At 41.6% G+C, this 102,447-nt stretch overlaps 3 protein-coding genes across 6 annotated transcripts; 1 reads left to right on the forward strand and 2 right to left on the reverse strand.

The window, feature by feature from the left end:
• Positions 1-3,186: 3,186 nt before the first annotated feature.
• Positions 3,187-15,450, reverse strand: NEU3 (neuraminidase 3). 3 transcript variants are annotated; one of them, XM_060176826.1, is made up of 3 exons: positions 15,230-15,450; positions 11,152-11,310; positions 3,187-8,336 (listed from the first exon to the last, which is right to left on the reverse strand). In XM_060176826.1, exon 3 carries the CDS (start codon positions 8,322-8,324, stop codon positions 7,257-7,259), a length of 1,068 nt encoding a protein of 355 aa, XP_060032809.1. In that variant the 5' UTR covers positions 8,325-8,336; positions 11,152-11,310; positions 15,230-15,450; the 3' UTR covers positions 3,187-7,256. The 3 variants fall into 3 exon arrangements, with proteins under 3 accessions (XP_060032809.1, XP_007520327.2, XP_060032810.1); XM_007520265.3 differs by having other exon boundaries at positions 11,152-11,363; XM_060176827.1 differs by lacking the exon at positions 11,152-11,310.
• Positions 15,451-20,806: 5,356 nt separating this feature from the next.
• On the forward strand, positions 20,807-99,772 carry XRRA1 (X-ray radiation resistance associated 1). 2 transcript variants are annotated; one of them, XM_007520266.2, is made up of 19 exons: positions 42,182-42,376; positions 46,228-46,295; positions 50,829-50,926; positions 57,106-57,284; positions 64,921-64,992; positions 66,024-66,096; positions 66,684-66,781; positions 70,709-70,842; positions 75,004-75,132; positions 76,200-76,414; positions 83,459-83,499; positions 88,097-88,222; positions 90,322-90,415; positions 90,884-90,999; positions 94,883-95,221; positions 97,621-97,819; positions 98,555-98,670; positions 98,833-98,938; positions 99,321-99,772. In XM_007520266.2, the coding sequence occupies exons 3-19, from the start codon at positions 50,833-50,835 to the stop codon at positions 99,578-99,580; spliced, it is 2,391 nt and encodes a 796-aa protein (XP_007520328.2). In that variant the 5' UTR covers positions 42,182-42,376; positions 46,228-46,295; positions 50,829-50,832; the 3' UTR covers positions 99,581-99,772. The 2 variants fall into 2 exon arrangements, with proteins under 2 accessions (XP_060032812.1, XP_007520328.2); XM_060176829.1 differs by lacking the exons at positions 42,182-42,376; positions 46,228-46,295; positions 50,829-50,926; ... (2 more) ...; positions 66,024-66,096; positions 66,684-66,781 and adding an exon at positions 20,807-20,957.
• On the reverse strand, positions 22,574-42,054 carry SPCS2 (signal peptidase complex subunit 2). Its single transcript, XM_007520237.3, has 5 exons — positions 41,906-42,054; positions 35,656-35,739; positions 34,608-34,768; positions 26,137-26,271; positions 22,574-23,361 (listed from the first exon to the last, which is right to left on the reverse strand). Exons 1-5 carry the CDS (start codon positions 42,014-42,016, stop codon positions 23,175-23,177), a joined length of 678 nt encoding a protein of 225 aa, XP_007520299.1. The 5' UTR covers positions 42,017-42,054; the 3' UTR covers positions 22,574-23,174.
• Positions 99,773-102,447: the final 2,675 nt, after the last annotated feature.

The raw sequence follows: 102,447 nt of genomic DNA on the forward strand, positions 1-102,447 counted from the left end.
ATGTGTGAGCCTGATAGAGCTTAGGGAGAACCACCCCCATCTTTGGATGGAGGTCTGAGAAGATAATCTCTTGGTAAGTCTCTCTCAACTGAGATGAGCATAAGGGGGGAAACTCAGACTTGGTTCTTTCCTTCTTGACTCTCAGGCCCACAGATACCACAGTACTTGCCTCCATTAACCACAGGCCACATGGCCGCAGATTTACTCATTCAAAGTCACCTTCTGATCACAGAAGAACACATCTTATCACACACTTCATCACCCACCTCAGACCCCAGACAAGAGAAATTCCTAACTATATGGCCTTTTGATATTCATCTTCTTTCTGTCTCACCCTACGGGTTTAACCCCTATGCTTCTCTCAAATACCTTTGGATAATTAAGTTGCTTGTGTCATGGAAAATAACTGTTTTGTATCTCATCAATTCCTGTCATACCAGCCCCCTACCTTGGGGGCATGCTGACTGTTAAGAAACCTGTAATTTCTGTCATATTTCAACAATAATTACCTCGGGATGCATTGGATCAACCTTCCCGTGGTGCATCTCGTGAGTACCCATTCATTGGGGAAACTGACAATCCTTCCTAGCCGGGCAAACGCTAGAAGAAGAATAATTACCTCCATTGCTTTTCTATTTAACTCATGTCAATTTTGCTAATAAACAGACTCTAGGATTCTGGGACTCAAGGACTCAGATTCTAGATTCACGCTAAGAGTCCCCTGGTGTCTTTTATTTCATGTCACCCCTGTCGTGAGCGAGAAAGAACCAGCCCGTTACCTTTCCCCTGGAGGCCACCCTGCCGGAGAAGGAGAGAGACACCCCGAAATGTTGCTTTGGCAGGGCCAGACTATATGATCTTGTAGACCATATATATACATATATAGCCCATGGGTTGGACATTTGCTACCCCTCTTCTAGACTAATCAAACTTTAGCAAAGTTCATTTCTATTAGTTTATAATTCAGTTCCAAGTTGTGATTTCAGTTAATCAAGACTTCTTAAGGATGGAAACTTACATTCTTTTAAACTGCATAGTGCCAACTCAAACTAGTTTAGGAAACAAAACTCCAGGGAGCCATGTGGTGGTCCACCTGATTAAGCACACTTATTACCAAGTGCAAGGACCAGGGTTCAAGCCCCCACTCCCCACCTGCAGGGGGTTTGCTTCATAAGCAGTAAAGCTGGTCTGCAGGTGTCAATCTTTCTCTCCCTTTATCTCTGTCCTCTCTCAATTTCTCTGTATAATCTAATAAAAAAAATTAGAAAAAAAGGAAAAAATGGCCACCAGAGCAATGGATTTTTAGTGCTGGCACTGAGGCCCAGTGACAACCCTGGAAGCAATAAAAAATAATAAATAGTAAAATAAATTTTAAAATAAAAAACAAAAAAGAAACAAAACTCCAATGTGGGGGGGGTGTTAGAAAAAGCCCTACTGGGTACCATTAGGGCTGATTCTGCCTGCTCTATCTTTTCAGGTTTCTACCACATATAGGATAATCTGTCTATAGTTACAGGCTTCCAAACTCCCAGTTTAATGCTCCGAGTGGAGCATTTTGTGAAATGGTAGTTTTTCCCTTTGAATATGCTATTACTGAATCCTGAGGAAGGAGGGAGGAGAAAGATGTAAAAGTGACCAAAATTCTAGAGAGGTTTAAAAGTCCGAACTCCCAGAAGGTAAAATAACAAAGAGCAAAGTTAAATCTGGCATCAGCTCTTTAGTAATCTACTCAGGTCTCAGGCTATGCTTTATAATTACTAGATTTCATATTTTTATCTCTTTGTGGTACTTTAAATGTACAGAAGGATCAGTTATACAAAATTCAAAAGTTCTTACACTTAAAACAATTTAGTCAAATGTGTTATGCTATTATCTCGCTTCATTGTTTTTTATTTTATTGTTTTAAGTTTTATTTAAATTTTACTTTATTTTTATCTAGAGCACTGCTCAGGTGGTGCAGGGGATTGAACCTGGGACCTCAGAGCTTCAGGCATGAGAGTCTGTTTGCACAACCATTATGTTAACTTTTTTTTTAAATTTGTGTTTATTGATTTACTTATTACAGACAGAGGGAGACTGAGAAAGGAGGGGGAGATAGGGAAAGAGACAGAGAGACACCTGCAATATTGATTCACCACTTGTGAAGCTTTCCCCCTGCAGGTGGGGACTAGAGGCTTGAACATGGGTCCTTGCACACTGTAATGTGAGCGCTTAACCAGGTCCACCATGGCCTCACACCCCCTCCCATTATGCTACTTACTTATTATCATACTTCATTAAGGTAAATATTTGTGACCTCTCCAGTCAGATACAATTTGAAAACATTACCAAGTGTTTTGAGAGGTGTGTGGGTGTGGGTGTGGGTGTCAAGAGCACGAGTTGAGTCAGTGCATACCGGCCCCACCACTAATACATAGTGTGAAGTCTACAACCAGGGAGTTGGGCGGTAGCACAGCGGGGCAAGCTCATGTGGTGCCAAACGCAGGACCAGCTTAAGGATCCCGGTTAGAACCCCCAGCTCCCCACCTGCAGGGGAGTCACTTTACAGGCGGTGAAGCAGGTCTGCAGATATCTATCTTTCTCTCGCCCACTCTGTCTTCCCCTCCTCTCTCCATTTCTCTCTGTCCTATCCAACAACGACATCAATAACAACAACAATAATAACTACAACAATAAAAAACAACAAGGGCCAACAAAAGGGAAAATAAATAAGTGTAAAAAAAAATCTACAACCAAACCAGTTATGGCAGCCTCTGTTCTGCTTCTCTTGATCACTAGCTATTGTTTGATAACAATGTGTAAAAGCACAAAGGAGTGCCTGAGGTTGACTGAATCTGTGAATACAGAGCCCACCAATATGGAGGGACAAATGTATTTACTGGAGAAAAAAAAAGTTCTCTGGAAGTAAAAATAAATTGTCTTAAATTTATTTTTTGAAAGAAGATGGGTACAAACACTCTCTGCCTAACGGGGCATCAACATTTGAGTAAATTTCTCGTACGCTCCCTCCTTCCCTCTTTTTTGCCCTCTCTCTCACTGTCCATGTGTACACCAGCACGTGTGTTCTCAATTTTCCTGAATAAAACTTAAAGTTCCTTTAAAAATAAAAAAGGTGTTGAGTACAAAGTAGTATTAGGATAATCACCTTAATTTCCAGCAACAAAAACAAAAAGCAGAAAAGTCACGAAGATTAATAAAGTTCTTTATTCATCTTTCTTGTTTAAAGGAGACATGGCATTGTCCATGGTACAGAAAGCATTTCTGGAAGTTGCTATCAGAGCCAAGACAGCACAGATACATTGAGCCTCAACGTCTTCATTTGAGACCCAGTGGAGTTGTCACTCATAGCATATCCTTGCAGTGACAGAAAGGGAATACCAGTCTAGTGAGAACCCCAAACAAAGCTTCGCTGTGAGCTGGGCCTGTGATCCTGGAGCATCCAGGCAAGACCAAACTGACCCAAGTCAGAAAAAAGTTTGCTCTCAGGACCTACTGTGATTGACCTGAAACAGGTCCACACACCAAAGACCCACTAGGGTAAGTGCTTAGCAGGTCGAGAACATCATGTTTCTCTCTGTAGGGATATTTGTGGCCCAAAAGGCCAATGAATCTAGTATTCACTCAATTTAACTCTACATCTGTCTATTCTGTGTCCATCTCTATGCTGGGTGCAGGGAATGACGAGAGGAACCACAGTCCTTACCTTCTGGGAATTCAGAATATGATAGAAAAGTGATAAATATATATATATATATATATTTATTTATAAAGAAGTTGTGATTCAAGACAAACAGGACACACAGAGGAGTAGACCTTCACCATCAAGAAGTCTAAAGCCTGGCAGAGACCTAGAAGAGTAACACAGGCCACAATAAACCCGTGACATGGACCAAAGGGTGGTTCAGACTTGCACTCTGCCAACATGGGAGAGGATGAAACAAGAGCTATTGAACAGTGAAGTGGGAAAAATTAATAGCCTACTCAAGACTGAGCAGCCTCTTTCAATCAAAGGAGAAGTATCCAATCCTATCACCTTGGAGGAAGGTGGGGAGACTGCAGCCTCAAGGTCTCTGCTCTATGACCGCAGTTGTATGATACCCTGTGGGTAGCCAAGGGGAGACTAGTGATCAGGAGAAACAAAGCAAAAATGTATCCAAACCACAAGTATCTGAAATAAACATTAGAGGTCCAGAACTAGGGAGCATTAGCAGGACTGGTAGGCTGAAAGGTACACATCACAACAGAAGATGCCAACTCAGTCCTTCTACATTTTCAGTGCTGGGTCATGTGTGCAGGACTGAATCATTCCAAGGGGTTTACGTAGTTAAGGACATCTTGGAGTAAAGGACTACTGCCTTGCAGTTCACTCTTCATGCCTCACATCTACACCCTCTAATCTGCTTTCCTCTTTTCTGCACAGCTGCCACCACTTACCCTCTCTTTGGCATTCTAACAACACAAGAATGGCTGCAAAGGGCATTCTCTCAGTCACTGCACCAATGTCATGGCATATGGCCCAGGTCCTCAAGACCTTGGGCTGAGCAACCTGCACAAACTGAGCTGGAGCACTAAGGACTATTTCTGCTAGCCACTAGTAAATAGAATAATAAGAGTTAGCTTCAAGTTTTCAGGGATGGGTGGGAATTTATCTGAAGTCTAACCTGAATGCCTCTTTCTCTTACCACCTGTTCTGGGAAACTGTTCCAGCCTCTTGTCATTTCTTCTTCACAGCAGCTACCACCTATACCATCTCCCCCAACTGAGACCTCACGTCTGGGCCTGTGGCTCTTCCTACTAGTGCAAGGACTCTTCTCTGCTGTTCATTTTCTTCACATCACCCATTCTGTCCCTCTCTTTCATCCTCTGTCCCTTTCTCTGGTCCTCATTCTGATGTAACCCTGGTCCTAAACCTAGTTTCCTCCTTTTTCCTGGGATGAAGAATACACACTTTCTTTTCCCTATTGACAGTTTCAGTGTCAGTCACTAAGAAGGAGCAAATGTGAAGTGAGGAAGGGAAGCAGAGACCAATTTATTAAGAGAAGAGGCACTTTATGAGTACTAATACCCTGGCCCATGCCACTAGGTGACTGAATCTTGACATTCTCTTCATCTGTCATCCCCATTTATAAAACTGAGCTATCCTCCCTATTCCTATCAATTTTGAGTATGGTGCTCAGAAAGGTTTTGTTGACCAAAGAGTTTCTACTACTCAGGAGAGGGCTGCCTTTTTAATTTTCTCTTCTCCTTCCTGCTCCACCTCAATTCTGCCTATGTCCAAACTCCCATCACAATCTACTTGCCTACATGAAAGAGGTCTCCAACAGTGAACCTCATGAAAATAAAAATTTGTTATTTCCCCCAGAAATTGGAAGTCCCCGGCCCCTGGTTCATGTCAAGCTAAATGTCCACACCCCCTTTAGTAGACAGTGGGGAGTCACAAATGACACTGAATGTAGGAGTGGCAACAGAGAAAGAGTACCTTGTATTGTGTACAGGCACTAGAAAAACAGTCAGATGAAAGCTTACTTAGATAAAAGTCAAGCTATATAGGAGCCAGCTGGTGGTGCACCTGGTTGAGCGCACATATTACAGTGCTCAACGACTCAAGTTCAAGCTTCCACATGCAGGAGGGAAGCTTCATAAGGAGTGAAAGTGTTACAGGTGTCTCTCTCTCTCCATCTTCCCCTTCCCTCTTAATTTCTCTGTCTCTATCCAAAATAAATAAACAAATAAATAAAATATTTTTTAAGTATAGCTATAGAGTGGAAAATCAGTTTGGCAAATGTCACTGAAGCCAAGAAGTTTTAAAAGTCACACTAAGCCACAGGCTTAAGACATATGGGAAACTGGGTGAAGTTACTCTCCACTTTCATCCTAGAAGACTTTCCCCCATCTGACCATTTAACTGAAGCCCCTGAGCTATGTGCCATGACTAAGACACTCTGCATCATTACACAGCACTAAATAAGGAAAGCTGATGCCAGTTTAAAGCAGTACTCTCCTAAAAGAGGGACGAAAAATAAATCTCTTATGGTACTATTTCTGTCCTAATATCAGGCTATAGGCAAGCCATCTAAGGTAAGACCAACCAGTCTGGCATAACCTAAGAGACCCAGCATTGGCAAAGTTTTATCCCAAGCCTACTTTACAAATATTAACTTTAGTAGGTCCAAATAAATAAGCCTAGTTGAGAGATTTGGGAGTACAGAGATCTTCTTACTGGTGAAGACGGCATGACTGGACCAGGACAGCATTCTGAGAAAAACAAAGTTGAAGGAAAGCCAGAATCCTGAACAAGCCAGAGGGCAGCAGATGCATACTGAGACATTGCCAGCAGGAGCTACCATCACAACAACATTATCACACCAGCTATATCGATTGTCCTGAATTTATTTCCTTAGCTTTCTCTCTCTTCTAGGCCCACAAATTGTGAGCTCCTTGAGCTAAAGACAATGGAAAATTTTGTCCATGGTTTTAAAGTTCTAACTTATGTCCTTTGTTCTAGCAGGAACGATCCTAACAAATGAACTTCAGGTTCATCTTCCATAGGCCTAATGCCCTCAGAGGACCACTGTCATTGAGCTCATTTTTGCCCTAGGAGAAGTTTCTGGGTGAGGAAGGGAAGGTTGAGCAGAGCTGCAAAGCTGAAGAAGGTAAGTGACCTAGTGGCTCTTAATATTTTGCCCCATTCCTCTAGTGTATGGAGCCTGTACAATTCTAAGCATGATTGGAGGGATGTTAAGTGCTTGCATTATTGAAAACAAGACTATCTGGATCTGCCAGCTTGCAGACTATCTGGATCGTGCCAGCATCACTTTTGGAAAGGTATTCATTTGAAAAAAAAAAAAAAGAGTCTTTCATTTTGAGATCAGAGTCCCTGATGCAGCCAGGACTTGCTGAGCATGAAGCACAAAGTTCCTCTGCCTCTCCTAGGGGTAGGAAGGAAGGAATCACAGAACCAGTCCTCTCATTTCACAAATGGAGATACGACTTCAAGTGACCTGTCCAACTGAGCCTGACGCAGAGCCTGAGACCTCACAGTCTCCCAAGTCTCACTTCAGTGCTCTTTCCAGTCATAGCCATGGCTTCTATTTACCCTTTGGAGAAGGAAAAGTGAAAACAGGTAGGGAACAGAATATGTATCTCTGGGTTCTCTGTACACACTGACGACCTCTGTCTTCCCTGTCACCATTCCCCTCGCTGGGCTACCTTCTACCGTTTCCCTTCTACGGGAAGATGTGTCCTAAGTCAAACAGTTAGCTTTGAAGTGCTTCGGGGTTCCCACCAAGGTTGGTGCAGACCCCTTGTATGTGGCTCAGGACCTCTTGGTATGTAAACAGGCAGAAAGCAATCTTCTCACACTCAAATTTGGTCCCACACTCAAACAAACACCCAAATAAGCCCTCCTTCTCCAGCGCAACTAGATCAGAGTAGCCACAGGGCCCATAGTGCAAGACCCAGGGGTGGGACCAGCAGGCAGGCTCCAAAGGGGTCTGGTTGAGGTAAATGCCTAAGTTGACTCTCTGTTTCTTGCTGGTTGGGTGTGAGTACAAGAGCCATGACTCTGACAGACTGCCAGCTTTCTTCCGAAGACCCAGTGAAGTGTCCAGCACAGGGTTCTGCTGAATGGTAGATGCATCTTTGTCACTAACGTCCTGGTAGCCATGTGGGATCTCCAGGGGCCGGAAACTCACCACACTGCCCTGACAACCATGTGGGGGCTCACAAAGCTGCAGGCTCAGAGATGCTCTCTGAAAGCTTTCACCATAGTCAGTACTGACAGCCTCTGCCCGGCACCTGTTTGGTGTTCTGGCATTGCAATACAGCACAGGGTCACCAGTTCTCCTAATCACCTCTGCCACTCCACACTCTACTGTTACTGCAGACTTAATGAGCTGACCACAGTGCCATGTGGTTCCTAGATCATCACTGTAGATCATCAGGGAGTGAGGTTTGACTTTGCATGGTAGTGAAAAGAAAAATCCATGGTAAGGGATGCAGTAGGCATATGCAGGGATAACCAGCCTTCCCGACTCCAGCTGGATGCCATGACCTGGGCCCACAGCAAAGGTAGCCCACCGTTTCACGTCTGGCCCAATGACCTCCTCAGTCAGGTCCCTCACCTTGCTCCATGAAAAGCCAGCATCCTGGCTACAAATGAAGCAGAGACGGGCAGCATTCCTGCCTGACAAGATCTGATGACGTTCGGTGACATGGTCCCTCACACAGATGAAAAAGAGGTATACACAGCCAGTCTTCTGCTCCCACACAGGACAGGGGTTCATGGTCCGATGCCCAGGTAATGTGGCTTCCATCAGTGACATCACAGGCTCCCACTAGACAAGGTTGAGGGAAAGAGAGAAGAAGTAAGAGACTAATAGAAAGACATGAGGCAGCTCTAGCAGCATTAGCACTGTAACTGGGATAAGAGACACTGGTAAAGAAAATTATGTCACTGAAGATCCATGCATTCACTAAGCTCTTGAATATTATAAATGTGGAAAAGGGCAATGCCGAATATTATATACACCATCCCCTTTCTGCAATGTTGTTCCACACTTCATCTAGATGTCCAATTCATTCTCCAAAACCCACTCAATGGCACCTTTAAAAATATTTTTTTAATTTTTCTACTAGTGGCTTAATAGTTTACAAGATGATAAAAGTACTGGGGCATATTTCCACACCACACTCATTACCACAGTTCTGTGCACCACCACCCACCCCCACCCCAACCATAACCTCTATAGTTCTCACCAAGTCTTAACAACAGTTTGGCTACTTTTCTTTTTCAAGTTCATAGGTTTAATTATTTGTTTATCAAATCATACCATCTGTTAGTTGACTTCCACCTCCTTGCTTATTTTACTAAGCATGATCACCTCCAGTTTCAAAAGGCACCTTTTTAATGAAAACTTCCAAGAAACTCCCTATCTTCCCCTGTCCAAGGCAGCTAATAAATTTCTCTCATTATATATCATTTTGTATATATCATTGATATATAAAAGTGTTATAAAATTGTGTTACTGGCTCCCTTCCTAGACTATGAGTCCTCTGGGGCTAGAAGCTAACTTGTTCTAATTTTGCATCTCTAGTGTGCAGCACATTAAAGAAGCTAAGTTTTTAAAACACACCAAAAAAGAAGCATATACCCTTTGTTATATTTTAAGCCATATGAGTATATTAACTATTCAAAACAAAAAGCAAATAAACAAAAACAAGACAGACAAACATGAAAGTTTTAGGTAAATAAAGGGACATTTAAGATTTTTCTTCCCTCCAGTACAACCCTAGGGAAATAATTCATAACTGTATCATTAAAGACTCAAGCAGGTGATTCGGGAATTGGCGCAATGGATAAAGCATTGGACTCTCAAGCATGAGGTCCTGAGTTTAATCCCCAGCAGCACATGTACCAGAGTGATGTCTGGTTCTCTCTCTCTTCCTATATTTCTCATTAATAAATAAAACCTTAAAAAAAAAAAAGACTCAAGCAGGAGTCAGAGACACCTAATTCAAATCCGGCCCTCATTATTTATTGTGTAAGCTAGGGCAAGTTAATCTTACCTCTTTTTAAAAAATGGGTTCACAGAGGAATTGTTGTAATGATAAGATTATGCCTCATCAAACATATCCTGAAGACTTAACCTCCTTAATATATTTTTAAAATATTATGAGCTATTGGTTGAAATTTTCCAGAAATTCAATAAAATGAGCAAAAATATCAGAAAAAAATTGAGCCTCAATATAAAAAGAACATATACTTAAATTTGGATAATTTTTAAGTTAATCAATTAGCAACATTATAAGTTTTGACAGTACATAAAATTTGATAGTATTGTCTATATTGTCAGGCAATACTGACAACACTGACAAGAATGAGCAGGCATATGAATTAAGAGTGCAAGTTGGTACAATGCCTTTGAATGACATAGCAAGATGGTAAGTGCATTTTTTTTTCTCCCCCAAACATGCCCAATTCTGAGAATTTATCCCTATAACTGGTCAAAAAAGTGTGTACAAGACACTCTGTAACATTGCTACAATAGCTAAGGAAAAAAAAAAATTCACACAGCCCAAATATTCACCAATAGGGAGCCGGCTAAGTGAATACACAGTGCATAGGGATATTAAAAAAAAAAAAGTAAAAGGCCTCAATATGTTGATGTGGAAAGATCTCCAAAACATATTAATAAATGAACAAAGAAAATGCAGAATGGTGTTTGTAGTATGCTACTATTCTGCATAAGAAATGTAGAGCTTAAAATAAATATAGAACTTCTAATTCCAGTAAACTAGGAATTTGAACCAACCCCTCTACTGAGAATATATATATGCAAAAACATCTATTTGAAAGCAGCAGAAAAAAACAAACCAATTAAAAATTATAGGACAATTAACTGCAGGCATTGAGAACCAGCAATAACCCTGGAGGCCAAAAAAAAAAAAATGCAGTGAGACTGTGCATTTTAGGGTCAAGACTCCAACTCCAACCCTGCTACTATGAGGTAAGAGGCCTGGCGCATGTCATTGTTATTCTCAATCCAAATTTCCTCCTGTAAAGTAGATAGGAAATATGTACCCCATATAAATAAAGCATGTTGTGGCAGGAGGGATAGCAGTATGATAGGGGTAGGAGTATGGTTGTTGCCCTCCTCATGTCTTCTGCTAGATATGGTCCTGAGTATGTTATCTACCTCTTACAGTTCTAGGATTTCATCATCATCAGATATGGACCAATAGTACTTACATTTTTGGGTGACTTACATGTAAAAGAGAAATGTGAATGAAAACCATTCCACATGTTAGATGAATCTGAATGAACTAATGAGGTCTCTGGAATCAAATCGAGTATGAAGTTTATTCCTTTATTATGACTGTGTGACCTTCACCACATGGCAACTTCTCTTAGTATGTTTTCTCATTTGTAAAACTATTGACAACAGTTTCAATGTCAGAGTGGCTGCAAGGTCCAAATTGTCTCTAGCACACATAAAGTACTCAGTAGAAATGTCAATACTTGTACTATTTTCTTTTCCTGTTCAACTGTCAAACGTGGTTTTTCCTTCACTGACAGCAAAGGCCCTGAAGTGCTCTGAGCAATATGAAGAGACAATAAGACCCAGGCCCAGATCTGGAATGAGGAATCACCTGTACTGAGTGCCCAGTCTTCACCCCTCGCCTTAGAACCAGGTGGAGAGCATCCTCATCCCTGCACGTGGAACGCTTCTCCACAAAGGCCAGGAAGGTGTGGGCTGGAGGCACATAGAGCAGGGCTGGGATCCGGTAGGTGATCCCTCTTTTGTCTTCCTGCTGGAACAGAGGGTGGTTGAAGGAGAGTGATGTCACTTCTTCCATGGCCTCTGCAAGGACAGGAGGCAGCTAAGTGTGTGTATACAAATGGTCATGTATATAAACTCTATCTTTCCATTCCTGGTCACAGGAAGGCACAATGTCCTTGGTTTTTGTTTGTTTGTTTAATACAAAAGTAACATTATGGTCTCAACAGCACAAAGCAAACAATATGCAAGCATTTAATACAACTCATCTTCTTGTCTCTATTGGAGTCCTATGTAGCCTATGCCATGTGGGTCTCTTTAGAGAAGTTCTACATGTGCCCTGCCCAGTATCACCAGGTATTACCAGTCAGAGTTTCTACTGTCAAATTCCTAGACAGGAGGTTTTCAAGGCCTTTGGCTAATATAAATCTAAATCTACATAAAGGAATGTCTGTGGTAAATAATTCTTTGGAGAAACTTCTTCCCTCTACTATAGTACAAGATAATTAGCAATCTTCTTTGTCATCTATAATTAGTGAGAATTCTTCCCCCTAGTACACTCTACCAGAGAGTGCATATCCTACAAAGGGTGTAGATTTTCAAGGTGCCTGCTAGTAGCTTCCTGCAGAGATCTCAGTTCCAGCCAGAGTTTAATCTATGGGAGTCCATAGTTTCATTCACTGTGATAGCCGATCTAATAAAGCCTGAACTTGTAAATCAGTGAGACCTGCAGGGCAAGTCAGGTCAGCTTAGGGAGCTAACTGCTCCGGTTATCAGCTTGCACTTGGTTTTGAGACCCTTGGGGATTTCTGTTACGTTCTTGCAAATTCGTCTATAAATGGTTTTTGTTATATTTTACCCACCACTTTAGGGCTTAGCTAGCTTGTCATAATGCTGACAAAGTCTCCAGGTATACTTCTTAGAGAAAATCAGCTCCCCTCCTCTGACCACTTCTCCCTTTCCCATCCATACATTACCCTTGCTTAAAATATAATGCAGTGGCGGGCAAAATAGCTTACTTGGTTACTTTGCCATGTGCTCAACCCAGCCTTGTGACTGGCCCCCACTGCACTGAAGGAAGCTTCAGTGCTGTGATCTCTTCCTCCATGCCTCCTTCTCTTTCTGCCTTAAAATATATGTGTATGTGTGTATACATGTGCATGTGTGTGCATACATGTGTGTGCCAGAAGTTCCATGAGAACAGTAATATGTTTCTTTTATTCACTGCTATCTGCGCTATGTCTACACCTTGAATCATCCTTAGTAACAGACAGACCCTCGACAAATATGAATTACTAAGGGATTGGTAAGCTGAGCTGAACCGTAAGGACGAATAGTGGGTTAGACAACTGAAGGGTGAACTGAAAAGGAGCAGAGTGAATGAGCAAAACATACAGGTGAAAGCAAAGTGAGTTGTGGGAATTCTTTGTAGTTTAGTAGGGCTGTGGTGGAATACAAAAGCAGAGTGAAGCAGATAGCAGAGTCCAGATCCTGGGAGGTTTTAGGGCCTTCTAAAGCTATTGATCCCACAGACAGGGAACCACTCAAGAATTCAAGTCCCTGTACCACATGGGAGGTGAACATCTGGTGCTGTTGTGTCTCTCCCTCTCTGAAAGAAAAATCTCAGGAGTTGCAGATTTGTGAAATCAAAGCTTTGCAAAATAAAGAATTTAAGTAGCTGTTATAGGGTCAAAGGCATATTATGAATTTAATCAGTACATGGCAGTTGTTACTTTTTATTGCCCATCATTGCATATTCTAGTTATGTGTTTTTGTTTGTTTTGTTTGCTGGGGTTTCACCACCAGGGCCAACATTTTGTTCCCAGATAAAAAGGGAAAGAGAAAGGCACACAGAAAGAGCTGGTTATGCAAGGCTTTCATGCCTGAGGCTTTGCCATGTGTGTGATCCAGGCTGGCACCCCCTTTACATTGAAGGAAGTTCTGGTGCTATAATTTCTTTCACCTTTTTCTGCCTCTGTCTCTCTGGCCCTATCTAAAATAAAAATAAAAATAAATAAACATTTAAATCCCTCTGTACCTCTGGAAGAGATTATATGCTAAACTCTCATAGCACTTTAATATTAGCACTACTAATGATCAGCAAAAACATGATTATTACTATTTAAACATGTCAACAGGGTGGAGCTAGATAGTATAATGGTTATGCAGAGACTCTCATGCCTGAGGACCCAATGTCCCAGGTTTAATCCCCCGCACCACCATAAACCAGAGCTGAGCAGTGCTCTGGTTTAAAAAAAAAAAAAAGTCCTAAGAACGGATCACAAAACACGCATGAATAAGAGGAAAAATTAGGAATAAAAGAAAGGGAAAGGGGGCTGGGGAGACAGCATAATGGCTATGCAAAAAGACTTTCATGCCTGAGGCTCCAAAGTCCCAGGTTCAATCCCCAGCACCACAAGTCAGCTGAGCAGTGCTCTGGTCTCTCTTCCCTCTCTCTGTATCTCTTATTAAAATAAATAAATAAATAAAATATTTTTCAAAAGAAAGGGAAAGGAAGTGGGGCGGCACCAAAACAAAAACACTGCCTGTCATATGGGACTGGATTTCAGTATGTGACTTTGTGCCAGTCATCAACTTTTTAGATCTTGGATTACTGGCTTATAAAAAGTAGATAATATCAAGACCTACCTGAGATGATCAATTTGAAGAACTACTTGAAAGCATCTTATAAACCTTAAAGCATTAAGTTGGAGAGATAGCATAATGCCTATGCAAAAATGCTTTCATGCCTGAGGAACCAAAGGTCCCAGGTTCAATCCCCAGCACAAGCATAAGCCAGGGCAGAGCAGATCTCTGGTTAAAAAATAAATTAAATAAACAAAAATAAACTTTAAAGCACTATATAAAAAAATACAAATGTCAATGGCTATTCAGCCCAGGTGCATGTTCTGGTTTTTGGTTTTTGGCAATCCCTCAGATCCTTCGAAGCAGATGGCAGGGCTGGGAGAGAGCTTAGTAGTTATGCATGTGTGTGCCAGAAGTAGGAGTCTTAGTAGTTAAGACTCTCATGCTGGGGAGTCGGGCGGGGGCGCAGCAGGTTAAGCGCACGTGGCGCAAAGCTCAAGGACCAGATAAGGATCCCGGTTTGGGCCCCCGACTCTCCACCTGCAGGGGAGTCACTTCACAGGCGGTGAAGCAGGTCTGCAGGTGTCTGTCTTTCTCTCCCCCTCTCTGTCTTCTCCTCTCTCCATTTCTCTCTGTCCTATCCAACAACTACAACATCAATGACAACAACAACAATAACTACAATAAAACAAGGGCAAAAAAAAAGAGAGAAAATAAATAAATAAGTATATGAAAAAAAAAAGACTCCCATGCCTTCCAAGGTCCCAGGTTCAACCCCCAACACCACCATAAACAAGAGCTGCACAGTGCTCTGGTCTCTTTCTCTCTGTGTATATTTCTCTAAGCCCCTCTCGTTAAAATAAAATAAATATTAAAAACAAATGGGGACAGGGTGGGGGGGTAAATAGCATAATGGTTATGTAGAAACTCTCTTGCCTGAGACTCTGAAGTCCCAGGTTCAATTCCCCACACCACCAGAAGCCAGAGTTGAGCAACGCTCTAGTGTAAAAAAAAAAAAAAAAAAAAAAAGATAGGAACAGTCAGGCCTCCGGAGGGTAATGTATTTATTGAAATGTCTGAACCAAGACTCGGGCCTAAGCTCCAGCCCAGTGTTCGCGGTCGCCCAGGGGCTTTCCAGGCCGTGATACACCATTGCAGAAACTGTCGGATTTAGAGCGAGGTCTGGCTTCCGAGTCAGGAAAGCTAAATAAGGGAACTGACCAAAAATACTTTCCAGCTGTCTGAAATCCTGGCTCCATGCTCCAGTCAACCTTTTTTTTTTTTTTAGGCCGGACGGCTGAGCGGCAGCGCCCGCACAGTCAGGGCGCCCCTGCAGCCTCCTTCCCCCACCCTACCGCCTTCACCTGCGCTGGACTCCAGCTGCTCCATCTCTCCCGGGAAGGTCTCGGGCTCCCAAGCTGGAGACTGAGACAGGAGACAGAACCGGGAGAGACTGCGGGCGCCCGCACACAATCCGCGAGAAAAGGGTGCAGTGCGGCAGCACCCGCAACCCGGTCGAGAAGCGCGCGACCACGGAGCGTGAAGGGCTCTGGGACTGGCAGTTACAGACACCGCGTAAGCCCCGCCCCTCAGACTCTCCACAGACGAGGCCCGGCCCCCTCTGGCCCCGCCCCCTTCAAGCCCCACTTCCCTCCTCTCTCCAGCCCCGCCCTTTCGAACTTGCCACAGCCGAGGCTCCGCCCCCTCGCCGGCTACACCGCCCCGTGTCTTCCACTCTCCACCGCAGGACCGAGTCCCTGCTGCGGCGTGTCCCTGCTTCTTCCTCTCCCACCACCAGCCAGCCAGTCCCAGATTTACCTCCGAGACCCCGGAACCACCGAGGCTCCCAGTGTCCACCGCGCAGCGCTCGGACTCCAGACCCAGCCATCCCAAAGCTCCACCCCCAGCTTGCCATGCTTTTTCCTATCAGTTGAGTGTTGAGAGGTACATGTCTTAAAACGTCCTATCACAAGGCCAAAGAGATAGCATAGTAGCTGAGCAAGACTTCCATGCCTTCCAAAGTCCCAAGTTCAATGGGTGTCACCATAAGCCGGAACTGCAGCGCAACCTGTCTGGACTGTTGTTGGGTCACACACATCCCTTAAGAATTATATGGCGTATGTAATATGTGTGTGCTATAGACAAGTGGACATAAGCCAGTGAGTAAGATTAAAATAACTGAGTCTATATTGATACTGTATTCATAGAAGTAACAGGAACAGCTGTATAGGAAAGAAGGGGTTTTCTGGGCGGTGGTGCACACAGTTGAGCACACACATACCAAGAGCAAGGGGAACAAACAGTGAAGCAGGTCTACAGGTCTCCTGTGTTTCTATCTCCCCCTCCTCTCTAAGCTTCCTTCTGTCCTATCAAATAAAATAGAAAAACAAATGGCCGCAGCATCCGTGGATTCATAATGCCTGCACCCAGCCCCAGCAATAACCCTGGTGAAGGGGGGTGTGGGGGGTAGCATGTTACTGACTTGAGAACTGAAGTTGGGGAAACTTGTCTATCAAAGTTGAGGTTGTAAAGCAAACTTCAAAGAATAATAAGTGGTGTTCTGGTTCTATACAGAATACGTTAGGATGATATAATGTGATTTTTACTACACTGATGACAAGTTGAGGTCGGTTTCATTGGCCAGTTCTGTTCAGCCAAAGGTCTAGTACAACGGGGTTTGTGAGGTTCTGTTTTGACCCTTCTTACAAGCATTTACAAGGTGAAAAACTACTGGGTCAAACAGTCAAATATCTTCTTCCATTTTGAGACCAGCCAACTTATGATTGACCAGTCCCATGTAAAGCTAGTACTGGAAGATAAATACCACTTATTTCTTGGAATGCCTTTTGAAATGTTCTTACTAAAAATTTTATACTAACACAAAACAAATGAACACATATACCGGGCCGGGTGGTGGCCACCTGGTTGAGAGTATACACATTTACAAGGCCCAAGGACCCGGATGCAAACCCCCCCCCCCACCTGCAGGGGGAAAGCTTTGCGAGTGGTGAAGCAATGTTGCAGGTGTCTCTTTCTACATCCCTAGCTCCCTCTATCCTCTCGACTTCTGGCTATCTCTATCCAATAAATATAATAAAAATAGATTTTTTTTTAATGAGCACACCAAAGCAAAGCCATACATTACAAAGCATGCCAGGGAAGAAATTCTCCAGTTTGCTCTTTGACCAGAATTTTGTCTCAAGGTGAAGAGATCTTGGCTTCTGATGAATTTCCCCAGAATATCACTCATTTGGCTGTTATAATTACCCTGACAGAAACAAGTACAAATCACTTATTTTTTTTAATAAAGACAAAAGGCAGAGACAGTGAAAGAGGCCATAGCACTGAAACTTCTTTCAATGTGGTGGGCAGTTAGGCTTGAACTTGGATCACATACCTGGCAGACAAATGTATTTTAATGGTGTCACATTTAATTAAGGATACTATCACAGCCTTGGAAATGGCTCAACTGCTAGAGGGTTTCTGGGTGGGAGGGGTGCTGCAGCTGACTTACTAAATAGGTTAAGTCCTGCAGTATTCAAGACAGGCCAATGATCAGTCAGTTGATACAGGCGAGTAAAGCTAACCAGATACTCTGCAGCTTCACAGATGACACTTGTGATAAAGTTTCAGCCTGTCCAAACGATGAGAAATTGTCTTGAAATGTTCTGAAATACATGGGGCAGACAGCATAATGGCTATGCAAATATATTTTTTAATTTTATATTTATTTTCCCTTTTGACGCCCTTTTTTTGTTGTTGTAGTTATTAGTTGTTGATGTCATTGTTGTTAGATAGAACAGAGAGAAGTGGAGAGAGGAGGGGAAGCCAGAGAGGGGGAGAGAAAGAGAGACACCTGCAGACCTGCTTCACCCCCTGTGAAGCAACACCCCTACGGGTGGGGAGCCAGTGGCTCCAACTCTGGTCCTTGCACTTCGTGCCACATGCGCTTAACCCACTGCCCAGCTCCCGCAAAAAGTATTCATGCCTGAGATTCCCAAATTCAAACCACCACACCACCATAATCTCAGTGCCTCCACCCCCTTATTAAGGTCCCAGGTTCAATCCCCAGCCCTACTAAACATCAGAGCTAAGCAGTGCTCTGGTTTTTCTGTATCTTTCTCATTAAAAAGTAAATAAATAGGGGGCCGGGTGGTGGTGCACCTGGTTGAGTACACGTTACAGTGCTCAAGGACACGAGTTCAAGTCCCTAATTCTCACCTGCAGGGTTGGCTTTGCGAGTGGCGAAGCAGTGCTGCGGGTCTCTTTCTCTCTTCTGTCATCCCAACCCCCCTTGACTTGTCTCTACCCAATAAATAAAGATAATTAAACTTTTTATATTTTATTTATTTTTATTACTGAACAGAGACAGAGAGAAATTGGGAGGGGGAAATAGGGAGGGAGAAAGCAAGAGAGACACCTGCAATCCTACTTCACCACTTGTGAAATTTCCACCCTGTAGGTAGGGACCAGGGGCTTGAACCTAGGACCTTGAGCATTGTAATATGTGCACTTAACCAGGTGCGCCACCACCTGGCCCCAATTAAAAAAATTAAATAAATAAAATGTTTAAATATCAATAAATAAAAAGTTTAATGATATTTTTATTTTTTTTATATTTAAAAAAGGATGACATTAACAAAACCATAGGATAAGAGGGGTACAACTCCACACAGTTCTCACCATCAGATCTCCATATCCCATTCTCTCCCCTGATAGCTTTCCTATTCTTTATCCCTCTGGGAATATGGACCCAAGGTCATTGTGGGATGCAGAAGGTGGGTCTGGTTTCTGTAATTGCTTCCCCATTGAACATGGACCGACCAGTCAACACCCATGTTCAGCGGGGAAGCAATTACAGAAGCCAGACCTACCTTCTGCAACCCACAATGACCCTGGGCCCATGCTCCCAGAGGGATAGAGAATGGGAAAGCTATCAGGGGAGGGGGTGGGATATGGAGAATGGGTGGTGGGAATTGTACACCTCCTACCCTATGGTTTTGTTAATTCTTTCTTAAATAAAAATAAAAAAGAACATGGGCGTTGGCTGGTCAATCCATATTCCCAGCTTGCCTCTCTCCCTAGTAGATTGGGGCACTGGGGAAGCAGAGCTCCAAGACACATTGGTGGGGTTATCTGTCCAGGGAAGTCTAGTAGGCATCCTGCTAGCATCTGGAACCTGATGGCTGAAAAGTGAAGCATGCTGAGGTGGTACTCGGTGCGTATATTTTTAATTTTTAGTATCTTTATTTATTGGATAGAGACAGGCAGAAATCAAGAGGGGAGGGGCCGATAGAAAGGAAGAGACAACTACAACCCTGCTTCATCACTTGCAAACCTTTCCCCCTGCAGGTGAGGACCAAGGGCTCAAACCCAAGTTCTTGCACATTGTAGTGTGTGCACTCAACCAGGTGCGCCACCACCCAGCCCCAGTAACAAATATTTTGTAGAGGTCTAAAATACAAGGGTACAAGAAGAATCAGTGTGGCACACAGTTGGGCTGCTAAAAGACTTAAAACATAATTGATTGATTTTGATGAGAAATAGACCAGAGCACTGCCCAGCTCTGGTTTATAGTGGCACTAGGAGTTTAATCTGAGACCTCAGAGCCTCAAGCGTGAAAGTCTTTTGCATAACCATTATACTTGTTAACCCAGCCTTTTTTTTTTTTTAAGCAAATCTATAATCTCAACTGGTTCTTGAAGTCAAGAAAAAGCCTTGGGGCCTGGAGGTACCACATCTCGTTAAACACACCATTATGTGGAAAAATTTGGGTTCAAGCCCCAACTCCTCCAGGGGGAAGCTATGAGCAGTGAAGTGGTGCTGCAGGTGTCTCTCTTCCTCATTGTCTTTCAGTTTCTATCTATCCAAGGAAATGAAAAAAAAAATTTTTTTTCTAAGCCTCAAGAGATGATTGCAGTTTGAAATCTCAAAATGGGGTTTATACCTAGTAGTTATCCTCTTCTCAATTATAATAAACATTTTATAGCCATGTATCAACAACTGTACTATAAACCATTAGCCCCCCGCCCAATAAAATGATTTGGGAAAAAACGTTTTGTATTTTGGGGTGTAAAGAGCCTTCAAACTCTCAAAAAGTTACATCATCTTAAACCATTAAGACAATTTTAGACACTTAGTCTTAAGTCTTAAGGAATGAAACTTGCCCAAGGCCAAACATTAAATAAAACTGAAACAATCCAGGTCTCTCATGTCTCACTTGAGAACCAATCTTTTCCCCTACTCCAAATATACTCCACTCTTAGGATAGTGGAAAAAATGAAAATAAACAAAACATTTAGACTCTGAAACATTCTGCAGCTATTAAAAATGAGTTTGACTTATATACACTAACAGGCAAAGTACTTAAGCAATACTCTTATAAGAAAAAAATGCTACAGAACACAGTTGAATATAATTGTTTTTCAAAGACTTGCTTAATGTATATGAGAGATAAGAGAACTGTTCTGGCATATGCAGTGCTAGTGATCAAACATGCCAGAAATGTGCTCCATCCTAAGTAACCATCTTGGCTACCCAAATTCAATGATTTTTAAAACATAAAAAGTATGTTATGGCATATGTAAAGAAAAAAGGTAGACATGGCGTATATTGTGGAAATGGTTAGCCATTGTCTATAGCTGAAAACATTGGAAAACCTGTGTTAAATGGTTGTTATTGTCAAAAAAATTTTACATATACACACAGTGTGTGTATTCCAACTGCATTTTCAAAAGGTCCAAGTAGCCAACAGAATTATCAACTAACAAAAGTCCAAGTGTGCATGTGCATGTGTGCTGGAAGAGAGAACACTAGCATTAAATGACTTACCCACGGTTTACAGGAATAAAGAGCACAGAATCCAAGGCTTCAACTTCCCCTCCAATGACAATTTATAGTAATCTACTTAAGTGAGAACCCAGTAAATGGCCATTATTAATATTTTTCTCTTATGTATGTCATAATTTGCATATTTATTTCTCTTCCCCCATAGAGGCATTTCACACCTTCCCAATATTAAAAGAACTGGAGCTCGCATTTAATGGCATCAAAACAGTCTACGTGAAATATGGAGACTTTAAGTCACTGGAAGTAAGTTGGAGGTAGGGAGTGTTTGGTGCCCCCTGTCCCACTGTAAGGAATGGGTCTAGAATTTGCTACTGATTTTGACTCTTGGCTCTCTGGGCCATTACTTCTAGACTCTTGCTTCTGGACTGGCCTTTGAGGAGGGTGACAGTGTTAGTGGTGCTGATGTTGGTAGTGGCAGTGGTGGTAGCAACAGTACCAAGTAGATGTTTTTATCTCACATTTGAGGCTGTGGTACATGATCTTAGAAAATAAATGCCAAAGGTCACATTGATAGGTATCTGTGCAGAAAAGGATGTTTCAACAGAGTATTTTAGAGTTTCAGGCATGGATCAGGATCCAGTGGGGGGGTTGAACTGTGGAGGTTAAGGGCTACAGTGGAGTGGACCAGCTGAACTAGAAGCATTGTAAACTGACTCCAGAAACCCAGACTGATCTCAGAGAATCATATTGGCCCCAATATACTGAGCTAAGGCAGATTGCAGACCTAGCTGATAGACTCTTAAGAATAGGGTGAAATAGGGAGTCGGGCGGTAGCACAGTGGGTTAAGCGCAGGTGGCGCAAAGCGCAAGGACCGGCCTAAGGATCCGGGTTCCAGCCCCCGGCTCCCCACCTGCAGGGGAGTCACCTCACAGGCAGTGAAGCAGGTCTGCAGGTGTCTATCTTTCTCTCCCCCCTGTCTTCCCCTCCTCTCTCCATTTCTCTCTGTTCTATCCAATAACAACCACATCAATAACAACAACAATAATAACTACAACAACAATAAAAAAAGACAAGGGCAACAAAAGGGAAAATTAATTAATTAATTAATTTTTAAAAAAAAAAAGAATAGGGTGAAATAGGGAGTTGGGCAGTAGTGCACCGGATTAAGCCCATGTGGCGCAAAGCGCAAGGATCGAGGTAAGAATCCCAGTTTGAGCCCCCGCTTCCCCACCTGCAGGGGAGTCGCTTCACAGGCAGTGAAGCAGGTCTGCAGGTGTCCATCTTTCTCTCCCCCTCTGTCTTCCCCTCCTCTCTCCATTTCTCTCTGTTCTATCCAACAACAGCAACACCAACAACAATAATAGCTACAACAATAAGAAAGGGCAACAAAAAGGAAATAAGTAAATAAATATTAAAGAAAACATAAAAAAAAATAACAGCCTCAGGCTCCATTGGCAGAATTCTTTACTCTATTTAATTAATTTATATCAGGGTCATTTCTTGGTCTATGCTCACGACACCAACTGAATGACAAATTAATTCAACTGTTATGCCTTATTTATAAAATAGAGCTCATAATAGTATATATCTATTTCTCAGGACCATTCTGAGCATTAGTGAGTCAATACTTAAAAGGTACTTGGAACAATGCCTGATACAAAATACTGAGTATTAAAAAATACTGAGTATCACTATCAACTCTTAACCAGTAGTTCTCAAAGACAAGTAGTATAGACAAGAAACAAAACTGTTAGTAGTTAAGACCTTAAAACTTGCTGCTTCATTTTTCCATCAAAACTAGGAATACATTTTTTCACATCTTCTTCTTTTATTGAAAAAAAATTAGAAAATGGTAACTAATATAAGGCAAAAATAAAATCAATCAACAAGGAAAAACAAGTGGAAAACAAACAATATAAAACTGCAAATGTCATTGGCATCTTTAATTGATTAGGAGCACAAAATGTAACAGGCAGATGTTTTAAACAAATTAAGAACCTGTGGTTTGCCTCCCCACTCCCACAACTTTTCCCACATCAGATAAACATACAGCCACAAAAATGGTGTGTCAGTGAATGTTGTCATACACTAGAAGTTGTATCCTGAATTAAGGGGAAAAGCTGTTGAAACAGACATTAACACAATCAAGTTAGCAACAGGTTAACAGTTTAAAAAACAAAATCATGTCTTCAAATGTTACATGGCACAAAGTTATATACTACATACATAAAGTACTGCAAGGTGTGAAGGGAGTTTATATAGCTTTTTGCAAAAATGCTTTTCCAGAAAAGCAAACTGAAACGATGCAATCAGCAGACTAAGGAGGCTACAGCTACATACCAGAGCAACATCTCCTATCTGAGCTAGAAAATTCTATTTATCCATAATGGTCTAAAATTTCATGACAAAACAGGGATTTTTAAAACATTTCTTACTTTATCCATTTCAAGTTCTGTCTCTTCCCCTCTCACTCCATAATTCAGCATGTACCAGCAGAAAGATGGCTGCTTTTAGAAGGCCTATTTTATTTTTCTTTCTGTGGCAAGACTATCATGGAGCCTGGATATTTCAGGCTCATAGGCATCCATGACTAGTGTCCCACTATGGTCAAAAAACTTTGCAATGGACTTGGTGAACTCAGCTTCTCGCTGCTGCTTCGTCCTCCCGCTGATGAAGGTCAGCTTCAGAGTGTACTTGTCATCAAACCTAAGACAACAAATAAAAAAACAAACATAGAATCAACCAGTAACATAGCACCGAGTGTTTTAAAAGAACTAGACTAAGGTAGTTTTCACTACACTGCTGATGTAGGGAACACACAGGTCTATACTTTCAAAATACCAAAACACTAACCAGAGTCTAACTGCCTTCAAGATTGAAGTTTAGGCTAGAGACACAGCTCATCAAGTAGAGTGCCTGCAGCGCCGTGCACATGACTAAGGTTCAAGCTCTGGCACCACATTGGAGGGCCAATGACAACAGAAGAAGCTGGGTGTCTCCTATTGTCCCTTGAATGAAAAAAAGGACCCTAAGTAATAAAACATGCACATGGTTTCATATGGTCATGGGACCTCGTTTCCAAAAAAAAAAAAGTTCTAATTCACAGGCCATGTCTCTCCTGGTTTAATTATATGTACCTCTTTACTTAATCAGACTGGTAAACTGCTCACCTCTGGACTTCACAGTTGTTATGTAAAATGGCTTAAATGAAGGACAAAAGACCTAGATTTTAGATACATTAATTTGTAGATGGTTACTTGCATTCAAAGTCAAATAGGAAAAAAGTCAAATAGAAAACTGAGATAAAAAAAAAATACTTCAAAAAAAAAAAACCTAAAATGGGGTGGGAAGTGGGAGTCTGAACCTAGGTCCTTGAGCCTTGTAACATGTACACTCAACCACATAATCCACCACCACCACCACCACACAATGCCCACCCTCCCCCCTTTTTAAACAGAGCACTGCTCATGTATAATGGTGTAGAGGATTGAACTTGGGACTCTGGAGTCTCAGGAATGAAACTCTTACATAATCCTTATACTATCTCCCCAACCAACAGACTTCTGATTGCTTCAATCTTCTCAACAACAAAAGAAAGTGATAGAGAGGCTAGAGAAATTTGTTCAACTAGCAGAGCACTGGACTTGTATCCCTGAAGTTTCTAATTCACTCCCCAGTGCTATGTGTACTGAAGTGATGCGGGAAAAGAGGGGCTGGACATTAGCACACATGGAGAGAACACCCATTACAATGTGCAAGGATGCAGGTTCAAGCCCCCAGTCCCCTCTTACAGAGGGGATGGATTCAGAAGTGAAACTGTGATGCAGGTCTTTCTCCTCCCCCTTTCCCTCTCAATTTCTGTTTCTATTCAAAATGAATAAATATATATTAAAAAAAAAAGAAGAAGAAAGAAAGAAAAGAGAAAAAGAAAAAAAACTCACATGCTACAATGTGCAAGGACTTGGGTTCAAGCCCCCAGTCCCATCAGTAGGGGGAAAGCTTAATTTTAAAAAAGTTAATTAAAAAAACACAAAGAAAACAAGATAATCAGAAGAGGATAATCTAATTATCCTGATTATCTAAGGCCAAAGTACTAGAATAAATATCTATTTGAAACTAAAATTATCAAGACTTAAAAAAAAAAAAAAAAAAGCCATGTCAGAGAGTGCTCCTTTCAAAGAAGTGGGTCTGCATTTAACTGCAATGAGAAAGAACAGGTGGCATGTTTTTTCTCCCCAGGCACCAACCCTGTTACAGCTGGTAAAAATCATTGGGGACTATGAAAAAATCAGAACATTCGTACATTGCTACAGGAATTTTTAAATGGTGCAACTGTATTAGAAAACAGGCTGGCAATTCTTCAAGCAATTAAAAAACAGCAAATAACCAAACCAATTCATCTCCTAGGCATGTTACCTGAGAAATAAAAAGAGTTTATATGCACAAAAATCCATACAGCAGGGATGGGGAATGCCTGTGGTATTCTTTTTCACAGCAACATTAAGTGCTAATGTTTAAGTCAATAATTTTGTATGACCCATGAATGATGTTATAAATATACAAGTGCATCTTGGTAGGAAAAAAAAAAAGGCTCCTGACCCGTCATACAGAAATGTTTCTAACAGAACTATTCAACAAGTCTAAACGTATAAACAACTAAATGTCCACTGACATCACTTACACTCAACCAATGATCACTATAATTGGTATCTATTTTTTTAGTGAGTTAAAATTTATTAAAAGAAAAAGAATTAAGAGTATGCTTATTTAGGAAACAGTATAAGCCCCTCAAAGGGGAGGGGAGTAATTTCTGAAAAGGAGCAAAAAGGCTGTTACTGGCATCTTGCTAACAACTTTTTGGATCACTTTTTCCTCCATTAAAGTGTGAATAGATTACATAATATACCAAAAGCCACATCCAAATCAGAAAGAGAAGAGCTGGAATTTGAAGCCAGTTCTGGATACCTTTGGTGTCTGCTACACAAAGCTATAGTCCCTGCTGGTCAGACTCAACTGTGCTGCTCTGGATCATACAATGCACTGCTCCAGGGCTCCCCAACTGAAAAGACTGAATACACAACCATGAAAGACATAAGGCCAAGTGCAACTCTGAGTCTCCATTGCTACTACCCTCAGAATCTGGAGCAGCAACAGGGAGGGAAAAAAAAAAAAAAAAAGAAAGACATAAGGAGCAGATGAGGTTCTTCAGAGATAATTGGCTTCATATCTTTGCCCTTTATCGTTCCATATTCTAACTGATTCAATTAAATGAACAAAAACAAAGCACTTTATGCCCCTCTATCCACAGAGCATACCTGTGACTATGCAATCTCAGAGGTACAGAGCTAGGAAAAACCTCATGGAGTGTTCACACCCCTTTATTTACTGTACAGGACTAGCAACGTAATCTGTATAGGTCTTGCTGATAATGAACCCATGCTCAGGGAAAATTTAACAACCAAAATATGAGGACAGTCATACCTTTTGAGACTAGAAGATAGTTGCCAAATATCATCAGGATCCATCCCAGTAGGGTCCTTCCTGTGGGCCACAAGAAAAATGCTCTTCTCCTTATATGAGGTATATATGGTCAGGATTCCCATCATCACAAAATACGTTCAAATAAAGTTAAGGGGAAAACACACAAATATACATGTAAAAGAAAAATAACACAAATCAACAAGCAAGATATATTAAGAACTTTCCTGAGATAATCCTGAAGAAGATAGTTCTGTCTTGCTTCAGGTAGAAGCAACTGAAGATAAATCAATGGGGGCCAGGCAGAGGGGCAACTGGTTAAGTGCTCATATTACAGTGCGCAAGGACCCAGGTTCAAAACCCTGGTCCCCACTTGCAGGAGGAAAGTTCTGTGAGTTTTGAAGCAAGACTACAGGTGTCTCTCTGTCTCTCTCCCTCACCCATCTCAATTTCTGTCTCTAATCAGTAATAAATTAATTTTTTAAGATTTTATTTATGAGAAAGATAGGAGGAGAGAAAGAACCAGACATCACTCTGGCACATGTGCTGCTGGGGATCAAACTCAGGACCTCATGCTTGAGAGTCCAAAGCTTTACCACTGCGCCACCTCCAGGACCACACAATAAATTATTTCTTTTAAAGTTTAAGAAAAGATGGATTTTTTTTTTAAAGTGGTATATAGATGGTTTCATTCATATATGAAATCTTGACTAATGAAACAATGAAACTTAAAAACAAATAGTTACCAAACTATCTTTTAGACTTTTTTGTTTATAATGGTGGTGTGGGGGAACTGAACCTGGAACTATGGAGCCTCAGGTGTGAGAATCTGTTTGCATAACCATTATACTATCTACTCTCACCCTCTTTTAGACTTCATAAGAACTATGGTGATTGGGGTTTTGAGAGTGGGGTTTGGAGGAGTCAGGTGCACAGGACTCTGGCAGTGAGCATGTTGAATTACACACAAATGTGTGGATGTAAAAACATAAAACCAGAAAATGACAGGCACTGTCGAGGTTGTAGAGAAACAGGAACTTTGTTATACTGTTGGTAGGAATGCAAATTGGTGTAGCCCCTTTGAAAGATTTAAAAATGGAATTACCTTATGATCCAGCAACAGCATTCTTTGACAATTATCCAAAGGATACTCAAACACTAATTTGAAAGGGTATATACAACCCCATATTCATAGCTGCATTATTCACAATAGCTGAAGACTGGAAGGAGCCTATATGCCCATCAACAGACAACAGGCTAAAGAAGTTATGGGACATATGTGCCAGGAAATACTACTCTGCTATCAAAAATGATGATATTGTGTCCTTTGACACACAAAGATGGAACTGGAGATGATTATGCTTAGGGAAATAAAAGATGAAAGACAACTGCCAGATGGTTTTACTCATGTGTAGAATTTAGAGAACTGATACACAAAAGCTTACAAGCAAACTGTTTCTAAAACTTGTGAGAACAATGGTGGATATCTTTGGGAGATAGTGAGGGTATTACAAATAATATAGGGAATTGCCAATCATTCAGCTCTTAGGCCAAGACCAACAGGTGTTAAAATACCCCAAGAATTAAAGAGTGCTTTATTTAGAGATTTAGAGAGTGGGTTTAGTTTGTATTAGAGTGCTAAATGTGTTCATTGAGAATATAGCTATTTAGAAAGAGTGTTTGTGTGGCCATATAAAGAGTTAAAAACGTTTCATTTAAAAGAGTGCCCCCAAGTTGTGATTGCTTAGAATATTAAGATATGTTTAAGTATCACCTATGTTATGTTGTGCTTAAATATTTTCTAGAGTGCTATACTAAATAATAGTAAAGGTATGAGTATTATATTAAATATAGTGCTGTTTGTTCTAAGAATTCCAGAAATAGAGTAGCATACATAGATAAGGGACCGATATTTTTGGAAAGGTGCTAGAGCCTACTTCAGCATCCACAGATAACAACCTACTTTCCAAGAGAGGTGCTAGAGTCTGCTCTTCCCTTACTGGGAAGGATGCCAGGCCTGCTCTCTGAACCAACATGCCCAAGTGGTGGTCCTATCACAACCAGCCTTCTAGAAATCTGGACCATTCCTTGGAATTCCCCATCTATAAATAACTAATCACTCCTGACATTCACTTCTGTAATCAGTGCTTACAGCAAACCCCACCAGATTTAGGGTATCAATAATAAATGGTGGTCACAATCAGGGCCTTGGGTTCCCAGTGCTAACTGGACTCTTGGCCTGGCCAAAATAAACTACTTTCATCTTCAACCACCTGCAGCTCCAGTCTCTTCCACAATTTGCAGAGTACTACCAGATCAGAGAAGATTCCTTATCATTAGGAGGGTGGGGACACAAAACTTTGGTGATGGGTGTAGTGTGGAACTAGATACTGCAATCTTTAATTATTGTAACCCACTATTAAGTAACAAATGGGGGAATCTTGTCAGGAAATTTAGAGATGGCACTTACACATTCAGTGTCTAGCAGATAAAGACATGTATAATGATAGTTATTACTATTATTTAGAAAGTGGGCAAGATTCTAAAATTGGAAAAGATGCTGTTTTGCTTTAAACAAATACCCAAATGAAATTCCATAGTTTGTTCTCTCGTGGGGTCATAAGTTGATATCATCATTCAAAGTTCACTGAACTCCTTTGGAAACTGTCTCCACAATCTCTGGGACATTCTATTGACCTGCCTTAAGAGGAAAAAAAAAAAGGGGACCAAGGATGTGGCTCAGTGACAGAATATATGCATTGCACACAGGGCGTTCTGGGTTTGATCCACAGCACCACTTAAAGACAAGACAAAAATAAACAGAACATAATAAACAGTGGAGTGTTGCTCTAGTGTTTCTCTCCCACAATTAGAAACTGTTAATACTGGCAGAAGGGGGCACGGGGAGCACTAGGGGGAAGTTGGGGACCTAAATCTCTATAAATGCACTAATACCTACCTTGAGGAAAGGGAGGAAATGTACCCTCATAGCAAGTAATCCTGTAAGCCAACATTACCACAATAAAATGATACTGAAGTTACTTTAAAAAAAAAAAAATCAGTCTATCTTTTTCTCTCCCCCCCGTCCCATCTTCCCCTCCTCTCTCCATTTTTTTGTCCTATCCAACAACAATGACATCAATAACAACAATAACTACAACAATAAAACAAGGGCCAAAAAAAAATCAATATTGGAATGATTTATCTGTACTGAAAGGAATCAAGGTGTCAACTCCAGGGACAATGATTTGGGACCAATTAGACATTCTTTGCTAAGTTGTTAACTGCCCCTGAAGAACAAAAAAAAATGTCAGAGCGGAATTTTGAGAAACATTTTAGATAGCAATAGCATTGATTTAAAAAAATTTTGAAAAGTAAAGTGACCACAATATGCCACCAAGCTAGAGAACCTGGAAGAAATGGACGATTTCCTGGATACCTACGAACTTCCAAAATTAAATAAAGAGGAACTAGATAGTATGAACAAGTCCATCACAGCTAATGAAATTGAAACAGTTATCAAAAAACTTGCCAAGAATAAAAGTCCTGGACCAGATGGTTTTACAAATGAATTCTACAAAACCTTCAAAGAAGAACTAATACCTCTACTTTTTAAAGTCTTCCAAAAGATTGAAGACACTGGAATACTCCCTTCCAGCTTCTATGACGTCAACATCACTCTGATACCAAAAGCAGACAGGGACACAACCAAAAAAGAAAATTACAGAGATATCCTTGATGAACATAGATGCTAAAATACTGAACAAAATTCTAGCCAATTGGATACAGCAGTATATTAAAAAGGCTCTTCATCAGGACCAAGTGGGGTTTATACCAGGGATGCAAGGTTGGTTTAAATACGTAAATCAATCGACACAATCCACCACATCAATAATAAAAAAAAAAAGACCAAAAAGCACATGGTCATATCAATAGATGCAGAGAAAGCCTTTGACAAAATACAACATCCCTTTATGATCAAAACACTACAAATAATGGGAATAGATGGAAAATTCCTCAAGATAGTAGTCTATATATAACAAGCCTACAGCCAACATCATACTCAATGGTGAAAAACTGGAAGCATTTCCCCTCAGATCAGGTACTAGACACAGTTGCCCACTATCACCATGACTATTCAACATAGTGTTGGAAGTTCTTGCCATAGCAATCAGGCACGAGCAAGGAATTAAAGGCATACAGATTGGAAGAGAAGAAGTCAAACTCTTCCTATTTGTAGACAACATGATAGTATACACAGAAAAACCTAAAGAATCCAGCAAGAAGCTTTTGGAAATCATCAGGCAATACAGTAAGGTGTCAGGCTACAAAATTAACATACAAAAGTCAGTGGCATTCCTCTATGCAAACACCAAGTTAGAAGAAATTGAAATCCAGAAATCAGTTCCTTTTACTATAGCAACAAAAACAATAAAATATCTAGGAGTAAACCTAGCCAAAGAAGTGAAAGACTTGTATACTGAAAATTATGAGTCACTACTCAAGGAAACTGAGAAAGACACAAAGAAGTGGAAAGATATTCCATGTTCATGGGTTGGAAGAATTAACATCATCAAAATGAATATACTACCCTGAGCCATATACACAATTAATGCTATCCCCCCATCAAGATACCAAACACATATTTTAGGAGAATAGAACAAATGCTACAAATGTTTATCTGGAACCAGAAAAGACCTAGAATTGCCAAAACAATCTTGAGAAGAACAGAACTGGAGGAATCACACCCCCACATCTCAAATTGTATTATAGGGCTATTGTAATCAAAACTGCTTGGTACTGGAACATGAATAGACACACTGCCCAGTGGAATACAACTGAGAACCCAGAACTAAGCCCCCACACCTATGGACATCTAATCTTTTTTTTGTTTGTTTTTGTTTTTTTACCAGAATGCTGCTCAGCTCTGACTTATGGTGGTACAGGGGACTGAACCTGGGATTTTGGAATCTCAGGCATGAAAGTCTCTTTGCATAACCATTATGCTTCCCCCCCCCCAGTTTCTGATTTTCTTTCTTTTTTTTTTTTTTTAATATATTTATTCCCTTTTGTTGCCCTAGTTATTTCATTGTTGTAGTTATTATTGCTGTTGTCATTGTTGGATAGGACAGAAAGAAATGGAGAGAGGAGGGGAAGACAGAGAGGGAGAGAGAAAGATAAGACACCTACAGACCTGCTTCACCGCTTGTGATGCGATTCCCTTGCAGGTGGGTTGCTGGGGATTCGAACCAGGATCCTTATGCCGGTCCTTGAGCTTTGCACCACGTGAGCTTAACCTGCTACGTTAACACCCTACTCCCAGACATCTAATCTTTGACAAAGGTGCCCAGACTATTAAATGGGGAAAACAGTCTCTTCAACAAATGGTGTTGGAAAAAATGGGTTGAAACATGCAGAAGAATGAAATTGAACCATTATATTTCACCAAATACAAAATTAAATTCCAAGTGGATCAAGGACTTGGATGTTAGACCAGAAACTATCAGATACTTAGAGGAAACATTTGAAAGACATCTTCAGTGAAATGAATCCAATTACTAAGAAGACTAAGACAAGCATAAACCTATGGGACTACATCAAATTAAAAAGCTTCTGCACAGCAAAAGAAACTAATACGCAAACCAAGAGACCCCTCACAGAATAGAAGAAGATCTTTACATGCCATACATCAGACAAGAGTTTAATAACCAAAATATATAAAGAGCTTGCCAAACTCAACAACAAGAAAACAAATAACTCCATCCAAATATGGGAAGAGGACATGGACAGAATATTCACCACAGAAGAGATCCAAAAGGCCGAGAAGTACATGAAAAAATGTTCCAAGTCTTTGTCAGAGAAATGCAAATAAAGACAATGATATACCACTTCACTCCTATGAGAATGTCATACATCAAAAAAGGTAACAGCAGCAAATGCTAGAGAGGGTGTGGGGTCAAAGGAACCCTCCTGCACTGCTGGTGGGAATGTCAATTGGTCTAATCTTTGTGGAGAACAGTCTGGAGAACTCTTAGAAGGCTAGAAATGGACCTACCCTATGATCCTGCAATTCCTCTCCTGGGGATAGCTCCTAAGGAAGCCAACACACCCATCCAAAAAGATCTGTGTACACATATATTCTTGGCAGCACAATTTGTAATAGCCAAAACCTGGAAGCAACTCAGGTGTTCAACAACAGATGAGTGGCTGAGCAAGTTGTGGTATATATATATATATATATATATACACACACACACACACACACACAATGGAATACTACTGAGCTATAAAAAATGGTGACTTCACCGTTTTCAGCCAATCTTGGATGGACCTTGAAAAATTCATGTTAAGTGAAATAAGTCAGAAACAGAAGGATGAATATGGGATGATCTCACTCTCAGGTAGAAGTTGAAAAACAAGATCAGAAGAGAAAACACAAGTAGAACCAGAACTGGAGTTGGCGTATTGTGTATTGCATCAAGAGTGGGTGGGTGGGTGGGGAGAATACAGCTCCGAAAAGGATGACAGAGGACCTAGTGGGGGTTGTATTGTTATATGGAAAACTGAGAAATGTTATGCATGTACAAACTATTGTATTTACTGTTGACTTTAAAACATTAATCTTCCAATAAAGAAATTAAAAAAAAAGTAAAGTGGCCATTAAAAGGATGTTTTAAATAACTAGTTTAAGGCTAGCATATAGCAGCCACTCAGTAGCACTATGTGGCTATAAAGAAATAAGGTGCATGTATATTCTTTAAGTTTGCTTGTTTTAACCAAAGCACTGCTCAGCCCTGGATTTTTTTTTTTTTAATATTTACTTATTTATTCCCTTTTGTTGCCCTTGTTTTTTATTGTTGTAGTTATTACTGTTGTTGTCGTTGTTGGATAGGACAGAGAGAAATGGAGAGAGAAGACAGAGAGGAGAGAAAGATAAACACCTGCAGACCTGCTTCACTGCCTGTAAAGCAACTCCCCTGCAGGTAGGGAGCTGGGGGCTCAAACCGGGATCCTTATGCAGCTCCTTGTGCCACCTGCGCTTAAACCGCTGCGCTACCATCCGACTCCCCAGCCCTGGATTTTGCTGATGTGGGAACTTAACCTAGGACTTTGGAGGCATGAGAGTCTCTTTACATAACCACTATGCTATCTATACCTACCCCATCTATAAATTCTTTAGCCCCATCCCCCCAATATTCCCAGTGGCCATTTTTATTCCTTTTTCTCCTTTTTTTTTTCCCCCTTTTTTCTGACAGGAGAGACCTACAGCACTGGCCTACCATTAATGAGGCTCCCCCACCACCCCTTACTTATAGGGACTGAGAGCCTGAACATACGTCCTCACACATAGTGATGTGTGCACTTTACTTGGTGTACCACCACTCAGCACCACATCTGTCTATGCTAATATGGAAAGTAATCCAACATTTTTTTTTAAATTTTTTCCGCTTTTGTTGCCCTTGTTTTTTTTTTTTAATTGTTGTAGTTATTGATATCGTCATTGTTGGATAGGACAGAGAGAAATGGAGAGAGGAGGGGAAGACAGAGAGGGGGAGAGAAAGTGAGACACCTGCAGACCTGCTTCATCGCTGTTAAGCAACCCCCTGTAGGTAGGGAGCCAGGGGCTCGAACTGGGATCCTTAATGCTGGTCCTTGTGCTTCGCACTACCTGCACTTAACCCGATGCGCTACCGCCCGACCCCCAACACCTAACATTTTTAAGTTAAAGAGAATACTGATTAAAATGGGGTAACTGTGGATTAGGAATAGTAAGAAAACTGAACATGTGTAACTTTTCAAAAAGAAATAACTAACTTGTATAGATAACAAATGTGTTTACCAATCATAAAAGAAATAAAGGAAAGCCAGAGCTGCCAATGTAGCAAATATATCAAATCTCCCATCAGTCTTTACATTTCTGATTGTGTTATCCATAAGTGAACAATAGTCATACAGTCTCAACACTTTTTGCCAGTACAAAATCACAAAACACCTTGGATTTCAAACTCAGGTTCTTACCTCTTGGATAAAGCTCTTAATTCCATTTTATATAAACCACACCTTCCCTTGGCTCAGTACTCAACCCAGTCCCTCAGCTTCCAACGAAATGAAATCATATAAGATATGAACCTTCCATATCTGACCTTTTCCCAATATCCTGAAATTAGAGGTTTTGAAACAGCCCCGTCTAATGGGGAAAGTTATGAACTAGAAATGAGAAGAGCCCGATCTCACTAGTACTGTGTTTTGTTATTAAATGCTCACACCTGTATTATAATAATTTCTACATCAACAGCTAAACAGAATTAACCATATAGAAGCCAAAATATCAATGACTACCACATAAATTTACAGATAACTACAGCTCATAATGTTAATTCTAACAAAACTCTTCAATTTTGTAGACAGGGACAAGTATCAGAAATATTTTTTAAATCACCACTAGAAAACAAACCTGAATAATTAAAGGATATGATATGACACACAAAGCCAAAACGGGCTTGGATTCTGGAAAAGGATGCATATAATCCCAAATCAATGCCACTATGGCAAAGAAACAGGAGATGGTACAGATGGCGAGGCGACCATCAATCAGACCAAAATTCTCCACATACTTGTACTTTTCCAGAAGTACCTAGTAAAAATAAAAGAGAAATAAATCAAGCAGACAGGTATACAAATTCCCAGTTCTTGCTTTTACCCTTACATTCCATGATAAAAGTTATTCTTTAACTTTTTAAATAAAAATTTATATTTTTATAAATTACCAAAGAGCTTTCTGTATATTTTGAACAACTCCCAAACTACCCAAACAGTTCTCACCAACCAAGATTTTACCACATAAAGAAAAGATAAAAAAAACAAAACAAAAAAAACCCCTCAAGCTATGTACAAAAGGTTTCAAGGAAAAGTTTTATCAAATTCCTTTAACTTTTTAAATAATCCTCAACTTTTTCCCTAGGAAAACACTAACATTTTCTTTGCCCCTTTAAAATGGAGAGAGAACCAATCATGATAGAATGTCCTACAGTCTCTAATCTTCTCAGCTAGAGATAAATAACTCTCAAAAACAGTAGATTACCAGCTTAAAATGAGAGTTGGGAGAAGCCTGATATAGTTAACATTTATGTTTTGACATATATTTTTTCTAACTTATGGCTCAGCGCCTGCACTACAAATCCACTGCTCCTGTGGCCTTTTTTTTTTTTTTTTTTTTGGATAGCACAAAGAGAAATTGAAAGGAGGGGTAAGATAGAAAGGGAGAGATAAAGATAGACACCTGAAGACTTACTTCACCACTTGTAAAACAACACCCTTGCAGGTGGGGAGCTGTGGGCTTGAACCAAGGTCCTTGTGCTTCTTACTATGTGAGCTTAATCCAGTGCAACACCACCGAGCCCCGTTAGCTCAATTTCTAACACTGAAAATCAAGTTGATTTCAAGCCACAGAAGAAAATGGCCCTGCAGCAGATGGGCCATCGCTGTGTACCCACAAATAGATCCCCCACCTCAAGACAGTACCTTTTTGGCAGAATCATCCAAAGAATTTTTCACAGCTGATCCATCCCATTTGTCTATTTTTACAGGTTTATCATCAATCTTCCACTGTAAAGCAAACAGAAGAGTTGTGAGTCAAGGAGCATGGCATGTTGCTGAAAGTGAAATAAGGCTACTTAAAAGTACCTTTGTTTTACTTGTTTTTGTTTTTTTATCTTCTGATGCTGGACTGCTGTAAAGTCAAAAACACTAAAAAAAAAACAAAAATGCAATGAAATCAAACTGGCTCACCATCTAGCAGTATGCATATGATAAGTTAGTGGTTGCCATGCTGAATCTAAATCTAACAAACTCCAAACTAGTATACAAGTCCCATCACTGTCTTACCCAAGTGAGGACAGAGGGGAAAAAAAAAAAATCCAATTGTTAATCCTTTTATTCTGTGACCACAAAACACAGAAAATAATACCCATGAACTCTCAGACATTAATAAAAATGAGGGTCTTGGGGCTGGGCAGTGTTGCACCCACTTAAGCATATTACTAAATACATATTACCAAGTACAAGGACCCAGGTTTGAGTCCCTACTCCCCACCTGCAGGGGGATGCTTCACAAGTGGTGGAGAAGGTCTGCAGGTGTATATATCATTCTCTCCCCCTCCTCTCAGTTTCTCTTTCTTAATTAAAATTAGAAAAAAAAAATGAGGGTCTTGTAATACATACTTTACCAGTATGTCTTTTTTATTGCATTTATTTCATTATTTATTTTTTAATGAAAGAGAAGCAGAGAGAACCACTACTCAGCTCTGGATTAAGACTGTATTGAGGGCTGAACCTAGGACCACAGAGTCTCAGGCATTAAAGTCTTTTGCATAACCACTATGCTGAGTCCCCCCAGCCCACTATATGGTTTTTTTAATGTAGATTTATGATCTTACTTTTTTTTTTTTAAAGAATTTATTTATTTATTTATTTTACCAGAGCACTGCTTAGCTCTGGTTTATAATGGTGTGGGGAATTGAATCTGGGACTCTGGAGCCCAGGCATGAGAGTCTGTTTGCACACTCATTATACTATCCACCCCGCTAACCAGTATGTCTTAAGTATAGAAAACCAGAGCATTCAGTGTAGTCTGTTAGAATATTTTGAATTAAAAACCAAGTCCTACATCATTAGACTCTAGGCAACCCTGACTTCAGTTGCCCACTCTATACTGATTAAGAAAGATTCCCAATTTTTTAATTTTATTTATTTATTTATTTATTTATTTATGCCTCAAGGGTTATCGCTGGGGCTCAGTGCCTGGACTACAATACACTGCTCCTGGAGGCAATTTTTCCCATTTTTGTTGCCCTTGTTGCTGTTATTATTGTTACTGCTGTTGTTGTTGCCGGCTAGGACAGAGAAATTGGGAGAGAAGGGGAAGACAGAGGGGGGGAAGAAAGACAGACACCTGCAGACCTGCTTCACCGCTTGTGAAGTGATGCCCCTGCAGGTAGGGAGCCTTGGCCTTCAACTGGGAATCCTTAAGGCGTTCCTTGTGCTTCGCACCATGTGCACTTAACCTGCTGCTACCGCCGGCCCCCAGATTCCCAAATTCTGTGCTCTTCAGAGAAAAGTGATTTTTCTCATATTGGTAGTAAAAGTTTAAACTGGCACAAATCTGCAGAAGACAATTTACTTACTACTTTGGATTAGACTTCCTAACTCTGGGAATTTTCCCATATTTGCCTATGCAAGTAATAAACAAGGTTCCCACTGCAGTAGCATTAATTATAGTAAAAACCTGGAAGTAGGGGCCTGGTTCTAGAGTCTACACTCTCAACTAAGATATAAAAGCTGTACTTCATGGCCAGACCGAACCCAGTCAGGAGATCCAGGTACCAGTTTAAAAGGTCTGGATATAACTTCTAAGCAGCCTGATTTAGTATCTCTGGCCAGAAGAGAGAAATTCAGGTATGAATTTAACAGCCACTGGAAAGCATGTTTTAATACCATGTATTGATCCAAAATATATTAAACAAGCAATTTTCCTTTATAGCCTGCTATGCAGAATAAAATTGGTTGTTGTATTTGAGGAAAAATAATGTACTACAATGATCTAAGTTATTTTGTAATGAAGGGTGGAAATTATATTTGCATACCTATTTTTAAGACTAAGATTCTAGAATTGCTTTGTTCTTAAAGTCAGTTTCATAGAAGAAAACATCTGTTTAAGGAAAACTAGAAGCATATTTGCATTTTTTTCACATTTTTATGACAAGTGAAACTAACTACAGCTGTAGAAAAAAAAAAAATTCTCCAAAACTTAAGACAAATCAAATTAAACAGATTGTAAAGTGACATCATCTTAATCCCAGAGCAAAAGCCTCTCTTTTCAGATCCTGCTGCACTAAGAATAACATTCTTCCCCATGTTCTCTTCCACGTAACCCTTAGTTTTCAAACAATTAGAAGCACTTCCTCCCTGTAAGGCTGCTTCTGAAGATCAAGATGGCAGATCCAAATATTTTTCTCTGCTAAAATCAATGTTGCAAGCACTTGTTCTTTATAGATCCCTATGACAAGAACTCCTCATAAGAAACTGGACAAATACAAATATGGTAGAAAAAGATGATTATTTTGGTGGTAGGAACTGTATAGAATTATATTCTTGTTATCTTACAATCTTGTTAGTCATTATTAAATCACTAAGTAAAAAAAGAAGAATGAAAGGATGGTTAGTGCTCCTTTGTGAGGTCTTTTATCTATTTCTGCTATTACTCATCACTTTACCGTTCTATTTGTTTAGTCTTTTACAAAGAACATTTACCTCTATCATGCAATTTAATACAACAAACTTCTAATACACTTCCACATTGACTGCATAAGGAAATTTAAGTTCAGTAATACCATATGACTCATTCAAGGCCATGTAGTTCTTAACATGCTGCACAAGAATACAAACTTTCTTTTCTTACTAAGCCCTACATTTTAGTATGGTACATGGCCTTGTTAGAAGTTTCTACCTCCAAATTTTTTAAATAATTTTCCCAAAACCACTTTACACTGTCTCAAGAATCTACAACAGTTTCCTATTTCAAACAATCCATACCCCCCACCTGATTTTACCTGACAGTTCTCTCAGAGATCTGTCCATTCAACTCACTACCTGAGAAACATCAGGAATCATCTATGTACCTTGCTGAAGAACTATGTACTTGTTAAGCCTTCCCTCCCTCTCTCCCAAAATAAAGTCCCAGTTCGACTGTTAGATCAAAAGCCTCTTCCTGGGGCACTCACCCCTTATGGATTAGATCTTAAGGATCATGCTCTCTCTCATTTGAACTTCTGTAAAAATACATATCTAAATATACCACATACTTTTTTTTTTTTTTTTTTAAACCAAAGCACTGCTCAGCTCTGGCTTATGGTGGTGCTAGGGATTGAACCTGGGTCGTTTGGTGCCTCAAGTATGAAAGTCCTTTTGCATAGCCATTATGTTATCTCTCTCACACACATACATACACCATATACTTTAACAAAATATTTATTAATGAGAGAGGGGTAGGAGGAGGGTGGAGGCACACCACAGCATCATCACTCTGGAACACGTGATACAGGAAATCAAACTCAGGACCTCACTCATACAAGTCTAGCACTCTACAGCTGAGCCACATTCCCTGCTACATAGTTTCATGTTTAGCACCCTATGTTCACCTATACTAAGTATTCTAACAGTAGAATCTTGACTTACTCCTGCGTCATTACATATATGTATTAGACACCAAAGGTACAAAGGTATTATCTCAAAATATTCGCCTCAATATTTCAGATGAAGAAAGGGAAGCTTAGGAGTCCGGCGGCAATGCAGCGGGTTAAGCGCAGGTGGCGCAAAGTGCAAGGACCAGCGTTAAGAATCCCGGTTGGAGCCCCCGGCTCCCCACCTGCAGGAGCGTCCCTTCACAGGCGGTGAAGCAGGTCTGCAGGTGTCTGTCTTTCACTCCCCCTCTCTGTCTTCCCCTCCTCTCTCCATTTCTCTCTGTCCTATCTAACAACGACGACATCAACAATAATAACTACAACAACAATAATAAACAAGGAAAACAAAAAGGGAAAAATAAATATAAATAAATATTTTTTAAAAAGAAAGGGAAGCTTAATGAGATTAACTGATTTACCAGTCCTCATGCGGCTTGAAAACAACAGAAACTACTTCAAAGAACAAATCAAGTAATTCCCAAATCTAGGTTCTTTTAAATACATAATGACATTATATACTTTCCAGCAACTAGTGAACGATTAGAAGAATGCCAGTGGAAAGTGCAGTCAAAGAGGCAGAATGAGCACAGGTTGTGAACTGTTCACTCGGTAGGAGTCATGAAAATGACCATCAATTGCCAATAGTGTCACTCTACCTGCCCAGCCCCCAGAACATGTTTCTATTTCTTAAAAGGCTGAAGAGTAGAGGACTGCCCGAACACACCCCTCACCCATCAATAGTGATCATATATTCATTTCCATCTTTTTAAATTTTGGATATAGAGAGAAATTGAGAGGGAAGGGGGATGAAGAGAGGAAGAGAGACCCCTACAGCCCTGTGTCACTGCGCATGAAGCTTCCCCCTGCAAGTGGGGACCAGAGGCTTGAACCCAGTCCTTGCAACTAGAATGTGTGTGCTTACCCAGTTCCATATATTTATTTCTTAAGCACCTACCATGTGTTAAGCATGAATTGAAACCTATTTTCGATTAAAAAGTTTGAAAGTTTGACTTATTTACTAGAGAAGTCATGCCTAAAATTTCTAATCAAAGTAGCCTAGAGTTCTACAATGCAAGAACTGAAAGGGACTTCAGGGTAAGGCTAAATTCATCATTTTACAGATGACAGAGAATACAACGTATTTCAAGATCACATAGCTAACGAGAGTCAGAAATAATACTAGAATTCTTATCTCCACACAACTGTGTCTTCCAAGATGCTATGCAAAGAAAGGGTAATAACCTTGTTGCTAGGGCTGCAATTAAAAAAAGGGGGGGGCTGGGAGTGGGGCTGTAGCGCAGCGGGTTAAGCGCAGGTGGCGCAAAGCACAAGGACCGGCATAAGGATCCCGGTTCGAACCCCGGCTCCCCACCTGCAGGGGAGTCGCTTCACAGGCGGTGAAGCAGGTCTGCAGGTGTCTATCTTTCTCTCGCCCTCTCTGTCTTCCCCTCCTCTCTCCATTTCTCTCTGTCCTATCCAACAACGACAACAACAATAATAACTACAACAATAAAACAACAAGGGCAACAAAAGGGAATAAATATTAAAAAAAGGGGGGGGTTGAATAGGCGACGGAGTAAGAGGTAAACATCAGAGGGCAGCAGGGTCATAAATCCCATCCACATACAGCATTTAGTGGCAGGCCAAGGGGGGGAAGAGGCAAGAGGGTAGAGAAGGAAAAGGACAATCAATAAATCCTACAGTCTCCCTGTGAGTCCAGTAAGAGGGGGAGCAATAAATACTAAATAATTTCAGCATTCCGGGTTATGATAAAATGCCTAGATATCTCAGTATGCAGGCCAACTAGCAACTTTGGAATCTGCAGAAGCATGCAGTGGTGGTGGCTGGAAGTTTGGGGCTATTGACTTCTTTTTTTTTTTAAATATTTATTTATTTATTCCCTTTTGTTGCCCTTGTTGTAGTTATTATTGTTGTTGTTGGATAGGACAGAGAGAAATGGAGAGAGGAGGGGAAGACAGAGAGGGGGAGAGAAAGATAGACACCTGCAAACCTGCTTCATCGCCTGTGAAGTGACTCCCCTGGCAGGTGGGGAGCCGGGGGCTTGAACCGGGATCCTTGAGCTTGGCGCCACCTGCACTTAACCCGCTGCGCTACCGCCCGACTCCCATTGGGGCTATTGACTTTTAAGGAGATGCGTTCATGCCTCCAGGTTTCTGAGCTTCCAATCAGTGGAGCGGGCCCACGAAACAACAGCAACCCCACAAAGGAAGAAAGGGAAGGGGGAGACGATGGCCGAGATGAAATGTGGAAATAACCTATTTATCAATAGCTACGGTGACTCGAGTTAACGACGAGAAACGCTTCTAAGAAGGAAAGCCCTAAAGAGGAAAGAGCCCCAGTTTGAGTTGGAGACACCACAATCTGCAAGCGCTGGTGGGGTTTCCGTAGTGGAACAGAGAACAACCCACCCTGCAGAGAAGCCGCTGAAAACGGGGGCGGGGATGAGAAGGTAGACTCGCCGCTTCCCGGGTCTCTCTAGTCCCCGACTGTTCCCGCAAGAACCTGATCCTCACCTTGTCCAACAAGCCGCTGCGGCTACTGCCTGTCCCGCAGCTGGAACCACCGCCAGAACCACCACCGCCAGAACCACCACCACTCCGGCCGCCCTGTGCAGCCGCCGCCATCTTGTCCGCCACAGTGTCTCCCTCCCCTCCGACTTGTCTAAAGGCGATTGGCTGACGCTGGGGGCGTGACGCGTCGCGCGGGCTCTTTCAGGATCCGTAGACTAGACTCGCTGACGCGAGGTTGCCGGCGGAAGTGGCCGCGGGGCTTGTCGGGACTTGTAGTGGTTAGACTCTCCGGCCGCCGGTTGCTGCCTTCCGTGTCAGCGGTCGCGTCGCGGTTACTAGGTGCTGAAGAAGCTTGTAGCCGGCGTCACCGTGGAGCGGTTTAGAGATTCACGGGAGGGTCGCAGGCGTTCTTCCCGCCTGACCGGGGCGTCGCCTTTGCGGACACCCCGGCAGAGGAAGAGACGCCGAAGGCAGGTGCGATTCGAAATTTGATTTACTCAAAGGATTAAGAGTGCCCACCACCACCACCCCCGTCTGAAGTAGCTTCCGCAGTGGAGTCCGCTTCTCCTGGCCTAGACCAGATACAGCACTGACAGCGGCTGTCATCTTGGCTGTTAGGTTATGTTTTAATGTTATATTAAACTCACATTTACTAGGTGATAACTGTCCTCTTGGCCATGTGCTGAGGCTCCTCTCCCCTCCCCTCCCCTCACCTCCCTAACTCATCCTTGGCATATGAGGAAACTAAGGAATGGCCTGTATTCGAACCGGATTTGGAAGCCTGGATTTTCCTTTATTTTATTTTACTCTATTATTTTTAATGAAGAAGAGATATAGGATATATAGACAGAGATGCAGACAAGACCAGAGCACCGCTTAGCTCTGGCTTAGGTGGTGCTGGGGATTGAAACTGGACCTTGGTGCCTCAGGCATGCGAGTTTTATGTATAACCATTATTTTGTCTCCCGAGACCGGAAGCCAGGATTTTCGTTTGTTTCTGTGTCTCCCCGCTCGAACCTCCCATCCAAATTCTGCAGTACTGTTGCTGGTATAACCTGAGACTCAAACCTAAAAAATAAATAAATAAATAAATAAATCTCAACAGCTTAGGCAATAAACAGGATTTTTTTTTTTTTTTGTTTCCATAGTTATTGCTGGGGCTTGGTGCCTGCACCACGAATCCATGCTCCTGAAGGCTATTTTTCCCGTTTTGTTGCCCTTGTTGTTGTTTTTATCGTAGTGGTGGTTATTATTATTGTTATTGGTGACGTTGTTGTTGGATAGGACAGAGAGGGGGAGAGAAAGACAGACACCTACAGACCTGCTTCACCACTTGTGAAGCGACTCCCCTGCGGGTGAGGAGCCAGGGATCCTTATGCCGGTCCTTGCACTTTGCGCTTAACCCCCTGAACTGCTGCCCGACCCCAAGCAGGATTTTTAAAAGTGAGAAATGGAAAGGCTGGTCTGAGAAGATATTACAGACTTCTAGAAACTTTGGCTTTCTCAAAATGTCTTTTTTTTTTTTAAAGATTTTTATTAATGAGAAAGATAGAAGGAGAGAAAGAAGGAACCTGATATCACCCTGGTACATGATCTGCCAGGTACTGAACTCAGGACCTCATGCTTGAGAGTCCAATGCTTTACCCACTGCACCACCTCGGGGACCACCCTCAATATGTCTCACCTATTCATTAGAGAAGATTAAGTTAGACGTATCTGGAGTGTCTCACCTGCTGTTTCAGGTGCTCCCTGGTCCGCCTACATTCAAAACTGGCCTGACCCACAGAACATTTGTCAGTTTTTTCAAGACCAACACGTGTAATTGCTAGACATGTGAAGAGCAAAAATAGAATGTGTAACACTCACGGAGCTGTGTGTATTTAGAATGTGATAGTATTCAAGTTTTTCATTAATTCACTCTTCCCTCAAAATGTTAATGAGTAGCTACATTACCCGGAACTGTACTAAGGGATGCAAGGGGATCAAGACAGACCTGTTCCTTACTTACTATCAAGGGATTCCTTAAATCTAGTAACCTAGAGTTATCATATAATATGATTGCATTATTTTCTGCTCTATTCTATTTCACCCTCATAGATCTCTCCCAAGTGTCCAGATGATTAAACAAACCCATATAAGGTGCATGCATGCTATGTAGTGACCACTGTTCTTGTCACTGGAGCAATATTCCTGAGTAAAGCAATGAAAATAACTGTCTTGATGAAGCTGATATGTAATATCACTCAATAATATTAGCTGAAATGTACTCACTTCTATGAAGAAATACAGTCAGCTTCCACTGTGATTGTTCTTGTTGGTTTATCATTTATAGATTCTCACTTTTCAAGATGCAGATCTGATGTCATCTGCTCTCTGAAACCTTCCTTCATACTTTGTCTTTTCTTCTCAGACAGAATAAAGAGCCACTGAGCATCGAGTTTATGGTTTGTTTGAATTTAGAAAATACTGACCAAAACCCCTTTATAAGGTGCTAGAGATAGAGGTATAGGTAAGACCCAGGCCTGGCCTTAGAGGTATTCACAGCCTGGGGTTGGGTTATGAGAAGGAGGTGACAAACAGGTACGTTCCCTTAAGTGTCTCCATTAAAAAGTAGACCAGAGGGAGTCGGGAGGTAGTGCACATGGCGCAAAGTGCAAGGACCGGCGTAAGGATCCCGGTTCGAGCCCCTGGCTCCCCACCCGCAGGGGAGTCGCTTCACAGGTGGTGTAACAGGTCTGCAGGTGTCTATCTTTCTCTCCACCTCTCTGTCTTCCCCTCCTTTCTCCATTTCTCTCTGTCCTATCTAACAACGACAACAATAATAGCTACAGCAACAATAAAAAACAAGGGCAACAAGAGGGAAAATAAATAAACATAAATAAATTAAAAAGTAGACCAGAGATGGTGCCTTGGAGAAGGGTTAGCCTGAGGAAGGGGAGATACTGGAAAGCTATCTGTATGAATCAGGCAAAGTAGAGGAACAGAAAAATGACCAAAGAATGGAGCAAGCAATGTATGCAGATAAGAAGAATTTATTTCTTTGTGTTTGTATGTTTTAAAACCAGAAGGCACTATAATTATCTGATCCAGTTTTGAGATCGAGAATAAAGGTAGCTGAAGTTAGCAGGGCAGACTTCTCGAACCTTTTCTCCTAGCATACATATATGATCCATACTTTTAAGGTTACTTTCTAGACAATGTTGTATGGGGGCTATTTGCCCTTCATAGCCCATTGTTAATCAACACACTCTCTTGCTAGTTACTCTGGGCTTCAACAGCATCCAAAAAGTATTTTTCATGATACTATATGAAGACTCTATCTCAGACTTCCTTGGGGCATAGGGATTCTCTAGTCTTCTCACCTACTATTCCCCATAAGGAACTAAGATTTCAGGGCCAGACAGTAATGCACCTGGTTCAGGGCACACATTACGGTGTGCAAGGATCCAGGCTCAAGCCCATGGTCCTCACCTGCAGGGAGAAAGCTTCATGAGTGGTGAAATAGGGCTGTAATGTCTGTCTCTATTTACCCCTCCCCTATCAATTTCTCACTGTCTCTATCCAATAATAAAGAAATAAAAATACATTTTTTCAAAAAAAACTAAGATTTCTATGATTAGATGGACCCAGGTCTAGATATTCCACCTGATGAGCTTCAGTGGTCCATCCTTTGTGTTACATACCTAGCAAAAGTCTTTTGGGAGTCGGGCGGTAGCGCAGTGGGTTAAACGCAGGTGGCACAAAAGCGCAAGGACCGGCTTAAGGATCTGGGTTCGAGCCCCCAGCTCCCCATCTGCAGGGGAGTCCCTTCACAGGCAGTGAGGTAGGTCTGCAGGTATCTCTCCTTTATCTCCTTCTCTCTGTCTTCCCCTCCTCTCTCCATTTCTCCTATCCAACAACAGTGACATCAATAATAACTACAACAATAAAACAACAAGGGCAATAAAAGGGAATAAATAAATATTTAAAAATTAAAAAAAAAAAACTTTTCCCAGATTGGGCCTTATCTTTCAACTTTGTCTCTGCTACTTTTACTGTGTGTAAATTTATTTTGTGTAGACAATAACATAAGTAATCCTTTCCTTTCTGATTTGTACCTCTTAGCACTCTAGCCCCACCCTATTTTTATAAAATTGTTCCTTTATGCTTTCCCTTTTATATCTCTTGCTCTATCTCTACATCTGTCTATGTCTGGGATCTTTAGTCCTTTGTTGTTTTTCTAAGTTCCAGATTAGATATATTTGGCATGAGAAGGGTCACATATTTGATGAGAAAATTCAAGAGCTCTGAACAGCAAGCTAAGGAGTATATCATCTATTTCACAGGTGAAGAAAAAGGTGAAGAAACACAAAAAAAAGGAATTTAAGGGATTTTTCCCGAAGTTAAAGATAAAGTAAGTACTCTGCACACTAGAAGCGAGATCCCTACACTCTGAGTTACTAGAGCCTTCTCCAAAAGACATTACTTTCCTGTCAGCTAGTTGCACATTTATTTGGCAATTCACCTAATACATTGGTGAGATTGGTCACGAGAGATTTTCTGGAAGATATATTTACTGAATTGCTATTGATCTTTCCATATCTGCCCATCTTCTCAATATAGTTTTAGTGAGTTCTAGGTTCAGGGATAAGGTATTACCTGTCCTATAATGGGTGGGAAGTTAGTAAGTTCAGAAATCAATTTTAACAAAGTAATAAATTCTACATTAGGAAAATTATAGGATGTCACAGGCACAGAGGAGAGGCTTCTAACCCTTTCTGGGGTAGTCGTAATGTCAGGAAAATTTCAGTGCCTAAGTCTAAAGCATCTATCAATATCACTCATTCATTCCACAGATAATTGTGGCCATCTGTTGTGTTCCATGTTTTGTGGCAGTTACTGTAATAAACACATTGTTATTCTTGTGGATGATTTAAGAGTCTAATTAGGAAAATAAAAAATATGGATTAAAAACTGTTGGCTCTAGATACCAAGATATCTTTCTTTTCACTCATATATGTTCACTGGGTATTTCCTTTGCACATTGGTGGGAAAAGGACAGTAAATTGAATAAGCTTCCAGACATAGAGGTTCATAGACCTCTGAAGATGTTCCTTCCCTCATGGTTATTGGTGATCTTTTAAGGGATAAAGAACTTCAGCCTTAGGGACTGAAGGGATAACTCACCAGGTAGGGTGTCTACATTGCCGTGCAGATGGTCCAAGTCTGAACTCACATCACATGGGAGTTTCTGGGAGGCAACAGAGAAAGCTTTACTTCTGTGGTCTCTGTCTCGCTATCTGAGTTTATTAGAGCAGTGAAATTATGTTTCTGGAAGGAAGGGAGGGAGGAAGACAGGCCCAAGTCTCATCATATCCTCACCAACCCCCAAAGAAACTGATGTTGATAAAGAGATTCAACTTTAAAAGGGATACAGAAGAAATGCTCCAGGGTTTAGCAAAAGCAGAATTTTTTTTTTTTTTTTTAACCACTGGAAGGGTAATAAAGTCAACAAAAGGGTGATATCTTCACTGGGTTTAGAAAGAAGATTTTCCCCTATTACCAATACCTTTTGCCCTCCTTTGTGAAAATTATGATGTCCAAAAGCATAAAAGTGGCTTGTCCGAGTTCACTTTGCTTAGTTATTGAAACTAGAGTCAAAATTTAGGTTTACTTTCTCCAAATTGGTTGCCCTTACTATTGTACCACTCTGCTCATATTTGTCTCTTCCTGTAAACATTTCCCCATCTGATCCCAGTTCACTCTTTACTCACTTCCTTTTTACTGACTACCCCAACTCTCCATCTCTGGGTCCTACAGTTTTTTTCTTCTTCCCCTGGCCAGCAGCTTACAGGTTCCCAAACTCCCACTGCCCAAAGTTGTCTGAAGCTGTCCCACAGCAGCAGATTTGGGGATGACTTGAATAAAGAAAAGCTCAAGAGCCAGCAAAATAGTTCACTTGGATATTGTGGTGCTTTGCCATGTGCCTGACCCACATTTGAGCCCTGTCCCCACTACACTGAAAGAAGCTACAGTGCTGTGGTCTCTCTCTCCCTTGCTTATCTCTTATCCCTTATCTCTGCTTCTCCATGTCCATCAATAAAAAAAAAAAGTAAATAAGAACATCTCAAATCTCAAAATTCAGGTTTAGCAAACTTAAATAACAGTCTGGGAAGTGACACAGTGGATAAAGCATCAGACTCTCAAGCATGAGTTTCTAAGTTTGATCCCTGGTGTCCCATAAATGAGGGTGATGCCCTGGTTATTTCTTCCCTCCCCTTACTAATAGATAGGTAAAAAAAAATTTATTTTTTAAATTTATTATCATTTTTTTTATCAGAGCACTGCTTACCTCTGGTTTATGATGGTACTGGAATTTGAACCTGGGTCTTTGAAGCCTTAGGCATGGGAGTCTCTTTGTGTAACCGCTATGCTACCTACCCCCTACATGGTAAAACTTTCTTTTTTTTTTAATACTATTCTTTCTTTCTTTCTTTAATATTTATTTATTTTCCTTTTTATTGTCCTTGTTGTTTTATTATTGTTCTTGATGTTATTGTTGTTGGATAGGACAGAGAGAAATGGAGAGAGGAGGGGAAGACAGAGAGAGGGAGAGAAAGATACACACCTGCAGATCTACTTCACCGCTTGTGAAGGGACTCCCCTGCAGGTGGGGAGCCAGGGGTTTGAACCGGGATCCTTACGCTGGTCCTTGCGCTTTGCACCACATGCGCTTAACCCACTGAACTACAGCCCGACTCCCGGTAAAACTTTCTTAAAAAAAGGAAAGCTTAGATCTTTTATTAGACAGTTATTGCAGAAATATAAAGTATTTTAACTGAATTTTCAAGAGTATTATCAGATAAACAAAATAGAAAGGGCTATTTTAGACTGAAGGACAAAGACAGGGAAGTTTGTATGTAATTAATTTATTTGGTGAGTAAGCCTGATGGTCAGAGATGGCAAGAACTAGAAAGTTTAGAATGTAGGACTCTCAGATCCTCAAGAACAGACTTAAGCCTATCCAGAAAACTGTTACAATATTCTAGGTAGGAATTGACTAGAGACTTAGTGAAAGATAGAAAAGTACATTAAAGCAGAATTTCTGAGCAGGAATTTTCATGATTTGGTACCAGTCAATGAAATCCCATTTCATCTAGTACTATTTTTTTCTTTTAAGATTTATTTAAGAACAAAAGAGAGAACCAGAGCATCACTCTGGCACATGCAATGCCAGGGGTCAAACTCAGGGTCTCATGCTTGGAAGTCCAAATGAATTACCCACTGTGCCATCTTCCAACCTACACCAATAAATTACTTATCAGATTTCTCTTTCTAAAACCTCAACTTGAGTCATGGCTCTTGTTTATCTACAAGGTGAAGCCTGAGCAGCTGGTCTGGCACTGGAGTTTCTTCAGGAACAGACACCTTCCTCTCCAGACTGTTGCTCAAAATATCCCAAACACCCTCCTTCCACTTTCTGGGTCAGTTTTTTCTCTTTTTTTACTTATATTTATTTATTGTGTGAGAGATCATGAGAAAGGAGAGAGAGAGAGAGAGAGAGAGAGAGACCGACCCCAGAACACTGTTCAGTGGAAGTATAGGGTAGTGCCCAGGGTTGAATCTGCAGCTGACAGATATATGCTCTGACAGGCTTAGTTCTCTCCCTGGCCCTAGGTCAGGCTTTTTACTTTCTTCCTAACTTCTTTCCTTCTCATGTTTCAGGGAAATGAGAATTTATTGAAATAAAGTAGGGTTAGAAAAGACAGAATAGGGAGTCGGGCGGTAGCACAATGGGTTAAGCGCATGTGGCGCAAAGCGCAAGGACTGGCGTAAGAATCCCCGTTCAAGCCCCCAACTCCCCACCTGCAGGGAACTCGCTTCACAAGTGGTGAAGCAGGTCTGTAGGTGTCTATCTTTCTCTCCCCCTCTCTGTCTTCCCCTCCTCTCTCCATTTCTCTCTGTCCTATCCAACAACGACGACATCAATAACAACAACAATTATAACTACAACAATAAAAAAAAAACAAGAGCAAAAAAAGGGAATAAATACATAAAAAAGAAAGAAAAAAAAAGAGAATGGGGGCCAGGTGGCAGCACAGTGGATTAAGTGCACATGGCGCAAAGCGCAAGGAGCAGCATAAAGATCCCAGTTCATGCCCTCAGCTCCCCACCTGCAGGGGGGGGGGTCACTTCACAGGTGGTGAAGCAGGTCTGCAAGTGTCTACCTTTCTCTCCCCCCCCTCTGTCTTCCCCTCCTCTTCCATTTCTCTCTGTACTATCCAACAACAACAACATTTTGTAATGATAAAAATAACAACAAAGGGAACAAAATGGCCTCTAGGAGTAGTGGATTCATAGTTCTGGCAACCATGTCCTCTGTCTTAAGTCCTTGCTGTTTGGAATGTTTCTCTCTATCAGAAAACTCAAAACTTACTTAACCAGTCCTGTTCTCATCTGGACATCTAAAATGTACCTTTTCTTTAAACTGTCAGAGCAAAGAAAATTTATAGTGGCCACTTAATATACACCAGACACTGCCTTTCTAAATTGATCTCCCATCTATTGACCCAACTATACATGTGAGGAAACTGAGGCCCAGAGCATAGAGAAACTTTCCCAGTCACAGAGTGAGGAAAGAGAGTCAGAATCCAAAGTAGGTCTGTCTGAACCCAAAGATGATGTTTAACTGGTATTCTACAGAGGCAAGGATTATTTAAACTGAAAAACCCAGAGCCTCTTCTTCTTCATCACCTCCTCCTCCTCCTCCACCTTCATTTAAAGGGCAGTCCATTTCTGAATTAGGGCAATAGGCCTCTGGAGCAGCCTCAGAGGTAAGGTGTGGGTTGAGGTGTGTCCCAATGGACTCACAACCAAGGTTGGAGTGAGAGAACCACACTGTATTTTCTCACTCTTCTACTTCTCACCTTCCCTTCTTTGCTCTCAGGGACATGGCCTCCTCAGGAATCTACAAGCTGGATGACGGGAAGCCTTACCTGGGCAACTGCTTTCCAGCTAAAAATCTGCTTCGGAAACCAGAGGAAGGTCAGGTGATTTCTCAGTGCTTTTAATTCATACTCATCCCTTATTTTCTAAAAGAGAAGAAACGGGGCCAGTGGTAGTGCAGGGGTTGAGCGCACGTGGCACAAGGACCAGCATAAGGACCCCAGTTCGAGCCCCCGGCTCCCCACCTGCAGGGGAGTCGCTTCACAGGCGGTGAAGCAGATCTGCAGGTGTCTGTCTTTCTCTCCCCTCTCTGTCTTCCCCACCTCTCTACATTTCTCTCTGTCCTATCCAACAACGACATCAATAACAACAATAATTTTAACTACAACAATAAAAATAAATTAAAAAAACAGCTCCTTAGCTGTTTAAAACCCTCAAGGGAATTCTCAGTTTGAGTTTATCATTTCACATCAACACATACAAATCCATAGGAAATAAATACAGGTGTCTGTGTGTGTCTTTATTAGAAGATGATTGTATATTTCCTAGTTCACTGAGAGAAATGACTGTTCAGTAGCAAAGAACATATCTGTCACCTAGATCTTTGTTTCTAAATACCATTCTTCAATAAAAAGAGCCTGTACTCCTCACAAAAAATATGCTCCCAGTATTGTTACAACAGAATTAAAAACTGTGCCTGGAACATCTTATAGTGTTAGGAAGTAAAGATATGTTCAGAAAATTGATGGGGAGCTGTGTCAAAAGGACATAGGAGTCAACCCAAAGGAGATCCCAAAGACCAAAGCTGGGGTAATAATCTAAGCAGGCAGATAAAGGTACATTGGAACATAAAGGTGGATTCTAAGCCATAGAATACGTATCTGTGAATTCATAGTGATATCAATCAACATTTTAATATCATTACAAGAGAAGAAGGTGGTGTATTGCACCAAAGTACAAGTCTCTGGGGTGGGTGGGGGAGGAGAGTCCAGGTCCTGGAAGAGGATGACAGAAGACCTAGTGGGGGTTGTATTGTTATATGGAGAACTGAGAAATGTTATCATGTATAAACTGTTGTATTCACTGTCAAATGTAAAACATTAATCCCCCAATAAAGGGGAAAAAAAGAAAAAGAAAAAAGGAGAAAAAAGAAGAAAGAAAATGAGCAAAGGTAGGGGTCAGACAGTGGTACACAGGTTAAGTGCTCACATTACTATGCACAAAGACCCAGGTTCAAGCCCCTGGTCCCCACTTGTGGGCGGGAAACTTCATGAGTGATGAAGCAGTGCTGTAGGTGCCTCTCTTTCTCCCTCTCTGTCTCACTTTTTTTTCTCATTCAATTTCTTTCTGTCTCTATCTAAAATTTATATATAGCCAGGTGTTAGCACACCTGGATAAGTGCACATTGTACTAATCACAGGGACCCACATAAGGTAATGGGTTTGAGCCCCAGTTCTCCACCTGTAGGGGGACACTTCACAAGGGGCAAAGCAGGTCTTTGGAGTTTTTTTTTTTTTTAATTTTTTAAATTTATTTATTTATTTATTGTCCCTTTTGTTGCCCTTATTGTTTTTTTTATTGTTGTAGTTATTATTATTTTTGTTATTGATGTCATTGTTAGATACGACAGAGAGAAATGGAGAGAGATGGGGAAGATAGAGAGGGGGAGAGAAAGATACCTGCAGACCTGTTTCACCACCTGTGAAGCGACTCTCAGGCAGGTGGGGAGCTGGAGGCTCAAACTGGGATCCTTACGCGGGTCCTTGCTCTTGGTGCCACGTGTGCTTAACCCACTGTGCTACCGCCCAACTTCCTGTTCTGTGTCTTTTCCCTCTCTCACTCTCTGTTTTCTCCTCTTAATTTTTCTCTGTCTCTATTCAATAAAATGGAAAAAATGGCCAACAGGAACAGTGCATTCATATTGCCAGCACCAAGCCCTGGCAATAACCCTGGAGGAAAAAATAGAGTGCCAAGTAGTATTGTACCTGATTAAGAACACACATCACGGGAGTCAGGCGGTAGCGCAGGGAGTTAAGCTCACTTGGCCCAAAGCACAAGTACCGGCCTAAGAATCTCAGTTTGAGCCCTTGGCTCCCTACCTGTAGGGGAGTCGTTTCACAGGCAGTGAAGCAGGTCTGCAGGTGTCTGTCTTTCTCTGTCTCTCTCTGTCTTCCCCTCCTCTCTCCATTTCTCTCTGTCCTATCCAACAACAACAGCAATAGCAATAACAATAATAACTACAACAATAAAACAACAAGGGCAACAAAAGGAAATAAATAAATATTAAAAAATAATAATAAAATAAAAGAACACACATCACAGTACACAAGGACCCGGGCTCAAGCCCCTGGTCCCCACAAAAAAAAAAGTAGGAGGGAGAGGAACAGGAGGAACAGTTCTTCCTGGTTGCATAATTCCACTTTTTTAAAAATCAAAAACAGATAACTCTTTTTAAAATTTTGTTTATTAACTTTATTTATTGGGTAGAGACAGCGAGAAATGAAAAGGTTAGGGAGATAGAAATGGAGAGAGAAAGAGAGACACCTGCAGCCTTGCTTCACCGCTTGCAAAGTTTTCCCTCTGCAGGTGGGGACTGAGAACTCGAACCTGGGTCCTTGAGCACTGTAACATGTATGCTCAACCAGATGTGCCACCACCCGGTCCCTAAGTCCACTTTATAAATGTAATTATGAGGGAAATATAAGACAATTAAGACATTTAGAGTAATAATTTATGCAGAAGAGAAACTTATAAAGATATGGAGGCAGAGTTACCCAGAGAAAGAACCAGTAGGAGATATTAACATAGATTAGATAAAGATATACATATATTTATATATTTCCATCCTATAAGTTACATGTTTGCATGACTGTGTGTATATGTGTATACACGCACACGCACACGGGACTGGCTTATGACATTATGCTAATAAATCAAATATATAGAGCAGGCAAACTAAAAACTCAGTGAATTGGTGCCACTTCATTTTTAAGACACAAAATTTCTTCTTTTAGAAAACCAGAAGTTTTTTTTTTTTTTTCAGCTGATTGGATGAGGGCCCACAGAAGTTATTGGCAATCGTCTTACTTAATATCAACTGCCTTTGTTTTATTAGCCACAACTATAAAATACCTTCACAATAACACCTAGATTGCTGTTTAAGAAACTGTTTACCATAACCAGCTAAATTGACATATACAATTAATTACACATCACAGTGGCTAGCATTAGTGCATAAAAATACAACAAACAGGATTTTTACAAAATCTCAAGGTGTCTGTATTAATTGGAAAGGGAAAAAATAGTAACTTCTCAGTAAGGAAGCCAGGCAGATGCCACCTTAAGAGAGTCATCAAAATTAACATCACCAAATAATAAGGCATATAGATAACATGTGCCCCCTGATATGGCACTCTGTGAAGAACAAAGCATTGCCCAAACTGGTGCTTTTACTGAAGTGTAAAGCCTTAATCTAGCTATAGGGAAGAATCAAGCAAATTCACATTAAGGGATATTTATAAAGTGATTGAGTAGCTTCAGGAGCACATAAGAGAAAGACTGAAAATCTCATAGATGAAGGATTAAGAAGACATAAGAAATGACAACTAAATTAAATGAATGTGAGATTCCAGAGTAGAAAGAGGACATTATGGAGAAAACTAGCAAAATTTACAGAAAGTTACAGAGAAGTCATGGTTTTAATATCTTGATTTTAATAGTTTATTATGATCTATAGGATGTTGACATTGGGGATAAACCCTTCCCATGTTTTTTGTTTGTTTTGTTTTTTGTTTTTTTAACCAGATCATAGCTCAGCTCTGGCTTGTGCTGTGGAGGATTGAACCTGAGATCTTGGAGTCTCTTTGCATAATCATTATATTATCCCTCCCACCTCCCAAGAAAACTTTTCCCCCTAACAGCCTATCTCACTTGAAACTGGAACTGCTTATTCTGGTCCTCAACACCTTTTCCACTCAACTCTGTTCACATCTGCATCCTTATTTCTTTTCTTGCACATTCGTCTTCTGACGTGCTGTGGGCCTTCATTCTTTATTGGGAGTTTTGGCACCAACTCAAACTAGAGTCTCCAGGAGGTAAGGGTATGGGGATTGAACCTGGGAAAACCAAAGCCCACCGCCTTAGCTAGTGGTGCATGGAGTCAGACCTAGGTGGGGATAGGAAATGGTTCATATCACACATAGGGCAAGGACTACCTCCAAGAAGCTGGATGGGGAGCAGTGATGAGAACAGCTTCAGACATGCCTCTGAGGCAGACAAGGCTGTACAGACAAGGAACCCCAGTGGGGATATGCACCAAGCTACTTCCCACAGCTTTGTGCTGCTATCCTTCAACATGGTGCCTACTTTCCATACCTCCATGTACTTTTTGTGTTCATCCCTCTGTCCAATCTGCCTGATTTTTTCATCGTCAAATAGTGAACTTCTAATTTCCTGCATTCTCCTCATGTCTAGGCTGGTAGCTACCCCCTCTGGGCTTTCTTAGCACTGCTTATGTTACTGAACTCATGAGTCAGGGCTTTGGTTTTACCCACCCTCATAGCCCCAACTTCCAACACATGGTATATGCTCAGAAAAGGTCTGAATGGAATATTGTGGGCAGGGGTTGTGGCTCAAGGTTCATTTAATTATTCACTTCTTCTTCTAGCGTTTGCCCTTCTTCCGTAGCCAGTCAACAGCGTCAGGTTGAGCCTGATGTAAAGTTTCGAGACCTCCTTTGAATCTGGAGAGGTGGCAGTCGTTGACTATGTGGGTCATAGTTTGTCTGTAGCTGCAGGGGCAGTTTGGGTCGTCTCTGGCTCCCCAGCGATGGAACATAGCGGCACACCGGCCATGGCCTGTTTGATAGCGATTGAGGAGGGCCCAATCATAACGTGCTAGGTCAAAGCCGGGTTGACGCTTGCAGGGGTCTGTGATGAGGTGTTTGTTCTTTACCTCAGCTGACTGCCAACTCTGTTTCCAAGAGACTGGAACAGAGAAGTTCAGTGTAGGCATAGGGGACCAGATTGGGTGACGAGACGTCAAGCGTTGGACAGGGTGGGCGAAGCTATCCGCGTATATTGGCAGGTCGGTCGAGCGTAGACGTGGGAAATGAACTTAGATGATGCCGCATCCCAACGAATATCTGGCGGGGCGATGTTGCTAAGAACTGGCAGCCATGGAACCGGGGTGGAACGGATGGTTCCAGAAATTATCCTCATGGAGGAATATAATTTGGAATCGACCAAGTAGATATGGGGGCTACGGAACCATACTTATTCACTAAGCAATACTTACAATGTCATAAACTCAGCAAAGACTTTGGGAATACACAGATTTTTTAATGCAATTTTATTTTTTATTTTTTAAAATTATCTTTATTTATTTATTGGATAGAGACAGCCAGAAATTGAGAGGGAAGGGGGTGATAGGGAGGGAGAGAGACAGAGAGACGCCTGCAGCCCTGCTTCACCACTCGCAAAGCTTTCCCTCTGTAGGTGGGGGCTGGGGGATTGAACCTGAGTCCTTGTGAACTGTAACATGTGTAACCAGGTGCACCACCACCCAGCCCCCAGGAATACACAGATTACTAAATCAGACAAAATAGCTTTTTTAATGTTTTTTTTTTGTATGTTTGTTTGTTTTGTTTGCCTCCTGGGTTATTGCCGGGGTTCAGTGCCTGCACTATGAATCCACTTCTCCTGAAGGCTATTTTTCTCATTTTGTTGCCCTTGTTGTTGCCTTTGTTATTGTTATTTTTGCTGTTGCTGTTGTTGTTGTTGGATAGTACAGAGAGAAATGGAGAGAGGAGGGAAAGACAGAGAGGGAAGGGAAAAATAGACACCTGCAGACCTGCTTCACTGCCTGTGAAGTGACCCCCCTGCAGGTGGGGAGCCGGGGGCTTGAACCAGGATTCCTACACGGATCTCTGCACTTCACGCAATGTGTGCTTAACCCAGTGTGCTACCACCCAGCCCTCACAAAATAGCTTTTATGGAACTTTTAAAAATAAAATCATTAGAGTTAAGCGAATTCCTTGCAGTAAATAAATTCATGCAAACAAAGATAGATTTTAGACTATTGACATGTCATGGGTTCTGTCAAGTGGGCTTACTGGTAAACTTTACTTTCTTCCTTTTTGCTTACACATATTTCCTAATGCTTTCTACAGTGCACGTGTATGGTCAGGTGTTTTGTTAAATGCAAGCTGTTGGGCTAGTAGATAGCTTACCCAGTAAGACACACACCTTACCTTCTCACAGTGCTGATCTTCTCAACAGGGCGAGGACACTGGTCGGTAACTCGGAAAGGTACCCTCAAAAAGAAGTTGAAGGGTGTGGTTGAAGCACCAGGTCAGCAAATCCAGAAGAAAGTTTCTTTTGAGGTCACAGGAAGGAAAGGGTTTCGACAGGAAAACCAACTGGACAATCCTGAACGCGTCCTGGACCGGGATTTTCTGGTGAGAGTAAATACATTCTGCAGTAACTTGCTGACATGAGCTGGTGACTTTCCAGGATGGAGGAGGAACTGCTCTACTCAGCACTGGTAAAACTACCCCCAAGGCCATCCCAAACTCTTTTTTTTTTTTTTTTTTTTAGTATCACAATGTTTATTGATAGATACAAGTATATAAAAGCAGGGCATGAACATGACTTGATAAATTAAGTAGACTTAATTTCAAAACTATAATAAGAGGGACCAATTCAAATTCTCACCATTGTTTCACACCCACAAAAACCACTTCAGGGGCATTAACAATCTCTCAAAACTGATCAGTTTTGTGCAAGTAATCAATGTTTCTTTTAAAAAGACTTGTGCACTTGTCCAGGCTCAAGGATATTAAAATCTAGCACATAAAGCCCATTACTAGAGCTAGAAATACAGCCAATATACTATTATAGCAACAACCATCAATTATAGTTAATTTTTTTCTGTGCAATCAAATGGATAGTCAAATATTGCAACAACTCAAGTATTACTGAGCAAAGTACATGTCTACCATATTCAGTGTAGCAATTCAGTTTTCTAACTTAAAACAGCCTATGATAACTGGCAACAAAGAAGGTCTTTGCAATAGACTGCCTCTGCTTGAGAACTTATGATGTAATCATTGCATGCTGCTAATATACTATCTAAACATTAAAGATACTCCTAAAATATTTGATGGTAGACTACAGTTAAGACATTACACTACAAGAAAAACAACAACAAAATACCTTATGCAGAAGGAAATCCTAACTGATGTGCTTCTGCTTTAAATACTGTGAAAACATTGCAGCAGGATGAATTTTCACAGTGGTTAGGTCAAATGCAGTTACATCATAGCAACAGTATGTTTTGCACAATTTAAGGCTTTGGCTGGTTCTTTAGTCAGCTTCTGCCTCTGATTCTTCTTCTTCAGCAGTTTCTAGCCAAGATAGCCACTGATTCACCTGGAACAAAGCCTTGCCTTTCCCAGGACCCAAACTCTTACAGTGATGTTGACTAAGTACAGTCAGGATGATGTAGGAAGCCAAAGTTTGCTTCACGTGTAATATTTTTCTCTACCTCCATCTAGTGCAATAGGTATTATCCCTATTACATAGTTGCTACCATGCAGTTGAAAAAAATGAAATTCAGAGAGATAACCTACCTTGGCTAAGTTACTAGCACTTTGGCCCACTCAGAATTAGAACTACTCAGGACTAGAATTCTGGTGTACTGACTCCAAACTATATACATTTACATCATATCAGGTAGAAACCCTTAACTAAATTGAAGCGGCAAAGGAATAGGTTGAGTGAAGAACAAACTGACATTTCAATCTCAGTGCCTAGTAAGATACAGAGATTTCTGCTCTGTTTTGTGGTGATCTCTCTCTCTTTTTAAAAAGTTTATTAGTGATTTAATATTGATATACAAAATTACATGTCAACAGGGGTGTAAACTCACTCCACCAGGGTTCTGAATCTTCAGTTTCCCCACTGCAAGTCACCACAGTTTCCCTAAGGTTGTTTTCCCTAAGGTTCCCTATGGGCCAACCATCTTCTCAACAACTGTCTACATTTATACATATTGTCCCCTTTTTTCTTCCTGATCCAATCCTCTCTTTCCCTGTAAGCCACCATGACAACAATACTACATCCATATGTTCCTCTCCTTTTCCTCCTCTCTCTTCAGGTGCTGCTGGAACTAGAGTTCAGAGTCGGGGGTGGGCTCTTTATGAGTAGAAGAATTACAGAACATCTCTTACTCTGGCTTCACTCTACTGCAAACATATCACCATCCTGGCAAAGAGGGGAGTCTCTGATTTAAGTATTGGGATCTCATTCCTCTTGATCTTCCTGTCTTTTGTTGTCTATTCCTAAATAATTCTCTGATTCCACGTGATGCTAGTGATCAGATCTCCCTTCCTGACCTGTCTACTCCATGTCTCATTTGACTAAATCCTAATAAACTTATATTTCCCTGCCCCCACCCCCTATACCTCCAAAAAAGAAAGATTGGGAAGGTTCTACACTCTACTACCTTTGTGGGGGTTTTGTTTGTTTTGATTTGGTTTGGTTTTGGTTTTAGTGTTTGACTGAAGGTCAGGGAAGCCAAACAGATATTATCTAGCACCTAGGGCTACCATCTTCTTTTACTGGATAATTCAAGTAACTTCCTAACTAGTTTATACCAACTAGAGTGCTTTTACAGCATGTAAAAAGAAAACAGAGATATTTTTACTTCATGGTTATTTAACTTGCTGGTTAAATGTCACCTTCTTAAGTTCCTCCATCTGTTTGCCCTTTCATCTTCAGCATGTTAGTTTGTCCTTTTGGGTTAATTGCCTTCATAATCCCAAGATTACTGCAGCAACTATAATCATCACATATAAAGGATGAGATCTGGAGGTAGAAGCTAGATTGCTATTATCTTATGTTCTTATTCCAAAAGAAAAAGCTTCTCAGAATGTACCTTCTACTCCAGCAGGTAGTGCCTCACTAAGCCAAATCTGGCACAGGCCCAAGTAACTGGTGAGGGTAACTCAACCTCCTTGATTGGCTTAATGTTTGTTTGTTTGTTTGTTGTCAGTAGAGACTGAAATTGAAAGAGAAATGGGAGATAGAGGGAGGAAGGAAGGGAGAAAGAGAAGTACAAAAACCTTAATTTTTTTTTTTTATTTTTATTTAAGAAAGGATTAATTAACAAAACCATAGGGTAGCAGGGGTACAATTCCACACAGTTCCCACCACCCAATCTCCATTTCCCACCCCCTCCCCTGATAGCTTTCCCACTCTCTATCCCTCTGGGAGCATGGACCCAGGGTCATTGTGGGTTGCAGAAGGTGGAAGGTCTGGCTTCTGTAATTGCTTCCCCGCTGAACATGGGCGTTGACTGGTCGGTCCATACTCCCAGTCTGCCTCTCTCTTTCCCTAGTAGGGTGGGTCTCTGGGGAAGCTGAGCTCCAGGACACATTGGTGGGGTCTTCAGTCTAGGGAAGCCTGGCCGGCATCCTGATGACATCTGGAACCTGGTGACTGAAAAGAGAGTTAACATACGAAGCCAAACAAATTGTTGAGCAATCATGGACCTAAAGCTTGGAATAGTGGAGAGGAAGTGTTAGGGGGGTACTCACTGCAAACTCTAGTGCACTTCTGCTTTCAGGTATATATTTTGCAGTAGTTTATGGATACGTGTGAACATATGCTCTCTCTCACAGAAACTGGTGTATATCTAGGTTTTGGGACTTTGTTAGAAAGTGAACCACCTGAGATGAAATTAGAGTATACTATGAAAGGAAAGGAAAGGTCTCACCCGAGTAATGAAGTTGAAGGGTTGTCATTCCACACGTGAAGTCTCTGGACACAGTCTGAAGTGAAGCATGTTGAGGTGACAATCGTTGCGTTGGTTAGGTTGTGATCAGCAGATGCATTATTATTTGATACGGATTGGGAGAGGCATACGGGAAAGTGGGCCCTATCCAAGGGTTCCAGGACTGGGGAAAGTAGAGGCTCTATAGTGGAGATGTGAGGTTCCTGCTGTCTTAGGGTTCAAAAACACAATCGATAGTTAATGTTATCATCACATTATTTGGTAATTGGGTTAACTTTGAAAAGTCCTTTTGTTAGGGTTTGCTGTACAGTACCCAGTATCTTGTATATAGCTGTGCTATTGGTTGCTTCTGATCTACTTGGTCTAGTCTTTTGAGAGAGTCTGCATATCAATTACACTGCATATATTGAGAAAAGATTCAGTTTGTGTTTTGAAAAACTTCGAGACATACAATTAATTTTCCCCCACTCGTATTAATTAACTAGTGATTTATATGACTACATTTTACTAGGAGTGTACATAAACACCATTCCCACCACCAAAAGACTGTGACCCATCCCTCCCCCCCACTCCCACCCCCCACTGGCCCAGGAAGCTGCATGTCTACCCTTCACCACAGGGTTTTTACTTTGGTGCCCTACTTACAATTTTTTTATCAATAAATAAATAAGGGGTTTTTTTAACAATAAATAAGAGAAGTGGCTCTAGACAAGGTAACTAACAATGCCTAATAGTTTCTTCCCTGTTTTCTCATCCTTGTATGTGTATCAGTCACAGCAGTTTTTATAAAATTGCTGTCAGCTCTTGCCAAAGAACCTCTGACAACTTTCTGTGAACTTCAGGGAGAAATCCACACTTCAAAAGTAGTGTGGACCTAAACAATCTAACTATTGCCTCGCTAGCCTTATCTTGTGGTGTTTCATTCTCTCTAAAGTACCTTGATTTTCCTCCAGTTTTTACATTCCTTGCTGTCCATTTTGATGGAGCCAACTCCTGTTTTCTCTTAGGTCTCACCTGGGATATTACTTGACCAAGTATATATTTCTTATAATTTATTTTTTAAAATATTTTTTAATATTTATTTTCCCTTTTTGTTTCCCTTGTTGTTTTTTTATTGTTGTGGTTATTATTGTTGTTGTTATTGATGTCGTCGTGTTGGATAGGACAAAGAGAAATGGAGAGAGGAGGGGAAGACAGGGAGGGGGAGGGAAAGATATAGACACATGCAGACCTGCTTCACCGCCTGTTAAGAGAACCCCCTACAGGTGGGGAGCATCTTGAATTTCTCCTTTAAAATAGTGCAGGAGCCAGATGGTATTTGGTTAAGCACACATGTTAGCATGTACCAAGATCTGGGTTTGAGCTCCTGCTCCCCACCTTCAGGGGGTAAACTTCACAAGTGATGAAGCAGTGCTGCAGGTCTCTCGGTTTCTCTCTCTCTCTCTCTGTGTGTGTCTCCCTCCCCTTCTTCTTTCCCCCCTCCCCTCTCAGTTTCTCTGTCTTATCAAATAAAGAGAAAAAAGAAAAAAAGGCTATAACAGTTAGAAATACTTGCTACTTCTTATGAAGCCGAGAGTTCTGTGATGACATAGAATATTTTTTGCTTTTCCTCATTGTCTTCCCAATGCCTAGTTCCACAGCTAAACATAACAAGCAGATACCATAAATGAGTGGAAGGAAAAATGGAACAAGGTTTGATTAAATAGGAATAAGCATGCCAAAGCTGAAATTTTCTTCTAACTTTTTTTTTTATCATAGAATTGAATGCCTTGGCTATTAACAATAATTTAAAATTGTTAATTAAGTATTCAGTTAAAAAAAACAACAACAAAAGAAATGAAGCAATCAAATTGTTCTGATCTTTGAGCAGTGGAATAGTGGGCAATTTATGTTTTTCTTTATCTTATGTAACTTTTTAAAATTTCTTTATTGGGGAATTAATGTTTTATATTCAACAGTAAATATAATAGTTTGTACATGCATAACATTTCCCAGTTTTCCATATAACAATACAACCCCCACTAGGTCCTCTGTCATCCTTCTTGAATCTGTACTCTCCCCACCCACCCACCCCAGAGTCCTTTACATTGGTGCAATACGCCAATTCCAATCCAGGTTCTACTTGTGTTTTCTTTTCTGATCTTGTTTTTCAACTTCTGCCTGAGAGTGAGATCATTCCATACTCATCCTTATGTTTCTGACTTATTTCACTTAACATGAATTTTTCAAGGTCCATCCAAGATGGGCGGAAAACGGTGAAGTCACCACTTTTTATAGCTGAGTATATACGTACCACGACTTGCTCAGCCACTTATCTGTTGTTGGACACCTGGTTGCTTCCAGGTTTTGGCTATTACAAATTGTGCTTCTAAGAACATATGTGTACACAGATCTTTTTGGATGGATGTGTTGGGTTCCCTAGGATCTATCCCCAGGAGAGGAACTGCAGGATCATAGGGTAGGTCCATTTCTAGCCTTCTGAGAGTTCTCCAGACTGTTCTCCACAGAGGCTGAACCAATTGACATTCCCACCAGCAGTGCAGGAGGGTTCCTTTGACCCCACACCTTCTCCAGCATTTGTTGCTGTTACCTTTTCTGATGTATGACATTCTCATAGGAATGTTGTCTTTATTTGCATTTCTCTGACAATCAGAAACTTGGAGCATTTTTTCATGTGTTTCTTGGCCTTTTGGATCTCTTCTATAGTGAATATTCTTCCATGTCCTTCCCCCATTTTTGGATGGGGTTATTTGTTGTCCTGTTGTTGAGATTTGCAAGTTCTTTATATATTCTGGTTATTAGCCTCTTGTCTGATATATGGCATGTAAAGATCTTCTCCCATTCTGTGAGGGGTCTCTTGGTTTGGGTAGTAGTTTCTTTAGCTGTACAGAAGCTTTTTAATTTGATGCAGTCCCATAGGTTTATGCTTGTCTTATTTGTCTTGTCTTATTTGTCATTGGATTCGTTTCATTGAAGATGTCTTTAAAATTTATGCAGAAAAGAGTTCTGCCAATATTTTCCTCTAAGCATCTGATAGTTTCTGGTCTAACATCCAAGTCCTTGATCCACTTGGAATTTACTTTTGTATTTAGTGAAATACAGTGGTTCAGTTTTATTCTTCTGCATGTTTCAACTCATTGTTTCCAACACCATTTGTTGAAGAGACTCTTGCTTTCCCCATGTGACAGTCTGGGCCCCTTTGTCAAAGATTGGATGTCCACAGGTGTGGGGTTCTTTTAACTTTTTAATTGTGAGAAGCAACACGTGGTAGTCAAAGAGCACAGGACTTAGTGATTATAGCTTTGTAGTCTCTGATGACCTGTGTGACCCTAGGTGAGGCACTTGCAATCTCTTAGCCTTTTCTCATTTTAAAAAGGGAGATATTCAGGGCCAGGTGGGTTAAGTACACACATTACCATGCTTAAGGACCTTGGTTCAAGCTTCCCTGCCCCACTGCTCACCTTCACAAGTGGTGAAATAGGTCTGCAGGCCTCTCTCTCTCTCCCTCCCTCTCTTCCTCCCTCACTCCCTCCCTCTCTCCCTCTCTTTTCAAATAAAATAAAAATGATAGTTATACTGTGTCAAATGATTTAGTCAGAGGTTGAATAAAGTTAGCATAATAATCTGAAGTAGTGGGAGTTAGGTGGTAGTGCAGCAGGTTAAGCGCATGTGGCGCAAAGTGCAAGGACTGGCATAAGAATCCCAGTTTGAGTCCCCAGCTCCCTACCTGCAAGGGAGTCGCTTCACAGGCGGTGAAGCAGTTCTGCAGGTGTCTATCTTTCTCTCCCCTCTCTGTCTTCACCTCCTCTCTCCATTTCTCTCTGTCCTATCAACAACAACGACATCAACAATAACTACAGCAATAAAACAAGGACAACAAAAGGGAATAAATAAATAAATAAATATGTTTTAAAAATAATAATCTGAAGTAGTATTCTGTAAACGTTTGGTGAATGAATGGATGGATTAACAAGGAAACAAATTATGACAATATATGAAATTGCCCAACAAATCAAAACCAAATTATAAAATGGGAAAAAAGGTAAAACAGAGTTATAAAGAATCAAGCAGAAACATGGCCCAGAAATGACAGGAACAGAGAAGGATTTTCCTAAGAACCATGTAATGTTACTATCCCCTTCTTGGAGCTATGGGATTGAGAGATGGAAGAGTTAGGATGTCAGTTATGTTCTGAGGAACTCCAAAGTCCTTTTACTGTACCTGGCTTTAACAGGGAGTCATTTGTTGTCTTGGCTAATTTTACGACCTTTGTGATGATTCTCTGCACTGTGTTCCAGCTGAAGCACCACTCCATGAAGAAACCTTCAGATCTGTGCAACATTGATGTGAGTGGCCTGAAGTTGTCCAAGGTAAGACTTGTGTGGAGAGTTCTGACTGGAGTGAGCCAGGACCTAAAGGCATGCCTGGATACTTTGTCCATTGCACCATCAGTGTCTACAGGGACTGGAAATCTGGTTGCAAGGGAAGGAAAGGGTACAACAAGAACATAGTCCATTCTAAGCACTTGTGAGGGAAAGATGCACAAAAGAATGTTCATTACCTCATTGTAATAGTGAAAAATTGGAACTAATTTGTGCACCAAATGAGGTGGGTAAACTGCAATATATACAAACAGTGTGCCACTACATAGCAGTTAAAATGCACAAGGTACAGTTTGTGTCCTAACAAGCTAAACTCATGTTTAACATGCAAGCTAAACTCATCAGTGTTGAGGATGATACAGAATGGTATCTATAGCACAGTGTTATTATTCTTCCTCCTCTTTGCCATCCTCCTCCTCCTCCTTTTCCTCCTTTCTTACTAGAGCACTGCTTAGCTCTGGTTTATGGTGGTGCTAGAGATTTGAATCTGGGACCCTGTAATCTCAGGTATGAAAAGAAAGTCTGTATGTAACTATGCTGTTTTTCCCTAGCCCTATAATTTATTCTATTTTTTCAATTTGTAAGAAGTTTATTTATTTTTTCATCTTTATATGTGATTAATAGTGAGTTACAAGATTCTATTTGCAATTGCTTCTAATATAAAGTTTTAAGTAGTAAATAAAACTGCATATAGTTTATGGATGCACATATATGTCATACGAGTATTAAACATATATGGGAATGATAATTACCAGTTTAGGATAACTGTTACCTGTGGGGAGAGGGCGGAGGATGTGGATTGAGAAGAGATAAAAGCAAAGGTGATCCATTTTTTGTAATGGTTTATGGTGGTTGTTTTTAAGATTATGTTGTATTGCTTTAAAAAATCAAAATAAAGACAGAAAAATATTTAGATTTATTAAAATTGGGTTTCATTCATTGTTTGTTTGGTTTTTTTTTCAACAAGGCCTCTGGGCATGGAATTGATCTTTGTATTCTTTTGAAATGCCTTTCCACAGGCTAAGGAAAAGGACTTCAAGCATTTTCACTCCGCGATATACATTAATGCCTCAGAAAACCTGCTGCCACTAGGTAGGCTTCTTCTTCCTGAAAACTGCCTGTTTCAGGACTGTCACAATCAACCCCACGTGTTAGTATTTGTCTACTAGTACATCGTGACTAACCACAAATCTTTTTTGGAGGGAGTGCTTTGGCCTAGACATCACCCAGAGCTAGGTGTACCTACTTAAAATATTTCTTTGTAAATTGCAATTTCTTTATCTATAAGTAGAGATGGTCCACCACCTTCCCTCCTCTCCAGAGCAGGATACCTTGTAGGCACAAATGTGATAGGTATAAACAATTTTTTAAGCCATTAAGAGCATAAAGACTTTTTTTTTAATCCAGTAAATACACAAAGACCCCTGCTGGGTGCCAGAACTATGTGAAGGTTTAACTTTTTGAACTGATATGTCTAGTTCCTATTTGGCTGAGCTCCTAGCTTGCTAGGAGAGATGAATTTGGACAGATAGATATAACAGGATACTTTAAATACAATGAAACAGAGTCAGAAAATGTTAGTGCCTGGCCTACCCAGTGAGAACCCAGTAAATGGCCATTATTAATATTTTTCTCTTATGTATGTCATAATCTGCAGATTTATTTCTCTTCCCCCATAGAGGCATTTCACACCTTCCCAATATTAAAAGAACTGGAGCTCGCATTTAATGGCATCAAAACAGTCTACGTGAAATATGGAGACTTTAAGTCATTGGAAGTAAGTTGGAGGTAGGGAGTGTTTGGTGCCCCCTGTCCCACTGTAAGGAATGGGTCTAGAATTTGCTACTGATTTTGACTCTTGGCTCTCTGGGCCATTACTTCTAGACTCTTGCTTCTGGACTGGCCTTTGAGGAGGGTGACAGTGTTAGTGGTGCTGATGTTGGTAGTGGCAGTGGTGGTAGCAACAGTACCAAGTAGATGTTTTTATCTCACATTTGAGGCTGTGGTACATGATCTTAGAAAATAAATGCCAAAGGTCACATTGATAGGTATCTGTGCAGAAAAGGATGTTTCAACAGAGTATTTTAGAGTTTCAGGCATGGATCAGGATCCAGTGGGGGGGGTTGAACTGTGGAGGTTAAGGGCTACAGTGGAGTGGACCAGCTGAACTAGAAGCATTGTAAACTGACTCCGGAAACCCAGACTGATCTCAGAGAATCATATTGGCCCCAATATACTGAGCTAAGGCAAACTGCAGACCTAGTTGATAGACTCTTAAGAATAGGGTGAAATAGGGAGTCAGGTGGTAGTGCAGCGGGTTAAGTGCACGAGGTGCAAAGCGCAAGGATGGACGTAAGAATCCCAGTTTGAGCCCCCGCTTCCCCACCTCCAGGAGAGTCGTTTCACAAGCGGTGAGGCAGATCTGCAGGTGTCTATCTTTCTCTCCCCCTCTGTCTTCCCCTCCTCTCTCCATTTCTCTCTGTCCTATCCAACAATGATGACATCAGGAACAACAATAAAAATGACAACAATAAAACAAGGGCAACGAAGGAAGATAAATATTTTTAAAAATTTAAAAAAAAGAATAGTGTGAAATAAAATATCACTTCTGAGTTCTGCAGTAGATACTTGATATTTGTGTATCCAAAACTGTTCTTTAAATCTCAGATTTGAGGGGAAAATGTTTTGTTTGCATCCTTGGATTTCTTCTAAACTAAATCCCCAAATACATGCTTTTTCTGCACATGTCCTTATTCTTAAAATTAATCACCTCTTTGGTTTTCATGGAAATTCTAGGGCCATTTTTCACATAGAAACAAAGCTTTTGTCACTTTCTTCCTGAGAGTTCTTACAGTACACATGTGAGAGAGTAGAAAGGGGAGCTTGGCATTAGATCAGTTTCACTCACTGGATCATGAAGTGTTTTGCACACACTTGTCTTCTAGTAGAAGAGTTTCAGATTTATACCTCGGCAAACTGTCTTCATGCCATGAGCCTTGGGTTGGCCCTAAAAGCTTAGTAGCTTAAATTACACAGTCTGCAAGCACTAAGAGTCAGCCATTCTTTAGAAAAGTCTCACTCAACCTGGTCTTTCCCAAGATAGAAAGATTTTCTACAAGAGTTTTTCGGTTGATGCTTTTCACATGCCAAAAATTTATGGCTTATATGTTCTTTCTTCCTAAACTATGCTAGACTGACTATAATTGTACCTTCTTTCTGTACTTTCAAGTGATATTGAGGATAACTCTGATTTACTGTGAGGACAGGAATCTTCAGCCTTGTCCAGGAAGCAAGGTTCTTAAAAGTAAAACAGAAAGAAGGTAATACAATACAGTAGTTGATACAATTCTATGCTTTGTTAAAGAGCATCTTGTGTTCTATTTTTTATATATTTTTTAAATATGTATATATTTTCCCTTTTGTTGCCCTTGTTGGTGTTCTGTTTTTGTATAGACTATAGCAAACACGTTCTAGGTGCTCTAGAAATCATGGACCCTTTTTCTCACTTATAGGCCTGAGAAATTCTTATAGACTTCCATTTATTTGTTATTTTACTTCTTTAAAAAGTAGTTATTGAGCACCGTGTGTCTTGCATTTTTTCCAGGCATCTGTCTTCTTCATTCCTACCATTTTAAATCCCATTCAGGTGCAAATGGTCATGTTTTCACGGGAAAGGAACATGGCACTAGGCTCTGACCCCACAGTAGACTATCTGGGGCCTGACTGGTGATCATGATTGACTTTTTTAGAGCCCCTGCTTCATAGTTTGGTAATATCTGATGAAAATTACTTATCCAGAAGACTCAGCTTTAGCCAAGAGAATGTATTTATGACCAAGAGCAAAGTCAAGATGCAGAATATAAACGAGAAGAGAAAATCTCCTGACCAATCTGGCCAAGCCATTTGTTTTTATCTCACTATTCTTTGTAATGACTTTCTAAGGAAAAGGATAAACCTGTCAAATATCCAGAATTTGCAGCTTACAATGATGAACATTGATAAAATGTGTAGCCAGGTTAGGAATCTTTTAATCTTCTTTGCCAGAAAGGGCACCCCCTCCTTTTTGTGTGAATTCTCAAAATTTGGAATTTTCTGATTGTGGTATAAACTTAACACATCTTTGGTGCTTGATACCTTTCATGGTCTGGTCCAACTTCTCAAGCTTCTTCTTACACTGAAAAAAAAAATCTAGTCATACTCAAACCATCTACATTTTTTTAGAATAAGCAAGCCTACCTCCAACTAGCTCATATATGTTCACTTGTTGCACTACTTGTCTTTTTGCCCATAACAATCTAGTGACTACTGATTAGTCTCTGAGGACAGTCCAGGCACTATCTGCTCTGCAAAGACTCTTTGGACCCCCAATTTGGCTAGTCATTCTTTCTTCCTTTGTTTCCCCACTAATCTGTGCTTAGACATAAGCTTACTTATTCATCACTGTGAAATGTTACTTTCAGGCACACATGTTCTTTAGCTGCTTGACTAGGCTGTGAACTCATAGACAGTAGGGAATTGTTAAGAGTAAGCCTTCAAGGACCACAAAAATAATTCACCTAAATTGTGTATTGCTTTGCTATGTATGACCCAAGTTCAATCCCAGCCTCTACTACATTGGGTGAAGCTTCTAAGCTGCTCTCTCTCTCTGTCTCTCTCTCCCCCACCCCCCAAAAAAAAACAATAGGCCTTCAATACAAGCTTTTGAATGAAGGAACAATGATGATCCTATCCAACATTAACTAAAGTATTTACTGTCTACCAGATAACAAGCTAAAGGCTTTACTCACATCTTTCCTCATGAACAACCATTATTATGTTCACTTTCTAGCTAAGAAAATGGTAAATTAGAAGGTGGCCATTAATGGGATAACAGATTGGGATCATTATCCATCTATGTATCAGGTCTTCTGCCAGGTGTTATAAGGATCCAGTGATGCAGTAGAATGGCCCTTGACCTTCTGAGAGTTTATGGTCAGGACTGCCAAACATACCTGTGTACTAGTAGCTCAATTCCTCAGACATGTATCTAGCTATTGCAGACTCATGACAAACTGTGAGTAGACACTCAAAACCAGAGAGGGAGAATTTACTACATCTGGCTAGAGAATTGGGAAGTGCTTTTTGTTTTCTTTTTTCCTTCTCTTCTTCCTCCTCCTCTTCCTATCTTCCTTCTTCTCCTTCTCCTTTTCCTTTCTCTTTTTCTTCTACTTCTCCTCCTCCTCCTCTTCCTTCTTCTCCTTCTTCTTCTTTTGCCAGAGGACTACTCAGCTCTGGCTTATGGTGGGGCAGTGGATCGAACCTGGGGCTTTGTTTCAGAAATGAGAGTCTGTTTACATAACCATAATGCTATCTCCCTACCCAGAAATGTTTTCTAAGGAGGCAACTTTTGAGCTGTCCTTATGGGAATTGGATTTGTTTATATGGAGAAGGATATTCTTGGTTGAGTGAAATGCTCAAGCAAAGAACTCTAGGTGCCATAGGGCACAAGATGCAGTGGAGTCACCTTGGAACACCATAGGATACATAAAAGTGTATGGTAGGGGCAAAAGTTGGCGGGTTGGGCTTTTAATATTAAGCCAGAATCAGGAGGGTTTAGCTTGTGAGTTATGGGGTCCCCAAGAATGTTAAAAAATAAAGTAGATGGCTCCCACCTCATGTTTGAGGATCATTGTCACACACAGTGCCTCTTATGTTTGCACCATAGTTCCTGGACCTGTCCTTTAACAGCCTGACTTCGGAAGCCATCTGTGATTTGGGGATTCTGCCTCGACTCCGCGTCCTGCTCCTGACAGGCAATGGGCTCACCTCCTTGCCCCCCAACTTGGCTGCTGCAGAGCAGTAAGTTTTCTGCCCTAGGGCCTGCCCCTTTATTCCCTCACAAACCATTGTCTGAGTACAAATATTCAAGGAAATAGTCCACTTCTAAGAAGTGCTGTAAAGATGGACCTTGAGTGCTTTCAGCAGAGAAAACTTCCAGAAAAAGACCCTGAAAGGTGGGTGTCCCACCCATCTCTATATCACTGGGAGACCCAGGTGCCTGGCAGATCACTTTTTCTTGCCTTTGATTGGTCATTGGCAAATTCTAGCCACTGCTCTGCCAGATTCTTCACCTCTATATAAGCCTTGCATATTCTCATTCATGGTCTTTGCTAAAGCGGTGCCCTCTTCCTTTCCCTCTAAGAAGCCTTCCTTGATTACTTTAGCCCGTGACTCTTCCTCCCTCCTATGTGCATCTGTTGAATGTAATATTCTCTCTATATATTTACTAGGGTATCTTGGTTGTTTGAAACTTCTGATCATCAGTTCTAGTCCACATAATGGTCTTTGGGATATTACTATAATTAAAATCCTATTGTGGTAGGGCTGGAGAGTTGGTATAGCCCTGAAAGAAGACAAGCATACTACTGCTTGTCAGATGAAAGCACATTGTGCCTGCAACTTTCCATTAATTGAAAGGGACAAAGAAACATCTGGCAGATCCTTAGTTGTATGACAAATGGTAGTGACTGTGTTGATTTAAACATTAAAAACAACAGCTGAAATTTCATTCATCATATAAGCTTCCACTAACCTACTGTCATTCTATAAGACTTATTTTCGGCACAAACTAAATACAAAACAGGAACTCATTCTCTCTTTTCTGTTTCCACTAGGGTTGTCACTGAGGTCTGTTACCTTTTTGTTTTTTTCTCTCCATTTTATTGCATAGAACAGAGAGAAATTGAGAAAGGAGGGGGAGAGAAACATAGATGCCTACAGACCTGCTTCACTGCTTGTAAGATATCCCCCCCCTGCAGGTGGGGAGAAGGGGCTCACACTTAACCAGGTGCACCACCACCCCGCCCCCTCCCTCCATCTTTCTAGTCTTTACTAATATCAGTGGTCCCTGCAATTAATCTCAGGGGTATAGAATTTTTTTTTCAGTCTACTTATATGAGAGCAAAATTGCTGGGGTTTCAATTTAGCTCTTCCTACTATAATAAACCTCACTTTCTTGGTCAGTAAGCAATTGTGGTTATACTGTCAGCTGCTTAGTTTATTCTCATTATACATTCAGTAGCTGGGAGATAACCACAAAGTAGGTCTGTAATTCACTGGGCCCATTTTCAGACCAAATTACCATTCTTCCACCTGATCTTCATAAGTCTACCACATTGAGTGATGGGTAGAAATTAGGACTAGCTTGCAGTTATTTTCTGTAATACTTGAAAAGCCTAGTTTAGCACTGTTTAATATAATTTTCTGCAGTGCTGGTAGTATTCTATATCTGTACTGTCTACTGTGGTACTGTCAATCAGGTTGGCTACTTAAATTGTGGCTTATGTAACTTAAGAACCAAACTATTTGTTTAGTTTTAATATAGATGTAAATAGCCAGGAAATTGAATAAAATAAGAAGTCATGATCTTCCTTTTGGGTGACTAAAAATATCTTTTTATCTCCAGATTTTAAATCTAGAGTTTTGTATGTTTTTGTTTGTTCTAGGAATCTGTGTTTTTTGCTTAGTTCTGGTTTATGGTGGTGCTGGAGGTTGAACCTGGGACTTCAGAGCCTCAGGCATGAAAGTCTTTTGTACATAGCCAGGTGATGGTGCACCTGGTTGAACACACACATTACAGTGTGCAAGGACCCAGGTTCAGCCCCAATCCCCACCTGCAGAGGGTGCAGGGGAAGTGTCACAAGCATGAAACAGTGTTGCAGGTGTCTCTCTCTCTCTCTCTCTCTCTCTCTCCTCTATCTCCCATTCCATATCAGTTTCTCTCTATGCCTAGTGAGTAAATAATAAATATTTTTTAAAAGTTGGGACTAGCTGGTGGTACGCCAAGTTGACCACACATGATACAGTGCACAAAGACACAGGTTCAAGCCTTCAGTTCCTATCTGCAGGGGGAAAACTTCACAAGCAGTGAAACAGTGGTGCAGGTGTTTCTTTCTCCCCCCTCCTTCTTTTGATTTTTCTCTGTCTCTATCCAACAAATAGAGAAGTAAAATACTAAAAGAAAGTCTTTTGTGTAACTGTTGAACTATCTCTCCAACCCATAATTTTATTTTTTTAAAGTTTTTATTTATAAAATGGAAATACTGACAAGACCATAGGATAAGAGGAGCACAGTTAATTCCACACAATTATTGCCACTGGAACTCCATATTCCATCCCCTCCCCTGATAGCTTTCCTATTTTTTAACCCTCTGGGAGCATGGTTCCAGGGTCATTATGGGGTGCACAGGAGGTGGAAGGTCTGGCTTCTGTAATTGTTTCCCTGCTGAGCATAGCCTTTGACAGGTCAATCCATACACCCTGCCTGTCTCACTCTTTCCCTAGTGGGGCAGGGATCTGGGGAGGTGGGGCTCCAGGACACATCATGGGGCTGTCTGCCCTGGGAAGTCCAGTTGGCATCATGGTAACATCTGGAACCTGGATCCTTCAATCTAAGCACTTAAGACTTCAAATTAGTAATCAGATTGAATTCTTTTATTAATTAATTAATTAATTTTAAAAAGGAGATATTAACAAAACTGTAGGATAGGAGGGGTACAACTCCACACAATTCCCACCACAAGATCTCTATATCCAATCCCCTCCCCTGATGGGCTTTCCCATTCTCTATCCCTCTGGGAATATGAACCCAGGGTCATTGTGGGTTGTAGAAGGTAGAAGGTCTGGCTTCTGTAATTGCTTCCCCGATGAACATGGGCGTTGACTGGTCGGTCCATACTCCCAGTCTGCCTCTCTCTTTCCTTAGTAGAGTGGGTCTCTGGGGAAGCGGGGCTCCAGGACACATTGGTTGGGGAAGTCTGGTCGGCATCATGCTGGCATCTGGAACCTGGAGGTTGAAAAGAGAGTTAACCTTTTTTCAGTCACCAGGTTCCAGATGTCATCAGGATGCCGGCCAGGCTTCCCTAGACTGAAGACCCCAGGCTGTCTGCAGACAGCCCCATGATGTGTCCTGGAGCCCCACCTCCCCAGGTCCCTGCCCCACTAGGGAAAGAGTGAGACAGGCAGGGTGTATGGATTGACCTGTCAAGGGCTGTGCTCAGCGGGGAAGCAATTACAGAAGCCAGACCTTCCACCTCCTGCACCCCATAATGATCCTGGATCCATGCTCCCAGAGGGTTAAAGACTAGGAAAGCTATCAGGGGAGAGGATGGAATATGGAGTTCCAGTGGCGATAATTGTGTGGAATTAATTGTGCTCCTCTTATCCTATGGTCTTGTCAGTGTTTCCATTTTATAAATAAAAACTTTTTAAAAAGAAGAACAAGAAAAAAATTAAAAAATCAAGAAATTTAAAAAAGAAGAACAAGATTGGTGAGTTATACAAAAGCAGAATAGCTATACACCTTCCTGAAATTGCTCTGAGATATAAAATATGAAAATTAGTCCTTTCTGTAAAGGGAAGAGAATCATTTGTGATCTTGAAAGCAATTAACTAAAAGACTTCTTTTTTATTCTGTCAAGTTTCTCAGCATTTGAACTTTATAGCCCTCACATATTCCAGCACTGTTTCGGAAACTATATCTGACCTGTACTTTTTCACAAAATTGTCATAGTTACAGTCTGCACAGGCCCATTAGTATTAGAGTAACAAGGGGGAGGAGGGTAAAATAGGAACACTGGGAACTCTCAAAGCCTTGCCTTTTGCACATACTGAATCTGCATTGCGGAACAGCCTACACATTGCCACTCAGTTTTCATACCTGCTCCTCTCTGTGACTTGCCCCATTTTTCTATACAGATGAACTGCCTCTTTCTCTCTCTCTCTCTCTCTCTCTCTCTCTCTCATCTCTGTAACCCATGATAGGAAAAAGCACTATCCAGAAAATCTGAATATATCACAACTCCAACCACAAAGAGATGATTTTGGGTTTAACGAGGATACCTCTTGGGCACTAGAGAAGTTTCTAAGCTGATGAAGTTTCTTGATCCCCCTATTCCTTCCTGGGAATGGTGAAAATTACTCCCTGGCCTTATTCATTACTCACCAGTTTTGCCTTCTTAGGGAACCATCTGTAACATCAATGACAGGCAAAAAGTACATCCTGAGATTCCCAGCGCTGGAAACGCTAATGCTGGATGACAACAAACTGTCCAGCCCTGACTGTTTTGCCAGCCTGGCTGGGCTCAGAAGGTAACACCACAAGCTTCTCTCCACAGTGCCCTCTATCACCCCCAGCCTTGAGTGCTACTCTAGAAGCCAAAAGGCCTGGATTTAAATCCCAACCCCACTACTTACTTCTGCTGTGTGGTCATAGGTAAGTCATTTCTCTGCTCTAAGCATTATTTCAGCTACAAAATGGAGCATTAATAAAGATATTTATGATCATGTGACTAGGTCAGACACAAGAAAAGGAGGGTAAGAGCACATATTACTGCAGACAGGATCCTGACCCTGAAAGAGACTTTTTTCTAAGCAAAAAGGAAAAAAGTCTAGAGATAGAGAACAGCATAATAGTTATGCAAACGTACTTTCATGCCTGAGGCTCTGAGGTCCCAGATTCAAATTCCAGCAGCACCATAAGCCAGAGCTGATCAGTGTTCTGGTCTCATGCTCTCTCTCTCTCTTGTTAAAGTAAATAAAGATTTTTAAATGATATTGGCTACTATAATAATTACTAAACAATATCAAAAAATAAAAGTTTAAGGGGCTTGGTGGTAGAGCTTATATTCTACAATGCACAAAGACTTGGGTTTAAACCCTCCCCCAGTTCCCACCTGCAGGGGGAAGCTTCACAAGTGGTGAAGCAGTGCTGCAGGTGTCTCTCTCCATCTCTATTTCCCCTTCCCCTCTCAATCTCTGTTTCTATCCAATAGGTATATAAATAACATAAAAAGTTTAACTGGTGAATTTAGATTTGTTTGAAGTAACAAAAATACTGCATTTAAATGGATAGCCCTTAGATCCCTAGAGAGTTCAATTTTAGATTCAGCTACTATTTACTATATACTCCTTTGTGTGTGCAAGGTCATGTGCATATTATCTCATTTAATCTTCACAAGCAATTTGAAAGGTTAATGAACACCACTTTATAAAGAGGAATATTATGCCCCAAAAGGCTATGTCACTGTCTCAAGTCATATAAGAGGAGTAAGTATCTAACTAAGCCCAAGCCCTTGTCCTCTCCCTAAAGTTGCTTGGTAAATGCATACTGAAAAAACACATTACTATGTTTCCGTGTTCATTTTCTATAACTAAAGACTGAAGAAATTAAGCCTGGAGCAGAACAGGATTTCCAGAATCCCCTACCTACAGCAGGTTCAGTTCCGTGAAGGCTCAAGAGAATGGGTTGAAAGCAGGGGGAGTTCCCGGAAAGAGTCACAATCTGTGTTGAATCCCAAGTGGATGTTAGAAGACTCGGATGAACAGCCAGACTATACTGTGCTGCCCATGAAAAAGGATGTGGATCGGACAGGTGAGTCATGCCCCTTATTCCTGAGACTCTAGCTCCATGATAGTGTAAGCTTCTGAGTGTTTATTGGGGAGGAGAGCTGCTGCATTTTAAGTTGCTATGCCCAAGGAAGTGGAGGTCTCATAAGAACCATTTCAATTACTTCCTAACTGTTTCAGTCAAAATGCTTTTAAAAATCTGCTTAAAAGTAGATTCCCCCCTTCTTTTCTCAAATAACATGAAGCTCAGAAGTAAAGCTTTCCAGAGATGATTGACTCCATAGCACACTGATGTTCTCAAGGGACTAACCTATATTTTTTTCCTGCCCTAGGTCTGCTAACTTCTCCTCTTAAACTGGTTCCAGTATAGGGTCTCAAGGTGACTACCACATTTCCAAGAATCAGATTTAGATAAGAATATTCAGAGGCAGAAAATTAAAGAAATAGCACCTTTATTATAAATCCCAGTTCATTAAATGTATAAATATACTTCTGGATTATATATCCTGTTCCACAGATTAAGTTACCTATTATTGTGCCAGTATATTTTAAAGCATTTTTTAAATGAAGGATAGCATGGTCCATGAGGTGGCATGGTGATAAAGGTGTTGAACTCTCAAACATAAGGTCCCAAGTTCAATCCCCATGCTCTGGTTCCCTTTCCCTTCCATTCCCTTCCCTTCCCTTCCCTTCCCTTCCCTTCCCTTCCCTTCCCTTCCCTTCCCTTCCCTTCCCTTCCCTCCCCTCCCCTCCCCTCCCCTCCCCTTCCCTGCTCTCCCCTCCCCTCCCCTCCCTTCCCCTTCCCTTCCCTTCCTTTCCCTTCCTTTCCCTTCTCTCTTCTCTTCTCTTCTCTTCTCTTCTCTTCTCTCTCTCATAAATAAATCTTTAACAGTAACATAAAAATGAGGAATAGCAACTGGGAGTTAGCACAGTGGGTAGAGTGCCCAACTTCTAAAAGTTAGGTCCTGAGTTCTGACCCTTGCATCATATGTACCAGAATGATGTTCTGGTTTCTTTCTCATTAGTAAATAAATATTTAAAAAGTAAAATGAGGAAAAATTAAACATAGAGTAAAATATAGAAATCTTGAATAGATCATGAATTTTCACTTCTCCATAGCCTTTTAATCAACACCCATATTATAATATAGAACATACCTAGAATCCCTTGTGGCACCCTCCCAATCAGTGCATCCACCAAGAATAAATGTCATTCTGACTTCTATTTCCATAGATGAGTTCTGCTTTATTTGAAATTAATGTATATGGAATCATACAGCAAGAACTTGTTTATATCTGAATTATCTCCTTCAATATTATGAGGTTCATGTTGACATGTTTTCAGTAGTTCATTCTATTTCAGTACTGTTATTTATTTCATTTATTCTACAATTTACTTGTCCTTATTAAAATTTTTCATTAGTGATTTACAAAATTACAAAATAACAGGGGTAAAATACTACAGCATTCCTACCACCAGAGTTCTGTGTCCCCATTCCCTCCATTGGAAACTGCAGTAGTTCTTCCAAGGTCACAGATATGGGTCAGATATTATTTCTATAACTATTGGTCTATCTATATATATTTTTTCCCATTTTTCCTGTGATTCTACCTTCTCTCCCATTTTAAGTCACAGCTACACCTATTACTACTTCCAAATATTTTTCCTTTTTTCCTCTCTTGGGGTCCTAATAGAATTGGTTTTCAGAGCCCTCTAGTCATCTTCCCCTAACATTTCTCCCCTCTGGAAGTATGGACCAAACTTCCTTTTGGGGTATAGAAGGTAGAGGTCTGGCTTCTGTAATTGCTTCTCTGTTAGACATGGGCATTGGCAGGTCAATCCATTCTCCCAGCCTGTTTCTATCTTTCTCTAGTGTGGTAGGGTTCTGGAGAGGTGACATTCTGAGGCACATTGGTGAGGTTGTCTACCTATGGAGTTCAGGACAGAATCTAGAAGCATCTACAACTTGGTGTCTGAAAGGCCATAAGTTATGTGGCAGGACAAAATGTTTAGTAAACAAGAACCAGAAAGTAGGAACAGAGCAGGTGAGAATAGGGGTCTTAGGGTGGTAAGAAGCTAGGAAGTCTGTTTTAAGTATGTTCCTTGGGGCCTATGATTGTAGTGATTTTTTTTTTGCCTGAGCTTGATAGTTAACTTTGAAGTGGTATAAAAAATATTGTCTGGAAAGACGTAATCAAAGTTGAGAATAGGGCTAGAAAGCTGGATTAGGGCAGAGAGTAGCTCCCAAACTTGAAGAAAATACATACATATAGTTGACTGTTTAGTACATCAATCTGACCCAGAGCCCATATACATATTCACATTTAGCACAGGAGCCTGTGTAATCTTCAAGTCCCTGTAAGTCTGAGCTCAAAGTCCATGGTCACAGATGGGAACATTCTAGGCTACACTCATTTCAGGACCAGTCTACTCGAGCGGCAGAGTAGGCTGACCCAGCCCCCTTTGAAAAGTGGGGCAGTCCCTACCATTGCTGCTCTACAGTAAGGGCAGGGTCCTGGAGAGGCCCTTGAAAAGGCTTATGGTAACATTCCTGAAGGAAGTGACCAGAGATGGTGGAGATAGGGGTCTGTTAGAAGTCTAGGCTCATCATATCTACAGGGGAATCCTAGGATACCCTGACTTGGGCACCAGGTGATAGAGCAATCTGGTAGTGACCAAAGAGGGCACCATTAAGTGAGCCAGTCTCTTGCCCTTTTCTAGCTTTTGTATCCTAAGGAACCAAACACACCCATCCAAAAAGATGAGTTTATACCTATGTTCATAACATCACAATTTGTAATATCCAAAACATGGGAGCAATCTAGGTGTCCAAGAATAGATGAATGGCTGAGGAAGTTGGAATACTACGCAGCTATCAAAAATAATTAACTTACCTTCTTCTCTTCAACTTGGACAGCACTTGAAGGAATTATGTTAAGTGAGATAATCCAGAAAGAGAAGGGCAAATATGGGATGATTCCTCTCATATACAGAGGTTGAAAAACAAGAACAGAATGGGAAACATAGAGCCTAGCTTACCTGTCCTTTTTACTGTTGATTGACACTAGATTATTTTCAGTTTGGAGCTACTATAGATAAAGCTCCTGTAAACACTCTACCTATCTATCTACATATTTATTGATATTTATTTTATAAGAAAGAGAGATAGTGGGAGTTGGGCAGTAGTGCAACAGGTTAAGTGCCTGTGGTGCAAAGTGCAAGGACCAGCAAAAGGATCCCCGTCCGAGCCCCTGGCCCCCCACCTGCAGGGGAGTCGCTTCACAAGCAGTGAAGCAGGTCTGCAGGTGTCTATCTTTCTCTCCCCTCTCTGTCTTCCCCTCCTCTCTCCATTTTCTCTCTGTCCTATCTAACAACAACAACATCAATAACAACAACAATAACTACAACAATAATGAAAAACAACAAGGGCAACAAAAGGGAAAATAAATTTTTAAAAAAGAGAGAGAGATAGCTAGAGTACAACTTTGGAATATCAAGTGCCAGGGAACAAATGCAGAATCTTACCATATTTTAAAATTACAAAGTTTTTAATACCTTCTCTTCCATAATAACATGCTTTTGTTTGAGGAATGAAATAGCCTTTTTAGGGACTGGGAGACAGATCACCCAGTAGAGTATGTGTTTTTTTTCATGTGCAAGCACCTAAGTTAAAGCTTCCAGACACCACATGGGAGCACCATGTAAAGAGGGGGCCTCATGAGAGATGGAACAGTATTTTGGTAGTTTGCCTTCTCTCTGTGTTTCTCTTCCTCTCTATTTCTCAACCCCTATCTAAAAGAAAATTGTCCTACGGGAGTGGTAGAATCATACATATAGAAAGACCCAGTGTAGAGAAAAAAAAGCCTTTTTGAACTCCTCAGAGAATACTAGTGATTAAAGTTTTTATTCTTTTTTTGGTAAATAAAACTCATGTTTATTTTTTTAAGATGCTAGTTCTTGTTTTTTATATTTCATGATTTCTTTTCATAGTGTTAATTTCTCCCAAATTTGGAAGTATTCTTGATTGTCCACCTTTTTATTCAGTAACCCCAAGTCAAAACTTTATAATGCAGGTTCTAATTTCTGAAGCTGCTTCCTGAGATTATGGAGAGGGACAAGACATGAAGTCAGGCTCATCTGCTAGGTGGGTGGGGCGTCTATCTCCCTAGGGGACCCTTACTTGACACTCACACTTTCTTTTAATTATTTATTAGTGATTTAATATTGAGTTACAAGATTGTAAGATAATAGGGGTATAATTCTATACAGTTTCCACCACCAGAGTTCTGTATCCCATTCCCTCTATTTGAAACTTCCTTATTGTTTACCCTTCAGGGATAATGGACCACAGTTCTTTTTGGGGTGCAGAAGGTGGGATTTCTGACTTCTGTAATTGTTTCTCTGCTGGACATGGCCTTTGGCAGGTCAGTCCATATCCTCAGCCTGTTTATATCTTCCCCTAGTGGGGTAGGGCTCTGGAGAGGTGAGATTCCAGGAAGCACTGGTGAAGTCATCTGCTCAGGGAAGTCAGGATGGAATCATAGTAGCATCTGGAACTTGGTGGCTGAATTGCAGTAAGATGGAAAGCAGGACAAAATGTTTAACAAACAGGAACCATAAAGTAAGAATAGAGCAGATAAAAATAGGGAGCTTAGGGTAGAAGGAAGCTAGGAAGTCTATTTTAGGACTGTTCCTAAGAGCCTGTATCTTAGTAATTTTTGCTTGAGCTTGATAGCTAACATGGGGATAGACTAGAAATACTGTCTAGGAAGATGGTGTCAAAGCCAAGAGTAGAACTAGAAAGCAGAATTAGGGCAGAGAGTTGCTGTTTACCACAATGATCTCTCCCAGGGCCCATATCTATTCATATTTAGTACAGGAGCCTCTACAACCTCTGAGTCCCTGTCAGACTGAGCTTACAGCCTATAGTCACAGCCAGGAACATTCTGGGCTACACTCATTTCAGAACCAGTCTTCCTTGAGTGGCAGAGTAGGATGACCCAGCCTCCCATCATTGCTAGTTCCTTCCCCCTCATTTTTTGTTGCCCTTGTTGTTGTAGCCTTGTTGTGTTTATTATTGTTGTTGTTGATGTCACTCATTTTTGGATAGGACAGAGAGAAATCGAGAGAAGACAGGAAGACAAGAGGGGGAGAGAAAGACACCTGCAGACATGCTTCACCGCCTGTGAAGCGACTCCCTGCAGGTGGGGAGCCAGGGGGCTAGTTCTTTATGAGGGTACAGTCCTGAAGAAGCACACAAAAGGGCTTATGCTGACATTCCCAATGGAACACCCACATTTTCAACCATGTCCCACCTCCCTCCACTAAGTCTTCCATCGCTCTTCCCCAAATATCTTTCAGACTCTCATCATAGAATTACATATGTCTGTGGTATTCCACCCTAACTTATTTCTGTCTTTCATTTTCATGTAACCCTTTCCAGCATGCTATCATTAGCATGTACAAGCTTCTCACTATGCAAGGCAAAGGTGGTATCAGAATAGAATTTGCTTCCAGCAGGTGTGTTGGCTTTACTAGATAAAATTTATCTGTTGATTGGTCAATCCTTTCATTGCTGCAGTGGAGGCTGTTTCTTTCTTGTTATAATAGTTTTGCATCTCACCTAAATTCACTGTCATAACACACCCTGTTACAAAAAAAAAAAAGGATTAATGTATCCAATAATGAGAAAGAAAGAGAGGGACAGAGAACCAGAGTATCACTCTAGCACATGCATAGCCAGGAATCAAACTCAGGATATTATGCCTGAGAATCCCACACTCTATCCAATGTGTCCCTCCCAGGCCACAGAAACCACCTTTTTCCTTAAATAAAAACGGTATTTTTTAATCCTTTGCCAGAATATCACTGGGTTTTTTAATATTTATTTATTTTCCCTTTGTTTTTGCCCTTGTTGTTTTATTGTTGTAGTTATTATTGTTGTTGTTATTGATACCTTCAATGTTGGATAGGACAGAGAGAAATGGAGAGAGGAGGGGGAGACGGAGAGAGAAAGATAGACACCTGCAGACCTGCTTCACCGCTTGTGAAGTGACTCCCCTGCAGGTGGGGAGCCGGGGGCTTGAACCGAAATCCTTATGCCGATCCTTGTGCTTTGCGCCACCTGCGCTTAACCACTGCGCTGCCGCCCGACTCCCAGAATGTCACTTGTATACATTCATATCTTCTAAGACAGTAGGTCTCCATTTTTCAAAAAAAAATCATTTATTTTTATGAGAGAGGGAGAGAGAACTCTGTTCAGGTTTGACATATAAATTGCTGGGGTTAAACCTGGAGCTTCAGGCATGCAAACTCTGTGCTCATCAGTGGAATTGGCTCTATGATTTTCCTTTTTTAATTTTTTTATTTTTCTTATCTTTATTTTTTGACAGAGATAGCCAGATGTTGCGAGGGAATGGGGAATATAGAGAGGGAGAGAGACAGAGAGACACCTACCACTGCTACACCACTTGTGAAGCTTTCCCCCTGTAGCTGGGGGCTTGAACCCAGGTCCTTGTGCACTGTAACATGTGTGCTCAACCAAATGCCCTACCACCCAGTCCCTAAGAGAGACATCTGAGACTCTGCTTCACCACTCATGAAGCTTTCCCCCTGCAAGTGGGGACCAGTAACTTGAACCCAGGTCCTTACACACTGTAATGTAATTAACAAGGTGCACCACTGCCTGGCCCCAATTTCCCTTATGATAAATGCAAACTACCCAGCAGTTCTAAGGTTCAAAATAATATGCATATTGCAAAGTCAGAAAGGTCACTATGGCTGATATATAGTATGGAGAATATAGCACAAGATGTGAATGGGAAAAGTGGTGGGGGCCAGATCATCAGAACCGACCAGACATGACCAAAGAGTTTAGGTTTTACTCTAAGTGCAAAGGGCTTATTTATTACCTGACAATTGCCATAGCCAGCTCCTCTTTCCAGTTCACATAGGAGCTGAGGTTCAATGAGGACCCCTGTTGGGAGGCACCCAGAACCAGACCCTGGCATTTCTGGGGTTGCTGATCAGTGCTCCCACCAACCTTGGTTCTGTTTCTCTTCTGTTTCAGAGGTTGTGTTCTCATCTTACCCTGGATTTTCAACCTCAGAGGTAGGAACTCCCCTTTTCCTATTCGTGTACTTGAGTTAGATCATTGATTTTCAATGAGAAAAAGTCTACTTAAGTGAAGCACTACTACTTGTCACACTAAGGGAGCCTATTCAGTGAACAAATATTTGCTGAATATCTACCATGTTTTGGCTTTGTGGAGCAGCTGATAACTAGACAGGTCTCTGACTTCACACAGTCACAAGCTGGCTCTCATTGTCTTAACAAGAGTCCCCAAAGCGGGAGTGACCCTAATCACTATACCATCATCCAGGGTCTGATTTTTATCAGCACTGAAAGTTGGGTTTTTTTCTCTCAGGATAAATTTTATTCACCAAGCTCATAAAGGTTGATGCACTAACTAGATATTGATTTACTCATTCACAATAAAAAAGTAAAACAGCTGTATAGCTGGGGAAATGATTCATCTGGTAGAGTGCAGGACTTGCATGTCTAAAGCTCCAGGTTTAGTCCCTGGTGCTGCATGTACTAGAGTGGTGCTATAGCTTCTCTATCTACCTCTCATATAAAAACAAACAAAAAAATTAAAACAGTACAACTATACATTTAGCCAACCACCATCCTTGCAAGGTGGCTTAATAGCCACCCCCCACCCTACCCTTGGAGCCCATCCACAAATAGATGAGAAATTTGTAAATTAATTGTTATTGTATAACAAGCTTCCCAGCAATTGCTGACTTAAAGCAATAGTAATTTATTCTTTCTTACAATTATTTGGGCTGATTGGGTGGTTCTACTAGTTTTATCATGGATCACTCATGTGGCTGAGTGGTTAGCAGGGAGAAGGCTGGGCTCAAGGGCTGTGTGGCAGGGTGAATTACAGGACTCTAAAGTTTGAATGGTAATATTTATGCTACATTCTGTTGGTCAGAGAAAGTCATGACCAGTATAGTATTATGGTACAATTCTGAATGCAACCACCTAGAGTTGGCACACACCCCGCAAGTTAAGAGCCTAACTGCCCTTACTTCAGTAGCAGCTTTGTGTTTGGGGGTCTCCAAGTTGTCTGTACTTGTGACAAACTGGTTATAAATTCTAGGGTTCCCACAACACCCCTAGCTTCATTCAGTACTTTGCTAGAACTCATAGAACTTAAGAAAGCTCTATTCTTTTGATTATTATCTTACTAGAAAGGGAGAAACCAAATGAAAAGATCTATAAGGCAATGTCTGGAAAGATCCCAAAATGGAGCTTTCTCCTTCCATGGAAACATGTTGTCATTTTTCCAGCATACCAAGCAGAAGCTAACCCAAACCTTGGTATCTAGATCTTTTACTGGAATCTCATTATATCACCATGACTGAATCACTAGCCGTGTGATTGAACTCAGCCTCTAGTACTTTGCCTCATCCCCAGAAATGAGGCTAACTCAAAATCCAAATCCTCCTATCACTTGGTATCAGCCTTACCCCTGAGACATCACATTAATATGTACTCAGGTGTGATCCAATTGGTCTTGAATAGCAAACACTTTATTGTCACTCAGGAAATCCTGAGTGTTTGAGAAGCACAAAGATATCAAGCTCATATGGTTTGAGATGGGCAGAGATGTAGACTCCACCTCAAAGGGAAGAGAAGCCTTGCCACACAGTAAAGAGCCACACATAGGATTCAGGGACTCATGACCATTAAACAGCTTACAGAAGATGGATGTAGTGCAGCGGGTTAAGCACACATGGCGCAAAGCTCAAGGACCGGCATAAGGATCCTGGTTCGAGCCCCCAGCTCCCCATCTGCAGGGGGGTCACCTCACAAGTGGTGAAGCAGGTATGCAGGTGATGCAGGTGTCTTTTTCTTTCCCTCTCTGTCTTCCCCTTCTATCTCGACTTCTCTCTGTCCTGTTCGACAGCAACAACTGCAATAAAAAAAATAACAAGGGCAACAAAATGGGAAAAAAAATGCCTCTGGGAGCAGTGGATTCATAATGTGGGCACGATAACCCCGGAGGCCAAAACAAAAGAAGGAGAAGGAGGAGGAGGAGGAGAAGAAGGATAAGTGACAGGTAGCTTGGTGCTTAGATCTCAAATGTCTAGAAGGTAGTTGAGGCTTTTAGTTAATCTCCCTATTAAAGTAATATGCACCCCCTTAAGAACTTTCTCTGTTCCAAGAAAGCCCAGTCATTCCCTCAGCTCAAGACACTCATGCCCTTGGACAGTACTATTGGATTGTCATGATGCACTGCATAGAAAAACATGTCATAACTTCTGACAATCCAATAGGTACACTAAGTATGACTCTCTGATGTTTTCCTTTTCTGTGCTCCAGTCTTCCTTGACCCCTTCAGGTCACACAGCTTTTCTCTGAATAAGAAAAATTTTATTAGTGATTTACAAAATTAGAAGGTAATAGGGGTATAATTAATTTCACACCGTTCCTACCACTAGATTATGTAACTATATCCCCCTCCAGGGGGAGCTGCCATAGTTCTCCCAAGATCATAGATATACTTTTCATCCCTCCTTCTGTCCCCTCCCTCTTCTTTCTTTCTTTCTTTCTTTCTTTCAGCCATTTTTATTCCCTTTGTGGACCTGCCTTCACTTCCTAAGTCACGCCTATACGTATTACTATTTCTGAGTGCCCTTCCTTTTTCCTCTTCCCTCTCTGAGTAGAAAATTGTACGTAGAAGAGATCACTTTGCCAAACTGCCACCATATTCTACTCTGGCCACCCCAGATCATGTTTGGATCACATAGAGAGGAGAGTCATTTATATTCCTGAACATCATCACTCATGTTTTCTTTTACTCTTACCCATTGTCAGCCCATTATCTACCCTGTAATTTCCTTGAGTTACTCTCATCTAACACATGGATTCAGTGAGTGAGTTAGGCATGATTGATTCATCAATCTTCATCTTCTCCTTGATCAGATATGCTGACCTTGAGGCAATCTGGGTTATGCTAGGAAAGTATGACCCTGCAAATGACCCTGAAGCATCAGGCCACATTTCTGCCCCAAAGCCTACCTGAAGTCATCCAGGACTTAGTTGTTTCATTTTGGAATGAAGAACCTTCAGTATATGAAGTGCAATAGCCCAATTGACTAGGTGTTCAAGGCTTTAGGTCACTGTTGCTCTCTGTCTCTTCAAGTCCCCTTAGCAGTACAAGCACCGGCCACTGTCCCCCTTTGCCTTCTGGAGAAATTTTAGCCAAATGTGTAGATGAATCAGTTGAGGATAAACTCCCATAGAGAGGTAGGAGGTGAGGATAAAGAAGCTCTGATGGATCAAAAATTTTGGGGGTAGGGGATACAGAAGGTAGGAGTTCTAGCCTCTGTAATTGCTTCTCCACTGGACATGGATATTGGCATGTTGATCCATACCCCAGCTTGTTTCTCTTTCCCTAGTGGGGTAGGCCTCTGAAGAGGTGAGGTTCCAGGACACATTGGTGAGATTGTCTGTCCAGGGAAGTTAAGTATAGAATCATAGTTATATCTGCAACTTGGTGGCTGAAATGTGGCAAGATATAAAGCAGGACAAAGCAATAAAACTAAACAATAAACAGCAACCACAAAGTAGGAGTAGGGAAGATGAGAATAGGGATCTCAGGGTGGAGAGAAGCTAGGAAGTCTATTTTAGCTATGTTCCTAGGAGGCTATGACTTCATTAATTCTTGTTTGCACTTGATAGCTAGCGATCAGGTGGACTAAAAATATTGTCTGGGAAGATGTAGTCAAGAGTTTAGAATAGGACTAGAAAGCTGGATTAGAGCAGATGGGGGAGAAATGTTAGGGGAAGATGACCAGAGGACTCTGAACTCCAATTCATCAAGACCCAGAGAGATAAGAGGAAAAAGGAAAGACATTCAGAAGTAGCGATAGGTGTAAGTGTGCCTTAGAAATAAAGAAAAGGCAGGACCATAGATAAAATGGGCAGTTATATATAAATATAATAATAGCACAGGTGGTGCAAAGTGCAAGGACCTGCGTAAGGATCCGGGTTCCAGTCCCCGGCTCCCCACAGGCAGTGAAGCAGGTCTGCAGGTATCTTTCTCTCCCCCTCTGTCTTCCCCTCCTCTCTCTCTCCATTTCTCTCTGTCATATCCAACAATGACAACATCAATAACAACAACAATAATAACTACAACAATAAAACAACAAGGGCAATAAAAGGGAACAAATAAATAAATATAATAATAGAAATAATAGTCAGCCCATATCTGTGGCCTTGGGAAAACTACTGCAGTTTCCAATGGAGGAAATAGGGACACAGGACTCTGGTGGTGGGAATAGTGTGGAACTATACCCCTGTTGACTCATAATTTTGTACATCAATATTAATTCACTAATAATAATAATAAAGCTCTAATGGATGCACCACTCCTATGCTATCTCTAGACTTCAGAACTTGAAACTGCAACTTTGGCTGCTGGATAATTTGCTTGCCATGTGACTGCAAAGAACTTGGAACTAGAACTCTGGACCCTTGGTGATATTTCCCCTGAAGACTTTATATGTTTCTTTTGGCCAAGCCCCTCTGAAATGGCTAATCATGGTCATAGGAAGGATCTATTGGCCTTTGGCAAAATTAAGTTTGTTTAACACCAAACTTTGACTCTGATCTTTTTTTTTTTTCCCCTAAGACAACCAAGGTATGTGCACTTCCTCCCATATTTGAGATTCTTCCTGTGAAGTCACTGAAAGCCAAGAACCAGAGGCTGGCCCTGCCTTTCCCAGAGCTGAGGTACCTGAGCCTGGCCTACAACAAGGTGATTCTGATTTTCTGCCTCTTTCCTGGGGGTGTGGGGGTGTGGGGGGCAGGTGGGAGGGAAGGTAAAGGCCAGCGGTTCTAGTCTGAAGGTCAGCTCCACAATTCTCTGCATCACAGACATACACACTCAGGAATTCTCAGAGTGGGGGAGTACTGGCCAAGGGAGGAATCCATCTTTTGTGTCACAGATGTTTATTTAGTATATACCATGTCCAGGCTCTGTGCTAAGTACTGAGAATACAGCTGTGAGAAGGAAGGTTTGGCCTCTGTCCTTGTGGTTTTTCCTTAAATACTGGTGTGTGCTTGTGAGCAGTTCAATATCCTGTTGCTTCTGAGTTCACAGGTTAAATGCAAAGAAATTCCCCACCTTCCTGCTTCTGTCTATATGATCCACCACACAGCTACTAAGATGGCACAAGCTACCCCTAAAACTGGCTTCTTATACGGTAACTGCCTATATCCATGTGTGGCTTAGTGAATTTCTAAAGAGATCTCAGTTGTATTTTGGTGAGTTTTCAGCTGATTTTGTTGTTGTTATTGTTGCTTTAACTAGTTGGTCAGGCAGCAACATACAGTGGCTGCTACTCCATGGCTATACCTCCAGAAGTCTGCCATGCCTCTGGAAGTCTCTGATCTGTTCTTAGTGAATTCTTTAGGGTATGAGTTAGGAATGTGCTATCATTCTGTGTATATGGATATCCAGTTTTCTCAACACCACTTATTGAAGAGATTATTCTTTTCCTATCTCACCTTGTGAGAAAGTCAGTGACCAGAGATATGAATTCCTCTCTGATCCTTAAAATTAATCATCTGTGTCTTTTATTTTGTTGCTCCAAAAATGGTTAGAATTTATCTCTTTACTGACTTTAAAAATTAAGCTATCTGCTGATTTCACTAAGTTTGTTTTCTATTTTATTGATTTCTGTATATAACTTTATTTCTGTCTTATTCAAATGAGCTTAATTTGCACTTCTTTTTATAGTTTCCTAAGTAGTGTACTTTCATTGCAGTGTCAGTCTCTTTCATTCTTGGATTTATTGCCTTCTGTGGACCTGAAACGCACACACACACCCTCCCTCTTCAGTATGTCCTGGTATCTGACAGGTGCTACCCCTCCTTCTGCCTCTCTGACACTGTAGGGTCTGACACTAGACTGCTGCTGCCTTCTCAAGGTTATGTCTTCATCTTCCACTGCTGTTCAACAGGGAATGTGACTTTTTTCCTCCAGAACCTGCCTAGACAGGAGAGAAAGGAAGGTCTCCCTTATCACTGACTCTGCTTATCCATCTATGACAAGTTCCCTCCAACCCTTAGGCCTTAAAGCCCCTACTATAGATCAGTGCCCAGGACAGACCTCAGTGAAAGAGAACAGCAGAACAGGCTGACAGGGCATGTAAAGCTAGTACTGAAGCATTGTATACCATATGCGTATCACATGTCAAGCTTCCAGGCTCCTCAGTTGTAAATGAATGGTGTGTTTGGTTCTTAGGACTTTATGACTTTGTCTCCAATATCTTCAGCACTTTTATTTTAGTTATCACTGGGACCCAGTGCCTGCATGGCTCTACCATTCCTGGAGGCATTTTTTCATTTTTTTTCTTTCTTTCTTTCTTTCTTTCTTTCTTTCTTTCTTTCTTTCTTTCTTCCTTCCTTCCTTCCTTCCTTCCTTCTTCCTTCTTCCTTCTTCCTTCTTCCTTCTTATTCTTATTCTTGATGGAGGGAAGGAGGGAGGAAGAAAGAGACAGAGACAGAGAGACCTGCAGTACTGCCCCACCACTCATAAAGCTTCCTTCCTGCATTGAGGACCAGCGGCTTGAACTTGGGTCTAACAGATGGTCTAACATGTGTGCTCTACTGGGTAAGCCAACACTTGACCATTTCAGTATGTGGTATAGGTTGCATGCATCACTTTAACTGGTGATATGGAGATGGTAGAACTGTGGACAGGAAGGGAAAGCTGCTCTGTAAGTAGGGCTAAGACATTGCCAGAAGTGAGTCCTGTCACAGCAGTGTCACTTCCCCAGTGACTCCAGGTGCAGCACTTGGACAAAGGAAATAGTAGTACCAACCCAAGGCTCCTTCCTGCATTCCTGACAGATCACCAAGGAAGAAGCCATCCTGCCTGTAGCACTCTTCCCATCTCTCTGTGAGCTTGTCTTCCATAACAACCCTCTGGTGACCCATACTCGAGGTACTGTGCCTACAAACCTAACTACAAACCAGCTGGGAAGGGGTGCAGGGCCCAACTTCAGGCTTTTCCCACTTAGCATACATTGTATGTCCTATCAACTATAAAATGCACTTTCCCCAACCTAGCATCTAAAAGCATTTTAAAATCTATTGCTGACACCTATCATGGGGAAATGATAGGTTGTACATATGTGTCAGCCATTCTACTGTAAACCATTAACCACCTTGTAAAGTGGGATGAGGGGTCAGAATCTTGGGCCCTGAGGTAACATTTTGCTCCCTACCGGTTTTTTGTTACCTGGGAAAATTCCTCAACCTCTGTGCTCAGTTTCTTCCCTTACCGGATAGGTGCCTATCTCTGAGGGATGGTATGAAGAATGAAATAAACAAATCCACAACAATTGAAACAGTATCAAGCACACAGTAAGTGTTTACTAATCAGAATCTTATTTTCCCATCCTGGCTCCAGGAGTCCCTTCTCTGCTAAAAAGCTTCCTCCAGGAGCGACTGGGGATCCACTTAGTTCGAAAAAAGATTGTAAAGACTAAACATCATATTTTGATGCCTCGGAGGAAATCCCGGAAGGTAAGCATCCAAGGCAGAATCTCTACCCCTAGAGGGAATGGGACCTGTTTTAATACCTGTAGACTGAGCTGGTTCTAGAGTGTTCTTTCCCACAGTGCCCAACATCCATCTGCTAGGTCTGCCGTAGTAGTATTATCTCCTCTGTATTAATAAAGACCTAAGAGGGACAACACAAGTCAGCTAGAACCAAAAGTCCAAGTTTCAAAGGGTTCATTAAGTTTGACCCTCTGATTTTACAGAAAAACTGAGGCCCAGAGAAGGATCTGTGGAAAAATGGGGAAAAATCAGTCAGAAGACCCAGATATGAACTTAGCTCTGTCACTGCATAGATACCGAAATTTGGGCAAGAGCTTTGTTCTCTGGCTTTAGGTTTCGTTTTTTTTTTTTAAGATTTATTTTAAATTATTATAAAGACAGAAATAAGGTGAGAGAGGGAGAGAGAAAGACACCTGTAGCCTAGTCCACTGTTCATGAAGCTTGCCCCCTGCAGGTGGGGACCAGGAGCTCAAACCCAATTCCTCAAGCATGGTGACTTGTGCACTTTACCAGTTGTACCACTGCCCAGGTTGGACTTTTCTTTTTAGTTTCTTTAACTACAGAACTTCCAGAGTGCTAGGTGAAGCAGCAGATACAGAAATATACTATGTCTTCCCCCAAATCAATGCTGGTTATAGTTGTGCCTGCTGCTCACAACTGCTTCAGGCTAAGAGCACACATCTCCTGCCTGAATCTTAGGGAGCTGAGGTTTTGGTTTTACTTTTTTTTATTATTATTTATTACTAGAGCACTGATCAGCTCTGGCTTATTAAGGCGGTGCAGGGGATTGAACCTGGGACGAAGGCTCCTCAGACATGACAGTCTGTTTGCATAATCATTATGCTATCAACCCCCCCACTTTTTTTTTGCCATTAGGGTTATTGTTGTGGCTTGGTGCCAGCACTATGAATCCACCACTTCCAGTGGCCTTTTTCTTTTCTTTTGTCTTGTCTCTCTTTCCTTCTTTGTTTCTTTTTTGCCTCCAGGGTTATTGCTGGGGCTCAGTGTCTACACTACAAATCCACTGTTCCTGGAGGCAACTTTTCCCATTTTGGTGCTGTTATTGTTACTGTTGCCATTGCTGTTCTTGTTGGATAGGACAGAGAGAAATCAAGAGAGGAAGGGAAGACAAAGAAGGGACAAAAAGAAAGACACTGACCGGGATTCTGGAAGATGGCGGACTGAGAAGCTGCTAGTGGCTTGAGCTCTGACAACATCTACTGGAAACACCACCAGGTTCCAGATGCCATCAGGATGCCGGCCAGGCTTCCCTGGACTGAAGACCTCACCAATATGTCCTGGAGCTCTGCTTCCCCAGAGACTCACCCTACTAGGGAGTATGGACTCACCCTACTAGGGAGTATGGACTGGGCGTATGGACTGACCAGTCAATGTCCATGTTCAGCGGGGAAGCAATTACAGAAGCCAGACCTTCCACTTTCTGCAACCCACAATGACCCTGGGTCCATGCTCCCAGAGGGATAGAGAATGGGAAAGCTATCAGGGGAGGGGATGGGATATGGAGATTGGGTGGTGGGAATTGTGTGGAGTTGTACCCCTCCTATCCTATGGTTTTGTTAATTTAAATTTATCCTTTCTTAAATAAAAAATAAATTAAAAAAAGAAAGACACCTGCAGACCTACTTCACAACTTGTGAAGCAACCCCCCTGTAGGTAGAGAGCTGGGGGCTCGAACCAGGATCTTTACTCTGGTCCTTGCACTTTCTGCCATGTGCGTTTAATGCACTGTGCTACCGCCCGGGATGTAGGGAAGGAGAAAAACACCTGAAGTCCTGCTTCCTGTTCATGAAGCATCCCCCCTGCAGGTGGGGAGTGAGGGCTCAGGCCAAACCAGTCCTTGTGCAGGATAACTTGTGCTCAATAAGTTGTGTTACTGCCCACCCCCCGGGAGCATTTCCTTATGTTGAGAGTTGTCTTCTTTCTCTATGCCTTTGCCAGTTAGTAAGCTAGAACAGACATTTGGGATGACAACAAATTAGCTAAGGGGCCAAGTGGTGACGCACCGGTTGAACATTACAATGCACAAGGACCCAGGTTCAGCCTCCCGGTCCCTAATTGCAAGGGGAAAGCTTTGCAAGTGGTGAATCAGTGCTGCAGGTATCTCTCTCTCTTTACCTCCCCCTTCCCTTTTGATTTCTGGCTCTCTCTATTCTATAAACAAAGATAATTTAAAAATTTGTTTTAAAAAAAGTAGCTAGAGCCCTCTTTCAGTTAGAGGATTTTAGAAATTTCCATAAAATACTCCTCCTTAGTGAATCAATTCTGTCAAAAGCTAACCTGCACATTATTCATCCCAAATCTTTTTAAAAAATATTTATTTATTCCCTTTTGTTGCCCTTTGTTATAGTAATTATTGTTGTTGTTATTGATGTAATTATTGTTGGATAGGACAGAGAGAAATGGAGAGAGGTGGGGAAGACAGAGGAGGAGAGAAAGATAGACACCTGAAGACCTGCTTCATCACTTGTGAAGCGATTCCCCTGCAGATGGGGAGCCGGGAGCTTGAACCAGGATCCTTATGCCAGTCCTTGCACTTTGCACCACGTGCACTTAACCTGCTGTGCTACCGCCCGACTCCCTTTTTTAATCTTTTATTTATAAAAAGGAAATAAACTCCACACAATTCCCACCACCAGAACTCCCATCCCCTCCCCTGATAGCTTTCCTGTTCTTTATCCCTCTGGGAGTATGGACCCAAGGTCCTTGTGGGATGCAGAAGGTTGAAGGTCTGGCTTCTGTAATTGCTTCTCTGCTGAACATGGGTGTTGACTGGTCGATTCATACTCCCAGTCTGCCTTTCTCTTTCCTTAGTAGGGTGGGGCTCTGGGGAAGCAGAGTTCTAGGACATACTGGTGGGGTTGTCTGTCCAGGGAAGTCTGGTTGGCATCATGCTAGCATCTGGAACCTGGAGGTTGAAAAGAGAGTTAACATACAAAGCCAAACAAATCATGGACCTAAAGGCTGGAATAGGAGTAGTGCAGATGAAGAGTTGGGGGCGGGGGTGTTCTCTGTTTTATAGATAGCTAGTAGGCATATTTTTAGTTCTGTTTTTTTTTTCCTGATTCTGAAATCTGATGTGCAGGTGGATCCTAATTATTGTCTGGGGAGATGATGTCATGGCTGGCAGAAGGACCAGAAAGATGGATCAGGGAAGAGAGTAGCTCCCAAATATGGGAAAGGTGTATAAATATTGTTGATTGTATGTGATCTAGGGCCCATATTCAGCTACCACCTGGCCCCTAACATGTGTTCTCCGTGAGTCTCAGAGCAGACAAGCATATCAGTTCAGATAGGTGACATCACTTACTGTGAAAAGTTAGTGTTGGAGCCCAGGGAAGCCTCTAAGATTTGACTAACAGACATAAATATGAGTAGTCATAAAAAGTAAATCATGTAAGGAAAGTAAATTTAAAAAAAAGGTAAATCCCTAAGGAAAGTCAAAGCACTGTGTTAAACCTTCATCAGAGGATTGAGACGACTGTGGGCCACAGGAGTCTATGTTCAGGGATGCTTGAAGCCCAAAATAGGAATCAGATAGTCCAGGTTCTGCCACTGACTAAGTCTCTGGCAAGTCATTTTGCCTCTCTCAGCTCTGGTTTTCTCATCTATAAATGAGGATCATTATTCTCTGGGGAAGTTTGATACATAAATAAAATAGCCCATGTCATGCATGGGACATAATGTAAATGCCCAGAAAGGTGATTTTTGTTCCCTTTTTACTTCTATCAGTGCTTTGATCATTATACCAAGTGACCTCAGTCTAGTGAGGTGCAGGAAGAGAAATTATGATCAGGAAGCAAACCAACCCAGCCCTTTCCTCTGACAGGTGAAAACTCAAGTCCCAAAGGTGCCAAAGCAGCCTATAATTCTCCATCGTCTATCTGCAACCAAGACTGACTCAGAGGAGATGCTGGAGTCTGAGGCAGTGCAGACTGAGGAGCTGTCCATTGTCAACACTCCTGTGAAGCCTGAGATGATGATTGAAGGTGTGACAGGCCTTTCTGTGCGGCGCCGGGCCTTTGTGCCACTGCCTCCCATCCACTCTGACTCCACTGTACATAGTGAAGAGAATTTATCTCGCCAGAGTGACACTGCTGATCACCTCACCACAGAGCACCTGTCAGATGAGGACACCAAGAGCACAGAATCCATCTTCTTGACTCAGGTACCTATACCTACCTCTCCCTGCTCACATTACCACAGGTTCCTTCACAACCCTCAGATGGTCAGGGTACTATTATCTTTTACCGAGGAAGTCAGCATGTGGTCTGGGAGCCAGAGGGGACACTCCTGGTAGGGCCTCCAGGCAACTTCTAGGATAGCCATTGAGCTAAGCTTTCTGTAGTGAGGACCAGGGTGACAAGTCATAGTCCCATGGCGGAGACAATATGTGGGCCCTGGTGGGCTTGTGTTCTGCTCAGTTTCTTGGGAGGACTGCCCCTGCTTATCTGCTTATCTCCTGATGTTGTCTCTGAATCCTGGGAGCATAGACAAAGGATGTGTGCCCAGCCCTGAGACATCCTCAGTCTGATAGGGGTGCTGGGCAGGAATAGTGCATGTAATCAGTGCTGATATCCAGGAAAACTCAGGCTGAGAGTAAGAAGAAGGAGGAATTGCTCTACTATAGACCAGGAGTGCTTCCTGGAAGCAGTTCAGATGAGTTGAGCTTTGCAGACTGAGTGGGAGTTAACAAGATGAAGACATGGGCATCAGGGTCTTTCTGCAGAGTAAGCAGCATGAAACAGGGTAGAGGAAGGTAACTAAGGTTGTACTGGAACCACAGACTAACCACTGTTAGCAGAAGTATGAGACGTGAGGAAAGGGAAACATGAGTCTGGAAGAGGTGGCAGGGCCCCTTGAAATGCATTATTGTCTTATCACCTTCCAAACCCTTCATTGTACCACATCCCTTCTTGTCTCTGCAAGATGCTCACTTCCAGATGTTTCCTGGACTTACATCTGCCCATACATTATGTCTCTCTGTCCATCCATCTCTTATTTTATTCCACAGACAACTTAAAGTAATACAAATTCATACAGTATAAATGTATCTTTATAAGCTACATCAGAACCTTTTTGTAAATATAGCGGAATATAAACAAGTATTAAAAATAAGCAATTGGGATAGCTGGGAGAGTTGGATGAAAGGAAATAAGGGAAAGAAAAGAAATCAAGGGTAATTTTGCCACTCAAACGTGCAATTCATGCACTGTAGTTTTCATAATAAAAGTGTATTGCTAAAATGCAAATCTGAGCTTCCTAGCAGCCAAAGTAGTATAGTCAATTATGAGTGACCATATTCAAAAAAAATAATTTTTCTGGTCTGACCAAGTTAAAACTCTAAGTACAATATTGAATAGATGAGGAAAAAGCAGAATATTTTATTATTATCCTTAATCATTGGGAGAAAACTCTCAATCTTTCATGAAGTATGATGCTCGCTGAGGGTTTTCATATATGTCATTTATCAGATTGAGGGAGTTACTATATTTTAATGATAAAGGACTGTTCAATTTTGTCAGTTTTTCAATTTCTATCTAGATTATATGTGGTTTGTGCATTTAGGGGTCTGGTATATTACATAACTGATTTCCAGGTATTGCACCAACCTTGTATACCTGGGATAAGCCCCACTGATCATGGTATATAGCCCTTTCCACATGTCATTGACTTGATTTGCTGGTATTTTGGTAAAAGGGTGTAGGGGGTGCTTGTGTTCACAAGGAATATTAGTTGCAGTTTTCCTTTTTTTATGATGTCTTTCTCTAGTTTTAGTTTCAGGATTATCTGGCCTCAGGGAAAAAAATGGGAATGTTCTCCTAAATAATGGAAGTTTGTGAAGGGTTGGTGTTAATTCCTTAAATAATTGGGTAAGATTTGCTAATTAAGATACTAGGTCCTGGGGGCTGGGCGGTAGGTGGTACAGCAGGTTAAGTGAACATGGCATGAAGTGCAAGGACCGGTGGTGTAGGATCCTGGTTCGAGCGCCCAGGCTCCCCACATGCCAGAGATGGGGGGGAGTCGCTTCATAGGCGGTGAAGCAGGTCTGCAGGTGTCTATCTTTCTCTTCCCTTCTTCCCTTCTCTGTCTTCCCCTCCTCTCTCCATTTCTCTCTGTCCTATCCAACAACAACAGCAATAGCAACAATAATAACAATGATAAACACAAGGGCAGCAAAAAGGAAAAAAAAAGATACCAGGTCCTTGGCTTTTCTTTGTGGGGAGTTTTTGAGTTAGTGATTCAGTCTCTTGTGATATATAGATCTATTTACTCTATTTCTTCTTTAATCAGTCATAGTTTTAAAAGGATAAGTACAGGAGTCGGGCGGTAGCGCAGAGGGTTAAGCGCACGTGGTGCAAAGCACAAGGACCAACGTAAGGATCCCGGTTCAAGCCCCTGCTCCCCACCTGCAGGGGAGTCACTTCATTGTCCATTTCCATGACTGCCTGCTCTTACCCCCAGTTTTGGTACATGCTTTTAACAGGACCCAGAATAGCATTCAGCAGAGAATGGAGGCTCAAAGGTATTGATGGAATGAGTGAATGTTTTTCTTTCTTGGCACAGGTGAGTGGGCTGCCTTCCTCTGTTCTCCAGAATGATTATTTAGAGACCAAGGAAAAAGACCAGAGGAGACCATTAACAGCACCCAGAGAGGTAAAGAAGACACAGAAGAAATCCCCATCTACTCCTCTTCCCAGCAAGTACCATGGTTATGAGGAGCTGTTGACAGTCAAGCCTGATCCGGCCTTCATTGAGCCAAAGGGTATGTGAGGAGAATGTCCCAGAACAAGGGGCACTATTCACAGTCCAGTGCAGGTCAGGGAGAAGCCAAGGCTGGCACCAAGCCTCACTTCCCAGCCCCCTAGGACACTGTGCCAGAGTGCGAGTGCCCCTCAGGGCATCCTGTTTTGGAACCCTATATGTTGGGACCCCTGACTTGGGCCTTTACTAGCTTTGGGATAATCACTTCTTCCAATTCTTTCCAGTCTGGGACAGTTGCTCTGGTCAGAAAAGGTTCCAAAAAGCATTTGATGAACAAAGACCAGGACTGGTCAGATTCCTAGACTCCTCCCCAGTCCACTTAAGCCCCAAATTGAACATCCAAAATATTTTCTGTTTCATTTAAGGTAGCAAAGGCAGCTCCTGCTCTGGGCCCCATATTTCTGACTGATGTGTTAACAATTTGTATTTCCAGAGGAACAGGTATTCAGCTGTGCTCTCTTGGGAGCCAGTCCCTACTGTGTAACCCCATGGGGCTGAGGGGTTATTTTGGGGTCAGCTCTTTCTCCTATTCCAATGCTATTCCTCCATTAGGCCCTGCTCAGAGGGGACAGTATTCATTGAATGAATGATGGAGCTGTAGGAGTTATAACAGGGAGAAATCTTGTGGCCTCTCTCAAATCTCTTTACCTACTGGGAGATGAAGAATGAAGTTGGGACCCACATCAAGGAAAAGGAGGGTGTGCCTTGATGACTTAGCCTTGCCTTCTTGTTCTAGGAATCCAGAAGAACACACAGGCCTTGCAGCACATGCTAAAGCACCCACTCCTGTACCGCTCCTCTAAGCCAAGGCTGGACAGGGTCCCCAAACGCTATGTTCCTAAGGAGAGACAGGTAACCTGCTACTTGGAGTGTTCAAACAGCCCATGTGGTACAGAAACAGCTGCTAAGACCCTCTAAGGGGCATACTTTCATGGTGCCCCTAGGTGCTTGTGGTGCTGTGACTGCATGAACAGGTGAGGCTAGGTGACACTGTCTTCCCCTTCCTTCCGTCAGGCCCAGAGGATCCCTATCCCACCCCCACGAAAGACAAGAGCCCAACTGCTGGATGATATCCTCATTCGCATGAGGGACCCCAGGAACATCACGGAGGCTCCACTAGGTACCACTCTAGCCCCTCGTCCTTAGCTGCCATGACCTGAGACCTAGATGTTTACTCACCTGCTATAAGGCACAGGGCCTGTGTCCAAGCATGAAGGGCCCTGAGAGGTGTCAGATGGAAATGGAGAAATAAGAGGCCCAGAGTCAAGTAGGGAGTTGCCTAACCTCACAGAGCAGGCCATGTTCAGAGTCATGGTGTGAACCAGATCAGGGTGTAAGTGGGTGTGAGTGGGGGCATTGCTGGCTTCCCCATGCATCACATCTGAGGGACCATCTGCAGTCCCTTTAACATCCTCCTCCCACACTTCACTTCTGCTGGCAGAGGGACTCTGGACCAGATGGGCCCAGGGTAAGTGTGGACCCTCTGGCTTCCCTCCTTGCAGGAGCTGTGCTGCGCCGGCGGGCAGAGCAGCGGCTGGTGAACCAGAAACAGTACCTGGAAGCCAAGCGACTGCTGAAGGAGTTTAGGGCGCGCTATCAGCAGCTGATGCGCAATTCACTACGCTCAGCATTAGGGGGTGTACCTCCCCAGCCATCCCCTCCGCGCCCTGTGCTGAGCCATAGCCACCCCAAGTTGGGCCACTTGCTAGATTTCGTAGATGAGTTCTCCCAGGAGTCTTTGACTGGTAACTCAAAAGGCTAGGGCCATGCAGGGGCCCTGCTCACCCAGCCTGCGCCCACATCTTCTCCAGGGCCTTAGCCCTTCCTCACATGGGTCTGGGAGGCAGCTGCGGAGCACTGCTGCAGAGTGGGGAGCTGGCCTGGACTGCCTTTCCCAGGCTGGCCAGGCCTTGGCACCTGGATCAGCAGAATAAAGAGTGGATGCAAAGCATGAGGAACTTGAGCAGTCTTTGGGGACCTGGGATGGGCTGGTGTATCCCTGGAGTCTGGTGTGTGCTAGGTACCAGGGCAGAAAACTGAGGCTGATTGACCAGAACAGCAGCACATATTCTAAGTCTGGTGGAGCTAACAAAGTGATAGAACAGCGGTGGTGGGAGAGGCCTGTGGCTCCAGCATAGGCTATTGCTCAGCTTCTTTCATTTTGAGGGTAACTAGGAAGAAGGGAAGAGCAGTGGGAGTTCTCTAGTCAGGTGGGATAAGCTGCTGAAGGACTTCCATTGAGTTGGTCTAAATCCAGAACACAGGCTTATGTCCCTGTGAGCACATTGTGGGCTGTGGATCTATGCCCTTGCCCCTGTGCCAAATCAGCCAGGCTCTGAGTAAGGACTAGTTCTTGGCCAAGGCATTTTTGGAGTTGTACCATTTCTATAATTGCTCCATAGTTAACACCTGCTACAGAGAACATTCTGGAGAAGATCCCAGGGGTTCAAATCCATGTTCTGTCTTTGGGAACAGAAGCTGAATGTGACCTAGTGGCCTGGGTAACTCTTGCTCTTAAGGCGTCTCTCTTAAAAATGTGGACAGTCAGACAAGGGGAGCTAGCCTGCTGTTCCCAGGCTTCAGGAGCAATGGCACAGAATTAGGCAGCCTCAGCAAGACACAAACTCCTACAACCTAAGTTGCAGTTAAAAATGATTATAGATGTGAAACCTTAAGCCATAGTTCAGACAGGAGAAGCGTGGGGGAAGTGTCTGCCAAAGTGCAAATGAGACTTCAGGAGGACACAAATGTATATATCATGCTAAACTCTGCAGTCCCACACACGGCCAGTTTAATATCTATACTAGCTGTGGCCATGTCACACACACATTTCCCATCTCATACAGTCTCTCTGATGCAGTCAGTTACATCTCATTTAGAGGCACCTGGAGAGATACCAATAATAGGGATGCCCACAGTGGCTCTCTTGTTCCAGAGCCATGTTACTGCTTTACCATCTTGGATCTTCATGGGGTCTCCAAATCACTGTTAGGGAGGGGAAACAACCAGAACATTCACTTGAAAACCTGCACTGAAGTCCTCCATTTGCACCTATCATTTGGCTCCTGCTTACACATCTAGTGACAGGCAAGGAGCTGATTCCCTTCAAAGGCTCTTATGTTGGAAAAGCTATTGTGAGTTCTGACCACTGGGTTAAGCTGTTTGCCTAGGTTCCTCTGTGATCTTAGCTCTGCTCTATGGTCAGGTGTATTAGCTTACCTCTTAACATGCTGGATGCTATGTTCCCCATTATCTAGTTTTAGTGAGCTTTTATCAGTAGACTACCAATATCATAACTGCTTTATCATATTTTTACTCGAAACTGACCTTGGTATCTAATGTAGAGGTTTTATATTTTATTATCTTAGTTTTATTCTGCAGTTCTAGGCTACCAAGATCATTCTGAATTTCCCATTATCACCAAATCATGTCAATGTAGAACTCCTAGGAAAGAAGCCACTCAAAAAGGTTAACCAAGACTCTGCCACTCACTGAGGAATAAAGCCTCTAGAAAAATCCTGCTGTTTCTAGATCTTATCTAGATCTAGGTAAGTCTGTATGACAACTAACGTCTCCCACTCAACCTTTCAGCCTTCGTTTTGGCATGTCCTTGAATTTAACTCTCAAAGTGAATCAAGTGCTGTGACTCTGTATTAATTCACTGGGCACCATACTACATCATACCAAATACTGATTCAGCTTTTTCCAAGACCTGTCTTCAGGAGGTCTCGATAAATTGTATTGAGTAAATGTGCTGGGAGGATTGGGAAATGGCTTAATGCTGACTGTCCTATCAAGTTGTACACCTTACACACAACTATGGCTAAGGCTTTTAGAAGCCAATGTTGGGTATATGTTTCTACAGGCACTGTCTGCGCATTTCTGTAAAATCACTATGTTCTAGGGACTGGGCAGTAACATACCCAGTAAGGTGTACGTATCACTATGCTCAAAGACTCGGGTTTAAGCCCCTTGTCCCCACCTGCAGTGGAGAAGCTTCATGAGTTGTGGAGCAGTGATACAGGTGCCCATCTTCCTCTTCATTTCTATCTCGTATCAGTCAAAACAAACAAAAACCTCATCGTGTTCCTACCAAGAACACTTCAGCCTGCCTTCCCCACCCCTCCCCCCTTCATCAGAGCACTCAGCTCTGGCTTATGGTGATGCTGGGGATTCCTGCTGCTGTAAATAACATGAGGCAAGACAACAGACTGTCCTCTTACCCACCCTCCCATACAGTTGATTTCATGCATCTCTAGAAGCCATTGTTGTTATTATTATATCTGTTTTTTCTCAGAAGTTATTCATATTTACATGACCAGGTTCCTATTTTAATCCTGTCTTGTTGATATTTTTATGATCCATAGAGCAGATCCTTACCCATTATCATCAAAATATCTGAGTCTTGATGTTTGAAAAATGTTTCAGATTTTTGGCTTACTTTTGTGCAACTGAAGAGATCTATTCCTTGTTTCAGTGAATAAAGTCTCAGACTTTCTCAAGTGAATGAATCTCACAGCTAATCAGGGAAACCTTTTTGGTGTGGCTGCATTGTCACTCCCCTGCACCTCTGATCTACCACTAGGTGTTTCCTTCTGCTGGACTGACTCAGCGACCCTTCCTTCTCGC

This window comes from Erinaceus europaeus, chromosome 17 (genome assembly GCF_950295315.1).
Source record: "Erinaceus europaeus chromosome 17, mEriEur2.1, whole genome shotgun sequence".
Lineage (NCBI taxonomy): Eukaryota > Metazoa > Chordata > Mammalia > Eulipotyphla > Erinaceidae > Erinaceus > Erinaceus europaeus.

What these genes read in the sequence shown, in the direction of transcription:
- NEU3 (XM_007520265.3), bottom strand. Translation starts at nt 15,254, where the DNA reads ATGGAGCAGCTGGAGTCCAGCGCAG. An exon ending in GCAGCTGGAGTCCAGCGCAG is followed by an intron (nt 11,364 to 15,229) that starts GTGAAGGCGGTA and finishes CTGTCCTTGCAG; the next exon opens with AGGCCATGGAAGAAGTGACA. An exon ending in AGACTGGGCACTCAGTACAG is followed by an intron (nt 8,337 to 11,151) that starts GTGATTCCTCAT and finishes AACCTTGTCTAG; the next exon opens with TGGGAGCCTGTGATGTCACT.
- SPCS2 (XM_007520237.3), bottom strand. Translation starts at nt 42,016, where the DNA reads ATGGCGGCGGCTGCACAGGGCGGCCGGAGTGGTGGTGGTTCTGGCGGT. An exon ending in GCAGCGGCTTGTTGGACAAG is followed by an intron (nt 35,740 to 41,905) that starts GTGAGGATCAGG and finishes TTTGCTTTACAG; the next exon opens with TGGAAGATTGATGATAAACC. An exon ending in TTGGCTTTGTGTGTCATATC is followed by an intron (nt 26,272 to 34,607) that starts ATATCCTTTAAT and finishes CTTTATTTGAAC; the next exon opens with GTATTTTGTGATGATGGGAA.
- XRRA1 (XM_007520266.2), top strand. Translation starts at nt 50,833, where the DNA reads ATGGCCTCCTCAGGAATCTACAAGCTGGATGACGGGAAGCCTTACCTG. An exon ending in GTGGCCTGAAGTTGTCCAAG is followed by an intron (nt 64,993 to 66,023) that starts GTAAGACTTGTG and finishes GCCTTTCCACAG; the next exon opens with GCTAAGGAAAAGGACTTCAA. An exon ending in AGAAAACCTGCTGCCACTAG is followed by an intron (nt 66,097 to 66,683) that starts GTAGGCTTCTTC and finishes CTTCCCCCATAG; the next exon opens with AGGCATTTCACACCTTCCCA.